Source organism: Lycium barbarum, chromosome 6, assembly GCF_019175385.1.
Source record: "Lycium barbarum isolate Lr01 chromosome 6, ASM1917538v2, whole genome shotgun sequence".
NCBI lineage: Eukaryota > Viridiplantae > Streptophyta > Magnoliopsida > Solanales > Solanaceae > Lycium > Lycium barbarum.
The window spans coordinates 1,957,996-2,100,707 of NC_083342.1; the positions used below are offsets into that span (position 1 = coordinate 1,957,996).

At 34.6% G+C, this 142,712-nt stretch overlaps 12 protein-coding genes across 27 annotated transcripts in view; 4 read left to right on the forward strand and 8 right to left on the reverse strand.

Moving 5' to 3' along the window:
* Positions 1-8,610: 8,610 nt before the first annotated feature.
* On the forward strand, positions 8,611-13,876 carry LOC132600297 (uncharacterized). The gene is made up of 3 exons (XM_060313365.1): positions 8,611-8,617; positions 8,696-8,746; positions 13,179-13,876. The coding sequence occupies exons 1-3, from the start codon at positions 8,611-8,613 to the stop codon at positions 13,553-13,555; spliced, it is 435 nt and encodes a 144-aa protein (XP_060169348.1). The 3' UTR covers positions 13,556-13,876.
* A 1,364-nt stretch (positions 13,877-15,240) lies between these two features.
* On the reverse strand, positions 15,241-19,431 carry LOC132600421 (uncharacterized). Its single transcript, XM_060313573.1, has 3 exons — positions 19,272-19,431; positions 19,059-19,178; positions 15,241-15,668 (listed from the first exon to the last, which is right to left on the reverse strand). The coding sequence occupies exons 1-3, from the start codon at positions 19,290-19,292 to the stop codon at positions 15,552-15,554; spliced, it is 258 nt and encodes an 85-aa protein (XP_060169556.1). The 5' UTR covers positions 19,293-19,431; the 3' UTR covers positions 15,241-15,551.
* Positions 19,432-19,951: 520 nt separating this feature from the next.
* LOC132600420 (protein disulfide isomerase-like 1-4) lies at positions 19,952-28,089 on the forward strand. Its single transcript, XM_060313571.1, has 13 exons — positions 19,952-20,409; positions 21,235-21,532; positions 22,231-22,360; positions 23,005-23,170; positions 24,816-24,934; positions 25,011-25,091; positions 25,985-26,071; positions 26,165-26,239; positions 26,338-26,406; positions 26,488-26,568; positions 26,677-26,811; positions 27,528-27,584; positions 27,672-28,089. Exons 1-13 carry the CDS (start codon positions 20,127-20,129, stop codon positions 27,837-27,839), a joined length of 1,749 nt encoding a protein of 582 aa, XP_060169554.1. The 5' UTR covers positions 19,952-20,126; the 3' UTR covers positions 27,840-28,089.
* Positions 28,090-29,973: 1,884 nt separating this feature from the next.
* On the forward strand, positions 29,974-31,498 carry LOC132600422 (early nodulin-20-like). Of its 2 annotated transcripts, none has more exons than XM_060313575.1 (2): positions 29,974-30,490; positions 31,062-31,498. In XM_060313575.1, exons 1-2 carry the CDS (start codon positions 30,235-30,237, stop codon positions 31,304-31,306), a joined length of 501 nt encoding a protein of 166 aa, XP_060169558.1. In that variant the 5' UTR covers positions 29,974-30,234; the 3' UTR covers positions 31,307-31,498. The 2 variants fall into 2 exon arrangements, with proteins under 2 accessions (XP_060169558.1, XP_060169557.1); XM_060313574.1 differs by having other exon boundaries at positions 29,989-30,490; positions 31,047-31,498.
* Positions 31,499-34,181: 2,683 nt separating this feature from the next.
* Positions 34,182-43,643, reverse strand: LOC132600423 (4-hydroxy-3-methylbut-2-en-1-yl diphosphate synthase (ferredoxin), chloroplastic). Of its 4 annotated transcripts, XM_060313577.1 has the most exons (21): positions 43,486-43,628; positions 42,140-42,290; positions 41,118-41,363; positions 40,394-40,551; positions 39,648-39,754; positions 39,456-39,556; positions 39,297-39,373; positions 38,922-39,041; positions 38,600-38,830; positions 38,013-38,129; positions 37,848-37,922; positions 37,691-37,768; positions 37,371-37,430; positions 37,208-37,270; positions 36,892-37,036; positions 36,660-36,798; positions 36,039-36,116; positions 35,775-35,934; positions 35,504-35,602; positions 35,291-35,395; positions 34,182-34,575 (listed from the first exon to the last, which is right to left on the reverse strand). In XM_060313577.1, the coding sequence occupies exons 3-21, from the start codon at positions 41,326-41,328 to the stop codon at positions 34,474-34,476; spliced, it is 2,226 nt and encodes a 741-aa protein (XP_060169560.1). In that variant the 5' UTR covers positions 41,329-41,363; positions 42,140-42,290; positions 43,486-43,628; the 3' UTR covers positions 34,182-34,473. The 4 variants fall into 4 exon arrangements, with proteins under 4 accessions (XP_060169560.1, XP_060169559.1, XP_060169561.1 ...); XM_060313576.1 differs by lacking the exon at positions 42,140-42,290 and having other exon boundaries at positions 43,486-43,643; XM_060313578.1 differs by lacking the exon at positions 42,140-42,290 and having other exon boundaries at positions 43,363-43,486.
* A 4,234-nt stretch (positions 43,644-47,877) lies between these two features.
* LOC132600424 (ruvB-like protein 1) lies at positions 47,878-54,869 on the reverse strand. Its single transcript, XM_060313580.1, has 12 exons — positions 54,703-54,869; positions 52,858-53,046; positions 52,163-52,294; positions 51,904-52,053; positions 51,591-51,746; positions 50,656-50,790; positions 50,414-50,479; positions 50,198-50,304; positions 48,997-49,096; positions 48,792-48,883; positions 48,324-48,393; positions 47,878-48,241 (listed from the first exon to the last, which is right to left on the reverse strand). The coding sequence occupies exons 1-12, from the start codon at positions 54,781-54,783 to the stop codon at positions 48,152-48,154; spliced, it is 1,368 nt and encodes a 455-aa protein (XP_060169563.1). The 5' UTR covers positions 54,784-54,869; the 3' UTR covers positions 47,878-48,151.
* A 2,096-nt stretch (positions 54,870-56,965) lies between these two features.
* On the reverse strand, positions 56,966-65,689 carry LOC132600425 (uncharacterized). 8 transcript variants are annotated; one of them, XM_060313584.1, is made up of 7 exons: positions 65,424-65,687; positions 64,617-64,701; positions 62,592-62,710; positions 61,104-61,305; positions 58,920-59,095; positions 58,354-58,645; positions 56,966-57,411 (listed from the first exon to the last, which is right to left on the reverse strand). In XM_060313584.1, exons 3-7 carry the CDS (start codon positions 62,662-62,664, stop codon positions 57,345-57,347), a joined length of 810 nt encoding a protein of 269 aa, XP_060169567.1. In that variant the 5' UTR covers positions 62,665-62,710; positions 64,617-64,701; positions 65,424-65,687; the 3' UTR covers positions 56,966-57,344. The 8 variants fall into 8 exon arrangements, with proteins under 8 accessions (XP_060169567.1, XP_060169565.1, XP_060169572.1 ...); XM_060313582.1 differs by having other exon boundaries at positions 61,104-61,341; positions 65,424-65,686; XM_060313589.1 differs by having other exon boundaries at positions 62,561-62,710; positions 65,424-65,681.
* A 2,874-nt stretch (positions 65,690-68,563) lies between these two features.
* LOC132600426 (uncharacterized) lies at positions 68,564-74,132 on the reverse strand. Of its 2 annotated transcripts, none has more exons than XM_060313590.1 (8): positions 73,761-74,132; positions 71,895-72,386; positions 71,361-71,532; positions 70,601-70,898; positions 69,889-69,961; positions 69,710-69,800; positions 69,392-69,471; positions 68,564-69,046 (listed from the first exon to the last, which is right to left on the reverse strand). In XM_060313590.1, exons 1-8 carry the CDS (start codon positions 73,863-73,865, stop codon positions 68,786-68,788), a joined length of 1,572 nt encoding a protein of 523 aa, XP_060169573.1. In that variant the 5' UTR covers positions 73,866-74,132; the 3' UTR covers positions 68,564-68,785. The 2 variants fall into 2 exon arrangements, with proteins under 2 accessions (XP_060169573.1, XP_060169574.1); XM_060313591.1 differs by lacking the exon at positions 73,761-74,132 and adding an exon at positions 72,752-72,887.
* A 9,982-nt stretch (positions 74,133-84,114) lies between these two features.
* On the reverse strand, positions 84,115-98,878 carry LOC132600428 (zinc finger CCCH domain-containing protein 24). Its single transcript, XM_060313592.1, has 14 exons — positions 98,189-98,878; positions 96,036-96,128; positions 95,667-95,948; positions 95,484-95,556; positions 93,987-94,119; positions 93,748-93,901; positions 92,608-92,691; positions 92,362-92,484; positions 91,799-91,972; positions 91,272-91,406; positions 87,166-87,261; positions 85,574-85,957; positions 84,778-84,821; positions 84,115-84,662 (listed from the first exon to the last, which is right to left on the reverse strand). The coding sequence occupies exons 1-14, from the start codon at positions 98,780-98,782 to the stop codon at positions 84,413-84,415; spliced, it is 2,619 nt and encodes an 872-aa protein (XP_060169575.1). The 5' UTR covers positions 98,783-98,878; the 3' UTR covers positions 84,115-84,412.
* Positions 98,879-115,615: 16,737 nt separating this feature from the next.
* On the forward strand, positions 115,616-117,929 carry LOC132600429 (uncharacterized). The gene has a single exon (XM_060313593.1). It carries the CDS (start codon positions 116,267-116,269, stop codon positions 117,680-117,682), a length of 1,416 nt encoding a protein of 471 aa, XP_060169576.1. The 5' UTR covers positions 115,616-116,266; the 3' UTR covers positions 117,683-117,929.
* Positions 117,930-126,446: 8,517 nt separating this feature from the next.
* LOC132600430 (F-box/kelch-repeat protein At5g60570) lies at positions 126,447-129,023 on the reverse strand. Of its 2 annotated transcripts, XM_060313596.1 has the most exons (2): positions 127,397-129,023; positions 126,447-127,306 (listed from the first exon to the last, which is right to left on the reverse strand). In XM_060313596.1, exons 1-2 carry the CDS (start codon positions 127,980-127,982, stop codon positions 126,771-126,773), a joined length of 1,122 nt encoding a protein of 373 aa, XP_060169579.1. In that variant the 5' UTR covers positions 127,983-129,023; the 3' UTR covers positions 126,447-126,770. The 2 variants fall into 2 exon arrangements, with proteins under 2 accessions (XP_060169579.1, XP_060169578.1); XM_060313595.1 differs by having other exon boundaries at positions 126,447-129,013.
* Positions 129,024-136,001: 6,978 nt separating this feature from the next.
* The window catches only part of LOC132600431 (serine/threonine-protein kinase GRIK1), a 7,654-nt gene continuing 943 nt past the window's right edge, over positions 136,002-142,712 (reverse strand). The window contains exons 2-14 of one of the 3 annotated variants that reach the window (XM_060313599.1): positions 142,132-142,359; positions 141,353-141,785; positions 140,837-140,911; positions 140,702-140,746; positions 140,114-140,188; positions 139,342-139,429; positions 139,115-139,239; positions 138,191-138,286; positions 137,252-137,318; positions 137,008-137,123; positions 136,838-136,916; positions 136,578-136,651; positions 136,262-136,481 (exon numbers count right to left, since the gene is read on the reverse strand). In XM_060313599.1, the coding sequence (XP_060169582.1) occupies positions 136,611-136,651; positions 136,838-136,916; positions 137,008-137,123; positions 137,252-137,318; positions 138,191-138,286; positions 139,115-139,239; positions 139,342-139,429; positions 140,114-140,188; positions 140,702-140,746; positions 140,837-140,911; positions 141,353-141,694 (1,149 nt within the window). In that variant the 5' untranslated portion in view covers positions 141,695-141,785; positions 142,132-142,359 and the 3' untranslated portion in view covers positions 136,262-136,481; positions 136,578-136,610. Of the gene's footprint in view, positions 136,482-136,577; positions 136,652-136,837; positions 136,917-137,007; positions 137,124-137,251; positions 137,319-138,190; positions 138,287-139,114; positions 139,240-139,341; positions 139,430-140,113; positions 140,189-140,701; positions 140,747-140,836; positions 140,912-141,352; positions 141,786-142,131; positions 142,360-142,712 lie in introns of all 3 variants that reach the window. The other 2 variants (XM_060313598.1, XM_060313597.1) reach the window with 2 other exon arrangements.

Sequence of the window (142,712 nt, forward strand, 5' to 3'; positions counted from 1 at the left end):
GAAAACACAATAGAAGGATGCTCGAAAATATTCAAGGTGCACATGAGTCAACTTTTCTACTTAAAAGAGAGCAGGGATCTAAGAATCAGCAATAGTGATTATTGAAAGCAAGCATCTAAGAATCGACAATAGTGATCATTGAAGGCAAGAATCTAATGGTGACCGAAATTGGAATTATCAGATGGAACCACGAACCAAATCAGCACACAGTTTTTCAAGATTCTTAACATTCTTGGAGGAAAGAGTGATCCTAATCACGGGAACCTTCTCCGAAAGCCTCCAAATCTTTAAGGGATGCCGCTACAACATGAAGCTCATGAGTAGCAGTTCGAAGAGATGCAGTCAAATTAAAACCTAGAGTAAGAGCTTCTTCAAAATCCTCTTTCCGAGATTTAAGGATATCCACATCACGTTAAAGGCGCAACAACTTACACCGAGAGTAGCAACGTTGCACGAGAAGCTTCAACACTTTTAAAACAATCTTGAAGGTCCGCATAGGATGTACTCAATGCCTGCATTGCATTATCCTGATGCTATAGTGCATAAACTGTATCCTCCAGGTGCAACATCAAAGCAGATTCAACAGAGTCAGAATCTCGAAGGTCAGACTTAAGCTTTTTTATTTCTAACTTAAGATGTTCATTTTCTTTTCTCGTTTTAGCGACATGGGATGAAGAGTCCATTGTAAGAAAGTAAACTTGAAGAAGCATCTCGGATAAACGACCCAAGGACAGCTCTGCATTACCGTATGACATCCTTGGCAACGGGAAGGATCCCGAAGAACTTTCTTGTCAGAAATGGTTGACGCTCTTCGGAGATGAACCTCTCGCCGTTGCCTCGGGATTAGGCAGAGGAGGAGCAATGGAATGACGAATATCAACTTGAATTTCCTCATCATCATCATCTATTATGATTACATCCCTCTTTCGTTTCCTGTTTGAAGGTCCGGGCCTTTCTGCAGGAAGAACTGCAGGGAGAAGTCTTAAACTCCTCCAAGAACCTGTAACATCCTGAGAGGCTCCCATCAAATCGGTGATCCAATCAAGAATATCCGTGATTTCATTCGGATTGACGGGAGTCGGAGTTGGGTTTCATATCTCTAGAAAAACATCATCGGAGGGGCGATGGAGTAGTTTTGTTCTAATTCTGACAAATCGCTTCAATCGATCCATATCACCGGAATCAGTGTAATCGATTAGGTTGCGTTCTCCACGGGGAAAGAAATGATCAAGCCACTATGGAAAACTGAAGGAATGTATAGATGGATCAGATGATCCAAGGTAAAAGGACGATTAGCCTTAATGGCTAAAAACTGAAGGCAATAAATCAATCGCCAGGAGTCAGGGGCAATTTGGCCAACACACACATTGTATCGACGACAAAATTCCTCGATAATAAAAGGAATGGGTAACAGAAACCTAATAAGAAAAGGAAAAATGGGCATCAAAGTAAAACCATCAATATGGTTATGAAGTTTTGTCCGGTTGTCAACAGCTAAAACAACATCAGGACCCAAACCACATTCCTGAGCGACTGGAGTAATATCCTCAGGAGCAATAGAGGAATGAATATCCTTTATAGGAGAAGAATGATGGAAAACATCAAAATCATTGGAGTAGTCGCAACAAGTGGGAAGGAAGACGTTAGCTAAAGTCTCTAATTCAAAAGGATTTGATGGAATTTTGAAGGATTTTTATCAGAAGAAGAAGACATGTTCGCAGAAAAGATATGAAAATATTGCAGAGAGTAATTCTTGCTTTAAACAACTTATATAAGGAAAGAATACTGTGAAATATTTGGTTAATGATTCACTTCCTTATATAAATTCAAAGGAAGAATACGAAGAGTTGGGATTGACGGTTCCGATAGAAAGCAACTTTTAGGGCTAATTATGAGACGTTACGAGAATCGAAGAGGATTATCGGAAAAGTAAACTGTCTTATCAGTCATAATTTATATCCTATTTTCCCGTCAAAAGTACACGAGAACAGAAACGTTTCGCCGAAGAAGAAGAAGAAGGGACTATATACGTAGATGACAACATTTTGTGTAACAATAACAACAGAAACATTAAATACAAGCATTACAAAATTTATTCATTATGAAGGAATATCGCAATTTAATTGCAAAGATGCCCTTTCAGATTCCGATCTTTTGGGTATCCCTGAATCATTTAGCATCACGTTTTTTTTTTTAATTCCGACTCAAAAAACGTAAGTTAAAAGCTAACATAATCACATCAATGATATACTGTCCGGGGAGGGGAACTTTATCTCCGAACATTAGGCGATGCCGGGCATAACTAAGCTCCGCTCACCCAAATCATTAACGACTTAAGGTATTTTTGCCTTCTCTATTTCGAAATTACTTTGTGCTTAAGTAGTTAAAAGATTATTTGAATTCCCTTTTTTTTTCACAAAGTAGAGTAAATCTCTTATTAAAAACAAAGCCCTATTCTTCGGCATTGCGAGTGAAGGAATTTATTCGTAATGAGTCATATGTCTAAACCATCTTCCCGAATATATTTTTGCGGCAAAATTACAAATCTTCTTACAAGCATTCCGAGGTCGGAATTCTGGAACGGATTGATTACCCGGGAAAGATTCTAGCCAAAGAAGTCTTACAAGAGATTTATCATAAAAAGGAAAATATGAAAAGCTTCATTCATTATAAAATCTACAAAACTATTACAAAATAATCGCCAAACGAAGCAGAGAAACAATCAAACATAAAAGGGGAGAGAAATACAAGAGCCACTGCAATGATCTAAGTATGATCATCATCAGATGGAACTTTCTTTTCAAAAGGCAAATCATCATTTGAATCCCCGGAATCGCTCTCCTCCTCTGCTTCCTCTTCGTTATCTTCTTCAGCATTATCATCTCCGAACATGTCACCAAGAAGATCACGAGCATCTTTTAACTTTTGCTCAGCAGAAGCAAGAGCATCAGCATGATCAAATGAGGAAAGATCAAGTCCTTTAGAAAATTGAAGCGAGTCTTAAGGACAGCCAGGTTAACAGCTTTTTACTTTTCCAAGGCATGAATTTATTCTAACACTTGTCTTTCCGGTGCATAAGTTGCTTCCACGCTCTTGCAAACCTTCTGTTTTTCTCAAAATTTTAGCAATAAATCTATTTTTCTTCTCCAACGAAGCTTTCATCTCGAGATCTTTCTCGCTTTACTTCTCGTCAATCGCTACTATGTCCTTTTTACTTTGATTTAAGTCAATCAAAGCTCTAGTTAGGTCTCCAGAATCTTGAATGCTCTTAACTTGTAAGGACTGAAATTTTGCATCAAGCTTGGCGAATTCGGTATTCCGAGAAGACAAGCTATCTCGGAGCTTTTGGATTTCCTCATTTGCTTTTTCAAATTTGGCTTCCATCTGTATGAGTTTCACCCTCAAATTACCGATGGCCGTATCCTTCTCAGAGATCTGCCCTTTCAGTTTCGGGAAGTCAGATACCTGACCTCAAAAATGTTCTAACTCTACTTGATATTTATCAGCTTTTGCCTTGGCCTCACTCAATTCCGTATCAAAGCTAGATTGCTTCGCTTTCAAAGCTGACAACTCCTGAGTTAGAGCGACATTGTCTTCATTGAGTTTATCAATGAGCTTTGATTCACCCTCAGAATGCTCCAGACTTCCCGCCAAATAAGTCTAAGCCTGCAAGAAAGTCATCAAAAATTTATAACAAGTTAGGAAAACGTGATGGAGAAAAAGTTATAGAAGAGATTGAAAAGAAACATACCTGGATCAAAAGCCCTAAAGCAATCATGCTCATCTGGTATGAGGGCATGTCCTTTAGAACGGCATGTTCTTTTGGCCCTATGAAGTTATTGGAAAAAGTACTCATCACATGAGGATTAGCCAATAAATTTGCCTCATCAAATAGACTGAAAGATCGGGTATGATTAACAGTAAGAGGAACAAAAGACTGCATCCACTTTACTGCAGGATCATCAGCTCCGAGAGCTTCATCACCAGTATTAGAAGGTTGACCTGATGAAGTTACAATATCGCATGGAAGGGTATCAGCTTTAGAAGAACCGTCAACCTCATCCCGAGAGGTATCAACTTTGGGAACAGTGACAGGCTCCATACCGGCAACATTGGCCTCAGTTATATTAGCATCAATAAATGTGTCTTGGAGAGATACTTCAGAAACATCATCAATGATCATCACCTCAAGAAGAGTAGCTGATAAATCTTCTTCCCGAGAAGGCATTTCGGGGATGCTAGGTAGATCTTCAAGATCCTTCGTCGGGGATGCCTCTGAGACATTTACCACTTCAATAAGAGAAAGGTTAGTTCTTCTTCTTTTCCTCAAAATTAAAGGCGTTTCATCCTCAGAACCTGAGCTTTCAATGCTAAGCCTACCTTCAGTCTTCCCAATCATGGAAGGTCCAGAAGAAGATTGCTTGTTCAATCTTCTCTTCTTAAGAACAGGTTTGCCAACATCCTTTGAACCTTCATCCTCCGCACTCAACCTTCTTCTGACAATGGAACAGATATTATCCAATGCCGAGTCGTCATCATTTGGGAGAATCAAGGTTCTTGACGATAATCTCTTTTTACCGAAACGGCCTGACGAAATAAAAACTATGAAGACAATTGTGATCAGGAAAAGAAGATTAATAAAAATAAATACCTTTATTTTTTCCGGAATCATCCAAAGTACGAATACCCCGTTGCACCGCCATTGATTCCCAAGTTCTTGCCCTCGCCGAGAATCGGATCAATGTTTCTGTAAATTCGTGAATATTCCCCGGAATATTTAACTCGGGATTAAAAGCTCTCGCATTCCACACCTCTGGGAAAGACCCGGCGTCACTACTCACTAATTGGTGAGTAGGAATAAACACAAAATCATTGAACCATTGACGGTCGTGGCTATCTTCAGGGTCTTCGAACAATTTATTCTAGCCCCTGGCCCTAAACATTATCATAGAACCCCTTACAAAACGAAGGGAGTTCAAACATAAAATATGATCCAAAGTAAGCTGTACATTGGCAAGACGAGGAACGTATTGATATAATTGAATTAAACGCCAGACTCCAGGTGTAAGTTACGCAACACAAACTTGGAGACAGCGACATAATTGATCAATCAACGAAGTTAACGGGAAATTAAATCCAATAGTAAAGGGGTAAAGATACACTGCGGAAAACCCAGGTAACTGGCCCACGATCTGCCGCCAGTTACAATGTTGCTTCTTCCACGAAAAGAAAGATTCAAATATGTAGATTAGAGAGGATTGAGGAAAAACGACAAGACAATTTGTCGGGAACATCTTTGTGATGAACCCAAAAAATTGAGGGACTATCTGTATGGGTAAAAATGTACATGTCACGTGGACTAACGTGCAATTGACATGTGTCAATTTATTCATCGACAAATAAATATTAGATGGTAATGCCGAGCATAGCCTTTACGGAAAGGCATCAGATTGAGTCAACAACGAACATCAACGGGAACAACAGATAAGACCCTCTTTATTGAGCATTAAATGGAATTAATACAGTAACAACTGAAACAGTTATTAACAGCCAGAATCAAGGAAATTAAATGACAATCATCAATTCATCAATTAATGATTGCCGTTACAAGCATACAACGGAAAGAGCACCAGATAGAATCATATACCTATAAATAGGATTTTCATTGATAGAGAAATGGGGAAGTCTTACTAGAAAAATACACTATTATTATTATTTCTTGTTTATTGTCACTTTTATTCTTTGGTCATCAAGCTTTCATTCATTCTTGAAGATTAAGAGCTACGCTATTGTTGTTCATCAATATTGGAATAAGTTTACTCTATCCTTTTTATTTATCTATTCTTTACCTATTCTTTATCAATAACTAACAAATTACTTACCTTAATTCCTTTATCTGAATCAAATTACTACCAACTGTAGTTAACCTCAACACAAATTCAACTATTTGAGTTAAAATTTTGACCCAAACAATAATACACAAATATTTTTCAAATAATATTTACTGCTTATTTACTAAACATAAAAAAAAAAAAAGTAAAATAATCACTTATTTTTCATCAAGAAATATGTTCCTTCATTCCAAACGCACACTCAGGAGAAAGAAGTTAAGAAACTAAAAGCAAATTAAAGCAAACTCGAGAGACTTAGAACTTACTAGCCCCGTCTTCTCTAGTCTAGTTTATATTATACACTACTATTGATCTGATAGCTCTTAAATTGCACTTCATGAAAATAAAAGTAATCTTGAAAGCAACATGCTACCTACACAAGGAATCTTTAAAGTGATGCAAATATTGGCAAAATCCCTTTCACTGGGGTGGGGTGTGTGTCTTTTACGCGGAAGACAATATGATGTGATGGATCATTTGTTATGGGACAAGTTATATACGGATTATAACATAAAAATAGCAGTAATATACTGTGTAATAATTATTTGAATATTAATTTACTGAATATATATTTGTTATAAATTATTTGATTTATTGTATTAAGATCTTCAAATACGATTGTACATAAAATTATGAGATATACGGACTAACTAAGGTCTATTTCTTTCCTTAAAAAAAGTAACTTGATGCAGAAAATATTCCGCGTTTATAAGGATTCAAAGACGGATCGCATTTTAAGAGAATGTAATGTATGTGTCATTACTTTCCTAAAATTTAATATAAGCAGTCATCAATTTCTTAAACAGTTGGGAGAAGTCAAAAGTTTTTTTTTAAACGCTTATTTTAGATATTTAATATGTTTAGTCAAGCTTTAAGGATAACAAAAGTTATTTTTCAAAAGCTAAAAAGTCAACTTTTCTTTGTAACACTTTTTGAAATTTTGTTTAAACACAAATCAATGCTCCAATATTGATAAAAGTGCTTTTGATTCACCAAATACAAATTACTACTCTCAAAAAGTATTTCTCAAATTAAACAAATTGTAAACATTTAGCCAACAAATTGCATGTAAATTAAGGATACAAGATAGAGTATTCAGCCGTCATCCTTTACTTGCCACTTGCCAGTAAGAAAGTACAGCGTATGAGGGGCAGCAGCTTACCGATAATAAGAACTCATGTTAAGGCATATTATGACAGGGTGCGTAGCTGAATCTTTTTTAGTAAAAAATTACATTATATATACAAGATGAAACTTATATTTTATGTATATAGAGTAGATATTGAACTCTCTCAATTTCTTCATTTGTCTATTTCTTTATATTTTTAAACTCCTTAGTTAAAATCCTGATGCCTCCGCTGCTTATCACATATAATTGCTGCAAATTCCCGCTTACCAAGATTATTTGCAAATTACCAAACGAAGCTTACGTGTTCCTAAATCTACGGCTTGTTTCAAGCATCCTTATCCTTAAATCTATTAATAATCATATTCATAAACTCTACTTTCTGACTATATATTATTAAAAATTTACTAGCTTTTTGTGGTGATGCTTCTCGAAAGTGCTATTATTGATCAGTGCGTTAATTATTTACTCTCCTTAATTTAATGATACAGAACATGTTAAGTCTACATACCTTTGAATAACCTACTTTTTTGTTATTGCTTTTTAAGTTTCTTTCCTGAAGAGATAATGTTCCTCTTATCATGGTCAATTTTAAGTGTTGATGGGTTCCTATCTGTCACCTTCATCCGTTGCTCAACTCTTCCAAACTGTCTATCTATTCATTTTTTTTTTCTCTAATCTTAACTGAGTTAGTGAGTTTTTAGCTTTTTCTAAACAGTGATGATTAGTATGTAAACTGTAAAGAATTAAGTAATGATAGCTGATAACTGCACTTGCCTTTTAATTAAGTGGGAATCTGAAACTTTTGCACTTAAGAATATTCAACAAAGGAGCCACGGACAGAATAAGGCATTAAATATTTATACGAATTCAAGTTGAAATTGTAATAATTTTTACTTTATCAATATGTTATTAGCACATTATAATTAGATTATCAATCAATATCAGTAAATAAAGTTACCTATAAGTACCTTTTAAGTGAGTCGATTATGTAAATATATTCCATATAATAGGTACACAAATGTAAACATCTTTAATACATAGCGTCCATAGACAATGTTCAAAAAATTGCAATAATATGGCATTTACAGTCATTATCTTAAGGATAACTTTTATACACTAATAAAATAATAGTATAAAAAGAGAAATTCTTAATAATGAAAGAGATTATTAGTCATCTGAAAAATACGACAGATGACTTGCTAATTCCAATATGTTAAAATATATTAACAATACTTATTAAATTAAATCTATCAGTGTACAAAAGTTAGATACTAAAATAATTCATATGTTAAAATATATTAACAATACTTATTAAATTAAATCTATCAGTGTACAAAAGTTAGATACTAAAATAATTCTTCATATCATATTCGCTTAATTTAACAACAAATGTCGACGTGGTCGGTCCGGAGTTTTTGTTCTTGAGTAACAAAAAGGCAATATTATACAGTAAAACTCGACAATACAAAACATATTTAGAATCAATCTTAATCAGTGATAGGAAATAAAAAGATAGTACAAGTTAAATCATGTGCTTGGAAACATGAGAAAGAAGAGAAAATATAAGTGAAAGAAATCGTGAGTGCAACAATGTCAAGTATCATGTTTGGACCGTTATTTAAATCTTAACCATGATTCGCAAGTTATTTAAAGTTTTATCCAACACTTTAAAAAGGCCCTTGTCTGCTTTTCTTCTTCTCGATTCTTTTATGTCTTTTTTTCCTTCGTTTTTGCAAATGAAAGAGAGTTATTGCATCGATAATGCTTCAATTTCACTTACTCCAAAGATTTTTAATTTTAGGATTCAATCAATCTAAACTAATTAACAACGAGTAATCGTTCTTACTTGGTTGTTAATCAGTACTTGCGTCCCATTTCATTGTACCCATAGTCCTCCTACCTATTTAGACATTGAACAAGACAAACAAACACATTAGGTTAGTGAAAACAAACTCACAAACACTCGAATGCGCGCACCTTTGATTGCCTGACAAATTGCGTCGGCCAATGATTGTACCTTTGTTAATCCGATTGGTCACAAGGGATTTAGTTTCTACTCTTGGCCGGATTGGATTTTTGTTCAAGTTAGAAGAACGGATGACTCAATTCAAACTAACGGACTTGAATCTAGAAGTTGTCAACGAAGTTAAAACGAGAAAAGAATGAAGAGAATTGGTACGAAATGAAAGCATTTGAAATTTTAGCATAGTTTAGAAGTTCGAACTCATCATTCCAATAATAGCCATATGCACATTATTTTTACCACATAATTAGCCAATTGAGACTCTTTTAGCCCCATTTGTTGTTAAGGTTCCCTCTCAGTGACTTCGGGACGTTTCCGTAAATGGAATGATGAGAGTGTAAAGTTTATGATATTAGTCACTATGTAACTCTTGGATTGATATTGATAGTATATGGGCAACAAGCTTGTCCTAGTCCAGTCCAACATGACCCATTCCTACCTATTGGCCCAACTCAACCCCCTATAACCACAAATTGCCAACACTAATAAACTAGAGCACCCAATAGTACTAACTAATATTTCGCTTGTGATTTATCATGAAGGCCTGATCAGTAAATTTCGAACACTAGATAATTCATAATTGTATAAAAAAAGAAAAAAAAAATATCTTTTTTATCATGGGATTGTGACGAATACTCTCTCCCATTCCTTAAGGTGGTTATTATTGCGAAAATGACTAGCCATCATCCCAAGAGTTTAGGAGACTTATTGATAGCTTCATTAGTCCTCACAAATCAAAAGAGTTATCATAAACGAGCCACATGTAGAGATACTTGCCGTCGATGCTAAAATCCTAAACATCTTCGAGAACTAGCCCGGAGGTAAAGCTAGGGGCACAAGGGTGTTCGTTTTCAAACTTTTCATTCGCCGGAATACCCTATATATATGTTAAAATTATTTTTTATGTACATATATTAGATGTTGAATTTTCTTGGCCTTTTTGTATGTTTACTTCTTTATATTTTGAATCTTTTTTGTAAAATCCTGCCTCCGCATTGACTAGTCCTTTTCGATTCTTTTTATTTTGCCATCATCAAGGAAGGCATACCCTTCTAGTTCTAACTAAAGAGAAAACTTCATGTAATATACTAACACTTAAATATAAATACAATATTTTCCAATGTACTAACTCGTAATAGGTCATAGGTGTATGATATTGTAAGTTCCTGTTTTTGTCTATGCATGGACCATTTCTTGTGACACTGAAAACTAGAGGTTCCAACTTTCAATAACTATTTGTAGAAGGGACAATTCTTGTGACAGAAAAAGAAAAGGTGCACAAGTGAAACTCGTGAAATAATGAATGCGTGCCTAATTTAACTATGGCATGGGTACTGCAAAAATCAGGAATAGTTAATATTTACACAGACCACGCATGCAGTCTTTCTAGTACTACAATAGGAATTTATGTTCTTGTTCATAAATTAGAACGAAAAAAGGGGCACAAAATTGAAAAGCAGATGAGGCAATTTGCCACTTTGCAGACAGCATAGTGAGAGGCATGATTGTAATAATACCGATTATATACTAGTAGAGGGTGTATGTAGGGCCAAAGGCAGAATTAAAGGCAACATAATTTTGTTTTTAAGAGAAAACTGAAATTTCATTGCTCCAGTCAGTTAGATGGCCGAACTCAATAGCTTTAGTCGAAACTTTATATTTATGTTAAAAAGAAATCGATTAAAAACGTACAAAAATTAAATTCAGAAATCAGTTACTAACACAAGATCATATCGCTATTCTAAAACTAGAACCAATAAAATTTGAATTCTGACTTCCGATTATAACTAGCGGATAAACCTTCCTTATTATAAAATTTCTTTGTATCGAGAAAAACTATCATTTATATATTGTATGATTTTTCAACAAAGGAAATCTAATTGACGACCATGGGGCCGATGTAGCCTCGGCGTTGCGAGTAGGAGGTGGAGGAGATCAGGAGAAGGAGGGCTCCGTAAAAAAATTATTCGCACTCTGTGCATACTAAACCAACGAATACAAGATATCTGGATATCATACATATATTTTCACTTAATAATATTTACGTGATATATTTTTACTTTATTTTTCAGTTGCTAAAATTAAAAATATCGATTTGCTATAAACATCTAAGTATAAATAAGTATTTACTAGTAGGGCTCCAGGAGACTAAGAATGAATTGATTTCTACTTTAGCATGCCCATTCTTGCCACCTTTTTCAATAAATTAAAGTTGTATGCATGAGTATGCAAAATACTAGCTACATCATTACTCTCATCAAGTATCGACCTTAGTGGATAATGGCCTTTGCTGGTCTATTAAGCTAAGCAAACCTCTAACTTAGCTTTAAATTACATTCTCATGCAAGAAAATTGAGACCACTAACATCATGAAATTAAAAGGGTCTTATGTCATTACTTTATTGAATCTACAATTAGCATATAGGAGCATTATTTTAGTATCAGAACGCCTTTAAAATCATTGTCCATAATATATCATTATTCATACGTTGCTTCTCCAATTAGTATATATTATTTTAGTATCAGAAAGCCTTAAAATCATTGTCCATAAACCATAATATATCATTATTCATACTACAATTAGTATATATTATTTTAGTATCAGAAAGCCTTAAAAAAACTGTCCATAATATATCATTATTCATAAGTTGCTACTCAATTAATCCAAGTGTCAATCAACAGCTAATCACTTATGAGCTTCTTCATCATACCATCCCCTTTTTTTTTCTTTTTCTTTTTACATATTTTAGTCAGTATAATTTGTGTATAATTAATGCATAATCATACCACTTATTATACAGTTATTATATACACTATTTATGCACCGGCGATGGTTAAAAATGTTAAGATCCCAAAATTTTTATGCACGTCCGAATTTACACCAAATAAATGAAATTTCGCTTAACTATTACTTTTGATGTAAACACTGGAACGACCAAAAGTATTTTTCGAGAAATGGTTTAGACATTTTATATTTGAATGAAGCACCTGAGTAATTAGGAGGGAACAGAATTCTCATAATGAGAAGAATATGCATAATGAGCTATAACAGGGAGAATGTATCTTATCTTTCTTTTACTAGTATATATATTAATCCTGCCAAGTATCCAACCCCATCTGGATGGATCAAGAACCAATCATAATGAAGGGATTGCAATACTAAATACCCTGATTAAACAATAGAAGAATCACCCACAGTACAAAAACAGGAATTAAAGAAATTCATCGCAAAATAACTCGTAGCAAAAGATATAATGAAGGGATTACAATACTAAATACCCTGATTAAACAATAAAAAGAATCACCCACAGTACAAAAACAGGAATTAAAGAAATTCATCGCTATATATATACAATTTTTTACTGTTTACTGACAAAAGTTCTCCGTCTCTAATCCGTCGTTAAATAAAATTAGCGATAGATTTTATTGTTTAACAACCGAAGTTGTATGTCGCTAATTCTTTTTTCTGGAGAACTATCACGTGGAATAGAATATCAAGAAAGAAATCACTTTTCTGGAGAATTCATTACTAGAAGTTTATGCAAACCATTGCTTAAGCAAAAAGCTTACTTTTTGGAGGAGTGCCTTTGTACTACTTATTATCTTCTTCTCTATTTGAACAAACATGCAAGACATTTATTTATTTGCTGCTAAAAAATCCATGGGAGTGAGTGATGGCGACAACTTTAATGGAAATGGAGTTATAGCCATTGATAGTATTTCTATCATTTGGTTCCCTCTTTTCCACAATACATTCAATTTTAAGCAACCTCCACTTCTCATTTTGCTTATAAAATCCCATTCAAAGTACAAACATCCCCTCATTCAAACCAAAATTCTTAGTTCAGTTCTCCACTTAACGACTGAAAATAGAATCGATCAGATCGATTCTATCGAATTTGACACCGCTCCATTACCTCATAAAATCCCATTCTAAGTGCAAACATTCTCTCATCCAACCAAAATTCTTGGTTCGGTTCTCCACCTGAACGACAAAAGATAGGATCGATCAAATTCTATTGAGTCTGACACCGCTCTGTTACCTTATCCGTATCACTTCGAACAATTTTAACATTACCAATGGCTTCTTGTCTGTTCTTTCTTGCTATATTTTGCCTACCCTTTATTGTTAAAGCTCAAGAAAGGTCTCCACACGGCCTTGTTTATGAAAGCCCTGTTGCATTTTCACCAGAAGCATACTCTTTTTTTCACCCTGAGACTCAAAAACAGAACAGTACTACTACTGAAAGTTTATGTGATAATAATAATAGTACATCAGAATCATCAGGCTCTTCAACATTTCCTACAGCATCAAGTTTGCAGTCTAATTTAGCACATGAAAGTTTGTCGAAGCCGGATGAGGATGGCGATAAGCGAATGGGAGCTGGTGGGATGGTTGGGATCGCTCTCGGCTTTGGGTTTGCTATTGTGTTGGCTTGTGGCGTTTACTATGCGGTGATTGCACGAAAACGCAGCGCGGGCCAAGGCGTTCCTGTCCAGCTCAATGTCTGACTATCCAAAACTGTAGCAGCACACGTGTCGGGTGCTCTAAAAGTGCTACATTTGGAGAATTTAACTCGCATATGTTGATATTTTTGAAGAGTCCGAGTAACATACATCACAACAGACTCTCACTCATATATCCATCCCCTGCTGCTTTATCTCATTGTTACATTTTTCGGTTTGTTAGATTTCCTACTTATATGATTTGGGATTGTGAGATGTAACTATTGTTTTTATTAGTTAGTGATATAATAGTACAATTATTTAGTGATTACTGTAATCCAAAAAAACCATTCTTATTATGATATATGCTCACTGAATACAGGAAAATCAGGGGCAGAGACATTAACACAACAAAGTCTGAGCGAAAAGTTTAGTGACTCCAAAACTAGGATGTTTCTTACAACTAATAAGAGGATAAAATTCACAAATAGCAACTTTTCAGCCCCTGTAATCGAAAAATATCCACTCATGACATTGTCATGAAGTTTCACATGTGAAATTTGAAATTTCATGATAGTGGTCATTTCTTAAAGACATGGTCGAAAATGACCAGTGAAAGCTATTTCTACCTAAAACGACTCCTGGTAGTAAGAAGAAAGGATTACATATACACCATAATCATGGACATTACACAGGAGGACACTTATAAAACCAAGGAATTTTGTAATGTATACGGATCTAACATATAGTAATACATTGAGCAGTGAGTTGGATACTGAGCAAAGTAAAATCTCGCGGTATTTCATCTATGTTACACTACCAAGACCTCCTATTTCACTTCCTGTTGATAAGGCTTACTGATACTTCTTTGGAGTTTCATATATATTAGGGTGGCAAATGGACGGTTCAGACTGAATTTGGATCGATCAATATGGGTTAAGTTAATACATAAGCGGGTCATTAACTTGTCCAAACTTGGACGGGTTAGTCCTAAAATTGTTCACATTTTCAAAATGACGCAGAATAATGAAGGCCGAGATATCAGCTGGGTAAACTGATGTTTGCCCTTTCATGAGCTTAGAGAAGCTGGCAGATAATATGTTCTATAGCTAAAGGAAATTATCACTTGTTTAACTAATGTACTTGTCAATCTCACGGACAATGCCGTAAAATTTCAGAGCGTATCCTCTTTAGACATCTAATTTGCACTCAAATTTTATCATTATTTAACTTGTGCCCAGTTTTGACAAACAATACATGCGGTGTCGAAAGTTAGCTTTGACAAAGCCAAACTTCAGACAAAATGCCTAAAGTCATGCAAAAAGGGCTGAAGTTCAGACAAGAATGACTTAACTTCAGTCATTTCTTAAACAGTGCCACCAAAATCAGGTATCTGTGCACTTCCCCGACGATACCAACCAGATGGGACATGCTTTTCCTCCCATCATCAGTATTATGTCATGGATGAGTAAGGCATTCCTCCATTTAACTGCTTCAAAAAATGCAATAATTCCTCTAGTCATATAGCCTGATTTGGAGATATCTGAACGAAATAAAGGGAAAGGTTCAACTTCTTCGACCTAAGTAGATATCCCTGCCCCTTAAGCTTTCAACGTAAAAACTTACTTCAAATTGATACAGTTAAATTACGAGAGAAAAGCAGTGTCAAGGGTGGGAAGCCGGGGAAGGGTGATAACGGGATGCTTATATATACTTATTATCTGACAATAGCACTGACAAGTCAACAAGGGTTCTGGTTCAACCAACATCACAGTATAACATTACTTTATCAATGTACATTCCAAAGCAATATGAAAAGCATGGATAAAGCAGGGGACTATGGAGCAGGAGCACCTAACTGTTTACAGCACAAATATTCCATAAGTGATCCTCATAGACAAAACTTAAGAATGAAACATCAATAGCATCAGCGACAAGAGAGCATAGTATCTGCGATAACTGCAACTTCAAGAATTGAGAATACACTTGCATCTGTTCTTGTAGGAATCTTACAAAATAAGAGAGACAACTTCTAGATCTGTTGTGAAATCACACAGCAGTTTTACCATCCACGTGTGCCAAGAGATCTTATGACAGGCCCTAACGCCTGATCCACAGATTTGTTCCATAGGTGTGCAAACTCTATACCAGACTCCTTTTTTGGAATGTGCACTGTTGTCTGAAAAAATTCCAAATAGATAAAAAAAAATATAGTCAGAAAAGACACGGAAAGTTGAGTTGAAATGATTTATCACAGACAATGAAAACCTTAAACATTGCTTGGAAACATCATATGCATTGTCCATAGACCGGGTAACATGTGTATCACAACTGCGGTTATTCCTTTGCTTCAATTGATATGTTGAAGTTTGGCGCTTGAAGCAACGAAACGAGGAGTTATCCCTTCACTAGTGAAAATATGTGCTTCAGAGAAATGTGTGCTTTAAATAATAACGCACAAAGTGATTCCAACAAGAATTGGTCGCTTCTCTGGAGCTTAACTTTGAGAAGTTGGACTAATACCAGCATTGTAGCATATCGGATGTTGCAATTTGTTATACTAATTACAAATTATTTTTTACAATGCTAAATTCATATATGTTGATATTTTTAAATTTTTCGTAAATTATGTGTTTCACTTCTCGCTATCTTGCTTCAAATCCCATAGATCTTGTTGCTTCTTCTTTTTTTGCTTTTAAAACGCTGGTGTGGCATTTGAAAAATTATTGATTTAAACCCCTTAAAGGAGGAAATAGTGCTTAAGTATGGTTTGTCATGCATAGGCCATATACTCACTGTTCAGTTTCGAAAGCAACTGCTTTTTATCGCGATTGAACTGCATTACATATACTGATACAGATTAGTGAATTTCATCAGATAATACATCTAAGATGATGGAGTTGCCACTTCGAGTCAGTTGTCTCGTTGTAATGGCTAATCTAGAGAAAATGATCTTTAATGTATGTGCTTTGGTTTCTTTTGGTCCTTAATATATAAACATAATCTCAAAAGGTTATAAGTTTGGTCCTTAGCCCTACAAGTAATCTACAAATATAGAAAGTTGATGTCAACATAGATGGAGTCCTCTGCACATGATTTATCACACTACAAAAGAAAGATCCCTTCGTGTATTATATTGATTTCAGAACCCACCTCAAAATTCCTAACCCTAACTTGTAAGAGCCAGCAGAAAAGTTTCGATTAAGGGGTAAGGCTAGGAGAAAACTGCAACTTAATGGTGAACAAATTCCAGATATTTTAGGAAGCCTAGAATGTCTTCAATTGGGCTAACAAGGTTCTGTAGGAAGAAGATGTAATTAACTTAGAAGTTGGATACAACCATGGGGATTTACTACCATTAAAGACATCTCGGACAACTCGAAATCCTGGGAGAAGATACTTGGCGTGAAACTACTAATGGGTGAGTATTTTTTGGATTATCTTGATGGTTCTTCACTAATTCTGCGATTCACACTAACTATGTTGAGTATTTTTTTTGATTTCTTGTGTTCCTGATTTCACTAACTATGGTGAATTTTCGGCTGATGTCGAATACTGTCTACGATGGTGATAGATTTTTCTGCACCAAAATCAGTTACTCTCGATTGAGAAATGTTTCATAGAAGTGGCGACGAAGAATTCTCGAATGACTATAGAGAGGGCTATAGTGTGGCTTTAATGATTTGTTTGTGCAACTAATTAAATGTATTTTTTGTTGTTTTCTTTTCGATCAGTTTCAACATACTCAAGCCATAGCAGTTACACGCATAGTAACTTCTCCCAGGATTTCAAGTTGTCCAAGATGCCTTTAGTGGAGGTAATCCCCATCGATATATCATATCTTAACTTAGCCCAATCGAAGACATTCTAGGCTTCCTTCCATATTCCATTGAAAGTATTTACCATAAAAATGGAAATTTCTTCCAGTTTGCTTCAAGCTTTACCCCTTCAAAGATGCTTTCCCTATGGCTCTATCAAGTAAGGGTTATGGATTCTGAATCAAATTCTATCAAGTAAGGGTTATGGATTCTGAATCAAATTGAAAATCTTTGTTCTGTAGTTTCATAAATCACGTGTCCTGCACATGCCATGGGCTTTGTTTATTTTGACAGCAGCTCTCATTATTTATAGGGCTAAGGAGTGGGATACATTAAGGACCAAACAAACCAAAGCCCATACATTAAAGACCACTTTGATCATTTTATCGTTCTACATGCATCTTGTACTGTGTATATCATACTACTAGTATATCTACGAACAATAAAATGCTTCCTAGTATATCTAGGAAGGGGAGCCTTGGCGTAACTGGTAAAGTTGCTGCCATGTGACCAGAGGTCACGGGTTCGAGCCGTGGAAACAGCCTCTTGCAGAAATGCAAGGTAAGGCTGCGTACAATAGACCCTTGTGGTCCGGCCCTTCCCCGGACCCCGCGCATAGCGGGAGCTTAGTGCACCGGGCTGCCCTTTTAGTATATCTACGAACAATAAAATGCTTGCACATACACATTTAGGTAATGGTTAGATAACAAATTTCAACTTTGCAGAGAAGTGAGAACGACAGTATCAAACTAGAATAGCAGCTCCTAAAGTTTCTTACCATTTTCTCAACCTATACAGAGGATATGCAATTAGTAGTTTTTTACAAAAAAATGTTTTTTTTTGAAGAAGAAGTTAGTAACATGCTTGTTGCAGCCTAAGTTACTCGGACTCTTCGAAAGTGTTGCCGCACCCGTGTCGGATCCTCCAAAAATACACTACTTTTGAAGGATCCGACACGCACCCGACGACATTTTAAGCGAGTCCGAGTAACTTAGGTTGCAGCTACAGATACCTACACAATTTGATAGTTGTATACAACAAATGTGTTGAATTAGCTATTAAAGGACAAGCTTGATTCATTCTTTGTTAATTAGATGGGGGCGCACACACATAATTAGCAGCTCCTAAAGCTTTTTACCATTTTCTCAACCTATATAGAGGACATGCAGTTAGTATCTTTTCTACACAAAAAACTTTTGAAGAAGTTAGTAACATGCTTATTGCAGCTATGAATACATATACAATTTGATCATTATATACAAATGCGTTGAGTATCCATCAAAGGACAGGCTTGAATCATTCTTTGCTAATTAAATGCGCATGTACACACATAATTTGTTTATGTATGAGAAAATTTCATAACTAGCTATAGTTTAGTGCGTAATTACGAAACGTATATACAGTTTCCGTATTTAAGAAACGTAGCTACAATTGTATCAAGCGGTTATCAGTTGTATCAGCGCATACTGTACCAGCTGAAATCGCGCGAAAGAGTTGTATCAGTGCATAATGTATCAACACTGATACCTACGTTTCGTAAATACAGTCTAAATGTTTGTCACGGTCGCGTGATTTTTCCTTTATTTATGTATTTATAGGTACTTATCTGTTGGTGAAATTTATCATGAGTAGTTAATGTATTAGCCGGAAATCAACATCAATCCTGGAAGCTAAAAATCACAAAAAAGTAACACAACACAAAAGCACGTGAGCAAAGGACAAAGCTAATCAATCAGAATTTGAGACCTAACCTGAGATTGAGGGGAAAATCTAGATTGATTCTCAGATACGCTTTTATATATGCTTTTCCGTTGTTCTAAAACCACAACGCCTGTTAATACGCTACCTAAAGCAGCGCCTAGAAGACGCTCCTGCATTCAATACGATTTCATTCAATAATCGATACTCTAACAATTAAAATGCAAAGGAAAAAAAGGTGATAATCATTAATATATGTAAATGACCTGAGTAAGGAGGCTGATCATCCTTGCGAATTGAATTTGTTGAGAGAACAAAGTGTTGAATTTGGAGACGATTTCTTTGAAGAATGAATCTAGGAATTGACCCCTGCCAAAAAAGATGGGCTTAATGGGCCTGAAGTTAAATGCATGAATGGGCTTGAGGGTTAAGAAATTAAAATTACATATTTAGCCGCTTCTCCAAAATAATTACATCCGCTAGTTATATATATACAAATGATATACACTGATTATGTATAAAATGTGTATATATTTGTTGGATATTATTTTTGAAGGCGGCAATACAGTGAAAGAATTTCTCAAGGTGTTCCCATGGCTATATATATGTGTTAGTTTTTTATTTTCAGCATTTTTAAAGAAAGAATTCAAGCTGTTTGCATAAAGAAAAAAAAAGAAAAGGAATGGCAGGTTTTTCCCTTTTTAACCATAAAATGAATGATAGTGACAGATGGAGCCCCATATTTTTATTATTATTATTAATATATTTTTGTTAGTTTCATTTCTCGGAGTAAATTCTAAAGAAAAATTCCAAGTTTATTGACACAAAATGGATTATAGAAAAATTAAATCAATCAAATAATATAAATATTATTAAATCACAGTAAACATAAAATCTATCCAAATATTATATTTATTAATACAGCACAATAAATGATAAAGTCTACCATATGGCATGTTAATGAATCACGGGAAACAACCATCCAAACAGAGTGTTAGGGATCAATTGAAAACGTTGAATACATTGAACTCCACCTCCTACTCTGTGGTCCAAGCTTAGTCACCGTCGGATCTCAGTACACAAACTCTCACCGATCTGAGTCAACTCGCTACTGACTCACAATGGCGAGTCGTCGACTCATCCTTTTACTTTCTCTCTCTTCTCTTCTTCTCTTCTCTCTCTACTTCACTGCATCCGCCGGCGCCGTCGGAGCCGCCGGATCCGCCGATGACGACGAAGACCTAAGCTTCCTCGAATCGGACGACGAAAACGACGCCGCACCGCAACACACTTTCCCCGAAGAAACCGATGATTTCGACGATGATGACGACGAGGATTTTGATAATTACGACGATTTTGATGTCCCGTCGGCGTTTGATAACGAGAAGGATGAGGAAGATGAAGGTAAAGTAAAATATTTTAATTTCACCGACTCATAAATGTTTGAATGTGGTTTACTGTTCTCCACTCTGTGAAAATAGCTAGCACTTAAATTGGAATTAGATTAACTCATTAAATTTTATATATGTCAAAACTACTATAAGTTAGCAACTTTTATCATAAATGTTGTTAGGTCAAAGTTGATGCAATTTGAATCTCGCGAAGCGAAAATTATCACATAAATTGGGATAGAGGGAGTAGTAACGAAACATAGAATTTCTGATTATAAATCCTGTTTAGATATGAATCAAAATATCAAATCCCAACCGATTTTGAGAGAAGGTCCTAAATTCGAAGTAAAATATTTTATTCATAAATTCATAAGATGTTGAATGCTCTCTACAATCTCGACACTAGCTATATGAAAATAGCTAGAAGTAGTTCTATTTATGATAGTATGAAAACTACTTTGACTATAAAATGGAAAGTCTATTCCTATATAAATTTGACTATAAATTCTAACTAAGAGCCTGTTTGGATGGGCTTATGCCTATAAGCTGCAAACAGCTTATAAGCTAAAAAAAATAAGTTGGGGGTAGTCTAACTTATTTTTTTTTTGGCTTATAAGCTGTTTTCAGCTTATAAGCTGCTTTAGATAAGCTAAGTCAAATGGGCCCAATTATTTTTTTTGAGCTTATTTTAAGCATAAAATGACTTTAAGCTGGCCAGCCAAACACTCAAAAAAGTTAAAAACAGCTTATAAGCAACTTATAAGCCAATCCAAACGGGCTCTAAACATGAATCAAAATACCAAATCCTAACCAATTTTGAATTATTTTTTTCCAACAGGTCCTAAGGTCGATGATAAGGACGTCGTCGTTTTGGCGTACAGGAACTTCAGTGACTTCGTGGATGATAATAAGTATGTGATGGTGGAGTTCTACGCGCCTTGGTGTGGGCACTGTAAGGAACTCGCCCCGGAGTACGCTGCCGCAGCGACGGAGCTAAAGGCTGAGAATGTGTCGTTGGCAAAAGTCGATGCCACATTGGAAAATGAGTTAGCGGAGAATTATGAGGTTCAAGGATTTCCTACTATTTATTTTTTTGTTGATGGTGAGCATAAAACTTACAGTGGCCAAAGAACTAAGTGAGTCTTCTTCCTTTATGTTTCTTTACTTTCTTAAGTTTATGTATCTACTTGTGTTTAGTCATTGATGAGGTAAAAAGCTTGTTAACTTTTAGTAACAATAAGCTCAAATTTTGGTACTTCAAAGATAGTGGATCAAAATATAAAAAATAGGCACACGAAGAAGTAAAAGGCACGGAGATTCAACATCTACTTTATATACAATAAAAAAGAATAATTTTGATATTGTATATACAATGTAATTTTCCGGCGAATGGGGTTGCGCCGCTAGCTCAGTTTCTGCTTCAAGAATTCATTTGGGCACTTTCTTTTTTTGCAGAAATTGTGGAGGGTAAACAATTGGATAGCTTTGATTTTTACATTTACGTTTAGGCTTTTACCTAATTATGAGCTTCTGATCTACTAGTATGCTTCTTGCCTTTACAATGGGTAATAAATAGTGTTAGCTTCTAATTGAATTTATATCTAAAATGTGTTATGGCGGCAAGTGTCGCACTGAATTTTACATTTACATTTACGTTTAGGCTTTTAACTAATTATGAGCTTCTGATCTACTAGTATGCTTCTTGCCTTTTACAATGGGTGATAAATAGTGTTAGCGTCTAATTGCATCCCTTTTTTTTTTTTTTTTTTTTTTATGCCTGTGGATTATCAAATACTGCATGTTGGTCTGAAGTTGATAAACTTTTTAACTCTAGAGATGCAATCGTGACTTGGATCAAGAAGAAGATTGGACCTGGCATTTACAATATAACGACAACAGAGGATGCAGAGCGTGTACTAACCTCTGGGAACAAAGTTGTTTTAGGGTTCCTTGAGTCCTTGGTGGTAAGTACTACATGCTCTAGTATGCTAGTGATTATCTATTCTTATGGGGTACTTGTTCTGGGTGTTATCCACTGGCATTTTTCAGTTCTTGTTGGTATTCTCCTATACTTTCTCTTTTGATTTTTTTTCCTTTTTCGATTGGTAAATAATAGAAAGTGAACTTTCTACGTTGTAGTTCTTTGCCTGGCGTATCTTCTTTCTATAAGCAAGCTCCCTCCGCCCGTCCAGCTCACAATTTTTTGTGTTCTGTTTTTCTTAAACTTTTTGTCGACATTGGCGGGGGAACTTCAACAAATAAATTTTCTCCATTGCCATATGCTATCTGCCTCTTTCATTGGAAATCGGTGTCTCCCTTTTTTTTATTTGAATGGTTTTTGCAACACAACTATTTTCTTTAATTAAATTGTATGGATGTTTACTTGGAACCTCAGTTATATCTCCATGTGCTCTGCTGTAAAATTTATCCTTCATTTCAAGTGTAGGAAATAGTTGTCATATGACTCATACATTGTATTTTCATAAAAATTCTACTTTTTTCTTGATAGTATATTGCTGCTCTGACTGACTGCAAATAGATGTCTTCCTTGTCACTGGCCTCTCTTATCATTTGATTCCTCATATTGTGAATGTTCAAACAATTATAGGGTCCTGAATCTGAGCAGCTTGCTGCTGCTTCCAAACTTGAGGATGATCTTCACTTTTACCAGACGACGAATCCTAATGTGGCTAAGCTATTCCATATTGAAGACATTGCTAAACGCCCGGCTTTGGTCTTGCTTAAGAAGGAAGAAGAGAAAGTGGTGCATTATGGTTAGCTGTTTCTTTTATTTTCTTTGTTTAATTCTGAATTGTATATTTTCTTTTGGATAACTTATCTGACAAAAAAAAGAACACCCGCTGGATTGATTTTAGCTCTCATGTACATTGGCAATTTGTTTGTTTGTTTTGTTTATTTTTTTAAGGGTATATTGGCAACTTGATTGTAGCAAGCATTTTAAAGTCATCTAGTTTTCATTTAGTGTAATTGCATACATCTCACAGGATACAAATTGGGAGTTTTCAAAATTCATTGAAGGTTATGAAATTTCTTACATTTTATTGAGATCGGATAACCTACACGATTTATGTGCAAAATCGCATTTTATGCACACATGTTTTTTCTCAAATGAACAAATCAGATGGAACTTGGTGTTTAGCCAATATCAATATTTATGTTTATATATCTACTGGAGTTTTAGTTTCAAGTACCTTGGGTCTATCATGCAAGGCAGCGGGGAGATTGACGATGATGTCACACATCGTATTGGGGTAGGGTGGATGAAATGGAGGCTAGCTTCAGGAGTGCTATGTGACAAGAAGGTGCCACCACAACTGAAGGGCAAGTTCTACAGAGTGGTGGTTAGACCGGCTATGTTGTATGGGGCGGAGTGTTGGCCAGTTAAGATCTCTCACGTTCAAAAGATGAAAGTTGCCGAGATGAGAATGTTGAGATGGATGTGTGGGCACACTAGGAGCGACAGGATTAGAAATGAGGCTATTCGGGATAAGGTGGGAGTGGCCTCGGTGGAAGACAAGATGCGGGAAATGCGACTGAGATGGTTTGGGCATGTGAAGAGGAGAGACATAGATGCCCCAGTGCGGAGGTGTGAGAGGTTAGCCATGGATGGTTTCAGAAGAGGTAGGGGTAGGCCAAAGAAATATTGGGGAGAGGTGATTAGACAGGACATGACGCAGTTACAGCTTACCGAGGACATGACCTTAGATAGGAAGGTGTGGAGGACCCACATTAGGGTAGAAGGCTAGTATATAAGTCTCGTTATCTTTCCTTATTAGTAGGCGCATTAGCGCATTATAATTTCTTGTGCTTTGATTTATGTTATTATTTGCTACTTTCTGTACTTTGATTACTCTATTTTATCTGTGCCGCTTTCGTGATTTGCATTTCCATATCGCTTTGAATTCCTTGATTATCCTGTTTTACTGTGTCGCTTGCATTATTTCATTGCAATATCGTTTTAAATCTTTTAACCTTATCTGACCCCCTTTTTATGCTTCTATTGAGCCGAGGGTCTCTCGGAAACAGCCATCCTACCTTGGTAGGAGTAAGGTCTGCGTACATTATACCCTCCCCAGACCCCAAGATGTGGGATTTCACTGGGCTGTTGTTGTTGTTGTTGTATATCTACTGGAGTTTTGAGGTGCTAATACAATATTTCTGCTTATATATACTTTTAGCAACCTAATTTCAGTTTGTCATCTCATCGATTTTGGTTTTAAATGGGTCAGGCATGATTATGGGTACTATTCAGGGTCATGGAGGGTGTTTTGTGGTAATTTTTAGGACATCAGGCTAGCTGCTAAATTATTCTATAATCTTTTGAATGTTCAAGAGAAGAAATAAAAGAAAGTCGAAGAGGACATGCCTCATTATCTTTTTCTTTGATTTTGCCTCTAGATGGTCAATTCACCAAGTCTGCAATAGCTAAGTTTGTATCTGCCAACAAGCTTCCTCTAGTGACAACTTTTACCAGAGAAAGTGGACCTTCAATTTTCGAGAGTCCAATAAAGAAGCAGGTAATACAGATATGACATTGCATAATAAATGTGACTTTTGGAATGGAAGTGTTTGTGGTTAATGCTTTCTACTCAGGTTTTGCTCTTTGCCACAACAAATGATACGGATAAAGTATTCCCAGCATTTCAAGAAGCTGCCAAACTCTTCAAGGGAAAGGTAATTAAGCTTTATTTAGTCTTTGAGACTAATAGCGCGGTGTTTGGTTTCATGCAGACTGCTATATTGTGTGGAATCATCACGTATATAATAACTTTATGTCTTAAAAAGAATGCTTCTTACCCATAAATCATGCCGCTTGCCTTCTTAGAAATAGGCATTAAGAAGATCAAGAGGAGTGCAATCGATATATACCAAACACTAATGGCCGCGAGAGATATTCATACGAATATCTTTATGTGATCTTATCGAGTAAAACATTAAGGAAGATTTAGATTTTAGAACATCTGCACTAATAAAGAAGGTGCGCTCTTTATGTTGCCAACGAATTTCCATCTGAATGTCCTTCAGGAATCCCTATAATTGGCTTAGACATCAATAACACCAACTTCAACTAAAATAAGAATCTGCTAAACACATATTTACTCTTTTGTATGATTCAAGTTATTTTGTTGGGGTTAATGCAAATTGTGGGTCTGAAGTTGATAGCATTTATGTTGGTTCGAGGACTGAGATGAGGTGAGTGTGGTAGCCATGGTGGTTATAATCGAATACGAAAAGAAGAAAGTAAATCGAATTCTTGTACTTTCACATCGGTTGAGAAAGTTATTCAGGTTTTTTTTTTATTATCAGAAAAAAATAAAAAAAAATTAAGGTTGGAGTCCTCTAGATTGGCTCAGTGGATGACTTGTTCCATTTTTCCACAGCTTCTCCAATCACGAGGAATTAAAATGAAAGAGCAGGCAAATAATTCTGGCTAAAAGGAAAAAATATGCTATAGATTAAAACCTTGTGTTATTTTCCTGGATACAGATCTGTGTTTTTGTCTAAATGGACTGTTAACATACTCTCAAATGACTAGAACCTTGTATTTTGTTCCTGGATAAATGCAGCTTATCTTTGTTTTTGTCAATATGGATGATGAAGAAGTTGGAAAACCTGTATCAGATTATTTTGGAGCTACTGGAGATTCTCCAAAGGTAACAATCAACAGATTATATTATAATGGGCTTGACAGGACCTTTTTGTGACCAACTGAAAATTTATTCGTCTTGTTTGTTTGTCTCCTGTAGGTTATTGGATATACAGGAAATGAGAATCCCAGGAAATACATTTTTGATGGGGAGATCTCCGTTGAGAAGCTTAAGGTAGAATGCCTCCTTGTGTTTGTTGGATACGTTCTTATTAACTGTTCCAGTCAGGAAGTTCTAAAATGCATATTTCTTATCTTCTTTTTTCCCATCAGGCATTTGGAGAGGATTTTCTGTCAGGCAAACTCAAAGCTTTCTATAAATCAGACCCTATTCCTGAAAATGTAAGTTGTGATTTCCCTTCCTGACCTATCCTTTTTCATTTAGTTGTGCTGATTCGGCTCTGTTTGTGTTGATTATTACAGAATGAGGGGGACGTGAAGATAATAGTGGGGAACAATTTTGATGACATTGTTCTAGATGAGTCAAAAGATGTGCTTCTGGAGGTATACCCAAGCTACTACTAAAGGCTTCACAATGAATTCTCTTTATTGTTTTTCTTTTCATTACTCAGGGTTCTTTTTGTAGTAACTACTTTCACACTTTATGTTTAGATATATGCACCATGGTGTGGGCATTGCCAATCTCTAGAGCCAACATATAACAAGCTCGCAAAGCACTTACGTGACATTGAGTCTCTTGTTATAGCCAAAATGGACGGTACCACAAACGAGCACCCTCGGGGAAAGGTAGTTTAATAGCTTTCTGTCTTTAGTCAGAACAAGAGTGTTATAGTTTGGTCATGGACTGCTGCTTCTGCTGCTATAATTTATTTATTTGCATTGTTCATTTATTTTTGGCTGAGATGTGTGGCTTTGACATTAAAATAGAAGCATAATACATTGACAACCCTTTAAACTTGCCAATAAATTTCATTTAGATACTCATACTACGACTTGTTCCAATTGAACACATGATAAAGTGTTCCTATTAGACACTTTTAATTAAATTTTGGAAAAAATTTTGCGTGTGTTTCCAAGTGTCATTACGTAGATAAGTTAACCACTTAAAATATGTCACCTCCTTTAATTATGGGCACTGGCCTCAATAAGCCGTAAAACCTCAGGCATGTCCCAATAGAGGTTGATGTGTATAATTAAAGGAGATGATATATTATATGTTGTTAACTTAACTACATAATAAACGCTTGAGAACACGCGTAAAAGTTTTTAAATTTTTTGAACCGAAAGTGTCTAATAGGAACACTTTATTACGTGTTGAGGTGTGCTCAATTAGAATAAAACGTAGTTTGAGTGTCTAAATGAAATTTGCTGGCAAGTTTTAAGGGGTTATCGATCTATTAAGTCTTAAATAAATGAGAGAGATGTAAGGTTGCTTTCAAGTCATTTTTAGTAAAAACTTGGATGCAATTGTTGAATAGAAGGTCATTTCTGCTCCTTTGCAGGCTGAAGGATTTCCCACAATCCTATTCTTCCCAGCAGGGAACAAGAGCGCGGATCCAGTAAGTGATGGTTATTGTGTTTGTTTTACGGCTCTATGTAAGATACATGAAATACCATGTGTTAATGCCTATTCTATTGTCCTACAGATCCCAGTTGATGCTGACCGAACTGTGGTTGCGTTGTACAAGTTTATTAAGAAACACGCGTCTATTCCATTCAAGCTTCCAAAACCAGCTTCGTCAACTACATCAGAGGGTTCCGAAGCTAAGGAAGATGCCAAGGTTGAGTCTAGCAAAGGAAAAGATGAACTATAGAAGTTACATAGCCTACGTTTTTTTCTTTGTTATTTTCCTAGCTTGTTGTAGTAGGACAAGATAGATTGGGCTAGAAAGATAGCCACGGAACCTATTTTCTTTTCTTTCCTTTTATTTCTTCTTTTGAGTTTAAAGTTTTCTCCTCCCTCTAGTAATGATATTGTTTTGAGAGGTTAAGGTAATATACATCTAGCCGAATTTTTACAACATGTACCAAAACGAAGTATAATTTATTGTACTTTTATCCCAATCTAGTTGAAGTTAGCTGTACAAGTCATTTATTCAATTACCACCAAATTGTGATGGGCATGATAAGTATCGCTCTGTCTGGGAAAATTTCATGGGTGGTCATTTAAGTGTTGGTCGATGGTTAGAAAGTCACTATTCTTTGTTTGGTCAAATAAAACTATAAAAGTCACTCCACTATTTACTTTCTAACATTCCCCAGAGTTGGGGCACCATTTAGAGAGGGAATTTCTCAACCTCTTAATTATTCCAACAATCGATATAAGTAAATTTTCATACCAAGGCTAGTCTTTTATTCTTAACATCAAAATCAATATTTAAGGCTAGAATCCTAAAATACCTCCCCAAATTATGTAAGAACACAGCTTTGGGGATTTAGAAGATTCCAACACAATCTGCTTTTGATAAAGATGATATCAGAGTCAACTTGCACGTACTCTTACTATTTTATCGGGTATCTAGTATCTCCTATCGATATAGATATTAAATAACAGTGAGTGAAATCTAAATCAAAGTAAAAGACTCAAAACCCTAGTACATAAAAACACATTTACACAATTATACACAGGCGGAAGTTGCTTGGGTTTAAAATTCTTCAGTATAAACAAATCTTCAACACAGCATGCTATGTTCACCTAACCAAGTATATTAAAAAGGCAGTCCAGTGCACAAAACATCCCGTGTTAATAGGGTCCTAGACAACATGACATACTCTGCACGAATAATATCATGAAGACTTGTATTCGAAGTTTGAAGTTGAAAAACAGTTTCGTCAGAATTTAACAAATATAGTACTCCTACTTTTATCTCAAGCTAGTAGAGGTTTGTTGTACAAGTCATCTATTCAATTCAAACTTTAGAGCATTCATCCTAGTTTTAAAACTATATTCATTGTTTCCTTATAATGTAGATGGAAACTTTAGTTTTAAAAAGGCAGAGTGCATGGTTTATCTCCTAAACGGACAACTCTTTACACATTCAACATTTTCAAAGTGTGTCTAAGATATTTTTTTGATATTTGACAATTGTTTCTTCAGCAAAGTTTAGTTAGGCAATAATAGGCATCATCAATAATAACGTGAAATGTATAGTTAACTTTAAAAAAGAATATTTAAATAAACATAACGCGGGGTAAACTATTCTACGTACCTTAAAAAATGGCTTTGCGAACGAACAAACAAACAAAGGGACGAAGGTCTACATCCGTGTCACTCTCATTCACGCAACCAACAATGTCCAGAACCTTCCCTTCAATCAGTTCCTGATCCACCGTCTTCGTCAATCTCATTCACGTTCTCAGCACGCATCTCCATGTACCCTCTCTCTCTCTTTAGCTTTTTCTCCGTCTCAATTTATATGATCGAGTTTGGATTTCAATCTTGTTGTTTAAAACAAGTCATATATATTATTGTGCTGTAAAGGAAACTTTTAAGTTACATTATTTCTAAATATGAAAATGTATCACATAAATTAGAAACTGAGAATATTAATTATTGTGAAATACTCCCTCAGTCTCAAATTATTTGTCGTTTTTTTGGGTTATACGCCCCTTAAGAAATATATTAATTAAGAGGGATATTTGAACTACTTTATCCTTGTTTATGTCTAAGTTATAATCTCTCTTCATTAAATATTTATTCTATTTATGCGTCATTTCTATTAATGACAAAGAGTAAATTGGAGAAAAATATATTAATTATGCTTTGAACTTTTAAAACGATAAATAATTTGAGATAATTATTTTTAGCAATCACGATAAATAATCTGAGACGAAGAGCGTAAAATATTTTTATGAAATTTCTAAATACTTAAATTATTATTTTTAAAATTTAAAAGATTTTGTGTCGGAATTCGCGGCAAAAATAAAAATAAGGAGTTTTGAGTTTCGAAATGGAAATTCTAACTGCATCATATAAATTTGTACAAAGACAGAGGGAGTAAAGTAACATGCTTTTGTCAAACTGCGCCTTTAACTGCATTTTACTCATTACAACTTCAATTTCACACTAACTACTCTATTTATCTTCCAGATCTCCCTTTTCATAATGCATCATTAAAATTGCTAATCATTTACTTTAATATACTTTTCAATATTGCAGATCTTCTGAAAAAAGGAGGAAAAAAAAAAAGACATACAGTTTTATTAGCAATGGCGAAATTTCACGTGTTGTGTATGACATTTCTCTTTGCAATTTTGTCCATACAACAATGTATTTGTTCACATATACCTGAAAATTCACCAAGTCCGGCACCGTCACCGGAATCCGGTGGAGATCTAAGTTCTCCACCGCCAATCGCTGCGACTCCTGAAAGTCCGTCAGAGTCACCGTTAAGTTCTCCGCCGGCGCCTTCGCCGGAAGATCGCTCTCCATATTCTTCTCCGGCACCGTCACCTATGGACGGAGGTAATGATGGCAAACTATTACTACTATTACTACTATCTTATAATATCAATTAACTTGCTGGTTTTTGTAGTAACTAAATTTTGTTGTTCCTGCTCTTCTTCTTATAGAGAAGATTTGTTTAGTCAGGAGGAAATATTTAACATTTTTGAAATAATTATTTAGGACAGTGTACTCAATCATTACTACTAGTTTATTTACTAATCTCGTTTGACCGCCATAGAATTTTGAAGTCGCAACTTGAAACTTAAAATTTGAAGTTGTGATTTTTGGAACTTCAAGTTCTGTTTGAACATGTATTTTACTAGAAAAAAATTGAAATTTTGTAAGTGAAAGTGAAACTTGTCTAGTTTTTAGAACTTGGAAATATTTTTAAGATAAATTTTCAAAATCTGATAAAATTTCATAGCCAAACAAATATTTAACGATAAATTTTTAAAATCTGATCCAAAACTTATGTTGAAAGCTAGCTTATAATACTATCTAGTATGTTTGATTTTTTGAGTGTTACTTATTATTTTTGCTAATAAATAATTCTATTATTGTGTTTTTCCAACAGAGTTTTTGCCAACAGGTACTCCATCTCCTGCTCCGGCTCCGAGTGACTCGTTTGCGAGTGATATAAGCCACGAGACTACAGTCGAGGTGAACGAGTCGTCGTCCGATGGTGGAATGAACGGCGGAAAGAAGGCAGGAGTAGCATTCGGAGTGATAGCGGCGGCGTGTGTTGTAGGTCTGGGGGCATTGGTTTACAAGAAGCGCAGGCAGAATATCCGACGAGCACAGTTCGGGTACGCTGCTAGGAGAGATTTTCTTTGAGTTTGCATGCTTCATAATGCAATCTTTCCACATAGTATATCACATTATGTTATATATCTTCATGAATATATTTGTAGTATTCGAGAATTTTCATTATATTTGTTTGATTCTTTATTCACTGAATAACACTGGGGTAGTACTATTTTGGTATTGGTGTAATTCTATAGAAGTTTGATTTGCTATTTTTGACGATGCGCTACTCTCTCAGTCCAATATTAGTTGTCATATTTTTCTTTTGCACGCCCCTTAAAAAAATAAAAAATAAAAGGATTAATGATCAAAAACATATCTGATGTATCACTTTTTCACGAGTTTCACAACCTAACTATCAATTGTTCTATTTTCATACCGGATTATCACCATCTATTTATTAAAACACACTTCAACTATCAACTATTAGTTTTCGTCGTCAGGCGATGGAATGAATGGTGGAAGTAGCATTCGGAGTAATCACGGCGGCGTGTAGGTCTAGGTGCATCGGTTTACAAAAAGCGTAGGCAGAATATCCGACGAGCACAGTTCGGGTACGCTGCTCGGAGAGACTTTCGAGTTGCATGCTTCATATGCAATGCAGTATTTCTACATATATATATATATATAGCATTACTATACATGATAGTAACACAAATCTATGGTGCTTATAGATCTTCATGAATATATTTGTAGCATTCGAGAATCTCATTATATTTGTTTGATTCTTTATTCACTGAATAACAATCTATTTTGGAGTTGGTGTAATTCTATAGAAGTTTGATTTGCTATTTTTGCCGATGCTTACTCTTTCAGTCCCATATTAATTAATCTGTCACATTTCTCTTTTGCATGCTCCTTAAAAATTCATATATAAAAGAGTCAATAATCAAAAACGCATTTGAACAGGGGCAGATCTAAAGCTGGGGAGAGTGTTCACCCGAATACTCTTGCAAAAAATTACACCGTATATATAATGTATTTTTTAATTTTTTATATACATTTATAGATTTTGAATACCCTAAACACAAGAGAAGAGGTTGGTTCAATGATTTAGGGGGTTCAAAATTCACCTTGAGGGACTTCTAAGTTCAAATCTCAAGTGTCGTTTTTTCGCGAGTTTCACAACCTAACTATTAGTTATTCCATATTCCTACCTGTATTAATTACTATCACCATCTGTTTATTAAAACACACCTCAACTATTAGTTGTTGTCGTTCGGTGATGGAATGAACGGTGGAAAAAAGGCTGGAGTAGCATTCGGAGTGATCGCGGCGGTGTTGTAGGTCTTGGAGCATTGTTTTACAAACAGCGGAGGCAGAATATCCGACAAGCACAGTTCGGGTAAATGCTGCCAGGAGAGATTTTCTTTGAGTTGCATGCGTCATATGCAAGATTTCTGCATATATCACAGTATATGGAGTACAAATCTATGGTGCTTATATATATCTTTAATGATGAATATATTTGTAGCATTAGAGAATTTCATTACTATTTGTTTGATTCTCTATTCACTGAATAACACTGGAGTAGTACTATTTTGGAGTCGGTTTAATTTATAGTACTTGCTACAATTGCTTTCGTGATTGAGGAATTTAGTTTGCTTCTTTACTTGGTGCATTTATTTTTCTGTTTTTAAGTATCATATAGCATAATTTAGTCTCTTTCCCCTTTTGTTTAATACTCCTATGTAAGGGATTCATCATAGGGATTCATTTGGTTCACATACTAATTATGCTCCAAATTATAGTGCAGGTTTAATAAATAAAAGAATTAAAGTATAAGAATTATTTATGTCATAATTAATAATGAAAGAAATGTTATGACATTTCATATTTTATTCAGCATTGTTTGCTTTACTATGGCCACCTCAACTCTAAATCAGTTATGTTACGATTATTTTAATTTGTTTCATGCAGCCAACTAAACAGAATATCTTATACGAGATTTTATGCAAAGTATTATTATTTCAATACCATCATGCAAAAACCAAACGACCCTAGGTTATTGTCAAGGGTAATAAGGCTCACAGTAGGATTCAGCTCCGTAAAGTTTAGCGTATTCTTCAGGGTTTGTTGAAGGCGTTTTTATGGAAAAGTTGAAAATATGAACTTTCATTACTTAGCTTACTTAGCAACTATTGACTCTTTTTCTTTAGAACTTCTCGTCTCAGAAGGAAGTTTCCTGTACAGATCTGTCGGTAAATCCCATATAACATGGGCTAAAGTACAGTTAAGAAGCATGTGGAACCAAAAACTAGGCATCACAGTTTTTTTGTCTGTATCGATTTTTTTGTTTGTCGCTAACTCGCAATGCGGATCTTAAGGCGGCCTAACAAGGAAGTATCTTTTATTACTGAAAACATGATTACAGCTTAGCAGCTAAGTTAAATGCAGAAAAAATGTCTCGCCTTTATGTGAATTTTCTTATTTTGTGTCATACAGTTAATCAAATTTGAGAGAGTTAGTAAGAGTAGTGTTTGGGTTAGGTTAGGCATCAAACTAATTCACTCGATAAAATAACCTCCCATTAATATTGGACAATTTCGGCCATCAAAGTTTAAAGAGATAGAAGAAAAATTAACTAGCAATTTTTTCATTATAATTTGAACTCTGATATTCCATGTTAGGCTACACCTTTGAGTGTGTTTGTGTGTATGTATAACAGCGGATGTTCCGGGTATTTAACCAAAAAGAAAGGGAGAAGCTGCATATGATGAGTATGATTTACTCAAAGGGAGTGTCCCAACTAAGGCTAAAGCGACGGGCAACTTTTCGATAATTTGAAGAAACACGATAAAACTTAAATATTTTATCGATAATAATTGCATGGAACCGTGTCAGTGTCCTATTGGTGTAGCCTATCCATCAACTATTTTGTCTTGTTTTCGCTAAGATTTAAACATTGTTATAAAACTTAAAAAACTCATTTGTTATTAGTACCGAATAGATGAGCCATCAATAAACAATGCTACAACCTATTTCACTAGATTCCCAAGAAGGGGACTGGGAACTTGTGTTGATTGATACATAATATTCTGCATTTGCATGATACATGGAATTATACATCAACATTAAAAGCTACATCTCTTCTTCTTGGAAATGGCAGCTCTCTGGAGTTGCTATGCTGGCTGTGTTATTATCCAGTTGATAAGAGTCTGCATCATTTCGATCTGTTAAAATCTGCAATATTAATCTTATTCCTCTGTAGGAGGATCCACCCAGCGACCGTGATCTTTAATTAGCTGGATCAATGCATCTGTTGCATGCTCCATTTGAATACCTCGTCGCACCACCGTCTGGTAGAAATTCAATTCACCAAAAAGTCGAAACATATGGTCAGTGTGGATTCATATAGCCTAACCAACTAGTTTAGAATTGAGGCATAGTTATTGTTGTAGTAATCGAAAAATATAAGTCACAAGTAGTACAAAATTTGAAAGCTAGCGACAACTACTACTCCTCAATCACAAGCAAGTTCTGGGTAGAATTAATTGGTATTCCTTCAAAAAAGCACATCGAATAATTTCATTTTCTTTAGCTACGTTTGGGTGAATTATGTGCATTTGAAGGACTACTAGCTGTGATATGAAGGTATTCTTTTAGTTAGTTGAGAGATAATAACAACCATTGCCGGATACGGATTTAGGATTTAAGGTTCTTAGCATTGAACATATTATATGTTTTAACATTATGGGTTCAAATCTACTATTTGTTGCACTTTTGGTGATTTTACTTCACATAAATTTATGCTATGCATCAAAAGTACTGGGTTCAGATGAACCCGATAACAGTAAGTTGCATCCGCCCCTGACCATTGTTGCAGGGAGATGTAGCGTGTGTGCATCTAGAGATTTTTTACTCTTTTAGGTGTGTATGATGGCTAAAGAGGCATTGTTGACTCTAGTTTTTATACTTTCAATGACATCAAGTCATATGCATCTTACATCACTAGCAAGGAAGTTTTTAGATGTGGAGAGCAGTACTGAAATAAGGGAAATAAAGCTTTGGTACCTTGCCGACGTAAAGGTCAATCTTCCCGGGAGCACCACCGACATATCCAAAGTCAGCATCAGCCATCTCCCCAGGTCCATTCACAATGCAACCCATGATGGCAATCTGAAAAGGAAAATAAAACATAACACGAGTTGTTTTATTTACTATCAGAATATATACTCAGAAATTTAAGATATTCAACAACAGTAAGCATTAGGGTCGCATAATTACCGAAACACCAGGCAAGTGTGACGTCTTTTCCCTTATTTGAGCGCTTATCTCTTGAAGATCAAATAAAGTTCTGCCACAGGATGGGCATGACACATACTCCTGGAAGGTATAAACAGATATAAAAATGAGTATTATTACCATAGATTGGATCAGATTTGTTAAAGTGTGTGACAATCTCATCTAAAAGCTTAAGCTGTTAGAGAGAGCACGCTTTATTAACATAATTATATTCTCAACATGATTCTTGCTGTATCCATTCACTCTGCATTACCGTTTTTGTGTTCCGCATTCTGCAACCTTGAAGCAAATTGAAAGATGTATTTCTAAGAAAATCAAAGTCCTGGTCTGGAGCTTCCAAGAGAAGACCATCTCCAAGCCCATCTACCAAGAGGGCTCCGGCATTTGTCCCCGCACCAATCACCAAGTCATCCCTGTCATGTTGAAATTGTCGTAAGCTAAATTATTAAAAAAAAAAAAAAAAAAAAAAAAACCTCCACATGTCCGTTGTAGGTCATTCATGACTTTTTGGCCATACCTGTGGGTGTCCTTGGGAAATTGTATGTGATGAATCACCGGAAAGTTCAAGGAATTCTCAGAAAGATACTCAAAAAGCCTGCAACAGCAGATATGTTCAAGTTATTAGAGTCAAAAGAAGTAAAACTTGGAAAAAGCAGCAGCTAAGTAGTTTTCTGTCGTAATGTCTGCCTTTTAGAAAGTTTATACAAATGATATGTATCATATTTGCTTATGCCAAGTTTGTACAAATGATATGTATCATATTTGGTTATGCCCGCCATGGATAACTTGTAACTGATTTATTGTAAGGGGTCGTTTGGTTGTTGGTTAGGAAGTGAATTATTCATGCATTACCAGCATAATTAGTACCATGTTTGGTATTTACTATTTAGTTGCTATGTATGTATAAAATTCAACACACCAAGTACAGTGTTTGATTACCAGTTTACAATCCCGCATAACTAACACATGTATAAGCTATAAGGGAATCTATGTATTATTTAGGCAGGGTAGAAGATGGAATAACTAATACTCTACATGAATTACTAAACCTTGCATAACTAATCCCTGCATTACTCTAACAAGGCAACTAAACGACCCCTAAGAGAACTTGAATAGTTTTAATCTAGATGGAACATACCTCCTGGCTGCTTGAACCCTGCCAACTTTTTCCTCTGTATATGGCAGATTATGAAGAATCATAGTAACATCAGTGCTCTTAAGGATTTCCAACTCGTCTTGTGATTCATCGCCACGCACAGACACAACCAATCGTGTACCTACAGGGAGGTTTCCAGGTCTAGCCTGATTACCAACCCCTTTGGAAGATAATCAATTCAAAGAACTTACATAACAAAAGACAATTATCACACCTTCTGGAAGAAGCTTGTTAGCACCACCAGACAACTCCTTCAGAGTAACCAAGACCATGGCATTGGGTAATGGCTTTGTCAATTGCTCTGAGAGAGGAGTAATAACTCCCATGCTTATGTCGACCAACCTCTTGAGAGCTAGACGCTGTTCATCGTGCAGCCAAAAAAATTGACTACCAAGTCACATCACAGCTTCGGTAAACAAAATGGACATAGCAAAATAACGAGCACTAGAAATGCTAAAGTTTAACACACATTAGCCGGAGCATCAACGAGAATACTTAAATTACTACATAGAAAAGAAAAGGGCCCTTACAGAATCTGTATCATCTAGTGGTGGAAGTTCCCTCAACAAGATTGAGTCTATAGTTGCCAGATCCTGAATCGACACTGATTATAAGTTAGTACAAAGACGGTGCACAACAAGAGGAGAAGAATAAGTTTTAGCACACAGTGCAATGAAAGCTGTAGATTAAGACCTTAAATGGCATGCCAACGACAAGCTTTGCCGCTAATGATCTGTACAAAAGTTCAGGGGTCTGCAAAACCAAAAGATACGCTTCAGAACACGTGCAAAAGTTTTTTTCAAAATTTGAATTGAAAATGTTTAATAGGAACACTTTATCATTAGTTGAAGTGCTCAATTGGAACAAGTCGTAGCTCAAGTGCCTAAATGAAATTTACTAGTAAGTTTAAGAGGCTGTTGATATATTCCACGTTAGCAAGAATTAGCATGTGCAGAAATCAATAAGCAGAATCATATATTACAAATTATGCTTAGAGAAGTGCCAGATAAGACCTTTAATTGATCCAATGAAACAGACATGAGAACAGAACCATCTCGATGCAACACGCCTCTGTAGTCTACTTCATCACCCTGTTACAAAAATCAAACATTTGTTTGCTTCACAAAATGAAACCTCACATACCAAATCTGCTCAGTTTTTAAAACTGACCTCCTTTTGAGCTGGCAATTCCCCTGACCTACGTTGGAAGTCAAAATAATGTCTGTGCTTTTCTTCAAAAGGGGCCTGATAAAGGAAGTGGAATTCTTACTACTTTGTCAAAACTTAAGGTTCTAAAGCACATTCATTAGCAACCATGTGTGATGAAAACAATACCACTCCTTGCTGAAGCGCAGCTGCTCTTTTTCCAAGGTTTGCCAACCGTCGACAGGGATCTATCTCCTTCTCTGGAGCTTCAGTTAGGGAAACCCTTATTGTATCACCCAGACCATCCTGCATGAATATAATTTTTTCTTCTTCAGAAAGTAGAGCAGCACATTTATGATGATAACGCCACAGCAAGCATTTTAAAAAGTAAGGAACTGTATCAGATTAGGTTACATTATTGTACTAATTTTCTGGGCGTAAACACAGTTAACCTTTTAAAATTGAAATTTGATAAATCACGAGTATGTATTTTCTGTCCTCGATGAAGCCATTCAAATTGAGCAGATTACAGCATTTACCTTAATTATGTTTTCTCTTTAGCATAATTTAACAAATAAATTCTTGCTTTTTCCTCTTTTTGACAGAAATTAACTACCCTATTGCTTGAATCACTGAATATGTATGACTGAGTACAAAATATCTGGATATCTTGAAAACTTGTCTAAATGAAGCTGGAAACATCAAAAGGAATAAATATGTTACTTTCAAAAGATGCTCAGCATTTACTGTTATTCATCCAGGATAAAATAGTATACCTGAAGAAGTGTGCCAATACCGATTGCAGACTTCATCCTTCCATCCTCACCTTCACCAGCTTCAGTAACTCCCAAGTGTAAAGGATAATCCCATCCTTGAACATACATCTCAGCTACAAGAAGTCGATACGCCTGAACCATAACTACTGGATTGCTGGCTTTCATTGAGAAGACAAAATTGTGATAGTCCAACTTTCTACAAATTCGTGCAAATTCAAATGCTGATTCAACCTGTTACAAATTTAGATGATACAAAGTTAAAGAATACAACAACAATGGCTAAGACAGAATATTCTAGATAAGTAATTCAGTTACTGCTCACCATTCCCCTAGGTGAGTCCCCATAATAGCTCATAATGCGATCTGAAAGGCTCCCATGGTTTGTTCCAATGCGCATGGCCCGTCCATACTTCTTACATTTTTCCACCAATGGTGTAAAGACCTGAAGCATTTCAAAACGAAACTGGATTAGACTCAGCAAAGAGGTAGATGGCTAGACGTCATAATGGAGGACCAAATTATGTCCAGGAATATGCTCCATGATAAAAAATTGTTACAAATAAATTATAATAAGGGAGGTAAGCTTAATATCGTAAACCACGAGGGAGGTTAGTGTTATGAGCCCAAACTTGGACGGAAGTCTTTGAAATTATCCCTAAAAAAATACAGTAATCATACTAGTGAGGGATAGTCTGACCTCCTCAATATGCTCGAGTTCTTTCTGATAGTCATCTTCGGTGTACTCTAATTGCTCAAACTGGGCCCGCCTGTCAGCTGAAAACAATTAAATGTTAGATCATAGCTATTCTCCTGGCTCTTCCAAAAAAGATCATCACGTAGACAGAGGATGAAATACCAAAGTTTCCAGGATTGACACGTATTTTGTCAAAGCAGTCTGCCACTCGAAGTGCAACGGAAGGAGCAAAATGAATGTCAGCCACCAGAGGGATGTTGTAACTGCATGTGCAGAACATTGATGAAATAAAAATATGCTCATATCATCAAGTCCATGAAATAATCAGATATACTGATGAAAAATGAAACCTACTTCTTTTGCACCAGAGAATTTTTAATTTCAAAACATGCATCAGCTTCTTTCTTCCCTTGGACTGTAATTCGAACTATATCAGCTCCTGCATCAGCTATTTTCATCACCTACATAAACAGGAATTAGCATCATGGCTAAACTTCTTTAGTCTTTTAAGTTTTCATGCTCATTACAGAGGCATGTTGAGATATAGCATGCATATCATTGTTCAATTCGAAAACAAGAATTTGCCTCATGGGCTGAGAATTGATTTATATGATTAAGTAGAAAGCTTGGTAAATAATTCCAAACTCAGATGGGAAGAAATCTTCACACAATCAGATCAAGTACTCTCTCTATTTCAATTCGTTTGCTTACTTACCTTTTTAGTCTGTTTCAAAAAGAATGTCTCTTTCCTAATTTGGCAACTCTTTTATTTCAACATCTCACATGGCATGTTTAATACCACAAGATTAAAGGGCACTTTGGTTCATTGTACATATCTTTATTTTAAGACCACAAGATTCAAAAGTCTTTACTTTCTTAAACTCCGTGCCAAGTCAAACTAAGACAAACAAATTGAAACAGAGGGAGTAGTATTTATGGTGATATGTTGCATTAAATTCTAAATGAGGTTTAATGCAACCAAAACTAGGTAAAAATAAGTAAATAAAGTTGGCATGTAAAGTTACAAATTCAAATAATCAGTATTAACTTAGGAGAGCGGACTGGCACTTCTCATTTAAATTGTGAAGCAGAAGGAGAACCTGTTCTACTGTTGCAGCAACGTCTTTGGTATCTGTTGTGGTCATTGTTTGAATTCTAATTGGATGTTCGCTACCAATAGCCACGTTCCCAACCATCACGGTGCAGGTCTTTCTTCTGACAGTTTTGTGTATGGATTCACAATATTTTTGCCTAGGAACTGTATCAAGAAGCCATACATCAGTCATCAGAGAGTGAATACAAACAAATATGTTGCTTCACTTCAAAAATATAACATGAATTTTTTTGTAGGATATCAAAATGCCAAATTTAAATTCCCTATAAGTAGCATCCACAAACATCTAAGAGAAAGTTAGTTGCTGCAAACTTGTTCGAAATAAGTTTTTATTACACGTTCCCTAAAAGATTCCTACAACATAAATAATCTCTCAATTAGTATCCTTTATTTTCTTCCACTACTTTTGCAGCAAGAGGCGTATCCAGAATTTGAAGTTAATAGGTCAATACAATGGCTTCAAGTCAATATAGAATAATAACTAGGTTCACAATCAAATATTTATAGATATTTCATGAATTTCTTAATAAATATATACAGGGTCAGGGTAAAAGTTACTAGGTTCCGATGAGTCCGTAGATTGTGCTCTAGATCTGCCACTGCTTGCAGCTTCATATAACAGATCAAAATTCTTGAAAGCTAAAACTTAGTAATAGATTGAATTCAAAACTGTTTAACGCGCAAAGTACTAGAAGCTCTGCAGTACTTACCTAGTAGTGGACTCCCTTCTGAGGCAGGCTGAAGTTCAATGGTTTCTTGACCAGAATTTGCTGCATTTCTTATAACAGAAACCTTGGTTCGCCGAAACTTAACCCTCTGCAAGTCAGAAACTTTTACGAAGTTCATACTTTTTGCGAACCCCAAACCATTTTCTTTGCTCTTTAGGCCTGTAAATGAAGCTGGAACAGCTCCTGCCGCCATTTTTATCAATCACCCAAATCTCTATCTTCACACTCCTGAAACATAATTCAACCAAATTTACATTAAATGTCACAAAACAAAACAAAAGAATCCATAACTACAACTACTACAGCTCAATCCCAAGCTAGTTGGGGCTGGCTATAAATTCTCAATATTCACCAAAATTCAGTTAGCCAGCTGAGGAAGCCAACTCTCCCATCCACCCCCCCCCCCCCCCCTCTAAAAAAAGGGGATCTCTACACAAATAGCCAGCCAGATTCACTGTTTACATTTCCTAGCCGGTAGGCATAGATTATACACTGATTATACGCATACTATACATGGATTATACATATATATCTGTTGGCTATTTTAGTTTAAACGGTTGGGTGTCCCGGCTATTTAGGTTCATTCTTCAATAAAAGAAAGGGGGTCTTTTTCAAATCCCCAGTTGATAATCTTTCACAATTGAAACAAAACTGAAGTATTTGAACTCTTAATGCAATGGAAAAAGAAATAAACCAAGATTTGAGCACGGCAATTCAAACAAATTCAGCTGAAAATACGAAACTACAACAACCCAGTTGATAATCTTTCACTGTTGGGATAAAACTGAAGTCTTTGAACTCTTACTGAGTATAAAAGAAAAAAGAAACAAACCAAGAATTGAGCAGGCCAATTCAAATAAAACTCAGCTGAAAACAACTTACTTAGCAATATGATCACATAAATCAATTTAACAAAAGTTTGAAACTTTCTTCAAGAATTTCCTCTAATCCAAATGGGGTTTCAACAAAACAAGAGATAGAGTGAAAGATAAACGCTAACTCACCAAGTCAAGAGTCAAAATCCAAGACTTCTTGATATATCCACAAAAAAAGGGGGATCTTTACTACCCGTGGTGCACTTGTGGGAAACTCCTTGCCGAGGGCCTGTGCACCCCCGGGATTAGTCGGGGCTCAAAGAGACCCGGACACCCGGTGCTTAATAAAAAAAAAGGGGGATCTTTACACATATAGCCAGCCAGATTCACAGTTTACTTTCCTAGCCGGTAGATATAGATTATATACTGATTATACACATTATATATGGATTATACATATCGCTATTTTAGTTTAATTCTTCAGATAAAAAACCAAAAAGATAGGATAAAACTGAAGTATATTCTCTAACTGTAACATAAAAAGAAACAAAGGGCAATTCAAACAAAATTCAGCTGAAAATAACAAATAACAACAACTTACTATGAATATGATGATCACATAAATCAATTTAACAAATAAATAGAAACTTTCTTCAAGATTTTCCTCTAATCCAAATGGGTTTTTAACAAAAAAAGAGATAAGAGTGAAAAATAAACACTAACTCACCAAGTCAATAGTAAAAAAACAAGACTAGTCTTGATATACCCAAAAAAAAAAAAAAAAGAAGACGTAAATAGCGCCCACCAAAATAATATCCATCAAATGTATATTTTGTGTATAGTAGTGTATAATATACATAAAATATACAATTCTCGATACATAATAGTTTTTTTTTTTTTTTTTTTTTTTTTGTATATTTGGCTAGCGAATATAATTATTTTGGGTCGACCAGCCTAACTTGCCCAAAAAAGGGTCTTTCTCAAATCCCTTGTGAACCAAGTTGATATCTTTCACTTTGGGGATCAAGCTGAAGTCTTTGAACTCTAATTACAACAGAAAAAAAAAAAAAAAACAAACAAACAAACCAAGATTTGAGCAGGGAAATTCAAACAAAACTCAGCTGAAAATAAGAAACTACAACAACTTACTTAGCAATATGATCAAGTAATCAATTTAACAAAAGGTTGAAACTTTCTTCAAGAATTTCCTCTAATCCAAATGGGTTTTCAACAACCAAAAAAAAGAAGGATAAGAGTGAAAAATAACAATACTCACCAAGTCAATAGTCAAAAATCAAGATTTGAGCAGGGCAATTCAAACTAATCCAGCTAAAAATTAACAGAAGAAAAAAAAAAACTAAAGGACAATTCAAACAAAACTCAGCTGAAAATACAAACTAACAACAACTTACTTAGCAATATGATCAAGTAATCAATTTAGCAAAAAATTTGGAATTTTTCTTCAAGAATTTCATATAATCCAAATGGGGTTTCAACAAAATAAAGAGATAGAGTAAAAGATAACACTAACTCACCAAGTCAATAGTAAAAAAATCAAGACTAGTCTTGATATAACCAAGAAAGAGTAGTAGAAGAATCAAGAACAAAGAATTTTGTGGTAGGTGAATTATGAGAAGGACTTGTTATGAAATGAGTTTCAGAATAAATGGGAGAGAAAGAAGATTGAAATATTACTTGTACCTCACAGATTAGGCAACTGTGAATACAGACAAAGAGAGAAAATGTCCGGTATCTTTTTGTACTGCTATCTTATTTGTGGTCACATTGGCAATATTTGTATTTAATTAGTAGTAAGAATTTGCAAATGGCGTGAAATGACCGGTAATTGTCTTTATAATTGTAGCCCCAGTATTTTGCTTTATAATAGTTTGATCCACCAAATGGTTTTGTTCTGTTTTCTACAAGTTAAGCTATTTCTTTTTTTGTAACTAGGTAATCCGAAGCCGCTATCTTCTGGTGTTCTCAGGGTAAATTTAGTTTCTGGTGCAATAGCTCATAAACCACACAGAAAATATAAACCGCACTAGATAAGTCCAGTGCGATGAGCTCAGACTAAAAATATTATGGCGAGAGGAATTGATCTCAAATCTCTCTTGTGGGAAATCACTCGCTAAACTAATTCAAGCTATTTTTCACAGATGAATTGTTTATAGAAAAAAACAATTGTTTTCGTCAAAAAAAAATAGTAAACTTATTCTCTTAACTTTTTACTCAACGAAAGGATTAACTACTTTATTAGGGAAATCATATATTCAAAAGATTGTGCAGCATCATTTACAATTCAGTTTGAGAATATAGACTCCCAAGAGGCTTCATGAACCAAAGAAATAGAAAATTTAGCGAAGTTATATTCTCTTATTTGAATTAACTGAACGTATAGATGCGGAAAAGAATTGAGATGATTGAGACAGTTTTCAAAAATTTAATTTCAACTATATAAATAAAAATGATTGAAAAATAGATATGATATAAATTTATTAAAATAACTGGTCGAATCAAACAATTGGCATCCAACCCAAATACAATATTCAAAAGAGTGAAAACAAAAGGAGCGTTTACGTTGGTTTATGCTCCCACTTCGGGGTCGTTTGGTGCATAGTATAAGCTGGGATATCCCAGCACTAATTTTTTGTATCATGTCTGATAGAAGGTATAAATTTATATCTTTTCCTAAACAGAGTATAAAATGAAGCACAATTTTAAGGATGAGATATACCACCTTTTCCCACTAACCTTGAGATTATTTTATCCCATCTTCCAGATGGAATAAATTAATCTCGGGATTATAATCTAGAATTATCATTCCGGAATAATTGAGTTTGCGTACCGAACGATGGGATATTCAAATTTTAATTTGGAAAGTGGGAGCAACCAACTTAAGGGATATTAACAGTGTATTACTTCATGAAAATCCACCCGCAAGGTGGCTCAGTTGGTTGAGCATGGGACTTTCATAATGGAAGTCCTTTCATAATGGAAGTCCTAGGTTCGAAACCCCCTGCCTACGACAGCAAGGGATTTGCCTTCTGGGTTGAGCTCGTGGCACGGGGCTTGCCTAGTGCGGATTACCTCTTCTGTGTGGTTTGCGAGCTATTGCACAGGAGCTGGGTTTACCCTGTGCGCACCCGAAGAGTAGCGACTGCGGGTTCTCATGTCATAAAAAAAAAAAAAAAAAAAAAAACACAATTGATAAGGACGAAACAATAATTGAGGTCTAAAAATTTGGAACTTCAATCTCACGTGTAACACATAATTCATCTTTCGTCTACTTTGACCATATTTTAATGAGAAAATGATATTACCAAATACCTATTATAATATTAGTTGGAAATGAAATGGGAGAAACTAAATTGAGTTCTAAAAGTTTGAATCAACAGTCAAGAATCCAAATGTCATTTTTTCATCGTTGAAACAATAATCATTTCTATACCAAGAAAATAAATTGAAATACTTCCTCCTCATTCCAAGTCAAAGTAGATATACAACAACATACCAATGTAGTCCCACAAGTGAATTTTGGAGAGGATAGGATACGATGTACGCATGCCATATCTCTACATTTATGGGGTAGACAGGTTATTTCTGATAGACCCTCGGCTCGAAAGAAAAGAAAAAATTTAAAAAAAAGAAAAAAGAGAAAAAAAAAAAAAAAAAAAAAAGGATGTGTTATGGAAAAGAGAGTTAAAAATATTAATATACAAAATAAAATAGTATGAGAAGGATGTGAAAGAATACTTTAAAAAATAGTACTTACTATGTAGGTTTCTCAATTCTCAACCTCTTTTAAGATGTAAAATAAGAGAACAATTGTGCATTTTAATTTCTGAACAACATTTAGCTATTGTAGCACGTAAAATATTATGAGAACCATCAAAAGAATTTTCAAAATATTGCTGAATCTGATAGGGCTTCATCCTCTTGCTTTTTTTCCTTTTTCTTTTTTTTTTTTCCTCAACAAATGAAAATGGACAAAATGTAGGAGCCAAACAAAAAAGTGAAGCATGACAAATAAAAGAAAGTTGTGGACGGAAGTTTAATTAGTCAAAAGTACAAGGACTGAGATGCAACACTAGAGGGAATCTATTCGGCGATATTCCATTTTAGCAAGAAATATAACTAACCATAGTTTGGTACGTTTAGACAAAAAAGAACCGGACTGTGGAAAAAAAGAAAAAGGACACAGGACAATGCCACGTGTTCTCTTCCTATTGGTTATATCGTTTAACATGTGAAAATAAGATGCAACACCTTTTACATATGGAGGAAAGTAAATTTGTCTTCTTCGTATTACAGCACTTTTTACTTTTCTTTTTTGAAAATCAGATTCACTATTTACTCATTTTTACTTGTGCTGAACAAAAAAGATTTTACTGCTGTGGTATGTTTGGTTATTCCTTGATGGTCCATATAAATCGTATCAGTTCAAAAATACTTAAGGGGTCGTTTGATACGTAGATAAAATTATATCAGGTTTATAATTTTGGGACTAATTTATTTTATCTCTTGGGACTAATTTACCCATTTCTTGGAACTAATTTATCTCATCTAAGAGATGAGATAAAATAATCCCAAGATTAATGAGATAAGATGGGATATCCCATCTTTAAGTTTGGGATGCACTTTATACTTTGTTTGGTACAAGGTATATTTATACCTTCTACCAAATATGGTACAAAGGAATAAATTTATACCTTCTACCAAACATGGTACAAAATTAATTGCACAGTTTGTGCTGAGATATCCCAGCTAATACCGTGTACCAAACGACCCCTAAGATCTAATACTATTCGCGCCTAGTCAATTTGTTCGACTTTTTCTGAAGGCCTCGCAGTCTATGAGTATGCCTAACAGCCTAAGTTGCGTAGACTCTTCCTTTTGGATGCCGCACCCGTATCGGATTCTCTAAAAATACATTACTTTTGAAAAATCCAACACGCATCTGTTAACATTTTTGGAGAGTCCGAGCAACATAGCTAACAACTACCACCAAGTTCCTGCACACTTAACCAGAGTCTCGGGTTCGAGTCTCGAGTATGAAAAAAATCCTACTCCCTCTGTCTCAATTTATGTGATACACTTACCTTTTTGGTCTGTCCCAAAAAGAATGATACATTTCCTTATTTAGTAACAATTGAACTTTAAACTTTACCTTTCACGTTTAACGAGATGATCTATAACCATACACATTTCTTTAGCTTATTTTAGACTATAAGATTCAAAAGCATTTTTTTCATTTCTTAAACTTCGTGCCCAATCAAACTATATCACATAAATTGGGACGGAGGGGATAGTAGGGAGCGCTTCCCCCTTTAATGGCCTTATGCGGCGCAAATTCAAATTAATTAGAACCTAATACGAATACCAAACACCAAGAGAAAACCAAAAAAATATGTCCAACACTTTATATCCTAACTTTTTTTTCTGTTGAACTACTTAATGTAACAATTGTAGTAACAACAGCTGTATGCATTGGACTGTTGCAGGAAAAAATTGTTGCACTTGTAAATAAATTTAACCTGCCTGTGTTTCTCTCGTAGAGGGCTTGAAGCCAACTTAACCTTAATACTGATGGTAATAACAAAGGAACTGAACACGAAGCTTCTAAAAAATAAATTAATGGGGAGAAGAAAATAGATTCATCGTCAGATGTTAAAGTACTGATTACTATTTACCAGGATTAGGGTTCAAGACAGCGTGACGACCAATCGTAGAATTGTGTGTAACTTATAGGTCACGAGTTCGAACGGTGAATCAACCATTGATACTCGCGTCAAAGTAGCTGTCTACATTACACCTCCTGAGAAGCAACCCTACCCGCATTCTGTGTTGAGGCAAGATGTTCCGTGCGTCGAACTGCCTTTCTAGGGTTTATGACAATGTAAATATCTCGTAAAGAACAACAGCCATTAGTACAAGAAGGCTGCAACATATATATTTACAGCAAGAGTATCAGAATTGATTAGCCTCCACACAAATGAAACAAACAGGTTCATCTCTGACTCTCTGATGTATATTACTATTCTAGAAGCCTTGTTATAGCAATCTCATGAGAGAATTACAGTGCTTCGGTTACAGAAGACAGCAAAGACTTAAATGAAACAAACTAACTTGCAAAATGCAATTTTGGATATAAGCACCTTCGAAAATAAAGCTAGAGAATTGATATTATAGTATAATTTATCATGAGATGTATCTATCCTGCTGCTCCTGAAGAAGTCGTGCAGAAGACTTTGCATCCAAGTACAATGAAGTCACTTCGTCTAGATCCACCTGAAAAAGTGAACGGCTAAGTAAATATCTTCCGGAGTTTCACAAAGGCAAATGATAAAAAGAACGTGATCGGCCAAAGTACCTTGCAGATTTTGTCACGACCATTCAATTTGGCAACTACACTGGCAGGCGATAGCAGCTGAACAGCATGCCTGACAAAGGGAAGAATGGAACATCAGTTACTCAGAATGAGCCTACGTGATGCCTAAAATTGGTGAGAAAATTCACTACAATAACCAAGTTGCTTCATAAATGTAACTTCACAAGTTGTTGCATAATTTCAGTTAGGAACTAAATTGGACTAAATATGCCCTAACGTATGCATGTAGGTCCAAATATGTCCTTATTAATCTTCTAATCACGATCAGTTAATTTTTGTGAGAAATAAGGGCATTTTTGGCCCAATTAAGTAACGGCAGGGGCATGGGAGCCAAGCTATTAACGGAGGGCAAAGTTGTGAATTTTGCATACTCTAGGGGCATTTTTTAATGCTTTTCTGAATTAAAAATGATTTGACATCTGGAGTTATATAAAAGAAGTTAAACCCGACCTTAAGGAAGCTTGTTGTCCGATCTCTCCCAAATAAGCAAGGCTTTCTTCATCTATCTCTAGTCCCTCCACCTGAGCACGTATCGCTAAAATCTGTCCAGACACTCCCAAAAAAAACATTAGTCAATAAAATGCAATGACATTGCACATGTTCAGGTTGAGATCAATAAGTCATAGAAATGAATGTTGAAGAAACTAGCCCGAACCTGTATCATTTCAGCTGGACCATAAGTTTCAGTTCTGACGATCACCAACCGATCTAACAAGTCAACTGGAATGCCATGTGGACTAATCATATCTGTTCCTCTGCAAAGAAATACATTTGTCAATTTGTTAGTGACAACTGAGTTATGTCATGCATCACATGTATCAATACATACATCTGAGGTGTCTACAAAGCCAAAATGGGGAATCCATCAAGTAATTACGTTCAGACTTTTCATACATCTCACATTTCTTGCAGTTTAAAATCTATAATTGCATCCCTTGTTATAAGCATGTTTGATATAGAAAAGTGAAATTTGTCCTGTTCCACTTAGGGGTGTCAAATGGTCGGGGAATTTGGGCAGGCCAAAATGGACAATGTTAATTAATGGGTAGGTCAATGGCCTGCCTAAAGTTATTTGAGCAGAATGAGCTAAGAAACTGGTCATAACCCGACCCGCTCAATTCTTACCAAGTTTTAGTTTCTTTATAATTTGTTTACGTACCTAATAAAACTTTTCTCCATGGCTATATATAACATATAACAAAATCTTTTTATAAAAAAATGACAGTTTCTCATTGGTCAATTCGAGCTACATATTAGCCCAGATTTTAGATGAGCAGAATTGGGCTGGTCAAAATGAGCTAAGCTAATAAATGGGGGGTTATTACTTAAATGAGTTGAGCGGGTCATGTTTTCATGGGCTAGTTTTGCCACCCCTACTTCCACCGATATAGAATAAGTTTAGCAAATTAGAAGCATCATGGAATAATTAGGACCCGTTTGGCCATGAGAATTTCACTTTTTTCCGGAAATTTTTCACTTTATTTGGAAATCAGCGTTTGGCCATGACAATTCCAAATACAACTTTATTTGAAATTGTATTTGGAATTTGGAAAAAACCTAAAACCTTGTTTTCACTTTTTTTCACTTTCACTACATTCAAACAACCAAATATTCTTTGCAAAAACTATAACCAAACACAACTCCAACTTCAAAATTCCAAAAAAAGTGAAAAATATCTGGTTTTCATGGCCAAACGCCTACTTAATAGGCACTTCTTTGAGCATGCAATTATTTGATGTATGATAAAATGCAGCTAGAACGCAAATTTCAAAAGCCCCAGAATAACGATATCAACATAATGGAAACTTTCCAACTTGATGAATTTTTGAATGTTGGTTTAGCATAAACACTCATACCTGACAGTACAAATGCCTCTGTTAGTGGCAAAAATCACAATTGGAGACAGTGAACTCTCCAAGGCACGATTCAAGTACGAAAAGCATTCCATATCAAGCATATGAACCTGCCAAAACGTTTTTTAAATTAATTAACCGGAGGTGGGATGTGATATTAAATGGATTTTATTTATGAAAATTCCCCATTATAAGCACGATCGTGTCGAATGAACGAACCTCATCGATAAATAAGACACCAGGAACAAGCTCAGCAGTACCTTCGTCAACATAACGATTGACAACCTACAGTGAAATAAGCCCATCATAACCATTATGCTAAATACTAAAATTCACAGTCTCATACACACTTCGTGAAAATATCCAGAGTAGCCAATTGGACAGTAATCAGCATGCATGAAGCAGCATGAATTTGTACGCATTTATCCAGAGGACTACTCACACCAATAGATCAGAAGTACCTTGTTTATCTCTTGTCGCAACTTGTCAGTAATCTCAGTTTTCCTAGGTTTCATCATTTGACCCATAAGGGACAATATATCTTGTCCTCCTTGTGGTCGTGCATTTGCAGCATCAAGATCATGCAATGTAACATCCTGGCGGAAAACAATACCGCAGTAAGTACAGAAATCTTTGTTGTTCGGCTTCCCTCACAAAAGGCCATTAAAGTAGTGATACCGTTTTGTCCAAAACAAAAATGCAGATACTTGGAATTGCATATTAGTTTGTATGTAAATCTCACAAGCGAGCAATCATGGCATGTAGGGATAAGCAAAAGATCTGATGTACAAAAACTAACTAAATAAATATTGCAATTAGGACACAGCTGATTTCATCATAAAAATTCTTGTGTCAAAAGCAGGTACTTCTTGGCGGCTTATAAACATACCACTATATCAGGTTGTTAATGCCATGGACTATAATACCTCTTCCAATTACATCCTTCAAATCCAGGAGCCTCAATTCCTGGTCATCGCAGTATCTTAGAAATCTGTTTCCTCGCTCCTCCATATGATTTACAGATATTTTTTTTTATAGCCGTTTGTGTCCGGGTCAGCTTGCGTGCACCTCAACTAATTCCACGGGGATACCTGCTACCTCCCACCAGCACAGGTACCAGGTAACTCTAACCACCAAGAAATCACCTAATGTTTTTTTGACTCCGCTGGGATTCGAACCTGAAACCTCATGGTTTTCAACCCATTTCATTGACCACTAGGTCACACCCTTGGACGCCACAAACTACGATCTATAATGCACCTAAAATAAGGATATTTCACGACTAAGCCATAGAACAAATTAACTATTTGGAAAAGAAGCACAACAATCAGCTACATGTATACAATGCCAGGGTAATCTTTATTTGTGCCATAGCAGAACAAGAAATGAGACGAACCTGGACTATTTCCTTCTTTTTGTGAACCTCTCCTTTAGGGAGAGGGACATACTCCTCCGCCTCAAGATCAAATTCTGTGGCAAAAGCATCACTTCTGCCCACTCTTTTAACTGCTCCACTATTTCCTTCAATGTAAATGACATCACCAACAGCTACCTGCACACATATCATGGAAGCATGAAAAAAATGGTCAATCTAGTATTCAAAAGTCTGATGTTAAAAAGAGGGAAATATTGTATTTCTTCATTATCCTATTTATCAAACGCATTAACAGATCTGATACTTCACTGGCAGATATGTTGCAGACACTTACCTTCTCTTTAATTAAGGCATCATATATTGTAGGGTCAAGCTTCAACTGTTTGGTACCTTTCACAGTTTTTAACCCAATTATAACATGGCTAATGCTTTTACCATATCCACCTGTCACACTCTCACCCTCTTCTGGAGACAGTTCAGTCACCTACATTTAGAAATTTTAAAATATGAAGATCAAAGTCACAACGCATCAAAACTAATCATCACAAAATTATTGCGTCAAAGACAAGAAAAGTGATAGACTATCTACTTGCCTCTCCTTCATAAACTTCCTTATTTTCTTTGATACGGAGACCAATAGCTCGGCGGAAATTTTCCATTAAGACCTCAGTTTTTTTCACTTCTGATGAATACACTTCGGATCCAACCATCGGGCAAAATGGAACCTGCAACATTAAAGTCAATGCCACCAGTTATGATAATCTCGGGTCGCTAATCCTAATAAAAGTAATATAGCCTGTTTGGCCAAGCTTTCAAAATCTGCTTATTTTAAAAAGTGCTTTTCGAAAAAATACTTTTGGAGAGTAGCAGTTTGTGTTTGGTTAATCAATTTGAAAAATGCTTTTGCTAACATCAGAGCAACAATTTATCCTTCGCTAAGGCTTCAAAATTGCTTCTAGGGAAAGCTACTTTTTTCAGCTACTACTTCTGCTACTACTTTTTTCCTAGAAGCTTGGCGAAACAGGCTATAAGTAAGCTTCATATCAACAAACAAGGAACATTTACAATGCCCAATCATCCCAAATATTATCAAGGTCCAATCAATCAACTGCGCCTCAACCCTAAGCTAGTTATGCTTGGCTATTTGAACCATTGAAACCTTTATATGAATTCCACTCTATTTGAGCCCATTTCCTTCCAATACTAGTAAATAAAGCTTAATAAATATTATCAGTACAATAAAATATAAGTATTAAATCTAGAACTAAAAAGAGTATAAAGAATGCACCTTGCTTCCAAGTTCTTGTGCTATACCAAGGGCGAGAGCTGTCTTTCCCGTACCAGGTGGACCCGCTAGCAGTAAAGCACGACCGGCCATCTTCTTTTGGCGTATCATATCAACCACAAGCCCGCAAGCTTCTCTGGCTGCTGCCTGACCCACAAACCCAGCTGCCAATGGTAGTGGTGTCCCATTGGGCTACCATATAACACAACATAATCATGTTTAATCACCCATTTGTCAGCAAATCAGTACACACACATGAAACTTAAACATGAAAATGCAAGAAAGTTTTAGCCTTTTAGGTAACTAAAGAAGCAGCAGAAGATTAAAACTTCAAGGAATTATGGCAGCCAAGCACAAAATCCCTCAATGCTAAACTCCCAAAAAAAATGAAACTAACCCAAAAAATCTCCAAGGAAAAGGGTATTAAATAGTAACCAGAGACGAAAAGGAGTCGGGTAAAACCAGCACAAGATAGCAGCTTTATGCAAATTTAACACCAAAACTCAAAAGGATTACTACATCCACAGCCCCTTAAACTTGTTGGTAAATTCCATTTAGACACTCGAACTACGGCTTGTTTCAATTGAGCGAACACATGATAAAAGTGTTCCTGTACTTTTTATTTAAATTTTAACCAGAATAAATATGTTATCTCCTTTAATTATAGACATCACTTACTGAGACTAATGCCTATAATTAAATAAAGTAATATATTGTAAGTGTTGACTTATTTTAAGTTTTACCTCATCAAAAAAAAAAGTGTTACTTATTTTGCGTAATGTGCACTTGAGAACACCCACAAAAGCTTTAATGAAATTTGAAGAAAAAAGTGTCTAATAGGAACACTCATCATGCATAAATCATAGTTCGAGTGTCAAAATGAAATTTACTGGCAAGTTCAAGCGGTTGTCTATGTATTAAGCAAAACTCAAAAGCCCATAAAACCAAACATCAAATAAAAACAAGTTCACCCAAAAAATATCCTAATAGCTCTAAAAAGTAGACGAGGCGAGTAGGAGTTGAGTAGAACCAGCACAAGATTGCAGTTTTATGCAAATTTAACACCAAAACCCCTAAACCCAAACACCAAATAAGAGCAACAAATTTCCTAACAGGTCAAAAATAGTAGCCAGAGACCAAGAGGTGGTTGAGTTAATCCAGCATAAGATATCAGCATTATGCAAATTTAACACCAAAACTCAAAAACCCATAAACCCAAACACCAAAAAAAACAACCCTAAAAGATCAAATACAGTAGACAAAGGCAAAGAGGGGGTTGAGTTAAACCAGCACAAGATATCAGCTTTATGCAAAATTAACATCAAAACTCAAACACCCATAAATCCAAACACCAAAAAGGAACAACTTAACCAAAAAGATTTCCTAAAAGGTCAAAAACAGTAGACAAAGGCCAAGAAGGGGTTAAGTTAAACCAGCAAAAGACAGCAACTTTATGCAAATTTAACACCAAAACTCACAAACCCATAAACCCAAACACCAAAAAAAACAACCCTAAAAGATCAAATACAGTAGACAAAGGCAAAGAGGGGGTTGAGTTAAACCAGCACAAGATATCAGCTTTATGCAAAATTAACATCAAAACTCAAACACCCATAAATCCAAACACCAAAAAGGAACAACTTAACCAAAAAGATTTCCTAAAAGGTCAAAAACAGTAGACAAAGGCCAAGAAGGGGTTAAGTTAAACCAGCAAAAGACAGCAACTTTATGCAAATTTAACACCAAAACTCACAAACCCACAAAACCAAACACCAAATAAAAACAATTTAACCAAAAAAAAAAATCCTAAAAAAGGTCAAAAAGGGGCTAGGTGTTAAAGGAAGTTACCTCAAGACCAAGGCCTTTAATGTGAGTATGTGTTGCAATTCTTTGCTTCTTAGTGGTTGATTGTACCTCTTCTATCCTCATCTTCTTCTTTTTTCTTTTTTTTTTTCTACTTTTATGTGTCTCTTTAGCCTTTCTTTTTCACTGTCTGGGGTTTAACACAAGGTTCAAAGCTCTAATGGAGGCGAAAGTCAGGTTTTGAAGAAAGAAAATTGTAATGTGCTAAAAAAAACCATCTTGTTTTCACTTGTTTCAAATAACCCCCTGAATTGTACTGCTGCCTCCGTTCCATAATAAGTGTCACCTTATCTAAAAACACGCTATTTTAAAAGGCGAGGGCGTAAGGCGGGGCGTTTTACGTCTGCCTCAGTGAGGCGTAAGCTCCGAGACACGGGGCGTAAGCCCATGGGGTTTTAATTTTTAGTATTTTATAAAATGATATAATTATAATAAATACTTTTAAATAGGTGAAATAGCATAAAAATTTGAAGAAAACTATAAATAAGTGATGCTCCACTCCCACAAAAAAACTAATTAGAACAATCTATTATATGCTACTTACAAGTACAAGTGACTGCTCGTTACTTTTTTGAAATAGTAGAAGACAAGATAAATAATTGGTAAATAATATATATTAGGCATTCTAGCAATAAAAAAAAATTGACTTTTAAATTTAATGTTTCAGTTCCTTTTTAAAACATTTGAGTAATTACATGTTGACTTTTGAGAATTTAGGCATTATATTAAGGACTTATTTAACAAATTTCGTTTTAGCTTGAAGAAGTTTTCTAGGCTTACGCCCCAACACACCCCAACAAAAAAAACTCACCCCAAACGCCCGGGCGTACGCCCCGAATTGCTGGGCGTACGCCTTTGAAAACTTTCGCCCCGACCCATCGCCCCAGGGCATTTTTGGTACGCCCCGCCCCAGGGCTCGCCCCGAAAACGCCTTTTAAAACACTGAACACGCATATTAAAAAATCAATAATGAAGTGTAAAGTTTATCAGATTACCCTTATGTAAAAAAAAAAAAAAGTTTTTCTTCTTGATGATTAGAGCATGCACAACTAGTTTATCTTTTGACGTTGGGAATCCAACCATCATCATTTGTCATTTTTTGTCAAAGGGTAAAGATGGAAAAAAAAACTAGTCAATATGTGCATTAGTATCATCCTAAGATGACACTTATTATGAGATAAAAAAAATTTGGCTAAAATGACACTTATTATGGGACGGAGGGAGTATCTTATAAAGATTAAAATAAATTTCTCTTTTTAAAAGATAAATAAATAATTTTAAAAAATAAAACATCTAATTTACATTTTGAAATCAAATGATAGTGTTCTTTTTGAACTAGTTTTAGCGTAAGTGCGCGCATATATTTATAAGAAGAAGGAAAAGAGATGCTGAAATTGTTGTGAAGTCAACATTATTTTACAAACTAATACAAAAAAGTACTCTGAATTAAAATGTTTTAAAAAAATCTCTGTTAGCCAAAGAACTTTGGACTACCCAATGGCATTTTAACCTAAAATAAGAGAAAAAAGGCAAACGTATTAGTTCAGTCTAATACCGCACTTTATGTTTACAAAATTGTACATAATTCTTTAATCAGGTTTATGTCTGTATTTTCTTTTCTTTTTGTCCTACGCCCAAATGGTAAAACTATATGAATCCCCAAAAAGGAAAAGAAAATCTGCCTCGAGCAAATGTATAAGTCGAGATGAATGTCTAGTCTTGGATGTCCATATAAAGAACACAAAAGTATAAATACCTTCTTTCCCTTAAGAAATTGAATATTCTTTATAAAATGTTGAACAAAAATACTCCTTCCTTCTACGATCATATATAAAACACTACCCACATTCCAAGAAATTATGTACAACAGATACGAGCTACTGATAAAGAGACTCGCAATTTCATTTCATAATCAGTTTTATCCTAAAAAAGAATTGATTGGCTGAGGCTAAAAAAAGATATCACATTTTAACTATGATAAATTAAAGTTCCAACTACCAAGAAGCATAATGAACTTGAAAAAAGACAACAGTCCAAGCAAAAATTACTTATTTTTCAAGACTCCGTTTCACTTTGAGCAAAAGAGAAGTATGTGAAAGCTTAGTAACATTGTAGTATTGTACTAAGATCTTGGACTCGTAGTATTGGATACTTGCTGATTGAACATAATTTTTGCAAGTAAAAGCAGCTGACATTAGGAGATATGACACTTTACCTGTTGGAATAGGAATAAGAAAGATCATTGACGTTAAGGAGTCCATAAAACTTTTTCCATTCATTATTCATTAGCAAGACACTGATGAATCTCAAAGGTCAAAAAATTCTAAATATGAGATTTTCATGGAATACATGATTCATTACATTATAAATACTCTCAAATGCTACCAAATGGAGAACAGGAAACACACTTTGGATCCTATTTAGTAAGCGATTAAGCTTCCATTATCAAACTAAACAAACGTGTGTTGCTTGCTCCTCTACTCGAAGTTATTTGGACTTCAAATTGAAGCATGAAAGCTTTCTTCAGACACAAATGCATTGCGTCATGTTTTTATGAATCATACTTTACAAACTCAGGAATGAGGCTCATTTTTTTGGCGAACAGATTCAACTTGAACAGCAGTTTGCTAATCGCCATTTCCATCTTCCAGTAGTGAGTGTCTTTCAAGGATAGCAACGGTCTCTTCCTTGGCACTGTCATAAGTGCAGCAATTTGTCAAAATTAAGCACAACAGAGTTATAATGACTTTCTAGTCCAACCGGTCAAAAATGAAGAATAGTTGTTTCAACAACACAATTATAGTTGCATAAAATATGCATGACAGACAGTGTCTAGAGGAATTGCACTAGACAGAAATCTAGGTACATATAGAAGATCATTTTGTCCACAACAAATAATTTGCAAATATCATAAAAGGGAAAATATCTTGGCTACAATCAACAAGGTGAACACATGAACAAAAAAATGGACTAGGCAAAAGAGAGATTGTATAAATTGGAGTAATGAATTGAGTGAAAAATGATGTCATAAGCATTTACAAACTTTGGAGACTCTAAAAGTGTATCTGTGGTGTGGTCTTAGAGCTTTAGCAGTTTTTGATCAGTAAAATAAAGGAGATGAAAAATCCATTTTGGTCTGAAGGAATGTCAGTCGCACTGGAACTTCTAGTCAGAAAGCAAAGGAAAAGCTGAGGTATAAATTAGAAGCCTTTTAGGCACTGATTGAAGCATTTCCAAATCTTGATAATGGGACAGCATAGACAGTTTTCTGGATTTGTGCTTTCTGCACCTTTTCTTAATCACCTCACATTAAATATGTGCAAAGCTTTCTTTTTGGGCAAGTTAACTATTTTTTCTGTAATGAATTTCACCGAATTCATTTTGCCATATTCTTATTGTTATTGTGTTTATAGGTTTTTTGAACTTGTAAAGTGATTCCAAGGACTTTTATATGACTGCCAAGTTTAAGCATGCTTAAATTGTTTATACCTAATTTCTACTTTTCTAAATTAATAAGCATCCTCTTACTCAAGTGTTTTCTGGTTCAACTCGTTCATTTAAGAAGTCAACTTTTTTGAAGCATTCTCAGAAAGATATACTCGACACTAGTTTGCACCCTAGGTACTGGAAGCTTACCTCCCAGGTCTTAGAATCTTGTACTTCCCCAGCTTAGTAAGATCCACCACTGTCGATCCAGCTCGTCCAGCTGGAAGAATTCCACCATCATAGACATATGCACAGTGCTCCCAAAGGTTCTCAAAATCTTTGACGTCTATGCTACTGGATTGTCCACTGAGGTTTGCACTAGTAAGTGCAAGGGCACTTCTAGAACCACGGGCAATTACCCTGATGAAGTTACAGTCTGGCACTCGAACCCCTATGCTCTCTAATCCAGGGTTTAATGACTTCTCAAGGATACTCGATTCACCTGCAAAATATCCATATTCATACTCTAGTACAGAAGATTCATAAGAGAAAGATAAAAGCTTCCAGAACTACTGAACATGGGACAGACTTCTCCTGGGCAAGCGACTCTTTTTGGTCCTTAATCAAATTTCTTACATAGGAAATGACAAATATGTAGGTAAATGTAACAATAAAGTGGTACCAACTTGAGATATTTTAACCTTAACAGAGCTTCAATAGGATACCACTGCCTGCCACATTTGTTGGACATAGCATGTACGTAATAATTTACTAACCTCGCCTTAGGACCACAGTTACAGGTCCTGGAAGAAGGCAGTCAAGCAAGCTATGAGGCAGATGATCCGTCACAGCATATCGTTGTATGTCATGAACATCGCCAACACAAATTGCTAGCGGACTTGTATGCTTACGTCCTTTGATCTCATAAATCCGATTCACTGCCTCAGCAGAACTACAGCAATGAACCATATGAAAATAAATCACTTTCCATAAATATGACTTAGAGAAATAAACTAAACTAAATTGCCGCCTTGATGGGTTAAAAGGTCAAAAATATTAATAGAGAACATTTTGTATAGATAGTTGTGTAGGCTTGATATTAGATAAAAAATAGCCCACATTTTTATCTTGTTTTGATGAATAAATGCAGCCCAAAAACCCACATTGTACATATATTTTGGCACCATCTAGGTGCAGAATGAGATGATATTCACATATCAATAAAAACATTAATCAATTCCCAGGAACATATAATGATAGATAAAGCATCAAGACAAGTGGCCACCCAGAGCCTAACACTGATGGGAGAATAATTGGAGCAGGAAACTTACTTTACATTACTTTGTCATGCCAAATGTGTCAAGAAATTAACTAAAGGAGATAAACCCTTCAGAGCATACTAACTGCAGCCTTTAGTAAGCTTTTTTTCTTTTCTTTTAGGACAAGCCTACAACCTTTAGTAAGATAAGAGCTACTATTTGATATTCCAAGCAATTCAATACTCCAGATTCCACTTTCTCATAGTAAAGTGAAAACTGTTATTACAAAGAACTACAGGCCTGAAACCTTGACAGACAAGAAATATGTTAGTGTAGCTTAACAAACTCTGGCAAATATTTGCCCCGAAGAAAAAAACACGAATAAAATTTCAAGCTGAAAGTGATGTGAGCAACTTCTCCCATGTAGGCCCAATCAAATCCAATCCCTAAAATTGGTTCAAAAAGAGTGTCCACTTACCAAATCAAGAAAGAATTGACCTTAGTTTTCCAGATTTGCCCTTATTAAATGCCAAGTGACCATATCCCAATACCTATTTAATTAGGGGCATTTTAGTAAAATTATCTATTTTTGTCTAGGAGTTAGCATTTTCTTAAGGGGTGTGAACCGGAGGGAATAAACGACTGCCACAAATAGCCAAATTCACCGGAATGCTAATCCTTGCATTGCTTGTGTACTATCTATCTTCTGTTATCTTGTTGGCTCGAATCATGCTAATAACACCTGCGATGTTACTCCCTCCATGTCATGAAACTTCGCACGCGGCTCTTGCCAGTGATACAGCCCAAACATACTCTCTGTACATCTGCTTAATAGTACTACTTGATTCATTTGGTCAATCTTGTAGTCAAGACAACCCAAGGTTCTACCTCTCTGTCATCAATCCGCAACGTGCCTTTGATCACAGAATAAGGAATTTGGCTAGATTCATTAAAGGAATTTTGCTATCTTTCCATGAATGGCCAAATCGAGGGATTTTGTGCAAACGAAGAAACGACTGTGTGGATTCTCCAACAGGTTATAGAGATTGAACAAGATTTTTAAGCACAAATGTGGGTTTATCATTTTGTTGTTGAGGATTTTAGTGGATATCCGTCTCATGTATTCAGGCTTCTTGACAAGATTGCAAACGATAGTGAAATGAACTCAAGATCTTTGTCAGAAGCTTTAAAAATATCAAATCCCAAACAAAGCGGAGTTGACCAATTATGCCCTACTAGCATACCAAAGCATCATGTTTTCCAATTTCAAATTCTTGCCCGTCAGCTTCTTCACTAACCTTTCTATTTGCTATATTCTTCCTCCTTCACACTTTGGAGGATTGGAATCAAAGGCCAGATCTTTTCATGCTAAGTATCAATAAGATTTCTACGCATAAGAAAAGCTTTAATTTTTCTCAACTATTATGTTAAAATTTAAAACTACATTCAATGCAAGGCAAAAATATCAACAACAAAATCCTGGTGGTTATTATCCAATCCAAATCTTAAGTTCAAGTCTACTTTTTCCTCTCCGATCTGTTCTCTTTGTGCAATACAAAATAGACCAAAACCCAAGAGTACCAACAGTCTATGTGTACAAAGCATACTCAAATAACACATAATTATGCATCTTATATAAAAGTTCGATATCTTCTCTCTTTTTTTCCGGTAATTTGTCATCAAAGAAAATTAGGGTCATACCAAGCATCACAAGCAAAGCCATATAGTGTGTCAGTAGGAACAGCTATGACTTTCCTAGCCTTGATAGCTTCAATTGCGTCTTGAGCATAATCTTCTGTAGCAGGACACACAGAAACCATCTTAGTCTGCACATTCCCATCACATTTCTCCAAATTCCAAGCCATTTTCTTCACAGTAACTGCACTAAATCCCCTCCTGCTTCCTGCCCACAAGTTCAAAAATCCAAACTTTTTCACTCCTGCCAAAAAAGAAACAGCAAAAAACATAAAGTTTTAATCTTTAAGCTTCTAAGCAAAACTGGAAATGGCAATTATAAGAAAGTCTGAGGGTGTGTTTTGTATAGAGGAAAACATCTTTTGTTTTCAAAAAAATTCGTGTTTGGCTGGTCAAAAATTATTTTTGTTTTTGCAAAAACAAGTTCTGGTATTCCAAACTTATTGTCTCCTCCCAATCCCATAACGGTCCCAACCCCCACCCCTTGACCATCTTACCTCCTGCCTCCCCGACCCCTCACTCCCCACCCACCCCAGCCCCCACCCCCATCGTATTTTCCTAGCTTATTTTTGGGACAACACTCTTTTGCTTACTTACCAAACACCAGAAAGTAAGTAAGAAAACTATTTATTTTTCAAGAAAATATTTTTCTTCTGACCAAACACACCAACAACAACATAAGCTGTGTAATCCAAAAAGTGGGGTCTGGAGAGGCTAGGATGTCTGCATAGCTTACCCCTACCTTTGTGGGGTAGAGAGACTATTTTTGATAGACCCTCAGCTCAGTTAAAGCTTTTCAAAGCAGTTTGAAAAAGGAAATACGGAAATGGAGAATACATGACAACTAATAAGTAGAGCAGTACAAATCATTCAGACAGACAGAGGAACATTAACAACAAGCGAAATAATGCGATAACTGAAGCACAAAGACAACACACCCTAAAAGTAAAAAATTACAATCTACAAGACCACTGATAATAAGTTTGTAAAATTTTGTTGGAACAGAAGAAAAGTGAAAGTTGCAGTGTTAATATATCCATAAAATATAGAGAAGAAGAAGAGCGAAAGATTGAGTTGAAGACAGGGAGTATTTGTCCTATTTTTCCATGTTTGAATGCTCAAAATATTTCGAAAACATTTTTCTGATAAAACAAGCTCGAAGTAGGAAAACAAGTTCTATAAGTGGCATTTCACATTAATTGTCTCCTCCCCTCCCCTCCCCCCACCCCCCCACCCTTACGTCACTACATCCATAGTGTTTGACTAGATTATATATAAATGTTTTTGGGATAATATTTATACTTGCCAAACACACAAAAAAAAGAAGTAAAAATAATCACTTATTTTCCAAGAAAGCATTTTTCTTCATACCAACCAATGAAATAAAGTAGTAAAATTTTCTTGGAACAGAGAAGTGAAATTGCAGTGTTATATAGAGAAGAAGAAAAGGGGAGAAGACTAACGATGAGTGTGTATTATATCAAAGAGCACCACCTCGAGAAGAGTGAATGATTGAGTTGAAGAGAGGCAGTGTTTGTGCTATTTTTGTTGGTGTGCTGCAATTCATCAGGCTGCAACTTTGTTCTGTTTATGGTGTGGAGTGGTTTGTTTATCTGAAGAAAATGCGTTCTTACCATCAGGAGGAAACAACATGCAATAAATGGTGCTTCTAGCTGTAGGTGCAGATTTTTCTGCTATGAGAACACTACTTCCAAGGAATAAATTCAATTAAATCTAAAAAAATATAGTTATGTATGTTGTACAGAGATGCCCAATGAAATTAGTACTATGTTAGAACCTCACAGAAAGAGGTAGAAATGGTGAAAAATTAAAGACCAGTATGCAAAGACCAGAGAAATGCTCACAGCAATCAGAACATGTCATCAGTAATTAACATATTTAATGAATTACAGGTTTATAAAATAGTACAACATGGTGAATGTACAACAAATGCATTGACTACAAAAGATCAATAAATTATAAAAGATTCTAAGCAAGCTAAAAATATTGTCCTAGAAGTAATTGGCATTCCGAAAATAGATTCTGCCATTCCTGATTTTGAGTCATTCGGACATTTTTAATTCCATTGCAATTTTTCCTTAAACTGGACATGTAGGTGAAAATATTCTCTGACATCTGTCATCTGATTTTACTTCTACTCTATTGCATTCAACTAATATTTCTTTTTTCTTTTTTTCTTTTTTTCTTTTTTTCTTTTTTTGTGAGAAATTTGTCATTAAGCAGTTATGAGAGGCCTTTTCCTAATCAACGACAAGGTTGATTCCTTTTGGAGGATTTTTTGAAGGCACATATACACTAATATGTAGACTACATTGACAAATATCATGCTCAGACAATATAAATAGAAGCATATTGAGATGCGCCCGGGGCGCAAAGTTAAAATAGGAGCAAAATAATTTGAACGAAGGATTCAAATTCTCATGTATTACATGGGCAAATAAAGGCACAAGAATATTGCAGACTCTACTCCAATTCCACAACATCATTTAGCTTTTTCTATCTCCTACATGAGATATTTATCCAATGAATCCCCATTCTTTTCTTCTACCCACAGAAAAAAAAATAGATATCTGTCTCCATAGAACAGTAAACAGAGGGTAGTCAAAGAATGTGAAAATTTTGCAGGTTAAGTGTTCAAAAACCATGCTCATATATGATTAAAATTTTCCATCAAACTGCAGCTAAAGAGATTCTACCGTAAGAAGTCAACAAAAAGGGCATCTTATCAAACAATCAATGCGCATAACTTAATCCTTACAGAAATAAAGTAGTCTGAGTTACATCTATCCTATTAAATTCTATTTTGCACACGTGAGAGAGTAACAGAAGATCAAAAGCAAATGCCAATACAGTTTATCCTTAATGCACACACTTTTGACAGTGATACACGCCTTAGAAATAGTGTTGCATGAAAAACAATGCAATAGATAAATGAGGAGTATCGTTGTTCAGGTATCTTTCTGCACAAACCCATCTTGAGAACAGCTAACAAATGTACAAATCTTGCATCTGTTTTAACTAAATCTTTACAGCTTTTTATTGAGCATAAAGAGGTTTTTCTAGATGACAGAGCCACTGTTAACATCTGGATATATGTTCTATTTATTTCTTTTTCTTTGTTGTTGAGCTTTTTCCATCACAATCTCCTTCATTAGTATCTACATTTCTTGCAAGAATATTGGTAAATGCCTCAGGTACTTGACAAGATATATGTCAAGATGAAGGCAAATAGGCCTATCCTACTTGTGCTTCAACCAAATTGTCTTCAAGATTATCAAAAACTAATCCTAACACAAGATATGATACTAACATCTGGAATGTCTCACAACCAAGAAACTCCGTTATTTAGTGTATGATTTTTCATAATCTGACTGAGAATCACAATCTCTTGCAATCTTGAATCGACAAAAATCACTTGGGATAACATGGATAGACATAGACTCTTCATTATTTAGCGTAGATTTTTGAAAGAGTTGTTGCAGAGTGAGCATGCCATACCTGAATTCTTGATCATGAGTGTTGATTGAAGCAACAACGTTTGGCTTTGTTTCTAGATTATATCAATTAATTTGATAACGATTCCCTGATAGCGCAAAAGCAGAAAACATGCTTATAATGTTCCGTTAAATCAAAGAAAAAAAAAAAGGTTACATTATGCAACAAAGTCACAGCACAATGAATATCACACTTTAATTCAAGAAGAAAGACCCCATAAATGACAATACAGTGGAGCTCTTTTAACTCATTATTAAAAAGGGGGGATGCTAATTTTAAATTGTCAAAGCAAGTGAAAGATATGGTGATTGTGCTTTTTCTTATATTATTATCATTCACTCATCTCTTTAATTCATGTAAAACCACAAACTTTATCACTTTTTTTTTTGTTGACATGGGAACCCGCAGCCGCTTGCGCACAGGGTAAACCCAGCTCCTATGCAATAGCTTGCAAATCACACAGGAGAGGTAACCCGCACTAGGCAAGCCCCGTGTGACGAGCTCGACCCAGAAGGCAAATCTCCTGCTGTCCAAACTTTATCACTTTCTAGGGGACATGTTGGACTTTAGCTCATAACAAGAGATATTCATATATGCATTTTCACAAACAATTGGTGTGCACTGCTTCAATTAATTAGTCTTTGCATCAAAACTATATAGCTAAAGATACCCTCCAAAATCAACAATTTGAGGAGTCAAACTAAATAACCATATTCATACATATAAACACAATAAGACACACATGCAACTATCAACTAATAACAATTAACAATATAACAAGACAAGAAATAATCCCCAACCAATCCTCACCTGAATAATTCTGAAAATCCTGGACAGCACTTCTCTTTGTATATCCTCAAAAACCAAGGTCCATAGACCACTTGAAATTGTTTGGTTTTCAGGGTACAAAGATATGTTTACAATTAGCCATAAAGAAGGTCATATTTGCAAAAATGTCCTTTGTCATACCATAAACCTTCACTTATTATATAGTTAAAGTTAAATATAAATATATGTATGCCCTATTTGGTTGGAGCTCAACTGAAATTTATCTTCCTTGTGGATATTTTTTTTGAATCCCTTTTTTTATCTTCTTTCTGTTTGATTAGGAAATTAATAAATGGGAATTGGGAAATTTAGAACTAGTAGCTAAGTTTTCAAAAAGAATACAGAATCTTTTACTCCTTCCGTCCCGGTGGCGGAGCCAAAACTTTTACTCGAGATGCTTCAAATATATAAAGAAGTAATAGTTTGTTTGGTCAAGTTTATTTTTCTCTAAAAGTACTTATTTTTTTTTAAAAGTGTTTATTTAAAAAAAGTGAGGTGTTTGGCCAAGCTTTTGGGAGAAAATAAGTATTTTTGAGGAGTAGCAGAAGCAGTTTTTCAGAAGCTCAAAAAAAATAGATTTTCCACAGAAGCACTTTTGAGAAAAATACACTTAAAAACATTTTTTAAAAGCTTGGTCAAACGTTAATTGCTGCTCAAAAACACTTTTTAAATTAATTGGCCAAACAGACACTGTTTCTCACAAAAAATACTTTTTTTAAAAGTATTTTTTAAAATAAGCTGATTTTAGAGGACTGACCAAATATGTTATAAAACACAAAGAATCCAAGGAGTTCAGCATCTAGAGCCGATTTGTATGAGCTTATGGCTTTATAAGTTGGGCAATTCGCAGGAATGCCCTTATTTTGGGGTGGTCGTTAATTTTTGTCCATTAAATTGATGGTCTTTAATTTTTGGCCTTCACTAGAACCCTTTGGTTTCAGGTTCGAACTTCCGCTCAACCAAAAATTAAAAAAAAAATCAAGGTAAAATTTAGATTCGCAAAGCAGAGATTTGCCTACAAAACTCTTTAGGAAGAATTTTGCTACCTAAACTCTACCTTAAGGTAGAATTTGTCTTAAAACTCTACCTTAAGCTTTAACTTTGGTCCGAACAGGCCTAACTTTACTATAAAATTCTGCCTTGCAAAATTGTCTATTTTTTTTTGTTATTGAGTCAGGGTTCGAAGCCCAAACCTCATGGTATTAGGTAAAATGAAAAAAAATTAAAGACCACCAATTTGAGGGGCAAAAATTAAAGACCAGTGCATTTGAAGGGCACTCGGCACAAAAAATTGTTATAATTTAGGAATTTTAACTTATGGCTTTGGCTTATTTTTGTCATTTTAACTTAAAAACAAGTGCTTAAAATCACTTTTTTATTTTACTCAAACACTACAAATATAATTTTTCTTCTAGCCTACGGTATAAATATAAAAAATAATTTTAATCTTATATACAATATAATTTTTCGCCGAACAGGGTATACAAAATAATTTTTCAGATGAAACCCTAGCCCTTACCGGCTTCGCCCCTGCTTCCATCCCATTTTAACTAGTGTTTTAGTCTAAAAAATTTATCTCAAAATTGTTTCATGGAATTCAAGATTTAAATTGATAACATTTTTAACTATACCCTTATCACTAAAAATGTATGCACAATATTTAAGAAGGAAGATCAATCTACCTTTATTAAATAAGAGTAAATTATATCTTGTATTTATTATTTTTTTAATGAGGGAGAAAAGAATTAAAGCTACTATTAAAATGGGATAGAGGGAGTATTTCTTCTAGTCCCTATTAAATAATGCTTTTAGCTTGGGCACTCCCTTAACAGGGTAGAGGGAGACTAGCCTGTTTGGATGGGCTTATGTGTATAAGCTGAAAACAACTTATAAGCTAAAAAAAAAAAAATTGGGGTAGTCTAACTTTTTTTTTTTTGGCTTATAAGCTGTTTTAAGCTTATAAGCTGCATTAGATAAGCTAAGTCAAATGGGCCCAATTATTTTTTTGAGCTTATTTTAAGCACAAAATGACTTTAAGCTGGCCAGCCAAACACTCAAAAAAACTGAAAACAGCTTATAAGCAACTTATAAGCCAATCCAAACGGGCTCTAAGTTGTGTTTTTCCTATCTATTTGTGAGATTAAGTTGCATTTCACGTGAGATTGGCTTCATAATGATTCAAGTCAAAATGGATTATTGCTCTTATACATTTTGAACTATCTATAGAGTATTGGGCATCAAAATTTGAATATTTCTAAACGAGAAATAATTTTACTACTTCGATCTGTTCAACAAAATCATCAAGCAGTAAATCAGCAAAGCCCAAAGTTATGTCTCTTTTACATTCAAGTTTACCTACTATGAAATCATCAAGCAGTAAATCAGCAAAGCCAAAGTTATGTCTCTTTTACATTCAAATTTACCTACTATGAAACTAGAGTGGATATGATCTCCACCAGACATACATAAAGCTTTTGCTAATACCCATAAATGGATATTGTGATTCTCTGTCTATCAATAACCGCATGCATTGCACAGTGGATGTGAAAAAGCAGACGTACGTTATATTTCATGAGTGAAAAGGACAAAAATGGTCCTTTATGTTTGAGAGTATATTTGAAATAGTCTCTTGAATATATTCCCAAGCAATTGAGGTCCCTTAAATTTATTAAATGTGAGCACATTTGATTTATGCAAATATTTTAACAAACTGTCTTTTAGATTTGATGGAATTGTGGAACAAAAAAGTTTACCAGGAACACCAACAAAGTCTCATCAAATCTTAGAAACCACAACGCAAGAAACTATACTAGACTCAAAACTAGATTCAAAATGGCAAAAATTGCAATTCAAAAAGTTCCACAACAGAAAAATGTGAAAACTGCACCTCAAAATGTGAATTCCCACTAAACAAAAAATTTGTCGTTCCGACAAATCTAACAAACAATGTTTAGTGTTTATTTTGACAAACTTAAAACCAAAGCTGCTCAAAAGTATATTTAAAGACTACTAAAAACCTACCCAAAAGGCCAAAATATAAGGACCATTTTTCCTATTTTGTCTATTTACTTCTCCAAAAGACAGGGAAATAGTTTGGGATAAACCAGGATGAACAAAGAGAATTGTTTCTACTTTCTGCACTCTCTTCTGCATATAAGCATTTTACTTTTTACAACTTCTTTCATCAATACAACAACAACAACAACAAGAAGTATTTCTAATTTTCCTGTATTAGGAGACAATAAGTTACTAAAATGTACAAAAACATCAATCTCCACAACTCTGTATGGACATATCTCACTCCCTCTTTTTTGGCTATAATAATAGTAACATAACACACAATCTTAGGTCCAACTAAACGTCTCGGGATTTTCTATATCGTGCTGAATATTTTGAGGACCTACATGAGTCGATGTAGCAGATTGATTCATCTGTCGCCATCCACCTGGAGGCAAAACCATCTGTGCATTTTGCTGCTGCTCTAACAAGGCTGCTCGTCGTCTTTTCCATCTAAAGAACTCGACGATTAATGAACTTCCACTCATTGCAACTCCAAAGCCAGCAAATGTTGATAGAAGAATTGAAAGAACTGCTTGCACGCGAACCTAATGTAGCATACAGATGGAAAATTTAAGCAGTTCAGTATATCTAGTAAGCTCAAAAAGACAATTTCCACCAATATCATTTTTAAGTGTCTTTTAAGGTTTTAACACGTCCATTAGAAACCACTAAGTACAAGGTGTAATTTACCAAGTTTCCCTTATTTTATTTCTTGTTGGGGAGCGCTACCATTGAAAATTGAGTACTATTAATCACTTTTTACCCCTTTGAAGGGTTAAACTGGAAAAAGCAACAATTCTGTCCTGATTTTCTAAAGCGGCAGTTATTTTGAAACATCTTTTTTGGGCAAAAAATACAGTTAAAATGGGACGGAGGGAGTATAATCTTACCAGGGAGTAGAAGACGTGTGCAAATAGTACTACTAGGGCGAACTGGACCGATGCATAAACCCAGACAAACCTTCGCTTAACTGCACAGAAGATAACAACTATAGTCAAAAAAACCAAAAGACACAATGGACATAGGACCTTTGATAGCATTTTTCCAAGAAATAACGAAGCGAAGATCATATGTATCTTCTTCCTAATCGATTCATACACCTTACATATGTTTTTCAAACTCTATCACATGTACTAGCCTTTGATGCGACTAATGCTTTTGATAGATCAAAGCTTCTTAAATGTTACCGTTAATGATAAATTACATACCCATGGTTGATGATGTCATTGACGCAAGCAGGCCTAGTACACAAGAAAAGGGAAGTGAAATAGCAACTGCGCCAGTACCCATTTTCCCAACCTGCGGACGGGACAACTTCAAATTTAGTACTAATAAAGAGATGACATGGCTATTTTCTCTTGAGATTAGTATTATCTTCTAAACATACCAGCAGCTGCTCAAGAAAACAAAAGTAGGCAAGCATGCTGACAATGACAAGAATTGGTACTTCCTGCCAAACCCTGTGCAATGTAGCAAAAGTCAGAAACCCGATATTTTTGAGCTATCGATGATAAGGACGTTTTATTGAAATTAACATGCCAATCTTAGCAGTTAAAATAACGATGAGGAACGAGAAGATAGAGTACTTCTTTGTGGTCTAAAATTGGTGTGTGTTGATCAAAGACAATACTCCCTTCGTCCCAATTTATGTGGAGGTGTTTGATTGGGCATGAAGTTTTAGAATGAAAGGAAGACTTTTGAAACTTGTGGTCTAAAATAAGCCATACATATCCGTGTGACTGATCATCTCATCAAGGGTAAAATGAGAAGTTTAAAGTCAAATTGTTACTAAATATAGAAAGTTGTCATTATTTTTGGCCTGACTAAAAAGGAAAGAGTGTCACAAAAATTAGGACGATGGAGTACTAATTAACAGAACATTACTTTTTCGTTCAACCGTATTCATGAAATATGATGCTGCTAGTAATCCCGTAAATCTAGTTTATATATCTGTATGAATTTGAGTAAAGCAGGTGATACAAGAAAGATGGGTCTCTTTTACCCGGGCCAATTTGGTTGCTTAGCTGCTAAAATTTCTAGGAAAAGTAGAAGGGCACATGATATTGTTACAAAAAGAGTTGAAATGATGATTGTTTTACCTGTATCCATTTATTTCCAAATGCCGGAGCCTATCGGATCCTGCATTTGCATTCCGAACACTTTGCATGCGCAAGAGTGTGACGGGCAGATTCTTGACTTCTTCTTTGCACACATCACATGTCTTGTTACCTTTGATACTAAACCATTTTAAAGCACATTCTTGATGAGCCAAAGCGAGTTCACCTTTGCAGCTGCACTCCATCTTGAGCGTTTCTCCACCTTCACACAACTCAAGTAGGCAAATTCGACAAACAGCCTCCTCTTCCGGTATATCTTCACCATCCTGCTCATTTTCCTCTGAGGGAAAAAAATCAATCATTAGATCGAGATAGTGGCATCTTTAATAATACATCAATGCTCATATATGCAGCATAATGTAACTTGCCAAGGGCTCCTTTAAGGATACTGGAAGCCTCATCCTCTTTTCTAAGGGCCCGTTTGGACATGAATATTTTTTCTTTTTTTGTTTCAAGACAATGTTTGGCTACATATTAGAATGATTTTTTGCTTAGTTTTTGAATATGATCTTTTCAAGAGAAAACTTTTTCACACACAAACTTCGATTCTTTTACCAAGTGGAATGCATGTCCAAACACAATTTCAACTTCAAATATTACTTTTCTTTTAAAGATCACTCAATTCGTGTCCAAACGCCTATTATTTCTTTGGTGTTCAAATGAAAAGTGCATCTTCCAAAGCCTATGAATGCTTAAAATCAAAATCTAATGAGAATCAAGTAGATTTGAGGCAATTGTTTACCAGGTACTTTAGCTGGACTTGTAGCTGGAACCGAGGCATCCACGTCCTTCACTTGAGGCGTTGAAGGAATAACTCGAAAGAAAAATTCCACTCTCCTATTGCTTCCGTCTTTTTCTTTGTTAATGACTGGTAGAGACATCGATCGCGAAATGCACGCATGTGTTTCCTTTGTCTGCAAATAACAACATATCCTATTTCAGATAAGTGCACCAAAACTTAAGTGCAAATATTTCTCTTTCCTTCTTTTCCACAACTGAAAAAACAGGAATTAGTGATGATAAATTTCGTAGCTAAACAGCAAAATTTATTGCTAATCCATCGCTAAATAGGATTAGCATAAAATTTTGTTAGCTACAAGCAACTTAGCGATGAAGTTCGTAGCTAATTTCAGTTTTTTTTGTTTTTTGTTTTTTTTTGTTTTTTGACTCAATGTGTGGTGTTTTGTTCTTTAATCAAGTACGATAATAGAACCAAAAACTAGCAATAATTAAACTAACAATATGAAATCAATCAAGCAATGTCCAGAGAACTTACGCTGCCGATGCTTCCACTAATAGACTCTGGATTTGAATGTGCAATTGGTGTAACGGGCAAAGATGACGTACTCTTAATGCGAGGCGTAAACATTTTAGTAAGTGACCATGACCTTGAAATGGAAACCTTCTCCTGTTGTGGCACAACTGCAACCGGACCTGAATCTGGTACTGCTGTTATCTTCTCTGTATCGGAATTCATACGTGATTTCAAGCTCAGTTTAGGGAAAAGATTCCTAATGGTTGATTTTCCACGATACGGGGAAGGACCAGGAGATGAAGTGTTCATAGTTATTCTTGAATCGGAAGTACTAGGTGTCAAAAGGAAATTCACCCTCTTGGGTGTAGGGGTAGGCGTGGATGGTATTTTAATCTGTACTAACTCTTGAGGAGAGGTGTCCAACGTCCTTGAAGGTATCTCCAAAGATAGATTCGGTTTCCTCCAATGTTTAGCATGCGTTGTTTGTTCAGTAATCGCAGAGGAACTCTCCATCTGTACAAGGAAGAAAGAATTAAGCTCGTTAGTAAGCCGGTGATCAAGGAACACGAAGTCCTAATTCTGTGAAACGTGAAATAAGTCGCTTCAAGAGATCGAGAAACATCACCAAAAGTAATTCAAAAATACATAACACTACTAGCACATTAAGAAAAACGTGCCAGCAGGGAAGAACTCTTCACAGAAAAAGAAAAAAGAAAAAACATCTTCCAATAAACAACTATCTTTTCCTAAAAGATTCAGTAGGATCCAAAGAAACTCTATTGGGACTTGAGAGTTTGCTTAGAACATATTAGTTCTGCAACTAAATTCAATTGACTCTCATTAAATTAAAAAGAAACAAATGTTTAACAATTTTTCACCTCATTTTAATGGCACAATGTTTTTATTTTAAGTAGTTCATATTGGTGCCTTTTTGAACATGCCACAACACTAGCTTACTCATTTGATTTAAAGTTTTAATGTATAAAGAACACAGTAAGGTGTCTTTACACTCTTACTGTCAAAAAGTATTATTGCTAAATGCCTAAATTGTGTGCAGATTGAAAATCAACTTTTGTGGCAAAAGCTCCAATGGATGGAAAAGTTACAAAAAGTGAAAAGAAATAAGTAAAGAAGGGGTTGGATTAGAGGGAAATGATTTTGAACAAGTAGAAAGAAACAAACAAAAAGTACAACACCAAGTTACACACAGACAAATCAAACTATAATAAGGAAACAACCAAGATAAAACACAGTTCCACAGAAATACATAAAACACAAGAGGCTCAGAAACTCTCCTTCCAGTTTTCCTCCTTATCAAGAAAACAAAAACTGTAGCGGAGCCAGAATTTTCATTAAAAAAATTCAAAATATAAAACAAGTAAACATATGAAGAAACCAATAGCACTCAACCTCTACTATATTTACAAGTCAGCAACAACTGAGCCTTAGTCCCATACAAGTTGGAATTGGTACATCTATTATATATACTACAGCCAGGGGTGGATGGAGCTTTCAGGTAGCTGGTTCATATGAAACAGTACTTTAGATGCAGAGTATAAATATATGTGTAAAAAATCCACTAAAATTGCAACAAATAGTAAATATGAATTCATATTTTCAAAATTATAATAGACTAAATACTACTTAAGGAAAAAAAATTGAACAAATAGAGCTAAAACTATGGATCCGCCTTTGACAACAAGAACAACTACGCCTCAGTGGTGATACATCTACTAGATATACATAAAAAAAAATAACAATTAATATATGTATGCAGTGTAATTTTTCAACAAAGAAGATTCCTGACGCCCCCTAACCCCACCCCAGGACAAACAAGAAATGAAAGCACAACAAAAAAAAAAAAAAACAGAGTCTTTTCTTCATCACCTTAGGTGTTGAAATGGCAAATAATTCTCTTTTACAAGCACCAATTCTTCCATCATCATCATCAGGAACCTCAGCCATGATTTTCTTCTTGTGTTCTTCACTCATACTACACTTGGTTCTTGGAATAACTTAGAATTTGAAAATCTTGAAAAGGGTGAAAGCCTGAAAGGAACAAAAGAAAAAAGGTGTAATGGGAGTGTTTTAAATACAGAATCAGAATGTTGTTAGTAGATAATAAGCACTTGTAATAAAGATTTGGTTTAAATTATTTATAAGAGTACAGAGGGGATCTTTACACAAAGAGTGGCCTACTATTTATACTCTTCAGTTTTCCCACTCCCAAAGTGTGGGCTCACTTCACCCCACCACTATCTTTTTGCTGCACACTATAGCATGGGCATAATGTCATGCAAACCAATTAAATAGTGACACCATCTGGACAAACAATTTATTACTCCTTCCAGCCACACTTTCAACTCATAAATATCTTTTTTTCAACTTAACTTCTAAAATTACTTTTGTTCAATTATCAATCAATTCATGTCAAAACACTTACTTATTAAGTTTAACTTCTATGTATTAATAAGTTAAAATATTTCTTATATTATAAGATTATCTAAAAGATAATTACATCAGGGGCGGATCCACGTTATGGTCAGGGGTGTCATTCGACACCCCTTCGTTCGAAAATTTTAGTATATATATATATATATATATGTATGTATATGTATAGTATGTAACAACGTATATATATTAAACAGGTGATACCACTGAGCATAGTCAGCAGCCTTGTTTGCTGGTCTAGGGCCCTGCTAGTTGCATTGAAGTCCTGAGTTTGATTCCCAGTAGCAGATTTGATTTTTTTTTAATTTAAGAGCATCACTATTTTATCTGCTAAAATGGACAGGTTGTGACTATTTGCTGCTATTAATTTAAAGTTTTTTTTAATCTATTAATTTCTAATTAAATATTTTCTTATGACAGCCACTGTTTTTCTTTGTTAATTTAGTTCCATGAATTTGTTTGAGGTTTATTAAATTAATATTTTAATTTAATGTCTGCAATCATGATTAAAAGTTTTCTAATTTTAAGGGACTTGATGAGACAAAGAAGCATGAAACTCGTCTTCTTGTGTTATGGCTTGTAAAATTTAATTTACTTTTATCAATTTCTTCTGCTATAGTTGAGAGAGCTTTCTCGGCCATGATGTTGATTAAAACTGATTTATCTAATCGAATGATGATGAACTTTTGAGTGGTTATTTGATATTTTATATAGAAAGAAAAGAGTTTAGTCTATTTCTTATGATCAAACTATTGGAATACAACATTTCAAAATATATAAACTTGCCGAAGAGGGTTGTTTCAATTTATGTGAGTGTGTGAGCATATATATAGTAAGATTCACTGTATCGGATAGAGATACAGCTAGTCCGGCTCAAACGTATATTAACTTCTTTAAATGTCGACACGGCTTACAAAAGATCCTGCGTACGCCACTGAACTACACATAACTTCAGGTTATAATAAGTGAAACTAATTATCTGAAAAATTATAAAGACAGCCTGCTACAATATATTGAAATTGTACACATAGTTTAAAAATTATTGACACTGTTAATTTATTATACCTACATAAATTATATTCCGTAGCTTTATTCCATGCATAAATTCTGCATGTAACCAGTCACAAAAGTCCGATATGAAGTGACACAATCTTACCTTTGTTATCCAATGTTTACAAGGATACTTGTCTAACTAATATTCGCTCTGTCTAAAAAAGAATAAAATGTTTTGAATTACACTATTTAATGTTAATTCGATCTCAATTTGAGTATTGATTTTTTAATTTGTTTGATTAAAGCTACGCATACATTATAATTATAGTCAAAGAAAAACCGTTCTATTGTAAACTTTAAAACAGTGTCATATAAAATGAATCGGAGAGATAAATAAATAAGCTCTTAAAATAGAGTTTTCTAAAGTTTTTTAATATTTTTATAATCTATTTAATACCAAATGCAGTTTCAACTGGATTTAATCTGCACTACGTAAATAGTTCCTTCATTAAGGGAAAATAATTTTTAAAAGTCCATTTCAAAGAATACGCGGATCATCTTATCCCATGTTTCAAATTAAGACACTTCTTCTCCTTTAAGATTAGTCAATTGATATGATCATTTTCATACGTGTAATACATTATAAAAAGCAAATAATTTGTTTTAGATAAGTTAGTCTCCTGTTACGCCTATCTATAAAAAGCATTAGAGAAGTTGGAAGATGATTAAAATTGTGACATCTATTATTTTACCACTTCTTTAATCAACATCCACCTCCGTTGGTCTGGAGTGGAGGGTTTGGGGGTGGTAGGTAGATAGTATTTGATATTTGTATGATTGGGTATTAAATTTAAGAAAAAAATTAGCAGTGTTAAAATTTGTGATCTAAAATAAGTTTTAGATATTTATACGATCATAAATTATCTCATTAACCGAAGTGGAAAACCCGCAATACGAGAGCAAAAACCTTCTGTGTGTAAGAAGAAAAGCAACATCGAGTTAGGTAGGATGTAGATCGAGCGCAATAAGCTACAGGAGTGATTATTTCGCTTTGAAAGGAAAAAATCATGTCAAATAAGGTCGATCCGAGCTCTTTGCCTCTCGACGATGAAGCTTATCCTCCATAGTCTCACTAGCCGACCTTGCCTCCTGATAAAATGAGAATTTTAAATCTAAACTATTTCTAAATATAAAATGATGATATTCGTTTTGTAACAGACTTGAGAAAACTTAAGACGGATAAATTAGGACGGAGAAAGTAAGAGGGAAGGATGTTAAGTTGTTAACATATTTATGATTGCATGTAACACTGTTTAGCAAGGGAAGGGCTTCTTTGAGTTATCTTTGAGTGCCACTTTAGTGTAAAGTTGGTGCATGAAAAGCAATTCATATATTAGTATAAGAGAATTTTATGTAAGCAATGTCGATTACAATGCCATTTTGTTCGACCCGTGAAAGCAGTCACTAGTGCTTTTGTTAGGATAGGTTGTTTGCATCACACCTCTTGGAATGAACTCTTCCCCGAACCCTGCTAACGAGGAATGTTTTATGGACCGGACTGCTTTTTTTAGCTTATAAACGGATTTGAGTTTTTATATCGAACTTTTAACCACCGAACTTATCCAAACTTTTTTAGTTTGTATTGTAATTTCCTAAATCCCAAAATCAAAAAGTTAAATCAAAGTTTTCATATTCAATTTGAACTGCTCGAACACCCACCCTAGCTCTAAGTTGGAAGAAAGCAAAGACAGTGATTTGGCAAAAAAAATAAAAAAATTTGGACATGGAGGAGACCACCTTAACCTAAGCAAATGACTTTAATACTACATTCATATGATAAAAAAGGGCCTACCATATATTTGTGGCAACTTTAAATCAATATTTTGGACCCAAAAAGAATCAATATTACCTTTATTGTTCAGTAGGGTCATAAATTGACTTTCCATCTCAAGAGTGAAACAGTAAGGTAGGCCAAAAGATAAAGATATGAAACTTTGAACTACTTCGGAGGCAATTATCTATTCAAGAGCTCAACTCACCACTTTTAATTACACAATGAGTACCTCTTTTTTCAGGTGAATGTGAATTGCTCCTCTAGTTTTTCATTTATTACATTATACTAACTTTTACATGAATTTTCACATAGGGTAGTTCATAATGGCTTCCTTATCATCTTCAAAAGCCAGTTTGCATAGTAATCTGTTTTTACTTTTCAAAAAAATTATGACAAAAAGAAGAATACATTCTATTTCTCAAGAAATATAGCATGCAATTATCCAATTCTTGAAACATTCTCGAATGAAGGATGGTATGGACCTCCTTGTAATGTACTTGATCTCCGAGAAAGTCTGACAACGCTTCAAATTTATCTTGAAAAAGAACTTTTCTTGATCACTTCACCTTTTGAACCTGTTTCATGCCACCCGTGTCCACGTTTACCTGGTCGGCCGGAAGGACCTTTGGCCTGAGCTAGGGAGTGTCGCTTTTATTTAAAATTCTGTAATAAGGCCTGAAGACCTCCAGTTGGATAAATTTTCATTCTTTTCACTTTGAATTCCTATCTATATGACCTTTTTAATTGAAATGTTCTTTCTTTATTGTGAAATTCTTAATGATAAACTACCAAAAACAAAAAGTAGGAGAAACAAAGAAAGATTTCTTAATATCATTTCTTAAAGGAAATTTAGAAGTATTATGTCTAAAGGACAAGTCGAGAGCAAATATGATTCATAATGTCACGGGCTTAAATTCAATATCTTCTGATGACTGTTAATCTAGTCAGATCTTTCCATCTTTTCTTATTATTTAGTTATTAACTCTCTAAAAGGAATAAGAAAAAGATACATCATTGATCCCTTTTGTCCATCTATTCATCTAAAGAGCAGACAAGATAAGATTACTAGAGAGTAATAGATGGTTGTAGATTCTCAATTTTTTTTTGTTTTGGGAATGATCCAAACACATAAGCAATCTAAAATTCAAATGTTGATATGTCAAGAGTTCATAAAAATCTTTGCTTTTTCTTTTTTGTTTGTTCTTTCTCAAAAAACACTGAATGCTTTGTTAAAGATGATAATTCCCTGTTTGGAAAACATCCAATTCTAAAACCATTGGCGCTTAAAGAAACTTTTGCTTCAAACTGCAGTCTCTTCTATAAGAATTTCTTTTCATTGTACACTTTTATTTTCCTATCTCTTTTCCATTACTCCATTTGTAGCATTTGCACATCCAAACAGATCTTTGTAACTAGACATGCAGAATAGTTCTTCCTTTTGCAGAGACTTGGTGAATCTTTTAGTGAGACATTTTTTAAAAGTATCAATTGTTAAGAAAATCGCTTTAATGTTTGATTGATTCATGTATTAAGAAAGTATTATTAACACAATTATTATTATTATTATTATTATTATCATTATTATTATTATTATTATTATTATTATGGGATAAGGGAAATCCAAATGAATAGTAATGACCAGAAAATCATTGAAATTTAAACCCATGAAACTAAAATTTGAATTATATCCTCTTGGGCAACTAATTTATACCTACAAAACCTATCAGAGGCAGAGCTACAGTTCTAGTTATAGGTTTGGCGAAATCCAATAACTTTGGCCATAATCATATACTTGTATTAGAAATTTACTTGTATAAATAAATTATCAGAACTTGACAAGTTGCCTTTTCTAGAATTCAAAACTCATAAACTCAACATTCTAGATCCGTGCCTCACTCAAACTATTAGTAAGCTAATGAATATCCCTGCAAAAATTATTAGCTAAGTATTTTTATAGGAACATATTTTTGTTGTTGAGAGTAGCTAGGAAAGGTAAAAATGTCATTTGGGTGTCAGTAGAAGCATTAATGAGATATCTCTTAAAGTATTTAATCTCATATCAAACAAAGTTGATGAAGTACTTTACAACTATTATTATAACAAGAAATTAAAGTTTCCCCTGCTTCTGAATTTCAAATCACAACCCAATTGTCCCAACTTCAAAAGGTAGAGGGGGACATAGAGATAACAATAAAAAATAAATGAATTACTCCTATTGTGCTAGGTAAAGTATGATTTTGACCCTTTCTTTTTTCCTTTTTCTGTTTTACTTTAGTCCCTATCTGTCAATGATAGAAAAAGAAGAGAAAGCACAAAAGTAAGAAAAAAGTCAGATAAATGCAAGAAAAAGCTAAGACAAGTAGGTTAAATTGTTACATATATAAGAAGTTTTTTATACCCTAAAGTTAGCTAATTCACATAATTAGGCTTAAAGGTAAGATTAGGTCTTAAGTATACGCATGAAGTTGTGATATTTACGGGTAGTTAATGTATAAGGAAATAACAAACCTAAAAGTTGCTTGCACTAATTTATTTAGAATATTTGACAATTGAAAATTGCTTAATTACAAGAAAAAGTAGGTTCAAATTAGTCAGGTTAATCTAAAGTTATTCATTTTGTGCAACAAGAGATTCAAGAAAACAACGCGTAACAACAAAGTGAAATAGACGTAGGTGTGAAAGAAAAAATTAATTTCGCCGCTTCTCCACTAGAAACACTCCCCACCTTCAATGGCCAGTGGATGGAAGGCTTGAGAGAAAAGTAAATCATTCAACTACGTCTCAATTCGAACTTAATAGAGATGGACTATATAACTTTTATGTGTCAATTGACCATTATGTTTAATATTTGAAAGGTTTCTCAGAATTTGACTATTAGTCGCCGATCTACTGCAACAATTCTCTTTTATTTGGGATTGGGAGCAATTATACTTTTGCACATAAACTTAAAAAGTAAGATCCATAAGAAGATTCTTCTACCCTAAAAGTTACCTAACTCACATAATTAAGCTTAAAAAGTAAGATTAGGTCTAAGTATACCCATGAATTGTGATATTTATAGGTAGTCAAACTCTAGATTTGGAAATAACAAACCTAAAAGTTGTTGCACTAATTTATTAAAAAACTTTTGGAACGCTGAAAGTAGGCTCAAATTGAAAAAAAAAAAAAAAAAAACAGTGTGTAAAAATAAAATTAAATAGATATAGGTTCGAAAAATGAAATCATTTGCGTTGATTCTCCATTAGAAACACTCTCCATCTTCAATGGTCCAATAGGAAGGTTCAAGAAAAAAGTCAATCATTCAACTATATCCTAATTCTAAATTAATTGAGATTGACTATATGAATTCCCCGTTTTCATTATGTTTGCTATTTGATATGCATGTCAGAATTGGAGTATTATTTATGTTATCCGCCAACCTACTGCAACACTCCTCCTTTATTAACGTAAATCCTGAGAGAAAACATAACCTTTTTACTTGTCGTAGAAGATCATTTCATTTTTAGATATCCCAACTCTTAAAGCTCCACCTTACTTCACTCATTCAACATTTGATCTACAAAAATATTACAAAAACATCAGCCATATATCCAAACACTAAAAAATGATTTAAAAAAGTAATGTTGCAAGTTAAAACATTTCCCTTGAAAACCTTTTCTTATTCAAACCAACGCAATCTTATCTGCAGAGATTATCTTACAGTTCCATCTTACTATTTTAGATGCTCTTAACACCACCCCCCCCCCCCCCCCCCCCGCACCCCACACACCCCAAGACTGTCATTTGTGTTCTTTTGCTCTTTTTGGTCCATCTTCTTTTTCTCTTTTTTCCCTTTTCAGCCAGAAACATCTAATGATGTGTCATTCTTAGAAACACAACTTCTTCACACACTATTGATATCAAACTATATCAAATACTCCCTCAGTTTAAAAATATTTGTCTGGTTTTGACTTGACACGAAGTTTAAAAAAGTAAAAATGACTTTTAAATCGTGTGGTCTTAAATTAAAAATATGTAAAAAATCCCAAAATACCTTTTAGTCTTATGATCTTAAACATGCCATTTGAAAAATCGGAATTAAATAATTGCCAAAAAAAAGAGACATTCTTTTTCAAATGAATTAAAAAGGAAAGTAAGACAAATATTTTGAAACGGAAGGAGTAACTCAATAAAAGGATACATATGGATAAAGTATCAGTAATTGACAAAAATGTACGTAGAACACGTATGTCATGTATTAATAGATATTTGATGCAAACATCTTATGCACATTAATGTTTTCCTATTTTTAGTAGGCGTTTGACCATGAAAACCAATTATTTTACTCTTTATTTGGAATTTTGGAGTTGGAGTTGAAGATGAGAGTTGTATTTGATTATAGTTGTTGCAAAAAATATTTGGTTGTTTGAATATAAAAAATGCGGGGAGAAAAAAAACGCGAAAATAGGGTTTGAGGTGTTTTTCAAATTTCAAATACAGCATTAAGTTGAGAAAAGGACCAAAATCATCCATAATGTTTGGGTTTGGATCAAAATCATACATATTCTTTCACATGGAGCACTAATAGTACATTATGTTTGCATAAGTGGTGCACTTTTAGTCACAATCCCAAATAAATTTAACGGAAAAGAACAAAAATGCCCCTGAACTTTTAGAAAAGGTATAAAAATACCCTTTATTCATCTATTTTGCTAAAACTACCCCTCAATTCAACTTTTTGGCTCATTTATTCCCCTTGACTAACGGACAACACTAATTTTTTTTTTTTAAAAAAAAATAAATTGCACATGACATTTTATTACTGAAAAATTGATTTATTATTTTAAAAAGAAATCTAAAAAACCGTTATTTGTAGAATAAGGAAAAATAATTTTTCAACATCCATTTCTTTAAAAAACAAATGTAGTAAGCCTTATATATATATATATAAAAAAAAAAAACAGAATTGGATTTTCATTAAAACATGTGGAATTGTTTTAAGTTTGGAAAACTTTTTAACGGGTGGAAACCCCATTTTTTTTTAGAAAATTCAATTTTTAAATCTGAAAAACTGATTGTTTTTTTAAGTAAAATGTGCAAAACTAATACTCCATAATTTTCTTCTAGATTTAAAAAAAGATAGTTTTCTTGTTTTTTTTTTAAACACAGTTTTTCCATAAAAAAAATAATTTTTTCAGATTTTTATAAAAATCCAATTTTTCACATTTTGAAAAGAAAAAAAATTAGTGTTGTCCGTCAGTCAAGGTTTTACTCGTTAAAAAAAAGTTTTTTAAATTTAAAAAAAATCCAAATTTTCAGATTTCTTTTTAAAAGAATAAATCAATTTTTCAGTAATAAAATGTCATGTGCAATTTAATTTTTTTTTTTTTAAAAAATTAGTGTTGTCCGTTAGTCAAGGGGAATAAATGAGCCAAAAAGTTGAATTGAGGGGTAGTTTTAGCAAAATAGATGAATAAAGGGTATTTTTATACCTTTTCTAAAAGTTCAGGGGCATTTTTGTTCTTTTCCGTTAAATTTATTTGGGATTGTGACTAAAAGTGCACCACTTATGCAAACATAATGTACTATTAGTGCTCCATGTAAAAGAATATGTATGATTTTGATCCAAACCCAAACATTATGGATGATTTTGGTCCTTTTCTCGCATTAAGTTATATTTGAAATTTTCATTGCCAATTGCTGATTTTCAAATAAAATGAAGATTTTCTGGAAAAAAAGTGAAACTCTCATGGCCAAACGGGTCCTTAGTTCCTTCATTTGCCCCTCAATGGACATAGGTCCGCTTGATTGTCATTTTTATTGAGATCTTAACATTTTTAGCAGGCCAGCTTAAGAAATTTCACCCGCCTAACCATAATAAGTCGTTACCCTTGATAGCGTATGCTCAGTGTATATTATCTAGACACTAATTAAACATAGGTTATACCTAATAATACATTGATCGTAATAACATACTGGCTAAAATTTGTAAAAAAATAAAAATAACTAAGGTGCTTTTTGTTGAGGGCTTTATTGGAGTTGTGTAGTGCAAAAATCCATTTTTAATTTGTTGCTTTTCCCCTTTTTCCCACAAACTAGATACAAAATATGGTATGGCAAAATTTTCAATAAGCAAGTGAATACCCGATAGCATTGATTAAATAGGTCATGGGAGAGACTTTTCATCTTTACAACTCAATTAAAATCAACCTTTCCCTACTTTATTTTGGGCCTAATTCTGTTGAAAAGCACAAGATTTTCCAAAGACGAAAGAATGAAAGCAAAGTGTAACAGCCATCAAGCACCTTAAATGAATACATTTTTTTTTGAGAAGGTAACATTTTTTTTTTAAATGAATACATTGTCAAACAATCTACATAATTGAGGTAATGGACATTCCTATCAAAGAAAATAAAGATCAGAATACCAACTTTAATAGTCATTAACTCAACCGTGAGTCATACTAAAGGATGCGGGGACAAAGAAACCACAAAAAATGTGAAACCCCCCCCCCCCCCACCCCCAACCCTCGTTCCCCTCTTTTTTATAACGTGATGTCCTAGTCATCTTACATGTACTTCGACTATTCCATCCTAGCTCCCACCAATACAAATACCAGACAAGCTTTGCCTACCAAGGCGCAGATGGGAAGAAATCACCTAAATTTAGCACAAAGCGTAGTAAAACCAACACCATGTGCATCTGCAGGTAACAATCATATCCAGATTCCTATTTTTCTAAGAGTGAGATTGTAAGGCATGACCTTTACATGAAGTGATGTCCTTGTGATTCTTGGAGGATCTTATTTTTCTTTCACAACTAGGATGTTTTAAAATCATCATTGTAAGACATAAATATTCGCTATTGCAATTTAAGTGATCAAGTTTCATCTTTGTTTGAGGCAATATATTGACTTCCTTCAACTAACAACATAACCAGAAACGCAAACAATACAAGAATCCGTGATTAATCTGGATTATGCAATAGAAGAAAGTGACTAAATTACTCAACATATCAGACTTCTTTTCACTTGAAATTGTTACAGCATCTCAAATTATATGAGAGGTCATGAACATAATGTGTCATTGCATTTGAGGTAAGCTCTCAAAGAATAGAAGATTGCCTCAAAACTGCCAGCACTAACATCGATAACAGATGTCTAGTAATTGTTTGCCGAAGGCTCGTTCCTTGTTTTTCACATTGAGAAAACAGATCTAAAGGACCATTTTTATCTCCTTTGATAAATGGCTACTCAAGATAATTGTTTAAAGAGATAGATAATTTACCTCTCCAGAAGCATCACCAGTTCACAATGAGGAGAATGTGGAAAAAGATCTACAGCCATGGCTTTGACAGGTTGAAACGGCTCTGAAGTGGGCATTGATTTGGTTCTATGTCGTGCGAGACCAGCGCTGCTCATCTTTCTCCATCTTGGGTTGTTTCTGTTATTCCCCTTCTCAGTTTCATCTGGAGAAGGCGTGCAGAGCTCAATAGCATTTGCAACTAAACTTTCAGGTTTACAGGAAATGTAACTGAAAAAAGCAGATCAACATGAACAAAAGTTAGACTATAAACAATACTGGAAAATGTCTGAGCAGAGAAGGAGAAAATGGAGAAGGAATAAGTTGATGCATCAAAGGAGCTTACACAAGCCTCCTTAGACGTGAATTGGTCCTCAAAAGTTTGATAACCTACAAGCATAGAGAACAAAAATTAGCACAAAGTAGCTCATTTTAAGCACCAACACTTAAAAATGGAGATTACATATTGTAAATATCAATCCCGATTGGTCACATAAAACTGGGATTATATCAAAGTCCAGATGAAATCTTCATCCCCTATATGAGATGCAAAAGCATATAGCCTGGGGACTGGTGACCAGCATCATAAGAAAGTAAACTTTTCTAGTTCACATAGATACGAAGTGTTCAACAGATGGAACAAGCTTCTTTCTTTTCTATAATCGCACCCAAGGGTGTGCCCTACTGGTCAATGAAATGGGAGGAGAACGAGGTCTCAAGTTCAAATCCCAGTAGAGAGAAAAACACTGTGTGATTTCTTCCCATCTGTCTAAAATAAAACACCAAAATTTTGGCACCTATCTAGAACTTAGTGCATACACTTAAATTCCAAAGTACACTCCACTGCAGGACACTTTTAGCAACTAGAAGCCTAGGAAATGTTACCAAATTTCTACGGTGTTATCCGAAAAATAGAGGTCTAGAATAACATTATATTAAACTCGTCTAACAGAGTGACTCCTAAATAGAATGCAGATCTTCTCAATGGTCAGAAGGAAGATTTCCCAAAACAAGCTGCATGTCCAGCTTTACAATAAGGCTAACAGAGCAATTAGACATTAGAGAGCAGGAGAGCACTTGAGCACAACGTACTAGTACTAGTACAGATAACAACCAAGGATGAAAGCAGAGAAACCACTTACAGTGGGATGAAGTCCACCACGTGGAGGATCTACAATTGCAACAACATTCTTGAAATGTTGCACTGGAGTGGTCAAATTCTCTGATGAACAACTCTTCTTAAGTGGGGTTTCTGATCCTGTAATGCCACCTGCTGAAGATTCTGACAAGCTTTTACTATTGGTACACTCAAGGCCTACTGCTCCCTCAGGTTCCGCTGTGCTATCCGTAGAATCAATATTCTCAATAGGTGTAGTATCTGTTTCCGATGCATTAACTATAGAATCAGTCTTCTCTGTGGAAGTAGTATTTTCTTCGTCGTTCTTTTCTTTTGTATCTGGAATTTCATCTACTTTTGGAGGTGAAGCAAGATACTCTTTCAGTACAGATCCCATGACATCCTCTGCCTGCAATCTCATAATGCAAATTCTGGAATTAAAACATGTAGCACGGATTCTGATACAAAAGATAACCTTGCTACAGTACAGAAAAAGGGAAGGGCAGATAAACATGGTCATTGCTTCCAAAGAAATCTAAGCTAGAGCTCCCGAATAAAGCTCACTAAATGCAGATTGTTCTCAAAAATAAGCTAGCTCTCCAACCCAAGTTCAGACATACTTCAGAATGTGTTATAGGCGGATCCATCAGGCTTTTACACTTAGTTCCCCAACATAGAAGCTAGAACTTACATTTTGTAACACAAAATGCACCACCTAATGCCATTTCTGATGATGCTCTTAGCTGTAAGTGGTACTTTAAATGTAGGAACCACATAACTTACTCAACCTTATTCAAAAAGCTGTTTAAATTACTAAACATATAGGGGAGAATACATAAGATCCCCCTAAAATAGTCCCTCATTTTAATAAAGATACTTAAACTTTGAGTGGACTTGTTAAAAATGAACCCATACCATCCTGAAACGAAACAACCGGATTTCTTGCACATTGTGTGTACACGCTACCACATGTCAAAAAGAACTTTTTATCCCTCCTACGAGAGGAGGAGGAGGAGGAATTAGGAGTTGGATTGGTGGGTGTTGCCGGTGCAGGACTGGTGGTAGGATAGGTGGAGGTGGTGGAGGAGATGGTTCATGGAACAAGACAAAAGAAAGAAAGAGAAAAAAAAAAGTGCGAAAAAGACTACAAAAGAAATGCTAAATTACACTGATTTTGGGGATTTTCACGTCCTTCAATGGGCGAAATACCACAAATGCCACATGGGCTAAAAAGGGGGAATTAATACTACTCTGAACAACTATAGGGGCGTCATGGGAAAATCCAGATCAAACTCTAACTTATCTTACTTAACCTTTGGTTAATTTACTTTGCCCAAGAGAAGGAAAATTTCCGAACCCTTAGTCATAGGACCCCCACAAAGTTTAAGTGTCTTTTTAAAAATCAGAGACTAGTTTAACGGTGTCTTTATGTATTCCCCCCAAAAATAAATCATCACTGCATAGTTTCATAGCCATGACCAAAAGGAAGTAATTAAAATGTGAATGAAATCAATTGGTAGTGACTAGTTTATAGACCAAGTATGACAAGCCAGTGGGCAGACCGACATTACATAAGGGAAGGGTGGAGAAATAGTAAGAAAAATAGTCCAATCTGACCTTTCCACAAATAAATCTACAGTTCTTTATCCCATTGATTTCAGCATTTCTTTGAGCATCAGAAACAGCAGAAGCATTCATTTCAATGCCAACAACCTGAAGAAATTGATGGTTAGAAGAAGCTTCTTATCATCTAAGACATTCAAACATATTCAAAGTGCATGTAGATTTCAGTTCCGTTGTTACAAGATGTTAGTAAGATGCAGTTCTTTTAAATAACAACTAAAATACTAAGGCAGTAACAGGAAATGAGGTAGCATTATAGATTTTCTATTACCGTATGATCCCCTCCAAATATTCTCTATGCCCCAAAATTTAACCTACTCTCCTCCTTAGTTGAGCCAAATGCTTGATCACTTAGCCAAATGCTTGATCACTTTCTTCAACTGGAAATTTTCTACTTCCAGCAGTTAAACAAATATATCCATCCAAATTTACTGGATGTCCCAAATGAACTCAAACAAATGTAAACTGATACTAACTTATATTTCTAAAATTTGAACCGACATATTTGTATTTAACCAAATCCATTTTTTTATTGTAAACTATTACTCCTCCACTCCCAAATTGGATTGATATCCAGTTTTCCATTTTGGAATCCCAAAATTCGCCTTCCGTAAAATCTTTAGAGTGTTAAGACCAATTTTTTTCTCTATTTAATTTTCCAGAAAGTAAAAGAAAATATATGATCCCAATATGTACCTCCAAAGGTAGGGGTAAGGTCTACGTACACACTACCCTTCCCAGACCCCACTCGTGGGATTACACTAGGTATGTGCTCAGCAGAGATGGAGATAATAAACAGCAAACTTTTTATTTAAAGAAAGTATTTTTACAGGCAGAGAGAAGGGGGTCCGTAAAAACCTGCCTTCTTTCTTCACAAAATGATCCTTTTATAATGGATCAAAATGAAAACTGACAAAATAAAACGGCCGACAAGTAGCCAACAAGATAAAAAGCAAAAGCTCTTATCTTTGAAAAACAAACGTGACTAAAGACTAAAAGGAAAAGCAAAGTTGGAAAAAGACGATTACAATAATATATACTCCCTCAGTTTCAATTTATGTGAACCCATTTGATTGGGCACGACCATTTAAGAAAGATGAAAGACTTTTGAAACTTGTGGTTCAAAATAAGTCTTGAATATTTGTGTGGTTGTACATCATTCATAAAGTGAATTTGTTTCCAAATTAGGAAAGAGGTTATTCATTTTGGCACGAACGAAAAAGGAAATAGGTTCACATAAATTGAAACAGAGGGAGTATGAAACAAAAGACTTTATTTAAAGTCTCTGCTTTATAAAAGCAAATATCTTTTCCACTTTATTGTGGGCCCTGCACCTGCATCACTACATCTTTGTTTTTCCCTTATCTTTTGCGGAGGTGGAAGATGCTTCCTGTTGGCTTTTGAATTGGGCCATGAATTGTGTAAAATCATCCTTATTATTATCAGGATCTTGAGATTCACATGCTAGACACGTCTGTGCTTCATTTGCATAATTTTCCTAATATGGATTACAAGGTCAAGGTTGCAGCAGATATTAATAAAATTGATGAATATTGTGCTGATAAGCCTATGCAAAGGATGTATTACTATCCTAGACCTACTCCTCGAGATGTCTTGTTAGATGAACATGAGCATATTATTACCAATAGTTATAGTGGTAAAGAGATCTATGAATGGAACATAGAGTTATAGTGAAAGACAGATTTATTGTACCATTCATAGAATGTTGATGTATAATACGATAGGGTTAATAAAAATAATGAGCGAACTATTGCAGATATGATCATTGCTGGTTTTACTGGCCAATTAAAAGGTTGGTGGGATAATTATTTAACCCAAGAACATCGTGGTAAAACGAGAGCAAGGAACTTCTCAAGAACCAGTTATAGTTCCAAATGTTGTTTATTCATTGGTTATTAATATTATAAAGCATTTTTCAGGAAGATGGTCGGATAATAATGAAACCATTAGGACCATGCTTCAGAATTTAAGATGCAAAGCCTTACCTCATTTAGGTGGTATAAGGATGTATTTCTTTGTCGGGTTATGGAATTACCTAAGTGCAATGACACTCATTGAAAATCCAAATTTATAGATGGATTACCCGCCCTCTTTGCAAAAAGAGTTAGAAAAGCTCTTAGAAACGGAGAAGCTAGCATCAATTATGATAGCTACACTTATGGTAAGTTAATAGGAACATGTATGCAGGAAGGTTTAGCCTTATGCAATGAGATTAAGCTAAATTGGCAGATTAAGAGACATAGTCTGAAGGAAAGACAACAATTAGGAGAATTCTGTGGACAATTTGGTATGAATATCCACAAACCAAAGCGCCTCTGATATTTCTATGGCATCAGTTGGTAATACCACAGATAATGAAAATGATGATGCAGATGATGATGCAAATGAAGCACAGACGTGTCTAGCAAGTAAATCTAAAGATCCTGATAATAATGAGGATTTTACACAATTCATGGCCCAATTCAAAAGCCAACAGGAAGTCCTCCACCCCCGCAAAAGACGAGAAAAACAAAGATGAAGTGATGCAGGTGCAGGCCCCACAATAAAGTGGAAAAGATATTTGCTTTTATAAAGCAGAGAGTTTAAATAAAGTCTTTTGTTTCATATATATTATTGTAATCTTCTTTTTCTTCTTTTTCCAACTTTTGTTTTTCCTTTTAGACTTTAGTCTTTAGTCACGTTTGTTTTTCAAAGATAAGCGCTTTTGCTTTTTATCTTGTTGGCCACTTGTCGGCCGTTTTATTTTGTCAGTTTTTATTTTGATCCATTATAAAAGGATCATTTTGTGAAGAAAGAAGGTAAGTTTTTACAGACCCCCTTCTCTCTGCTTGTAAAAACACTCTCTTTAAATAAAAAGTTTGTTATTTATTATCTCCATCTCTGCTGAGCACAATTTTCACTTCTAGGTAATTTTCTTTTATTTTATTTTGATTTAAATTTTAATCTACATATTAATATTTAGCCTAAATGACAGGCTAAAAGCCTTGTGTTGAACTATATCACACTAGACTACTAGGTATTATGGTGAAAATGCTCAACAGAGGTGGCGTTAGGGCTGTTTTTGGACTTGTTCTGAGTTGGACAACCTCTTTGCCAGGGTTATAACCTAGTAAAAGTCCCTCTGCAGTATCATCTCACCGTGCGATCCGTGTCGATTAGCTGAAAGTCATAGCATCAGCACACTAGATCTAGGCTAATTAGATCAAATTCTTCATGTCATTCTTATATTTCACCAGTCAATTATATTGTCAAATCTCCATCTAGACTTTAGTCTTTAGTCACGTTTGTTTTTCAAAGATAAGAGCTTTTGCTTTTTATCTTTTTGACCACTTGTCGGCCGTTTTATTTTGTCAATTTTCATTTTGATCCATTATAAAAGGATCATTTTGTGAAGAACGAAGATAAGTTTTTACAGACCCCTTCTCTCTGCTTGTAAAAATACTCTCTTTAAATAGAAAGTTTGTTGTTTATTATCTCCATCTCTGCTGAGCACAACTTTCATTTCTAGGTAATTTTCTTTTATTTTATTTTGATTTAAATTTTAATCTACATATTCATATTTAGCCTAAATGACAGGCTAAAAAAGCCTTGTGTTGAACTATATCACACTAGACTACTAGGTATTATGGTGAAACTGTTTTAATTAGCCAGGATTCACCAAAGATGGCACTGAGGTCATGCAGAGAATAACCCAGGTGGACTGTTCAAATTCAAGCAGTGGTCCTGTTTTGTGTCAAAACTATGACATTCAATTGGGGACAGCAAATGAATTTCAAATACTTATTTGCCTAACTAAGCATAATAATTTACTGGAATTGCTCTTTAACTCTTGAGAGTAATCAAAGTAGGATACTTCTTTTTTCGGTAAAAGGTAATATTATATGTATATAATAACTCAGCAAAAAGGAGATGCTGGGCAGTTATAAAAAAAAGAAAAAAAAAAGGTACCATTACAGATAAAGCAGGACACTTATCAAACACGGGTAACAGTAGATATAGTGCGTGGGCAAAAATTTAACATCATAACACAAAATAAATTCAACAAGAAAATTAAGATTTCATGGTGTGGTGAGCATTACCATACCAACTCGATTTGCCAGAGTAAGACCAATTGTTCCAGTTCCACAGCAAACGTCAAAAAGCAAGGTATCAGGACCCAAGCCGGCCCAGTCCCCTGCAAGGGAGTACAACTTCTCTGCAGCAAGGGAGTTTACCTGAGCCAATTAAAGAACTTAGGGGTGTACTAGGTAGAATAATGCTGATACTATGTTTGGTAACAAATCTCACCTGTGTACAACAAATACCAGTATTACTTATACATAGTAAATCATGGCATTAACAATACCAGAACTATTCTTATAATTACACACCCTATGTAGTAATTATGCAATGCATGTTAGTTTTGATAGAACAAACCAAATAGACGATAAAAAAAATGCCAGCATTACTAATCCCAGTTTTTTTTTTTTTGATAAGATACTAATCCCAGCATAACTTGTCTTCCCCAAATCGACCGCTTAAAGACTTGCAACTTAGGGAGAGAGAGAAGGCCAGGGGAGGAGAACAGGATCAGCTTAGGACAGAAAGAAATAAGTAATGATCTCACCTGAAAGAAGGCCGTGGGAGAAATACAAAACTTAAGTCCATTTATAAAATCATGAATTTTTGGTTCAGCAACTGCATTATCTGCATGCTGTTCAGAATCACTTTCCCCTCTGGGAAATGGAAGCACGCGCAGCGGAGCATCTGCCGGTGCTACATTTGATACACCAGTGTGATCCTGCATTTAAAAGTTACAACATCAAGGTTGATTGCCAATGGCAGATCATGTACATATATTATATATATAACTCACTATTATGAAAAGCATCTTGAAAAGGTCAAAAACAAGAAAATTAGTTTGAGGCAAGGGAACAAGTATAAATAAAGATTTAAAAAAAGGCTAATAAGTTACAAAAATGATAGCTTTTATTATTCCCAAGATCTATGGCTTATTTCCGCTTTCGACCAAGTTGCTTTGGTTATATAATAGTGAGCACTAAGTGCCAGATTATTAGAATTAACCAAAAGCTTCACCCCCACTGTCACCATAGATTGAGAAACGCCTACAAAAATTGAAAGCACGAGGGGGTGTACAATAATAAAGAAAGAAAATTGTATGCAAACTACCTGAACTACCAGGACAGTAAGAGGTAATGTTGGTGATGCACTAGAAGCTCCCATAGCAAACGCTTTGGCTAAACCTTGAAGTTCATCATTAACTAGTGCATCTTCAAACGCCAAAGTGGAAACCTAAGCAATCAAGGAGTAAGAATAATGAAAAGGAAAACAACATTATCGTTGCTCTAAGGCTCCCCCCTTCAGAAAATGGTAGATATGTAGGAACAAAACAAAGATTAAGTTAACTAGATAAACCTGAACAATGAGCATAACCTCTGAAATATTTGCGTTGGGATTTTCAACCTCTACATTTTTACCAGGCATGCGACCTTCTCGAACCTAGATGAAGATTTTACCAAAAGAAACAGTCAGTTGGCCCAGCATCCCAACACCCCACCCCACCCCCACCCCCCAAATAAAAGAAAGAAAAATACTTAATCTGCTCAGCCTCACCAACAATGCGAGAAAAGGACAAAAATGGTCCCTTAACTATGATAGTAGGTTCAAAATAGTCCCTTAACTATGCACTTAACGGTTTTAGTCCTTTAAGTGTGTTACAAGTTAACAAAAATGGTCCCTTAACTATGAGAGTAGGTTCAAAATAGTCCTTTAACTATGCACTTAACGGTTTTGGTCCTTTAAGTTTGCCATAAGTTGACAGTTTTAGTCTCGACAAAATATTCATCGAACTCTATTTGTTAGATTTGACGAGAACTATGAAAAAAAGGGCGGAAACGACTAACGTCCTACAGACCAACGAAAGTCCATCGGTTATTTTTGAGGAAAAATGCGCGGAAACTATTTTCAAAAAAAAAAAGAATCACTACACTGGAAGTATTTAGTTTTCTCTGGTTTTCAATAAAAACGAATCTAGTGTATTTTACTTAGCGAATGGACTCCCTCGATTTTAATCGACAGAATCCGTCGGTCTTTGTGCCCCGAGACACTATTTTTTGACATTATCAAGTCTGTAGGTTTTTCCTCAGCTTTTTCCTATAACCGACTAACGTCCGTCGGTTTTGTCCCGAGTTATTTGACCGATCTAGAGTTCTCACTAATTTTTTCCTTTTTTTCATAGTTCTCGTCAAATCTAACAAATAGAGTTCGATGAATATTTTGTCAAGACTAAAACTGTCAACTTATGGCAAACTTAAAGGACCAAAACCGTTAAGTGCATAGTTAAGGGACTATTTTGAACCTACTCTCATAGTTAAGGGACCGTTTTTGTTAACTTGTAACAAACTTAAAGGACTAAAACCGTTAAGTGCATAGTTAAGGGACTATTTTGAACCTACTATCATAGTTAAGGGATCATTTTTGTCCTTTTCTCCCAACAATGCACATGGATAGGAGAAGCTGAACAAACTATTAGGTAATAGAAAGCATCGGACATACAGTAAGTTGACGCCAAAATCCGGTATTATTCAATCTGTTCCAAATAGGTAGAGTTGACTGTGGTAAAAATTCTTGGAAGATAGCAGCATATTTACAAGCAACTCTAGAAACATTTGGGCAGTCAACAGGTTCCTCAACAGCTGTCACGCCCTCCCTGGTACAAAGATAATTTCTGTTAAATGAACTACAAAAACAAAAAACAACAACTAGATCTTGGAAAACTGCAGTCGCTTTAATACCTGAAATTTCCAAGCTGAAATCCCACAGTTGGCTTTCCTAGTACAGAGTTTCCCACAGAAAACTCACACTTGTTTCGATATCCATCGATAAGTGGCGATTCGATTATGCCCTCCAGTTTGCATGGAAGACCACCTGATCAAAGAAATGATTGGCCTAACGGTTATATCAGTTTTTATTTATCAATTGATACTAGGTTTTGGGCATGCGCTTTGTGCGTCTAACCCATGTCAATGAGTAAACAATTTTAAAAACTCATATATCTTATTAAACGATGTGTTTGAGTTAGACGCAAAAGTATCTATTGTCATTTCTGTCTTTGCCACTAGTTACCGAAGTTATAAGATTATCTTCTTTCTTTTGAGATTAGTTAGCATAATATACTATAAATAAATTAAATGATAAGCTTGACAAATAGTCTATTAATCTCCGCTAGAATTAGATTACGAGAACTTGATGTGCTATTGTTGAGATTTTTATTTTTTTTTGATGAAGTATTGTTAAGATATTTGAACTCGATGTTTTTAATGATGATAGGTAATGGGATATAGATATCATGTTATAATATCATATACTCTTTTCAAGTAAGATACACCTTATATTTATATAAAACAATAGTAAGTTATTAAAATATATGTTTCATATAAATATTATACTTAATCACATATTTTACATAGGTATTGAATAAAGCTTATTTAATTGAACGACACCTAACAAATTATTGGAATTCAAACTGTTATAATAAATGGATCTAAAACATAATACTAAACCTAGAATTTCATTTTTTTTCCGCATATTGCAAATGTTGTTTCTATTATTCATCATTGATATATACGAACTATACATTTAATCAAAAAATTTGAATGATGCATCCATCTATTACCAGAGATAAATTTACAAATGTAAAGGTTATAGATATAAGCATGAATGATGAATTCTTTCCCATTTTCATATAATTTAAATTCCTAAAAAAAACTTTATATAGGTTACATGTGAATGGGTCCCACTTTATCTTTTGTTAGTATTAGAGTAGTGTTACACTCATCACCTACCATCAGAATACAGGTCAAATTGAAATATCTGAAGAATTACACATCAAGTTCAAATAATCTAATTCAAGAGAATATTAATAGACTACTATTTCAACTTTATCATTTAATTTATTTATGTTTAGCATGTTATGCTAATTAACCCCAATATGAAAGAAGATAATGGTGTAACTTTGATAATTAGAAGCAGAGATAGAAATCACAATACTACACTTTCTCCTTTAACTTTATTTTATAACTCCAATATATCATTCAATAATATATACAGAATGATTTTTTAAATTTTGTATACTCATTGATATGGGTTACACGCGCAATGCACGTGCTAAGAAACTAGTATAGTTTAAATCTTAGTGGAGAGGACCGAACTAGTTTTCTATTAACTACAAACATATATAGTCATAGAGCAACAATGCAGTCGATGCAATTCAAGAAATGATTAACGCGTACCTATTTCCCTAGATTTGAGAATCCATTCTGGAAGTGAAACACCAGGAGGACAAGCTTTACGTGCATTTCGAGTCTATGCATATAGAAGATAGAAAAGTGGTCAAAAGTCTATTTTTTGCAATCCCTGAGAAACTGGTAAGTGATTTATATCAATATGGAATAGAGGGGATAAGATATCCTAACAAGTCTTTTGAGAATTTGTGTCAAAGAACTCTTCTTCTGCTCCAGTTGATCAGCATATGTCATTTTAGCAAGAGAAGTCACCACATCACGAACACACCTACCCTTCAAAACTGAATTACTGTCCTCATCATCAGCTTCATCTGCATCCAAACCGTCTCCAGCCTGGGTTTGCTTTTCACCTTGTTGATTGGTCGGTGCCGAATTACATTTTCTCTCAAATGACCGCGGAATAACATCTCCAACTTTTAAATTCTTGTTGCCAACAAGCTTTCCATCCAACTCCTGCCCAGTTTAAGTTTGACAAATGAAGTTTCTGATAATAGCAGAACTACATGTCACTCTAATCAAATTTAGACAACAAAGGAATACCTTCAGAGCAGTCTTCACTTGTTCTGCATTTTCAAAAGTAACAAATCCTACAGCCATGCCTTTCTTCTTTTTTGCTGATTTAAAAGTAACACCCTGAAATTTAAGGAGTCAATCCCAATTAACAGATCATCATGTTATAAAAAGATCTATTAAGAACAGAATGACAATACATAAAAAATGTGAAAAGTATGGATTATGTGCTTTGAGAAGCTGAATCGTGATTTCCAGGAGAGCAGACTTGTCCAGCCATAAAGCAAGCATCCGTACTTCTACAGATGCTAGCAATGTTACTGTTAGTAGTTACAAAATTGACCCTCTTTAAGGCAACAACGAATTCTAGCATTGCCATGGATGGAAGGAATTGAGGGAAGGAACATAAGGACCTTCATCACCAATTTATGTTAAGCATATACCAACATACATGTAGCCATTTTCACTTGCATCACTCCATTGAAAAATGGGGGGAAGATTTAACATAGGGTTCCAGAAAGCATGACCAACATTAAGGCCTGATTTACGTGCTTATTTGCAGTTGTACACTATTTTGTAACCAATCATACAACAAGAAGAAAAGGCTGCGAAAAGCTAAGAATGTTCTCCATAATCTTACAAAAGATGGAACTGTTGTTATTTCATTTGACCAGAGTATTCCCAAAGAAGAAAGGTTTGCAGAAAATAAAAATTGTTCCTTTGGTGATAAAGAGACCAAATCATTGAAGTTGCACTGTGCTTACAGAGTACTCATATTTCCAACAACTAATCTTCTGGCTGATAACCCCTTAATCATATTCACCACACAAAAAAAATGTAACGCTATAACATCCATAGATGTCTAATTAACAAAACCGACCCGACTTGACAAAGTTCACACACAATCAGTGTTATCAAAAGCAACAACAACATACCCAGTGAAATCCCACAGTGTGGGGTCTGGGGAAGTGTTATCAAAAGCAAAAAAAGCAAAAAAGCTCTATGATCCACTGGGGCTTTAAGAGCAAATAAAGAGTGGACTTTAATTAAAAAAGACGCAAATGGAGAAAAATACAAATATATATATGTGGGTGTGTGTGTGTTTAGTCCAAGACTAATACGTATAAGCATGAATAGCAAATATATGGACAAAGAAATTGACAAAAAAAATTACGAGAAAGTGAAATATTTAATTGTTTAATGTCATCTCTTCAGGAAACACTCATTGGCAAGGAAAAGTATGTCTTAGAACCTTGGTAGCGATATTGAAGCGCACATTAAGTGAGGCAAAGAGCTCAACATATTTTGAGCCTCGCTTCAGGGCTTAAGTAAAGCACCTTTGACAACATTAAATACAATGTGAAGTTAGCTTGATTAGTGAGAGCTAAACTTATTTTTTGAGAGGAATTAGTGAGAGCTAGCTAAACCACAAGGCAATTATCTTATTGTAGCTTAATTGACTCTGATTTTGGTTTTCCACTACTTAAAACTGTAAACCCCAAATACACCACGATAAAAATGTTCAGAAAACAAACACCAAAGCAATTAGACATGTCTGTTTAACTTCTAGAAAGATTCAAAAAAGCAAGAATCTTACATGTTATTAAGAAAACACCTTAAATTATACAAACCCCACTTCATAGAAAGATTCACCAAGCATTTCGACAACCCAGTACATTCCACGTCATCATCTAACGCATCCATCATCATGACGTCATTACACTTCTCTTCTTTCTTTTTTTTTCTTTTTTTGATGACATGGGAACCCGCAGCCGCTACCCTTCGGGTGCGCACAGGGTAAACCCAACACTTCTCTTCTTTCTTATTATCCTCTTCCTTTTCCACGTCATTATCCTCCTTAGCCATTTTTTTGGCTCCGTCCGGACCCAAAGCTCCGATTCAACATTATTATACACTTTTATACAAGGTTGATACCTTATGTATAATGCTTTTCCCAAATATAATGTTGAATAATATTGTATAAAGTGAAAATATGGCTATGTGACGTAATATTTTATGTTGGGCTGTATATTTTTTGAAAATTTCCCCATTCATCATTGCAGCTTAATTAACTCTATTTTTGGTTTACCACTATTTCAATACACCATGATATAAATGTTGACAAAATAAATACCAAAGCAATTAGACATGCATGTTTTAATTACAAAGAGCAAGAATCTTACATTGTCTTTAAGGAAACACCTTAAATTATCCGAACTCCACTTCATAGGTAAATTCACCAAGCACTTAGACAACCGATTACATTCCACGTCATCATCACCTAAAGCATCCGTCATCATGACGTCATTACATTTCTCTTCTTTTTTATTATTATTATTATCCTCTTCATTATCCTTCTTAGCCATTTTTTTGGCCCGTTCAGAAGTCGGGTCCCATGTATTGTCGGGTCGGATTCGGAGCTCCGATTCACCATGTGCGTAACGACAGGTTTCTCCATGGCTACATGAATTATCGTTTCTACGAAAGTAAGAACAAAGTGTTGTTTTCCATAATGGATTTTGTTCTTGCTTTTGCTCTGTTTCTGCTTCGATTTCTTCTCGCTTTCGTTTCGATGAATCCTGGCCGTTCAATTCAGGTGAATGGGGCTTTTCCGATGAACCCTGGCCGTTGATTTCGGGTTTTAGTGTATCGGCCAGTGATTTGGGATGTTCTGATGAATCCTGGTCGTTGATTTCGGGGGTTAGGGTTTCAGGCGATTGGGGCTTTTCCGATGAATCTTGGCCGTTGATTTCAGGGTTTAGGATTTCTGTTGACATTTTGGTTTTTATTTTTTTTGCTGTTTGACGGCGGTGCGGTTTTAGCAATACCAGTTCGGTTCAGTGTGATGGACTGATGATGTTGTGTGACAAAATAACTTCCCACACTACATTATGGGGGACGAGGGTGCTTGGGCGGGGGGGGGGGGGGTTGTCTTGAATTTTATTTGCTTAACAAAAATTTTGGAAAATGATAGTATTTGTTACTCGGCATAAGTTCTAATTTTAATTTGCGCGTAAGTTGGTTATAATTAAAGAAGTTGACATATTTTATATGGCTAATTTAACTATCTAAAGACGTTTGAGGACATAATGTGTCTAATATGAATTTTATCATGCGTTCAAATGTTCAACTGAAACAAATCGTAATTCTAATGCTTTAAATGCAATTTAGTGATAAATTTAAAAAGTTGTTGATATATTAAGTCCATTAGGCTTAACAGGCAGATCACCGCTACGTGCATCAATGTGGATTTCTTATGGCGTGAGATGATGATGCGTTTCTCTCTCTTTTTTGATAACTAGATCCTTTTCTACTCAATCTTACATGTCGAATACTGAGGATGCCTCAAGAACTAAGTGGTCGTTTGGTGCATGGCCAAAATTATGCCGGGACTAATTTATTTCATATTTTGAGACTATTTTATATCATTTTCTAGATGGTATAAAATAGTCCCAGAATAAGTGGTATAAGAAGGTATATCTCAGCTTATACCATGGGATGCATTTTATAATTTGTTTGGTACAAGGTATAAATTTATTCATCTACCAAACATGGTACAAAAAATTAATGCTGGATATCCAGCTTATACCTTCTACCAAACGACCTCTAAGGAGTTTAACCAGGCGCTGAGAAAATTGTTGGATAATTTAAGAGACCTTCTTGTTGCTAGTGATCGATCCATAAGGAAAATATGCTAGTGGTAATGTGGAAGGTCCAAAATCTCAACCAATATTTACAATTGTGCAGTGTACTCTTGACTTATCTCCTCGGAATTGCTTCGATTACTTAATTGAGGCTTATGGAGATATGCCTAATTGTAGCTGCAATGGCAAGAGAGGTGGCAGAATCATAGGGGCTAGGTGCAATTTATGTTATTAAACTTATTGTTTCTTCAAAGAGATGGTGTTGGAAGCTCCGCCACCGGCAGGTTATGAACTAAATTATTCGTGCCCCTTCTGCTCGTCCCAATTTGATTGTCCACTTTTGATCTGACCGTTGAATGCGTAAAAGTTTATCCATCTCTAATAGTTTTAACTTTTTTTATGAGATTGTCACATAATTTGATTCAATATAGTAGCAAAGTAGATAACCTCGGACTTGTAGTTGAGTGTGAGTGTTGAAGACACAATTAAGTAAATAAAAGTGTACATCTCTAACAACTTAAGTGTTCAAATAAAAGGGTCACATAATTCAACACAATCACACTGACTTGTGTTAAAGAAAGCATATTATAAATAGGAATAATATTGCATTTGTGATATTTAATACTCCGTGTAGTGTTAGTTTTTTAAATTGCTTGTAAAGAGAAGTAGGACAAGTGAAATAAGAAAGAGAATATGCCTTTTTTTTAACTTGAGGAGTAATTAAAAATTAATATTATACTAACTTGAAGCATTTTTGTAAGGAATGATAGTAAAACAACTCCAAAAGATCAGAATGATGGTAAAACGACTCCAATAGGGAAGGATAAAACATCTCCAATAGAGAAGGATGATAAAACAGCTCGAACTGTGATCATTATCGTTGTTCCAACAGTTATAGTTGTTATTCTTATTGTTCGTATTTCTGTCATCTTTATAAAGAGGCGAAAGAGGAAGTTGGTGGACAGAGTTCAAAATAGGCGTAGATTATTAACATACAATATGATTAAGGAAAGCTGAACTTTTAAGACCATATTTCACTTGTTCTATGCTATTGCTACTATGCTGGTGAAGTTATAAGTGTATATGATATTAGCTCTGCAGAGTCCTTGCAATATGATTTTTCAACAATCATAGCAGTAACAGATAACTTCTCAATTGCTAATAAGTTGGGACAGGGCAAATTTGATCCTGTAAAGACGGTGATCAGGCCTACTTGATGCTGTTAAAATAGACATTCAGGATTCATATAATGGACCTCAACTTTATAGGAATCTAGTTGTTTAATTTATAGTTGCTCAATTTTATTTTATTTTGGGCTGCGACCAAATGGAAAAAGAAGTAGCATTGAAAAGATTGTCAGTAAATTTAGTCCAAGGTGATCTAGAATTCAAAAACGAGATTTTGTTGGTCGCCAGGCTTCAACAAAGGAATTTGGTTAGGTTGTTGGGATTTTGCCCAGACGGAACAGAGATAATTTTTGTCTATGAATTTGTTCCTAATGCAAGCCTTGAGCACATTTTATTTGGTATGTGTTACTTAGTTTTTATCAATATAGAGATTAAGCATTAATAAGTTATGAATTATACTTGAACTCTAGGAGTCTAAATACAACACTTTGTCAGTATAATTTGACGTGTAGTCCGGTTATCCACCTTATTTGCATGAACAAACCAAATTTCACTTATTATGGATATTAATTGTGATAATATTTTAAGTGATTTGCAATGTATAGAAGTTTAACTTATAAGTTATATTCTTGATCTTAAGCGTAGGCAATTGAATCGGGAAGTGCGATAAAAAATCATAGGAGACATTTGTTGACACCCAATTTTATCCCACCTTTCCTCCAAAATACCTATTTTTCGCTTCTAATATTTTGGCAACTTTAAAAAAATAATTATTTGTATTTTTTACTATAATTATTAGCTTTTATTAATACCGGCATTTCATTATCCTGTCATTATCTTTTACTACCGTCATTACTACCATTATTATTATTACTATTATTATTATCATTATTATTATTATTTGTTACTATTTTTTATTATTACTAGTATTATCATAATTATCATTTCAGCATTTTTTACCGTCTTACGCACACGCATCGCATTTATCTTCGCATAATTAAATAACAGCATTTACTTACTGTTGAATTTCAAATATTATTGCACTGCTATTATGACGGCATATAATTTATTACCCGAGTATTAATAATTGCACATTTTATATTAAGTAATTTAAATTGGTCTTTTATTTAAAATTAGAAGCCAAACTGTTCCTTGCATTCAGTCCGTATTTTTGATTTATCGGATCCCAAATCAAAGTCCAATCAACTCATAAATATTTTTGGACCAGCCCATATTTTTTACCCCAATTTTTAGGACCAGTCCATGCTTTAATTCACTAGCCCATTCTTTTAATGCCCGGTCCAAAAGAAATTGACCCAGTCCACAAGGGACCGGGTCCGGCCCATTCCGTTTCAAGATAAGGGAAATTTTCTCCTCTTCTCTTTTCCGCCTCTCTTTCCCTTCGTCTCTTCTGCTTCTCCTCTCCCTCATCTCCTCCCACGTGACCTCTGCCACCCCCACTCCGCCTTGTCCCCCCCACGCTTCTGCCACCCCCATTTCACCCTGTTCCCCACGCTCATCTCTCTCTTCTAGTAAAACGAAAACCTCAATCCACCATATAAATAATCGGATCTTGAATCAGAAAAGGGGAGTTCTTTTTGGTCGCAAAAATCCTTTGAAAGATTTAAACTTTGGGAGCTACCACTGAAGCTCTAAAGATATAGAGTTCTCTTAACCAACCCAGATTTCTTAAAAAAAAGAAGAATCTTATCAGTTGTTAACATTTTCTGGATATTTGTTTGGAAAAAAATACAAAAAGTCACTTGTGCGTTTACTTTTAGCCTTATCACCATTTTTTATTCTGGGTGAATTCGAATTCGGGTTTTGATAGTGTTCGAGCGTGAATCGAAGGCCCCGTACCCACTTCGTTGCACCCGAAGAAGGTCAGTAAATCTTCTCTTTTTAGTTACTTTGAATTTATAATGATTTCTCTGCTTATGTGTGTTCTAGGACGTTATTATGGTAGTTAATTGCTTGTTTACCCTTTTACGTATGGGTTCGATAATCATTGCTGCCTGACCTGCTCATTAGTTATTAGTCTGGAGATGTTTGCTCATATTTGAATCCTGGTTTGGTCATGTTTAAGAGTATTAGCTTCCTGTGTAGCCCTTCTAAGTTAATTTTAGTTTGTTATTGAGGGTTGAATCTCAATCATGTAGAACTAGGCCCTACCTTGCTATTAATACAGCTTAAAGCTATTTTAAATTGTTGTTTGTCCATATTTTACATTTGCCTTATCCCGTAGAGAGTTTGCATAAGTCCAAGCTACATGCATAAGATCAGTATAATTTGTCTTCCCTCACTAGTATGCTTTGTGATATTACTTCAGTTAAGTGGTTTGAGACTAGTATAAACCTTGTTAGTTGGCTAAGGATTTAATATGACATGACTTGAGGTGATTACGGAAAATCCTTGCATGGCTTCAGATTTTGCATTAAATTCTGCCAAATATAGATTGAGTAAGCATGTTTTAGCGCCTCTGGGAATCTGCACGTATTATATGTTGGTAAAAAGATGAAATTTATGGCTAGTAAAAGTGCTCTGTTCTGAAACCACCTTGTGTTCCCATGCTCATAGGAATTAAGTTACAAAACCAATGTGTCATCTCTTTATATGATGGCTACCTAAGTGCAGTTTAGTAAGAAGTCAACATGTGCTGAAATCCTTGTGTGTTTGTATGTTGAAGTTGTGAGGCCAATCCAGTGTTAATTATCAAACCATCATGCCTTAAATATGCTATGATTTAAATCAAACTTAGTTTTCAGGGAGACTGAGCATTGCGACAATGTTAAATAGTTTACCTTGAAACCTAGCATGTTGTCTGCTGTGACTTGTGTTCTCCTAGGAATGATGTTCCTTGAGTGAGTTTTTCCCATTATTCCATAATGCTTGGTTAGATTTCCCTTCCTTTCTACCTTTGGTTTCAGTTCTGTGCTACAGGAAAGTGTGGCAATTAGGTCAGTCTGGTTCAGTCTTCGATGTCATATATTAGGGTCTTGTTTGAGATATTTAGTCTTCCCTGCTTTGGTTCATGAAAACAAAGTCTCTACACACTTTGTTTGTTTGTCTAAAGAATAGAAAATAAAGCTGTGTTGATGTATCAGCATGAAACAAGTTTTCTTTTGAATTTTCTATAATGAGCCTGTGTGATCTTGTGAACTTGCCTAATAATCCTAAATGACTGAACAAATGTGCAATATGACTGCCCACCTGTGAACAAGTGTGCAATGTGATCTTGTGAACTTGCCTAGTAATAGGCTTAAGAGTTTTTTTTAAGGTGATTTAAATGGATTTAAGACCATCTTGGAAATTTAAGGGTTGACATGTCTATTGTATCACCTGCCCACTGTTGTATGCTCACCTGTGGGACTATATGATTCATGAGTTTGTTCACAATTTGTAAACCTTTGTTGCTGCCATGATAAGCCCATTATTATGGTTGGTTGTTGTGTTTGCTGAACTTTAAAAGGATGCGCAAATCTCATAGAGATAGGATTTGAATCTTAAACTCATTGAAAAGGAATTATCTGGTCACCAGGATCATTCAGAATTTTGTCTTTCGAAAGCATAACTGATTTCCTGTCCTTTGCCCTTTTCTTTGATTTATAGCATGTGCAAGTTTTGAATTCATCTATGCATTCTTGAAATCTTTTTGAAACCAGCCAAGACATGATGTTATTCTGTGATCACGTTAGAATAATTGATTTTGTATGCTTCCTGCCAACCTGTGATACGTTCGTTTCATCTAAGTAAGAGGTCCTAAACTAAGTGTTTGATTCGCTGAACGTTGCAAGCATACTGTGTATACATGTGTATACATGAAATATACTTCAAATATACATAGAATATACACGATCTGCTGATTTGTTTGAGTTTATATTCTACATGTTTGATCTTATTCATCTGATTATACCCTAATCCTTTTTTTCTTGTATTTTATGCATGATCATCGTATACGAGTCCAAGAGACTTGTTTCTTCTCCCATATTCGGAGTTGGGCCAAAAGCCCAACGAAACCTTCCGAGTCATTCTCGTTCAGCCCAATCCGCAACAAAGAAAGCAGAAAGACATAAATTTTCTGGGCCATAGCCCAGTAAGCAGGGATAGTGACAGCAGCTGCAGTAACCTAAAATGACTGGGCCAAAGCCCAATTGTGGCCTGGTCGTAGCAGCCTCAAAAAATGGGTTGAGCCCATTAAATTATATCTATTCCTTTATTTTATTTATTTTGGGCATTTAATTTGTATTATTTGACTAACCCTTACTTTGTTTTGTTTTCCTAACTTAGATGAATTTTAGTAAATTTAGTGGGTTAGCTTTAGTATAATGGGTAGAATTTAAGAGAGAAACTCGCCATTAGTCCCATAAGTTTCTTTTTATGTTGAACTATTTATAGCATATATAATATTTATTTTATTGGAATAATCGATTTGCAAAATAGCATGCCTATATATTTTGGGTTAAAGGAATCATTTTTGTTCTTACTATTTTAGGAATTTCAGGATTTCACTAATGCACAAATATAAATTTAAGTATATTTTATAAATAACTCTTCAAGTTTGAATCAATCGCGCATATTTTTAGCTAAGCATAATTAATAAGAGATAATGAAAAGGAGAAAGAAAGTTCGCACCTTGTCTATATTCCTAAATTGCAAAATCAATTAATATCTCGCCATTTGAGTTGTTTCAAAATATTAAAACACTGCAATCCGCACTCTTTTCCATTTATATGCAAATTGTTATATTTTGCAAATCTTTTTTTTTTTAAATAGCATTTTTTTAAAGCCATAGCAATATTTATAAGATTATTTTCTATAGTATTATTATATTTTCACTTGAAGCTTTAGCAACATTCTTAAGTTTATTTTAAATAGTTTTATTATTTAAAGCCTTAATAATATTTGCAAGTGTTATTTTAAATAGCTTATATTTTCCTTTTAAAACATTAGCAACATTGTAAGCCAATTTCTTAAAATTTAAATGCTACATTTATATCTTTAACTTTAATTAATTAACCTAGGTTTGGCTGGATAACCGTAGTTAACGGATTCTAAAGGATGTCTAACCCCTTCCTTTTAGGATAATATAGAACCCTTATCTAGAATCACACTGATTAAGCAGACTATTAACCGAGGTTTAGTTAGCTTCACCTTAGTTAATAATTAGGTGCCCTAATTTACCTTAAAATCAATTAGGTGGCGACTTCTTAAAATAAAACAATTTAGGAATCTTCAATATGTTGTACTTCGCTTCAACCCGGTTAAAATGGGGTATAACAGCATTGCTAGAGGAATTTTTTACCTCCATGAGGATTCTAGACTTCGCATCATTTATCATGATCTCAAAGCTAGTAATGTTCTTTTAGATGCATGAATGAATCCTAAAATCTCAGATTTTGGCACAACAAAGTTATTTGTCTTGGATGAAACTCATGGCAGTACAAGCAGAATTGTTGGGACCTAGTAAGTTGTACATTGTTTACCTCACACACATGTTTAACAAAAATATACATGTGACTTAAATTTTTTTACTAATTGACATGAGATGCATGTGCATGGGATGCATATATGGTGCACGAGATGCACGTTTGACGCACGCAAAAGCTAATTTTATTAAATATACTTGAGGTCTCTTATTAAGATTTGGCTTTGGGCCACCAATCCCGTTGAGCCGCCCATGGCTTAATGTAGTTCTCTTGCTTTCTTACTTTTGCTTAGTTAGCTACAATAATACTCATTCAGATACCTTGTTGCATGGCCAACCCCTTTCCTTTTCTGCAGCAGATACTTTAGTGTCAAAACTAGGCAAGTTGAAAATGGGGGTTTCTTCAATCCTAATGCGTTTGATAAGATCTATATCAGTATATGGTATTCAAACATAAAGACCAAAACAATTGTTTGGACATCAAAATATCACAATGCGACTATGCAAATGAGAAATAACAAGTAATTCGAAGAAAAGACCACAAGTTTAGTCAATTTGACTCTCAAAAAGTGAAAAGTATTACATAAATTAGGACGGAGTAAGTACTTGATAGGACACCTTCTAGTTCAAAGTTGAGAATTTCAAAATTGTAGGCTTAATACTCAACTCGACGCCTTCAACTCCAACTACTTCACCTATGTAAGTCGAATTAGCCTCACCATCATTAGTCACGGTCCTCGTATACATTTGAGCACCTGATCAAAGATTATTGAAAATGAGGGATAGTGGATATAAAAGTAGTGTTAAAAAGGAATTTGATGATTCATGGTTGCCAACAAAAGTATGCTATCATATTAAGAAGTACTGGTTATCGGATACGTGCGTTGGTTATCGAATACGTGCGTTGCACGTATATTCTATGCTATTTAATATAAAATTTATGGTTATCACCTTAATAACAATTTAAAATTAGCAACCGCCTTAATTTTTATCATGCTCATGGCTAATTAGTGATCACAAATCCATCCAGACTTGTGAATTATAATCTTCCAAATGCACATTGACGTACTGCAACAAAAGCCGTTAACTTGAACCTGAGATCCAATGTTTACAATTTTGCATGTCCTTTTTCAGATTTAGTGAATTCTCCTCATGCCGCAAACACAAGGCAGGGGCGGACCCACATAGAAAATTGTGGTGCTCGAGCACACATTAAACCCCGTCTCGGAATGTATATATTTCTATATAAAACTGTGAAAAATAGATATATTAAATTGGTAAGCACCCATTGCACAAATGTGCTTATAGGTGCTCTGGTTTAGATGTGGAATGTCAAATTCCAAGTTTGTGTGAGGTAGGTTTAAGGGTTCGATCCTCCACAAAGGTTATTTTTGGGTACTCTTCTAGTTCTTATTTATGTGTCTCATTGCTTTGTTTCTTAATTTTTTTAATGCATATTCTTCTTTTTTATTTTTACCGATTGACTTTTTCTTTCACTACTTACTTTTTTTTTTCTTTTTTTCCCTTTCTAATTTGTCAAACTTCATCGCGGCAGAAGGCCTAAAAAGAAAAAGAAGAAGAGAAAAATTATCACTTCCTAACCTGAATAGAGTAGTTTTTCTTTATGCTGGTTTTCCTTTTTGGATGACTGTCATTTATCGTTAAAGGCAAGCACCCAGGACCTTGAAATCCTGGATCCGCCACTGACACAAGGTAAACTCCTTCCAAAAAATACGAAAATGAAATGTTGTAGCCTCCAAAACAAAATTTACAATATACCTGTAGGGTGTAGATAAGTTTTCATGTGTCTTTTCCTTTCTTTTTTTGTTTTATTCTAACTACTCTCGCCGTCACCTAATTGTTTAGTCTCATTAACAAAAGAAAAGTTAGAAAAGAGTAAGTTTTTTTCTTAGAAATAGAAAGATTAAAGAAATAAAAAATCTTTAATAGTCAAGCCAACATGAAAAATCACACAAAATGTTCGACAAATAGCTTTGACATAAAAACACATCATATCATAAGGAAGCAACATTGATTTAGTAAGCAAGCTTAACTTACAATATAGAGAAAATTTAACACACCAAATTTAACCAAAGAATTTTAGAAATAAAGAGTACGAAAAAAAGAATCCAGAACATACAGAGAACAAAGAATACAAAAAAAAAAAAAAAAAATTGCCTAACAACTTTGTTCGACGAAAACAACTTTCATTGGAGTTTTAAGGCACTATCATGCAGAGGCGGAGCCAGGATTTGAAGATTGTGGGTTCGAGGTTTTAATTCTTTAAAGTTATTGGATTCTAATTTAATAATTTGTACATATTTGACAAAAAATTTACTACAAGTACATGATTTGGACCAAAGTTAATGATTTGGCCGAACTCACGCCCGAAAGACTGGCTCCTCCCCTGCTACCATGTATTCCCTCCGTTCACTTTTACTTATTCACTTTGATTTTGCACGCTCCTTAAGAACTAATAAATGAAGTATATATATTTTACCATAAAAACCATATTAATTGGTGTATAATATCAAAAGACTTGAAAATGATTGGGAAATGAATAATTAATGCAAGGGTAAAATAAGGAATTTTTTTTTTGTCTTTCTCTTGATATGCTAAAGTGGACACGTAAAAGTAAAAATTTATTTTTAATATAGCGGACAAGTAAAAGTGAACGGAGAGAGTATATCCTTGGTCCATGTTGTAATCATCAGTAGTCCATCTTATTCTTGTTCCAATTGGAATCATCACTGATCCTTGTTTTTTCCATCACATTTAAGAATTGAAAAATTGTAAAGTAGGCCAAACATTATAGAGTATCTTGGTGTCCACAAATTTACTTCCTTTTGTTGTTATAAAATACTTCATATACCAAACTTAACCCTTCGTGTCTTTAGAATAAAAGCAGATTAAATATTCCCTGAATTTACTCTAGCTATAAATACAAAGAATTAATAACCACATAATGTCAAATATGTTTTAAACATTATATTTTGAAACACTCATAAGACATATACAATCTAAATATGACAGAAAAGGTATTTATTTAAATGTGTATTTTCATATATATACAAAAAGATTATAAGAGTTTTAATTGGTTGAAGGGTAACAAGGTCGTTTAATTTTGATGGGCATTTTGGTAATTTAATTTTGGACTTAAAGACTTCCCACTTTTATAATAACTAGTCTTAATTGGTTGAAGGGTAAAAAGGTCGTTTAATTTTGATGGACATTTTGATAATTTAATTTTGGACTTAAAGGCTTCCACTTTTATAATAACTAGTCTCTATGTTCGTGCGTTGCACGAGAAATACCTACTAAAAATAATAAATTTCCAATTCCATATTATAGCAGTTCCCTAAAATAAAATAAAAGGCAATTTAAGCCTTGTGTTATATTTTATTTCAATTTTGATCCTTGTGTAATAATTGGTTATTAGTCCCTAAATCTTCTTGAAATTGATTTTTGAATTAAGACGACATAAATTTCAAAATCCTCTTAGCTTGCATTTTACGCACTTATAAACTTTATAACAATTGATTTTTATTGATTAATGTTTATTATATGTAGCTCTTGAAAGTTTAAACTTTCAATAGAAATCTACGCAGGGCAGATTTACAAGGTGCAAGGTGGGTCAACTGAACCCTTTGTCGAAAAATTACACTGTATATTTAAGTTTTTTATTTTTTATAAATGTACAAATATTAAGTTTTGAATCCATTTAACACAATATGAGCTTCAACTCAGCGACCGACGGACATAAGTTGTGGGTCCGAAACTCCCTAGAAACATTACTTTTACCTTCTTGAATCAAAAGTTGTGGCTCTGCCAACTGAATCTACAAAAAAAAAAAAAAAAAAAAAAAAAGGATTTGGGATTCTAATGTTATCCACTTTTCCGTAGAGGAGAGTTTGCATCAAATTAAATCGATGATACACTGCTGAGTGCTGACTGCTCTATATGATTTCTATGGCATGTTGAAAACTTGAAATAGCGACTTACCTAAGAGGGCCTAGACCTATCAAGTGGGCCGGTCCGTTTAAATGTGGGCCACACGGGAGCCGGGCTTGGGAGGGAAAGGGGTGTCCGGCCTAGCCCCTACCCGGATAGGGGTATCCCGTGGGCTAACGGGGCCGGGCCGGGTTTTGTTAGTGGGCTGGGTTGAGTTTTAGTTTTTTTTTTTTTTTAAATTCTAATACGAAAATAGATATTTACATTTACTAATAATAACAAAATTAACATTTACATCTAATGACAAATTTGCTAAATTTGTAAAAAAATTTAGTCGTCCAATTAAAGAAGCTAGTTGTTGTAAATTCAGTCCAGCTTCCAACGGATCAAACTTCAAACGGTAGATAGTATTTAATTAGGACCCTATTTCTATTGAAATAGTTATGACGTGGGTACGTGTAGTATATTAGCTTTAGGATTCTAATTGCATAATTTGAGTCAAATAACATGTTTATATTAGAAATCAGAGTCCTAGATACGTGGGAAATTTTCCATTACAATTTTAACCAACATTGATATTACTTTATTAAAGATTATTTACTTTTTTTACTTTATTAAAAAGAAAATAGCATGCAAAAGTTAAGAAATAGTGAAGTAGAAGATGGAGTTCAAGTAGAAGTGTTAAATTTCAGTCCAAACAAATTAGGATAGCAGTCCATCTGTTATCGGGGAAGGAATATCCCTATTAGAATTAAGTCCTTAATTCAAAAGACACCTTGAAAAGAAATTTTACCTTTGGACAATTATATCTACTACTGTACAATTCGTCATTCAACATTTAGCGAAAATTATTCATACTTTTAATATATGTAGATAGATAGATAGATATTATATGACGATGATTAAGTTACTTTCATTAATCACTAATGAGAATATTTACAAGCACATCAGATTTACCACAATATGCTTGATCCTTACAACCATATATCTATGTCGATTAAGCTATCAAAACAAACAATTCAAAATTCAGTTATACTCTTCCTCCTCCTCTATACTAGTATTTTCATTTATTAAACATTACTTTGACATAAATTTTCTGCCCTAATATTGGATATACAAGCAATACTTTTTCTCTCTCACGCCCCAAAACTGAATGGGCAGATCATGTTCTATATGCAATTACTATGAACCTATAACAAATTACATGACATAACTTTGAATGACAATGAGAATTGCAAATGATCTCAGTATACAAATGTGGCCACTGGCCCGATGCATGCATTGATGTACAACCGGATACAAATAAATCCACCAATATTGTCTATGAAGCCTCTACGAATACCTATTGGCCTGATGCATGCACTGATGTAAAACCGAATACAAATAAAGCCATGTTTATGAAGCCTCTATGAATACCTATGACTGAACATCTGATACAAGTGTTGGGACAGGGCCCCGGTCTACCCGTAATCTCACCTGACTCGGCTTCAGGTAGAAGTGGAGCTTACAACCATTCCGCTGAACATCTGCACTATCTAGCGAAAAAATCTATCAATCTGTAAATCTAGACCCACAATGTGAAAAATAACAAATGCAACATCCCCGTTCTCTATTTGTCTCCGTCTTCTCAAACACTAACATTCCTTTCCATCTACACATTATGAAAAAGCTCCGCATCTATTAATTTGATCAGCTTAGCCATGTGACCTCTTCCTTTAGTTTTTATTTTAATAAACTGGTGCATTTCTATCCATGACATTTTGTGAGAGTGTTGAATCTGTAGCCATTGCATGAGTCTGCTCCATACACTTCTTGTGAAAGTGCATTATGCAAAGATGTGGCTCCCTTAAATTTGTATCCACATTGTGAAAAATAGTTAGGCACTGGCTAAATAGTAAATTTTTGTAAATTACTCCTCTCCATGGTACATTAGGTAGTTCTCCAATCATCTGCAAGTAGATGTGTTTAATTAAGCTGCTTTTATAACAGTATCAATTGGTGATGTTGGAAATATAAACAATAGTAATCAATAAAACGAACAAAAGGATAGAATCAACTTATCGGATCACCGCTGCGTCGTGGCAAGCCACTGCCTTGAAAGCAATTTCGGCCCGACTCCGATGCAAATCGTTAAGGCAGGTTACTTTCCAAGGTTCCACGACACTTCCAAACACTTGCACTAGTGGCTGAAAGTTTGGAGTTTGCATAAACACATTTGCCCAGAAATTCACAAAGAAATTAAACAACGGATGGAGACACTATTCATTTTCTGATGTTTTTTATCTCAAAAAGAAGACATAGGAATATATCGGAGGTGCAGGAATGGGGAGCTACAATGGGTTGAATAATAGCCATAATGATTCAACAGTTACAAAAATGGATTTATGACCCATTATGTGAAATAAATCACACTTAATCTCAAGGATTAATCTAGACCTTCCATACATTAAACATGAATCTAGCCGCTTTCTTCTTTAACTTTGCATTACCCATAAGGAATTACTATAAATGGAATAAATAATTTCTAACAGGTGATATGTGAATAAGTTTTTCTAGTACAAAGGATATTTTTAACCATCCAACAAGTTGGGAATTCGATATAAATCAATTCAAAAATAATAAAATCAATCAACATTTTGTGTGGGGGCCCTTGTCCTCTTTATCTGTTTTCTGTGCATTTCTCTCTCTTTATTTAGATACCGTTCTCTTTACCCTTACCTAACATGTTGGCTTATAATCAGTCATAGAAAAGTCTTTTATATTTAATTTACCCCAACTAATTTTTCACATTTTTTTTTCTCATCAGGTAGGTGTCCGATACACGCATTGAAGCTCGATTATATTTGGATTTGCGCCGCAAGGCCTATTTGAAGAATTTTTTCATACTCAGGGCTCGAACCCGAGACATTTAGTTAAGAAAGAAGCAGCTCAATCCACTGCACCACATACTTTAGCGATAACTAATTTTCCAGATCGAATGAAGGTTCCTTCAACTAATCACTCCCTTTTTATTTCTCTCAATTAATAGAACCATCCACCTAGAACATTTAATGGTCCATATTTCACAATTGGCTCATAATGACTCGTAGAAAAGTCTGTTATATTTAATTTCCCTCAACTAATTTTTCACATCGAATGCAGGTTCCTTCAACTAATCACTTCCCTTTTATTTTTCTCTCAATTAATAAAGGGAAAAGGGTCAAAAATACCCCTCTACTTTGAAAAAAGGGTTAAAAATATCTTCCGAACTTATTTTGGGTCAAAAATACCCTTCTCGTCCTTAAAGTTTTCAAATATACTCCTGTCTTGATGGAAATTATCCGCCAAAATAACCCGAAATTATTTTTTAAACCCACTCCATCATTTAAACCCGACCCAACTAAATAATAACTCATAAGATCCCCTTATTCCCCCAATTCCATCGAAAACATTTAATGGTCCATATTTGGGTGATACAAAATATACTTTTTCATTTGTTATGTACTTTTTTGGTTTTTTTCACTTTTTCACAAGCCAACATTTGCGATATAATTTTTTTGTGGATTCCATCAAGTTATGGTTGAAGATGTTGTTCAACAAAGTTTCTCACAAAAAAAAAAATTAAATAAAATATATATATATATATATATATTTGGCGGCCGTGCTAGCAAGAAAATAGTTATTTATGTATTAAAACTAGCATAACTAAAATATAATATGTTTGATAGTTTTTTAGTTGTTTTGTATAAAATTCGATAAATATTTAATTATCATTTTACAATCTTACGTAAATAAAAATATATAAATTACGAGTCAATTTATATATTATTTTATGATGAGTAAATATAAAATAACAAAACATGAATAATTAAATTCTGCGTAAACTTTAGCGAGCAGCTGAACGACCCCTTATTTTACTCGTAAAGCATTAACAAATTCCTAGAAATAAAATAAAATAAAATAAAAACATTGAATCTGGTCGTGATAAGTGACGTGATGCTTGAGAAATCTATATCTATAAAATAAATGCACCACGTGGTGGACATAACATACTGTTTACGTGCCATGATTTTAATAAATTAACGGTCCAAACTATTTCATTGTCACGTGCTCCCTTCCCTTCAATTATTCGCTGCATTATTTTCGGGATCATGTAACATTATGAATTTATTGTGGAACTTTTTTTTTTTTTTTTTTTTTTTAGCGATTGATAATGTAAATTTTTTCACACTAAAAAGTTGCATCTTTTCATTCTGTAAGTAATTCTTTTAAACCATCTATAGCACTCATAGTTATAATCCTAACTAGATTATTTCCTAATAGCTGGTATACTTCACAACAAATTTACGTCGATCATAGGTGGAAGCTAGGGCCGCAAGAGAATTCATTTGAACTCCCTTCGCTAAAAAATCATATTATTAAATTATGTTTTATTTATATTTAATAAAACTTGGATTTCCTCCATTTGTATTTGTTTGTTTATATTTTGAATTCTCCTAGATAATTCTAGCCACATCACTACACACGCTCGCTACCTGCAACCTCCTGCATAGTGATATTTTTTGAAACATGAACAAAATCCATGAAAATATTTCAAATAAGAGTTAAACTATTGTTTGATGGTATACAAAACATTTAAATAGCAAATTACATGGGATGCCCATAGGTGGATCGATGAGGACGAATCAATGTGGTCCACCTAACACCTTAAGTGAATTTTATATTGGATTGGAAGGGGAAAATGCAAAACTTTATAAAACATGACAAAGTTCATATGGTACAAACATTCTTATAGCCTGTTTGATCAAGTTTATTTTTCTTCAAAACGTGCTTATTTTTTTAAAAGTGAAGTGTTTGACCAAACTTTTGAAATAAAATAAGTACTTTTGAGATAGCAGAAACAGTTTTTCAGAAGCTCAAAAAAATAGCTCTTCCCCGGAAGCACTTTTTTGAAAAACACTTTTTAAAAGCTTGGTGAAACGCTAATTTCTGCTCAAAAGTACTTTGTAAATTAATTGGCCAAACTCAAACCACTTCTCACAAAAATTATTTTTTTGAAAAACACTTTTCAAAATAAGCTGATTTTAGAAGTTTGGCCAAACAGGCTATTAGTGAATAATGACGTAGTTGATAGATAAATATGTAAGCCAATTAGGCCAATGTAAACAGTAGTACATGTCATGGACTTGAATCATGACATTATAACCATTTTTAATAAAAGATCTACTCAGTTGCCTACTACATTTCTAATTTGGTAACCTAAGAATAAAGTAAATTACCTGATGTAGTAAAAAAAAAATAATACACAATGTAAAACATTTTAACTAGATAAACAAACCCCATATAAAACCCAAATCCAAAGTAAGTTCAAAATAACACCTTAAACCCAGCCAGTCACAACATGACACGTAGTGGACAACCGACAAAAAATCAAAATTTCGTGCAACTTGGCTGCTTCAGTTCTTCATTATATCACTTTGCTACTTTCCTCCTTTACACATTCACTTCACACTCACTCTTTCCATTCTCAGATCCCAAAGTTTCACTCTTTTTCACAATTTTTCCATACCCATAACCCAAAAAACCAATCTTTTTCAGTTCTTGAACTCAAATTTTCACAATTTAGCATGTAAAGAATCAATCTTTATGTGAAAATATGATGTGGGGTGTGCTCAATTTTAGCTCTTTTCATTATTAGAACCCAAAGTATTACTCTTTGTACCAATAAATCACAATCTTGATCCATTTTTCAGTTCTTGGACTCAATTTTTCCCAAGTTTAGTATGTAAAGATTCAATTTTTATGTGAAAATATGATGTGGGGTGAGCTCAATTTTGGGTGATGAATTGGGGTTTTGAGATGGGTCAGATTTTTTTTGAAGAAATGGGGAAAAGGGTACCAAAAAGGGTTTGGCTTGGATCACAAATAAATATAGTATTACTGGTGGGTGGAAATCACACTTCATCCAGGTTTTGTACTCGTTAATCTGTTTGAATTTCTTGTTTATTTGGCTTAAATCTCCTGTTTTTAATCAAACTTGATTGAAAAGAAATTAGTGCTTTTTAGTACTTGCTGTTGTAGATCTTGGAAACTTGGAAAAGACCTTAAAGTTTTGAGCTTTAAAGTAAAGAAAAAATGGATATGAGGGTCTTGAAATGGCAAATTCTACATGGTTCATTAGTGAAAAGATTGATTGTTAAAGGGTTCTTGTTTGTCGCTGTTATGATTGTTGTATCTTTTGTGCAAATGGGCCATATGATTCGAAACACTGAGCCTATGGTGTTGAATTTTGGTGTATGCCCCTTGAACTTTGGTTCGAATGAGTATATGAATATGACCAGGTTCTTTAAACCCGTTTCGGGGTGGGCATTTCCGCTATTTGGGGCGTCTTTGATGAAATTTGACGATGAAAATTTGACCAAGAATGTGTTTAAGGAGTTAATGGAAAAGAGTTTCTTGGATTTGAATGATAATGCATTGTGTGTTGGGAAGAAATCCTCGTCTGTAGCTTTGGAGCTGCGAGAATTGGGACTCTTGAATGCTATTGGTGCTGATGGGTACCCGTATTTCTCTCTTTTATGGAGAAGATTCGTCTACGAGCTCGATCACGAGGATAATTCTTTCGACTTTGTGTTCTCGAGAGATCTTGATAGGGTTACTGTTCCAGCTCTTATGGTGCTTGAGATTGAGCGGGTCCTACGTCCTGGTGGCATCGGTGCTATGCTCGTGGGGTCCAGTAGTTTCTACGCGGGCAACTTGATCAAAGGCTACTTAATAAAATCTGCAACCCCAGTTTCGTCATTCTTGAAGAGTTCGGAGGTTGTGCACGTATGTGGGGTTGGCACCTATACTCTAGTGATGTTCAAGAAAAGATCAGAGATTGTTGAATCTCTCGAGCATTCTATATTGCCTGCTAATTGTCCTTCCACCATGAACAATATTCCGTTCTTGAAGTACCTCGAGCCACTTGTGGAAAGGAAGGTTGAACAGCTGGAGACACAAATTTCGTACTTGCCCAAGTTCATGAACATTTCGTCGAGGAACAAATTGGTGTATATCAATGTTGGTGCCAGTGAATATGTGGAAACAAGTCTTGCGAGAATGTTCAAGCCTAATTATCCGATCCCTCACCACTTTTTCAATGTTTTCGTCATTGATCATAACACCTCTGCCTTATCTTTGTATGTGAAGAATCCAGGTATCAACTTTGTGTACCATCCAGGACTCATTGGGGAGGATATTACTTCGCCATTTGTGGACCCCGATGAATATTTGAGCGCACCATTAGATCATGAAGGGTTCGACTTTATTCGTTGGTTTAGTGAAACAGTTGAAGATGGAGATTACGTCGTCCTCATGATGAATGCCAGAGCAGCAGAGCTGAATATTCTTGCAGAACTATTCAAAACCGGATCAATATGCCATGTCGATGAACTGTTTCTTCGCTGCTCAGCTGAAGACTGCAGTAATGCCCTTTGTGGAGATTGCATGAGCCTTTTCAAAACTCTAAGGAAAAGTGGTGTGTTTGCTCATCAGTGGTGGGGGGAGTAGACTTTTGTCAAGAGTCTTGGTGAATTTATGTTGTATTTTCTTCAACTTTTTGCTTTAGTGTTTGTTGGGAATAAATAGAGGGGAGGTTATAGGTTGAAACTGTATTCTTCCTTTTCTCCCCTCTGGAACTGTATTTGATGTCTTGTTTGTGTGTCCATTTGTATGTGAGTTATTTGTCTGTAAGTTCCTCTTTATATCTATGGAGGAAATATGTGTTATGTGTTTTAAAGACTATGCTTTGTTGTGATTGCATCATGTGGTTGCTAGTTGTGCATTTTGCCACATTTGTTTTGTTTTTGGTTGCTTGGTGGTTAAAATAGCCAATATTCAAGATTGTTTAGAAAATTAAAACGGTTAGACCTAGTAGTTCTAGGTTCAAATCCTAGCAGAGGTAAAAAGTACTAGATAATTTTTTCTCATCTGTCCAAGCGTTGGTGGACAGAGCTACTCGGTGCCCATACTGGTGGGACATATCAAGTACCTCATCAAATTAGTTGAGATGCGCGATGGCATGTGCTCAGCTTGTTTTGATGGCATCAATTCCCAGTTGAAATACCCATATATGGAGTTGTCAAATAGGCACAGTGAATGAAGATGTGATAAAGAATTTATCCGAGTTCTGAAAAAAGAAGAAGATGAGTGCTACAAAATTAAAGGACCTCTTTTTGCATTATGCTATTCTTTTGGGTGGCGTGGAGGCAAATGTATATTCGGAGGATAAAGTAGATAGATTCTACTTGAACAAACCAGGGACATCACTACTCACTATTATTAGATTATAACAGCCTTTGGCACAAATGAATCAATTTCAACAATAATGCCGAAGGAAAGCATAAATTACTTTTCAAGTGTGAACCATTGCTTTTGATACACTTGAGGAAAAAGAAAAGCCATTGATGACTTTGTAATAAAACAAATCTTTAGAAACAAATTGAAACGACTAACCCCTTGACTAATACAATCAATCAACTACTACTACTTAATGTGAACCAAGATTTTTACCAAGAAAATTCAAAAAGAAATTAACCTATATACACTATGTAATTTTCAGATGAAGGGGTGTCAATTGACTCTCCTTTGACAAAGGTGGTTCTACCACTAGTGTGAGGTGTGACCAAGTGGTAAGGCAACAGATTTGTGTCCCGCTATTTGAGGAGGATAAAGTGAATCACTATTCTTATGTTTGTATCAACTTGGGACTGACAAGCAAACGTTTCATTCTTATGTTTACATAAACTTGGGACTGCAAGGATTCCTTTTTGCAAATCTTTTGCTTATGCATTGCACCCAAAGAAAGAGCAAACTCATCTTCAGTAATTTCTTTGAGAACTGATAGTAGAATGTGGAATAATGTACTACTACTAATAGAGTTGCTTTGTGAGACATGGAGCAACTACAACTATGATCCACATCTCTCACTCAAATCTTTGGGCCAAGAACAATAAACCCAAAGGGACATTTGCACCTATTTTGTGTTGGTCTTTAGTTTTTTTTTACCATAAGGCAAACAAATTTTTCGCGGCGCATAAGTTTATATTTTTGCATCATACTATTCCACAAGTTATGCCCCACTCTTTAAAAAACTTATGCTCCGCTAGGCATAAGTTCGACTTTGAAGGACAAAAATTAAAGACAAGCCCATTTGAAGGCCAAAACTGTGCAATTTCTTCAACCCCAAATGGAGTCTTAAAGTATTTGGCCCAACAATATATGGCCCAACCCACTCCAAGGTGGAGCTGGGGAGATATTATGAGTTAGATTAGAGTTCTGTATTTTCCAATCCTAAATCCTAAAGTATGCATCATTTTTTATTTGCATCTTATTTAGTAATTATTCACCATTTCGCATATGCATTAATTTTTTGATTTGCACCTTGTCTATTATTGTTTCAAAAAATTGCGCAGATTGCCCTTCTTTTGGGGTGGTTTTTAAATATTGCCCCTCATATTTGTGGTCTTTAAGTTTTGCCCTTCGCTTGAAAAATAGCCTTATACCTGTGGTTCTGGGTTCGAACCCCCGCTCAGGCATAAATTAAAAAAAGAATCGCAAGGCAAGGCTTAAGTCGCGTGTATGCCGGATCCGGCATACACTTGTTAAGGAATAACCAAAGTTATGCCGGACCTGGCATACTTATGCCTGATGGACAAACTTTTAGTTAAGCCTTAACTAAAAGTCCGCCCATAAGACAGAACTTTTCCTTAAGACATAGTTTAGTTATGTCTTATGGGGTAGACTTTTAGTTAAGACATAACTTTTCCTTAAGACATAGACTTTGTCTTATAAGACAAACTTTTAGTTATGCATTAAGGAAAAGTTCCGCCTTATGGGGCATACTTTTAGTTATGCCTTATGAGGGAGACTTTTAGTTAAGACATAATTAAAAGTATGCCCCTAAGGCGGAACTTTTCCTTAAGGCATAAACTTTACCTTATAAGACAGAACTTATAGTTATTGGATCCGGCATAACTTTAGTTATTCCTTAAGAAGTGTATGTCAGGTCTCGCATACACGCGACCCAAGTCTTGCTTTGCGATTATTTTTTTTTAATTGTGCCTGAGAAGGGGTTCGCCAGAACCTCATGATTTCTACACGAAGCTCAGAATTGCAACGCAAGACCAACATTTTGAGGGACAAAAACTAAAGACCATCCCAAAGGAAGGGCAATGCGGATTGCCCTTATTGTTTTATGATTTTTCACTACTATAGGTACAATCTTCTTTTTTAAGGAATTTTCTAAACATTGTAGATATGCATGAATTATTTCGCATTCGCATATTTATTTACTGGTGACTTAATATGACGCACCTACAATATCAAATAAAAAATATTTTAAAAAAATTGACATGTTTTTTAGTTTGGATCAACTTGTCATGCATCCCATATTTATAGGGGCATTTCGCAGAATTGCCCTTCTTTTAGAGTGGTCTTTAAATTTTTCCTCTCATATTTGCGGTCTTTAAATTTTGCCCCTCATATTTGTGGTCTTTAAGTTTTGCCCTTAGCTTGGATACCTGAGGTTCTGGGTTCGAACCCACCCGCGCTCAGGCATAAAATAAAAAAATAATTTCGCAAGGCAGGGCTGGAGGGAGTGTATGCCGGATCCGGCATAAAGTCCTTAAGGAAAGCATAGTTTAGTTATGCCTTATGGGGCAAAACTTTTCTTTAAGGAACTATGCCTTATGGGGCAGACTTTTAATTAAGGCATAACCAAAAGTATGCCTCATAAGGCAAAACTTTTTTTTAAGGCAAACTTTTAGTTATGCCTTAAGGAAAAGTTTCGCCTTATGGGGCATATTTTTAGTTATATTTTATGGGACACACTTTTAGTTAAGGCATAACTAAAAGTATGCCCCATAAGACGGAACTTTTCCTTAATGCATAATTAAAAGTTTGCCTTGAAAAGTAAAAATAAAATATATATATATATATATATATATATATATATATATATATGTCTCAAGGCAAAGTCTGCCCTCTCCGGCATAACTTTAGTTTTTCCTTAAGGATTGTATGCCGGATCCGGCATACACTCCCCCCAGCCCTGCCTTTCGAAATTATTTTTTTATTTTATGCCTGAGCGGGGGTTCGAACCCAGAACCTCAGGTATCCAAGCGAAGGGCAAAACTTAAAGAACACAAATATGAGGGGCAAAATTTAAAGACCACCCCAAAAGAAGGGCGATCCGTGCAAAAATAGACAAAATTAGCCCAATTCCAAGATGGGCTAACTTGTGTTGTACTTAAATTGACCCGTCATAAAAACATGCCAGTCCAATCCGCCTAAATTTGAATTTGCTGGACAACATGAACTGATATATAATTTAGTAAATAGCAGTCTTAAAAAAAAAGTAAACTAACAGTTTAAAATTCAAAATTAAATCAAATTTAAATTTCTTTAGCATATGAATTTGAATTCTTGAAATCGTGAGTTGTTCAACTTAAACTAAAATCTTTGAAATGCTTCTAGACAAAACAATGTTTTCAAAATGGTGAAAATCATTTTCACTCCTCAACTTTGCTTAAAAATCAAACTTTCCCCTCAACTTTGAACAATTGACATTCTCCCCCTTTATCTAATGCAATGACTATTTCACCCTTGTTTTTTTTTTCAATCCTCCATTTATGTAATACATTTTTATATTATATATAATATTTATCTTTTTAATCTAGACTAGATATTTATAGATTCTTATTTAAGTTCATTAACATTATAAGTAGAATAATACTTTTATGAATTTGTGACAAAATCTAATGTTATTTTCTTGTGATTATTATTTCAATACTATATGCAGTAAGTATGTATATATGTATGTACATGCATGTCTATATATAAATAAACAAGTGGTTGTCACTAATGAAATATTTCTTAAATTATAATAAAATTCATTTACAGTATAAATAAGTCATTTTAAAAAAATTGCCTCTATTTTTTATTTGTTTTTTACTACCTACATAGAAATATATTTATAAAGTTATTACGACCTGTAATTTTCACTTGTATAAATAAATATTAAAGTTTGATTATTTTTAATAAAATTAATTTTTTATTTACTCTGCTAATTTATTTTATTATAGAACATCATTAACTTATATGCTCAATTAGTATTTCTCACTTTTTCTTCGCCTAAAAGATAATATTTATTTTTTATAAGAAATTTGTTACATAAATTAAAAAAATGATAAATATCGTAATTTTAAAGAAGTAAAAAAACAAGACAAAAGTTGATAATCTAAGGGTAAAATAGGCATTTAAAATCAATTAGAATAAAGGAGGAGAGAATATCTATTATTCAAAGTTGAGAGAAGAATTTGTTTTTAAAGTATAATTGGGTGTAAATGATTTTCACCCTTTCAAAATAGTGTGATATATTTTTAAATGTTGATTTATATATCAGTTGTACAAGAATTAGTACTCTAATTGAAGCATTTAAAAATTCGCACTTAATGGAAAGTACAAAAAAAGTGATTGTGATGAGTCAGCTGATATTAAACTAATAACAACCAACATCCAAGATCGTACTATATATACATATTAAAGAAGCACCAGCAATCAGGGGCGGAACTACGAGAGTGCAAGGGGTGCCAATCGAACCCCTTCGTCAGAAAATTGCACTATATATATGGGGTCAATTTTTTGATTCATGCATAAATATTAATGTTGCATCCCCTTAACATAATGAAGAACTCAGCTCAGCAGCTGAGGCGCCTACTATTGAGCCCATGATTGCGGGTTCGTTTCTCTGTAACAACACTTTTTAACCCATTTTCATCCAGTCCTTTTTTCTTAAACCCCCTTATCAAATATTTTGGCTCTGCCCCTGCTAGCAATGAACAAAACTCTAGGATCTCCCGACGAACTTCGTCGGACATCGACAAACTCGAGCAAATGAGAGTTAAAGACAACAACGATTAAGGTTTGTCGGAAAAAAGAGATATGAATCAGCAATGGACTCTTGCGGATATCGGCGAACTCTGGGAGGGTTGAAAATAGCTAAGAAAGAGAAGATCTTAGGAGGTATATGTTTGTAAATACTTTATTTTATTATTTTAAAATTGAATAATTTATCATTTTACTGTAAATATAAGCTTTGTTGGTATATCTCTATAAATCTCCCTTACATATATTGGAATTGGCGTTAGTACTCTAAGTGGTCGTTTGGTTTGAGGTATAAAATGGGTTATGCCAGTACTAATTTTTATACCACGTTTGATATAAGATATAGATTTATCCCGGGATTATTTTATACCTTGTACCAAACGTGGTATAAAAATTAGTGCTGGAATAACTCAACTTATACCTTCTTAACCCACTTATACTGGGATTATTTTATACCATCTTTCAAATGGTATAAAATAATACCAACTGATGGGATAAATTAGTCCCGGGATTGTAATCCCGGGACTATTTTAACTAGCAACCAAACGACCACAAATTTAAAAGGTAGCACTTAATTGCGTAATAACGTGGAAAGGAGAAGAAAAGCAATAATGCTGAGTCTGCTAACATTAAACTACTGAAAAATTAGGGTCCAATATTGTACCTATATGTATAGATTAAAGTTAAAGAAATAACAAAAAATAAAAAGAAAAGACAACAGATCCACACAACCCCAAAAGCAGGGGGATTTGCTTTCCTTTTTTCCCAAAAATGGCTATAAATGACATGTCAAAATGGGCAAAATAGTCAAAGTTTTGCCAAATAAGGCATTTGCTTTTCTCTAGAAAAATTCAGTACAGCCACATGAGTCCCACAATTTCTGCAAAAACCATACCTTCCACATAACTAAAGTCAGATTCTTTCTTCATTAAAAAAATATATTTCTTTTTTACTAACTGTCTACATGTGCATTGATAAATACTCACAAGAAGACAAAGCCTGCAACAAATATTCCAGTTTTTTCTTACATCTGTCTCGTTGGAATTTTGAATATTTACATAAAGAAATGATTTTATTGAAAACTTTTAAAGATTTAAAGATCAGTTTGCATGTACCTTGATTATAATAAAAGTATCTACCACCTCTTATCAATAGAGGTATCTTGTAATTCTGCCGACCAAAGCTTAAATAGATGAAAGCGATCAGCTAGCAATTTTCATAGGAAAAGCTTCATTGTCACTTTTCAACCTTTATAATATAGTCACTATCTTGGAGTTTGAAACTGTAATGACTTTTTATCATAGTTGCAAGGTTCCAATTACTTAAGAATGATGCTTTCGGTTGGTCTCATAATGAGCTCTTGGACAATGGTCTTTTAATTAAAGGGGCTGAAAAGTGACCGTGGTTGTCACTATTTCTTTTGTGGTTGTTACTTCTCTATCATGCTTTTATCGTATTTTTTCATGGCCTATTCGTCTTCTTTATTATTTTTTTTGTACTGCGTTGAATTGCTTGTCCTTATACGAGAATCTATCGGAAACGACCTCAAGATAGTGATAAGATCTGCGTACTCTTTACCCTCCTCAGACTCCACTTTGTGGAATTTCACTGGGTATGTTGTTGTTGTTGTTCATTCGTCGCTGCCAACCAGGCCAAACCCGTGGATGCTAAACATGAGGTATCTTTTTTGGTTTTCAATAACTATTTTATTCTTTTTGTTACTTATTCAATGTCCAACACTCGCTTTGGGGCCTAACTAATTCGGATTTACGCCGGGAAGTCCCACTTTGAGGGATAAAACGCTTCCTCCAATTAAGCGATTCCATGCCAAGGCGCTCGAAACCGAGACCTCGGATTAAGAATAGAGCAGGACTTACTACTCCATCACAACCTTTGGTGGTTCAATAACTATTTTCTAAAATAGGCTTTTTAATCCGATCCACAATCTATAAATGATGATCAAACATTTCAATCACGCTCCTTTTAAGCATTTGGTTGCTTAAGTGAACAATTTTCCAAATGATATTTGCATGAACTAATTGACATTGAGACATAAACTTTTTTTTCTTTGTTATTCTTTCTATATAAGGTAATTGTAATCAATCCATCCACCGCATTTCACATGGAGTCTCTAACGAATTGTGTGTCCCACCCCATAAACACTTTTGTCTCTTAATTTAAAAAAGAAGCAACACTCTTATTTGGTGCATCACCTCACTCATGTTTTTTTGTTACAACACAAGCAATTCAATTTATAGTTAGGTGGCACTTACATTCCAAAAATAGTCCAATTTTTGGTTATTTTCTTGTCTGTTTACTTATTTTCTGAAAAATACCGTGTTTGAATATGATTTTAGGGGAAGAGTTCCGTTTCAAGATTTTTTTTTGGCTATGTTGTGTTTGAAAGCAAAGATGCTTACTGAGTTGTACTTTTGTTTCTTTAAACAATTAGAGAGAGATCCAGTGCACACCAATTTCTGTCAGAAAAAAAAAAAGAACTGGTACATTTCTTTGGTCCTCAAGGAAATAAAATTCAAAATTTGTTTTTTAGTGGAGGACAAGTGCATAATTCAGACTACTGAATTTAACAAATATCTTCCGTGTACAGCTCTTTCTTTCTGTGTGTGCAGGTTTTGGAACTTGAGATCTAAATTCTCTCTAAAAAGCATTAGTACCATCAGTGGCAGAGCCAAAAATTCTAAAAAGAAGAATTCAAACAATGACAGAATACCACATTTACCGCACTATAACCTTCTTTTATGTCGAGGAGATTCAACAATTTATATATATACACAAAAAAGATGATATCTTTACCCTGTTTGCATAGTATAATTTGCAAGCAAGGGGATACCTTCAGCCCTGAGGAGCACAGTACAAGTTCCTTTCACTCAAAAGGGAACTGTAATCAACAACATGAATTATGGCCTGTTGAATTGAAGACAGTATACAGTCAAAGCTCTCAGCTCTCTTTAACAGTATCATTTGTTCAGATACTTTGTGGCTATTAAGCGAAATGTTGTAAAGAGAACATATGATATAACATAACATGAAAGAACGGTTCCCTAGAAATATGCTTATTATAGTGAAATGTTGTTATAGAGAGATCTAATAGTAGTGCTAAATGAGACAAACTAACAACATACCTAGTGTAATCTCACAAGTGGAGTTTGGGGAGGGTAGAATGTACGCTGACCTCACCGCTACTTCGTGAAGTAGAGAGGTTGTTTCCAAAAGACCTTTGGCTCAAAGTAACGCATATCAAAGCAATCTAAATGAGAAAAACCTACTCTTATAATCAATGTAGGTCACAAAAATTAATTCTTTCCATTTCAGAGTTTGATAAGCCTTCAGTCCAGAGAGAAAAACACTGCAGATAACATAGGTGGAAGAAAGAAAAACAACGCGTATAAATTATTTAATGAAGCATCAACAAAGGAAAAATATCCCCTATTTAGCATCCTGTAGATCAGTGAATCAGTGAACAAGGAGAAAACTAAAACTTGGAAGCAAGCAGTCTGCAGAATGAGTGAGAGAAAATAACCATCCAGTTAGAGGATGTTTTAGCTAGAACAATAGCTTATCTCAAACACCTGAAAGAGATGTTAAACAAAAAAACAAATTCTAATAAATCAAACAATGTATTGGAATTAAGCTAAAAAAACAACAGTCGAAAACAATGACTTCTTTCTCCATTTTGGTTGGATGGAACTTCTTAACAACCCATCACAGCACAATTGTATACAAAGACCCCAGAATGCTCTTTCAGACCGATGACTTTCCAATCCAAGGTACCGTCCCTGGCCCCGGATTTTGGTGCCCAAGAACTCAATATAATAGCTTCACCTTCCGGACCCCGGTTCCCGCCTACCACCAGAAGTTCTTCACCACGTGCTTTGAAAGCAAGACCCCAACCATTTGAAGAATCAGCCCTCACGGGAAGTCTTCCCAATACCTCCCACGAGTTTTTCGTCTTGTCATACTTCTTTATCATGTTGGTTAAATATTCAACGGCATATAGTTGGTTATTAACAACTGCAACAAGAGGAGGTGCCTGAGCAGCTCTATTGACATTTGGATACATGCCCTCAATTTTCCTCCACTTCCTCGTTTGTAAATCAAACTCTTCCCCACAAGTCAAAGAATCCGTAGGGTTAGTCATCCCACCGATCACATAAAATTTTCCATCCATGAAAAAGCCAGAGCACAATCTACGGGAAGAGTGCATGTTTGGCAGTATTTCCCATCTACCTGTTAAAGAATCATAAAGCTCAGCAGATTTTAGTACATTTCCATTCTTGTCACTACCCCCTGCAAGAATAGAAATTGAACCAAGACTACCTGATCCAAATAGACAACGACGATGATACATTCCTTCACATTTCGTCCAATTGTTTTGAACCAAACTGTATTTCCATATAGCAAAATCAAACAACTCACGGCCAAAAACCAGTAGTTCACTTCCAACTGCTAATGACTCCTTATCTGCATAATTAAAACAATCATCACACGGAATTTTTGGCAATCTGAACCATTTGTTTCTGAAAGGATCAAAAGCCTCCCAACCCCGAGGATCACAAACCATATACACCCAGTGTTCAACTACACCTAACCGCCTCCTCAAACCATATAAATCACCACTCTTGACTAGTGAATTAAACCTGGCATTCAGGCACGATAAAGACGCGTAATCCGATCTAGAAGCCCTAGCAAGACATGTTAACGCAACATCATCATGTAGTCCTGGAAGAAGTGAATCACTTGATCCAAATTTGCAATTACCATCATCAACTTCTTCTTCTTCTAATAACCTAATTCTCCTCCCCTCCTCGTCTTCCTCGCCAAACAAATAATCATGAGTCGACTTGTTATTAACCTTATCGCAACAAACGAGCGCTTTCTTTGACTTCTTAGTTTCAGAAGCCATGTTCTAATACACCACACCTTAAGTTATTTGCAGTAACACTTCACAAAAGCCACAAAATTATTTGTGAAAAAACCCCTTTTCCATCAAAACATCAATTTCTTTGTCACCCAAAACCAACAACTCATCTTGGAACAGATAACTCCAACTTCTTCATTAACTATCCATCCAAAAACCAGCAATTTTACAATATTACCCTAAAAAAGACTTCCAAAACTCTAGCACCTACTACCACTCAGTAATCAATAAGTAACCAAACTTCAGTAAACTATCCATCCATAAAACAGCAACTACAATATTACCCTAAAAAAAGAACTTCATGTGGATGTAAAAATTCTAGCACCTCTATTCAAATTTCTTTGCAATACTAGCCACACTCAACAATCAATAAGAAATCAAACCTCCAGTAAAGATTCAATCTTTCACATTCTTTTTTTCCAGTAAAGATTCAAACTTTCTGATTTTTTTGACCTCTTTTTTCCACCAAGATTGAAACCCCACTCACTAATAATCAATAAGAAACCCAAATTTCCAGTAAAGATTCAAACTTTCTCATTTTTTGAGCTCTTTTTTCCACTAAAGATTCAACCCCACTCAATAATCAATAAAGAAAAACCATCAAAACATCAATTTTCTCATTTTTTGACCTCTTTTTTCCACCAAGATTCAAACTTTACATATTATTTTAACTCCAAATGATATTTCTGAAGCGAAAAAAAATACATAAGATACACACAAAAAAAAAAAGCTAATTAAACTAACGCATAGAGATAATTTCAATAGGAAAAGAGATAGCGATTCGGATCCAAACCGGGTCGAGAAACCTATTCGGATCTCGCCGGAGACAAAAACCGGTGTGATGATGCTTCCATTGGTTTTGATTTTGATCGGATCTTAGGATGGAATATTCGCCGGAAAGTAATTAACGGCGACCATGTTCACCGGAGAAAATTTTAGAGAGAAAAAGCGAGTGTGTTTTTCTTTAGAATAGGAAACTGATATGATAAGTAATACTTAAAAGAAAGTAATGGGAATTGAAAGGGAAATAAAATTGTTTTTATTTTACAATGTACATCCCTTATCATTCATGATATTTTGTATTCACCCTCTTCTTATTAAGAGATTTTGTGCAAGATCAACCTTTTTTTTTAATAGGATCCACGGCTACTTAAACTTGCCGGCAAATTTCATTTAGCCTCTGTCGTTATCCATGGTTTCATGATGTGGAATATGGTATTGTGTTATATTGTATTAATGAATATAATGTTTGGATGGAATGTATCGTTTGTTATGGTTTAATAACACTTTTATTGTTTGGTTTGACTGTATGGTACTGTATAATAACATGTAAGTTTACTAAAATACCCTTAACCTTAATTACAAACTAGTTTATAATTATATATATTAAAGGATAAAATAGGAACTTTAAAAAATAAGTAGGTGGGGGTGGTGGAGGGATGAGTGGTGTGGGGTGGGAGTAGTGGTGTGGTAGGGTGGGGTGAGTGGTTGTGGGTGGGTAGTGGGTGGTAGGGTAGGGGTAGGTGGCAGAGGGTTGGTGGGGTGGGTGGGTTTGGGTGTGATGGAGGAGGGTGGATGAGGTGGGGGTATAACGGGGAAATAAAATGCGTAACCATACAAAAACCATCAAATTCGTGGTTACAAAAATTGGGCTTTTTCAGGGTATATAACCACAGGATTCAACAGATTTACAACATCATACAACATAATTTTAAGAACAATAAAAACAAACACGGTTTCATAGAAAATAATACGCGGGAAACAACCATCCAAACAGGGTTTAACAACACCAACATACCTAGTGTAACCCCACAGACCACAAGTTGGATCTAGGTTTTTTTTAGAGATTTTGTACAAGATAAAATGCAAAAATGGTCTCTTATATTTGAGGGTGGGTTCTAAATAATCACTTAAATATGCACTTAATAGCTCTGGTCCTTTAAGTTTGGCAAAATTTAACATTTTAGTTTTCGTAAAATATTTATTGAACTCTGTCGGTTAGATTTGACGGAAATAGTGGAAGAAAAAAAACTTAGATATAAACACCAAGGCAGTCCACCAACTCCTAAAATATGCAACACAAATAACTATACACTAAAAGAGATATATATAAAAAAAAAATAGCAGAAATTATACCTCTAATGTGAGTTCTCATTAATTTTGTTTCATAATTCCTATCAAATCTAATAGACAAGTTCGGTAAATATTTGACGGAGACTGAAAATGTTAACTTTTGACAAACCTAAAGGACCAAAACTGTTAAGTGCATACTGAAAGGACTATTTTGAACTTATCCTGAAACATAAGGGACCATTTTTGTCATTTTCTCTTTTTTAATATTCTTATGCTAATTTTTTATTGTTTTCTGTACTATTATCTTACTGTTCTCCATAATGATATTGTTCCAAGTTAGTTTGGAAACAGTATGCTGATTGAATATTGTTGTTGTTTTTTTTTTTTTTTACTTACTGAAACTATTTATCGTTTTCCTTTTTATGGCTAAACTACAGAATTTCCATAATTTTCATTTTTTTGCATTTTTGACGCATGTGAAGTTTGTGTTTATCGGATAAGCGCCACAAAAAGACGAATATGCTTTTGTCACCTGATCATTTTAGAGTTCTTAATTGAAAAGGTCCTATAAGTTTGAGAATAGATACATTTCTGTCCCTATTATATTATTTTGAGCATATACAATCCTCTAAAACCGTAAAAATCGAGCGTTTTCGCTCCAATTGATAAACATACAGCATGTCATAATAAATTTAACGGAAATAACATGCTTTACATGACTAATATAAAAATAATCATTTATTATTGCTCCAATTGATGAACATACAGACAAGTCATAAACCTAATGAATTCAATGTGCTTTTCAAGTTACTAGAATAAAAATAACTATATGGTAGTAAATATTAGAGATCTTCATTAATTCATTCGATCAATGAACGTAACAGACGTCTAACGAAAAAACGTACTTTTGACGTTACTAGAGAAGAATTAATCATGATAGAAAATTAACTATATGGTAGTAAATATTAGAGATCTTCTTCACTAATTCATTTTTGTCCTATATGAATATTAGATTTTCACTTCTTTGCAAAAGCTATCATAAAATGCAGTTTGACATTGCGTTCTAACCAAGCAAATGGCAAATAAAGCCCTTTCAATTATATCCCCCCAAACAGGAAAAAAGTTTGTCCCAAATGGCCAAGTGTCTATTTCAGTTATGCATTTTCAGTTTACTTTAAGTCGATAATCCTACAAGAAAAGGAAACTGCTTTTTCCCAGTCCCATCAAAGTGTCAAAATTAGATAAAAACATAAAGTACTAGGGGTATCCTTTTCTCAGACCAAAATTATTGAATTGGGTAATAAATTTACCTCTTCTACATATGTTTTAACGGATAATTTTGAGTGAATTTCATTTTATCCCCTTAATATTTAAAGGTCGAAAAATAATATCCCTTTCACATATTAAATGGAAATGATAATTTTCTTATATATATTTTTTTATTATTACATAGGGATAGGGGAAGGCGAAATGGGGGAGGGGGTTACAATGTGGGGATTCGAACCCTCAGCAATAAGGTATAAGTTCATGTAGCTAACCAACTGAACTACTAGATCCCTACTAATCCTCTTCTGTAATACTTTCCGATAGGATTTTTTTTTTGAATAAATATTCTTTCTAGAATTAAAATATATATAAAAAAGGTCAAATATAATCATATACGGGCCAAATATACACCTTGTTATACTTTCGATCTAAATATACCCGCATCGTTATACTTTCGATTCAAATATACCCCTTCCCTTATATTTGACACAAATTTGGCCTTAATTTCAACGGAAAGATCTTATTTCTTTTTTCTTTTTTTAATAAAGATCTTTTTTTTTTTCTGTCTGTAGCACATTAATTTTAAAATGAGGAAAAACTTCAACAAAAAAAAAAAAAAAAAAAAAGATAAATGGGTTGGGTCGGTTAAACGGTGGTTTTCTATAGGAATCGCATTTTTTAAATTGGGGGTGGGTTATTTGATTCTTAGCTTGACATGTGTCTTTCCGTTAAAATTGAGGGAAAAATTGTGCCAAAGTATAATGGAAGGGGTATAGATGTTTGAACCGAAAGTATAACAAAGGGTGTATTTATCCCTTTTCTGATAATACCGGGGTGTATTTGACCCTTTTCCATTTTTATATTTTAATTCTAGAAAGAAAATAAAATCTTTATTAAAAAAAAAGATCTTTCCGTTAAAATTAAGGGCAAATTTGTGTCAAAGTATAACGGGAAGTGTATATTTGTGTCAAAGTATAATGAAAAGGGTATATTTGGACCGAAAGTATAATGGCAGAGGTATATTTAGACCGAAAGTATAACGAGGTGTATATTTGACCCTTTCTGATAGTACCCTTTTCTGTTTTTATATTTTAATTCTAGAAAGAAAAAAATGTTCATTAAAAAAAAAACTATCGGAAAGTATTACTTAAGGGGGTTATCGTTCTCATTCAATATGTGAAGAAGGTATTGTTTCCTAACCCTTAAATGTTAGGGGCGTAAAGTGGGATTCACTCGATAATTTTCTTATGAAAAGTAGTTAGATATTTTATCTGAATTTAATAAAATACAACAACAACAACATAATCAGTGTAATCCCATAAACGAGGTTTATGGATTGTGGAGTGTACGCAGACCTTACCATTATCTTGAGGGGTAGAGAAATTATTTCTGTTAAACCATTGGCTCAAGGAAAAACATTTCAAACAGGTCGGAGGAAAAAATAGCGAAAGCGAAGAACCCATGATGAAAGGCTATAGAAACCATGTTAAAGCATTATGACAAAAGGTCGTCTGAATCTAATAAAATAATATACTAAATTATCATATACTTCTAAGATTTACATCACAACAACGAAGATCAAATAAAAACAATGAGACATTAGTAAACCCTTACATTATGATAGAAAAAGACTTACGACGATTCATATTGTGATATTGACATAACTTTTGGCATTCAAAGACAAATAACTAATGTATATACATAATAACTCACGTGCTCTCACTTTTATATCATTAAAATAAAAATCTCACCACTAGCTATAACAATATGACAATAAGGTCAACTTGCTTTTGTTAATATTGATTGCTTAAATACTTTATGCTTTTGAAATAGTCATACTCGTAACTCGTAAGTAGCGTATTCAATATATTACTCTCTGTCCAGTTTTACTTGTCTTATATATTAAAAATAGATAATCACTTTTACATGTCTAATTTAAAATTAAGAGATAAATTATTATTTCGTACTTATTTTATCCTTATTATTAATTGTTGAGTAGGTAACTTCAAGGAATTGTTAGTGACTGCACAACCTTTAAAGTATTTTGATTGATTTCAATCATTATATTACTTAGCAATAATTTAGGAGTGATATAGAGCCTGTTTGGATGGGCTTATGCTTATAAGCTGTTAAGCTAAAAAAATAAGTTGGGGTAGTCTAACTTATTTTTTTGGCTTATAAGCTGTTTTCAACTTATAAGCTGCTTTAGATAAGCTAAGTCAAATGGGCCAAATTATTTTTTTGAGCTTATTTTAAGCACAAAATGATTTTAAGCTGGCCAGCCAAACACTCAAAAAAGCTGAAAACAACTTATAAGCAACTTATAAGTCAATCCAAACGGGATCATAGTAAAATTATCATTCTATCTTTTGCTCCTTAATAGACATGTCAAGTCAATACATGACAAGTAAAAATAGACGGAGGGAGTATTTTGTAGTAGGTTTCATAATCAGTTTGACTAAAGATTGTGTTACACGACCAGGGGCGTATCCCGCATTATAAATGGGGGTTCAATTGAACTCCTAACTTTCGATGCGGAGCATAAATCTATGTGTAAAAAATTATTATAATTGTAATATATGAACTCATAACTTTAAAAATATAATGGGTTCAATACTAAAATTTTAAAATTAAACCCATAAAATTTAAATTTTAGATCTGTCTCTGTGCACGACCCCCTATAATATGGGCTATTTTTGGTCTTACAGCTAGGTCCAGTTTGTTAACCTAAAATAGTGTATGGGATTTGCACGATTGGCCTTCAAAGGCACTAGTGTTTAACTTTGTCCCTCAAATTGGCGGTCTTTAATTTTAGTTGTTCACTAAAAATTTCTTAATTTCGGGTTCGAACCTTCACTCAGACAAAAATAAAAATAAAAAAATTGCAAGGCAGAGTTTGGATTCGCAAAGTATGCACAACTCTACCTCAGGCAGAGTTTCAAACTCTACTTTAAGGTAGAGTTTTGCCTTCAGCATAAGTCAAAACTTTGCTTTAAGACAATTTTTTTTTTACTTAGTTGAAATTTTACAAACCTTTGCCTTAAAGCCTAGTTTTTTCCCGAATAGGCCTAACTTTGCTACAAACCTCTACCTTGCGAAATTCTTTTTTTTTTTTTTTACTAAGCTGGGATTCGAACCCAAAATCTCGGGATATTAGGCGAAGGGCAAAAATTAAAGACCACCAATTTGAGGGGCAAAAATTAGAGACCAGTGCCTTTGAAGGACAATCCGCACAAAAGTCATTGGCACGATTGACCTTCAAAGGCCAATCTTTAATTTTTGTCCTTCGCTAAAAATTCTTTGGTTTCGGGTACGAACCCCAATCAATAAATTTTTTTAAAAATTGCAAGGTAAAGTTTGGATTCGCAAGGCAGAGTTTTGCATGCAAAAATTTACCCCAGGCAGAGTTTCAAAAGGCAAACTCTGCCTTAAGGTTTTTTTTTTTTTTTTTTCAAACCTCTGACTTAAGGCTTAACTTTTGCCCAAAATAGGCCTAATTTTGGGTAAAAGTTTGCTTTAAGGCTAACCTCTGCCTTAAGGCCTAACTTTTGCCCGAATAGGCTAACTTTGCTACAAACCTCTGCCTTGCGATTTTTAATTTTATTTTTACTAAGCTGGGATTCGAATTCAGAACTTCAGAATATTAGGCGAAGTGCAAAAATTAAAGATCGCCAATTTGAGGGCCAAAAATTAAAGACCACTGCCTTTGAAGGCCAATCCGCATAAAAAAAAATTATTACTAACCGCATTTGTTTGATAACTTCAATTATTTAGTTTCAAGTATACTGGAAAAAGAAGTTGCAGGTGCATGTGTGTGCAATCATACAACTGCTTTCAAGATTTGACCAAAAATCCTACTATTTGGTTCCATTATTTTGTATAAGTTAGCATTTATTGACGACATTTTAGCTTTTGCCTTTGAAAATAATCAATCTCATAGAGTTTCAAATTCAATATGTGAAATTTCATAATAAAATGTTCTAAAGTGTCACTGGTGAAATTTGAAATTTCATGACAGTAATATTTACCAGCTTTGATAAAGCATTGTCCATGTTTAGGAAGATGAATACCCCTAATATTATGTAATTAATAAATGGAGATTTTTTTTTGGTTAAATTCCAAAACATCGTCACTTCGTAGCTTTAGATTCCACCAAAGACTAAACATTAGCCTCATTTTGTAGATGGGTTGGCACCAACCTCCTATCCTGATAACTAACACTTCATTGATTGGGCAAAACACGAGACAATATTAATTAACGTTTCATTATCATTAATTAAGCAGAGACAAGATTCAGAGCAATCTCCAGGTCATTAACTTGATGAGTTGACCAATTCCTAACCACCTGTATATTGTCATGATTAAAATTGTAATCTATTAAAAGTCACTTGAATATGACTGTGCCTAGAACAATTATTGCAATATAGAGTTAATGCTCTGTGCTGTACACATAATAGAGTGCTTATTTAATTGCTTTACAATACACTAAAAAGGACAGTCCGATGCACTAAATTCCCACTATGTGCGGGACCCGCAAAAAGGCCGGACCACAAAAATCTATCGTATGCAGTCTTCCCCTACATTTTAAAAAGAGGTTAGTTCCCACGGCTTGAACCCATGATCTTCTAGTCACATAACAACAACTTTACCAGTTACTATACACTATTATCTAAAAAATCTTCATATAAAACATAAAATATCCACAAAAACCAAATATGCCTGACTTCAAGCAATACAATTTCTCTCATGGAGAGCAATTCTAATGCTCTCTGCTATGCATCTAAACACAAAACCTCAACATCACCACCAACACTGAGCCAGTACTTTTGAGAGTACGACTGAAATCTAACAAAATTTACTCGAACCTCTCATTTTCTACCATCCTTTACATTCTTTTGCTCCTGCAAGTGCAAATTGTCGGAAAGACACATCCTAGTTTACATCCTACTAGAATGGAAAATAATAATCATGCTAGATCATTGTGCAGTTAAAATCAAGTAGGAGTATCCTCCGCGCTCCCCTCACATTCGTCTTTCTGCAACTTTTGGCGTTGGCACCAACACGGGTACTGAGGGATAGGACCTTCATCTCCTATGACCCACTCATGCTGAGAAACACTTTCAAGAGTCATCCTTTGTGTTGGATCTGTGCAAAGGAATTTCTTGTTAGGAAAAATAGGCGGAGAATTTAGTAGCTGCCTACCAAAGATACCCGATATTGGGATCACCATTTACGTCATACCCGCAGTGCGTAAAATTTGCAAGTCTACCCACTTCAGAACAACTTCAGACATGCGGTAGAAATGCTTGCTTGGCCTTCCGTCATATGCAATTTCAGACACAGCATGTTAAGTTGTCCCGAAGTGGCTAGAGGTACAATTTTTATTTTTATTTTAAAAAAAAAAGTGGATACAAGTTAAATAGCATGTCTAAGTAGAGCACCCCATGAAATTTTACCATAAAATGGCAGGATAAAGATGTCAAGCGAGACAAGAGACGAACCTTTACAGAGAAGCCCCTCTATTAAATTCTTCAGAAGTGGATTCATATCATCAGGGAGAGTGATGGAGTTATTTACTATCTAGAAAGGCAAAATAAAGGTAATTAGAAAAACAGAAAAAATTAACGTCTGAGCCTACCGTTGTACATCAGATATACAAGGAGACTCACACCTTATCATATGTATCCTGGAGAGTCTCTCCTAGAAATGGGTATTTTCCCAAGATCATGCAATAAAGGGTAACACCAACCGCCCATGTGTCAGCAGCTTTTCCATGATATCTTTCTCCTATTAATTGGAAAAAAAAAACACGTCAGTAACAACGACTACTACGCCTCAGTCCCAAACAAGTTAGGGTCGGCTAAGTTTAACGATATTTTAAATGTCAGCATTTAACAAGGGCCAGAAACACTGACCTAAGCAGCATTCAGGAGCAGTAAAAACAGGAGTGCCAGGAGATCGACGAAGCTTATCATTATCGTCCTACAAACAGGAATAGTTCCAACTAATGTTAGTAATATATTTACTGAAAAAGAAAAGGAAACAACAAACATTAAAAAAAAAAAACATAATGCAATCACTCCAAACCCTTCAAGCCCCGAAAGTTTAGAACATTAGGACATTATTCCGACTAGGTGCGAGTAAATAAAGACTATCAACCTCTATGAAAGGTGAAAGTGGAAATACAACTTTATCTAAGCATAAACTGAAGGTAAAAGATATTTCTTCTTTGTACTACATAAATTTCTTCCAAATTTTCTTGTCAATAGACCTTCATGCTTTTATACAGATATATCTCGTATTCTCACTTAAGTGGATCCAATTGGAAACATAAGGTGAACATTAACTTTTGATCGAACTTTTTTTTTGAAACTGATTTTTTTTTTTTTTAACTAAACTTTTGATGGAACTTTTTTTTAATAAGTAATAATTTCACAAAACAATTTTGCTGGCCTTATACCCAAAGTAGTCCTCTTCAGAGCACCAAAGGAAGGGAGCTTATCTAATGAAAGATAAATCGTAGAAAGAATCCAGCTAGTTATTTTTCTCCCTTGCATGTTCCAAATGAAAATTTTAAGTTTCAATCCAAATGGCCTCATTCTACTATAGAAGTCAGCAGAATTATTTCAGTACGTGCTCTTTGGAAAAAGTTGTGATTCTTTACTATGATATTGAGAAAATGAGACACTTCAGTAATATATTTTACAATTTACTTCAAGCATATAATTTAAAACATCTATTTCTACCATATACACGTTTGAGTCAATCCACAAGGGTTTTAATCATTAAGTTTTTACAAGTGACTAGGGGTGGAAATTCTAAGGAAAAAAGGAACCATTATTGAAAAATCTTACCTCAAAAGCTTGGCTGACGCTGAAATCACCAATCTTCACCCTGCCAGAGGCAGTCACTAAGAGGTTGTCTGGCTTAATATCCCCGTGTATAATATTCTGTTCAAGACAAGAAAGAACATAGGTAAAACATCCTCCAGGAAGGGATTCGAAAAAAATACTGCAAAACTCGGCTACATAAATTATCATTAAATATATTTTCGTTGTCAATCAAGTTGAGTAATTTGATTTTTTCCACTCACCTTTTTATTGATTCTGTTCATAATAATAGAGATCGCTGGTGTTGTGATCCCCTTCCTATCTACCTAACCTAAGACTCTCTTAGTTTACAAGAAACCTAAGGGAAAGTACCCATCTTGAGTCTTGACCATGCAACTTAGCATGATCTTGTGTGGGTCAATTCTTCAGGAATCAAGTTTTCAGGAAACTTGTTCCAGAAATGGGTAAGGGATCCTGAGTTTTTTTCTTTCTTTTTTTTCCTTTAGTTTTAACCAAGAAATCTATCTGGAGCCAACAGTTAGGACCAACTACAGCCTTCGAAACTCGTGGATGATGGGTCCGCCCCTCCACTCTTCTCCACTTAAATACTAGGCTTAGTTCGCTTGGTTTGGGGCTCGAACCCATGACCTAAGCCACAAAGTCCCTCAACCTTTTCCAACCTTTTCCAAGTGTGGTAAGCCTTGGGGGCGGATCCTGAGTTATTTTTATATGGATCTATCTTTTTCTTTTTGCAAGAGCCGATTGTCCAAAGATGATCATTTAAGACTTCGCTAAAGTGATCGAGATTTGAGCTATAACCTGATAAGAGGACATGATGTATAATCCATGTATGTAAACGTTTAAATGCCACAAAGGTCGTCGCACAAAGCTAATAATCATGTATATATATTTATTTATCAGAAGCAGAACGGGACCACTGGGTCTTACATGCGCATGCAGATACATCAAGCCAGAAACTATATCACGCAAGTACTTCCGTGCTTTATCTTCCCCAAGAACACATGGGGGACCAGTACCCTCACAAACCCATTTTCCTTCCACGTACTCGAGAACTGTTTAATAAAGGGGAAAAATGTCAGCTATTGGCATTCATATAATTCAAGAAGCGGGACGACTCCACAAAAAACAAAAATCTGAATAAGGTAAAATGATACCCATGTAGAAGTGATCTGTTGTTGGGTCATCAATCACCTCAATAAGATTAACTATATTGGGGTGGCACAACATTTTCATGATCGAAACCTGCAAGTGACGGGAATTAACATGGAAGTTAATAATCAATAATTGTCAGGTCATCAAGTCATATACCAAAGCTGGAGTATAACTAACAGTCCATCTCAAAACTATAGCATGTTTGGTCCCTCAGTTATTGGTAAATTTTGATTTTAGTCTCTATGATATCTAAATAAGTACATTAAACCTTCAGTTAGTTGAATTTTGCACTTTTAATCCATTTTCTTATGAATATTCACAAATTTACTGTACTTATTAATCGTTCCACCACTTAATTACTCTTGTGTTATGTTAAGTTTGTATTGTTACTCTATATTCAACGGTGATATAGTTCTATAAATAGTTAAATATAACATACTTTCTACCTAAAGTTACCAAAGAGATACATTTTAATTAATTAAAGGTTGAATATGTTGAGTAATATATCACAAGGACCAAAAGCATAATTTACCAATAACTTTTTTTAAAATAAGGTAACATAAATTTACCAATAACTTAGGGACCAAAAGTGCTATTAACATGATTAACAAATACGAACTGCCCTACCATATTTACCATTTTGAGGAAATTCTTAGTAAAAGTCACATTGAGAAACTCCGAGACAGAAAAATAAACAATTAAGCGGACAAATAGCTAATGCTACAGCATAAAGTTTGCTGATAACCCACAAAAAGGAGGAAATAAAGCACATACCTCACGAAGAACATCACCCATAGCAGTTTCGGAAGGTGCCACCCGCAACTTTAATAAGTGAGACTTGTGAAAGGCCTGCATTTGATAGCTACAAATGTTATCACTATTCGACAACCCAACCAAGGCTGTAATCACTGATTAACAACATTAATTGTTCTTTTAAATCATTTGCGTTAATGTCCACTTTATCCTTCTCCTACTGTTTTTCCACAACCATAAATACTATTGACCCTAGCATAGAATAATTCAATTATCTAGTTATCCGTTACATCTACCTAGGAATGAATCGAAATGGCAGTTTGGTTGGTAATTATTCAAGTATAACTCCAAAATCTTCAACACATACAACAGCAAAAACATGTGTGGAACCCGTTTAGAATAATAAAACGTAAAAGCTCCTATCACTAAGTAAAGAAACAATTTATCTTCAAATCCCACTCTAAACGTCTAACTTTAAGCTTCACCATAATAAGTACATAATAATTCAGCTTTCCGCTATGGGAATACAATTCGTATACAATTAAGCTAAGTAAATATCATGACCAAGAGAATACTAAAGTAAAATCCCTGATATGTTAGAAATTTTACCTTAATGGCATAATGTTTATCATCAGTACAACTTCTATAAAGTACCTGTGTCATCCCAAAATAGTCAAATGTCAGCCTTTTTTTCCTCTAAAAGACAAGAAGAAAGAAAGATAATATCAATATCTTTGAGCTCACCACTTTTCCATAGCTACCAGCACCAATTTTGTGTTCACGGGCATATTCGTTAACCATCTTGTTCCCATCTTCATCCTGAACCAAAAAGACAACAGAGGTCAAAACAACAACCAAAAAAAAAAAAAAAGGGAGCCAAGTTACACCTCCCCTATTTTTTTCTGATAAATCAAAACGAGTAGTGATCGTTTATACAAATACACGCCGGAGCCATCCACATCTCAGTTATCTCCCTTTGTCCCAATTTATGTGACTCTTTCTTTCCTTTTAGTCAGTCCCAAAAGGAATGACATCTTTCTACATTTAGTAACAATTTAAATCTAAAATACCCATTTTACCCTCAATGAAATGATTTCTAGCCAGACAAAGATCTATAGCTTATTTTAGACCACAAATTTCAAAAGTCTTTCCTTTATTTCTTAAACTTCGTGCCCAATCAAACACCTTCACATAAATTTGGACGGAGGGAGTACACTTTATTCACACCGAATGTGAAAAAGAATTTTTCTGCTACTATACCTCTGTGCGCACAACTTCGTGTGTTTCCTTGACAGGGATCTCTCGGCAAATTAACCCATTCTGAGCTCTGTCAATGAGAATCTCCTCAGAACGTTTAACCGGGCTATGGCACGCTTCCTCATCCTCAGTACTAGTATCGTTAATTATATCGCCACTATCAAAGCCATCATCATCATCATCTTCCCCTTCTTCAACCTCTTGTTGTTGTAACAATGGCTCACGTGACCAGCCGTTTGTTCCATAACCCCTATTAGGCCTACCTAACTTTTCCGGTTTTCTTGCAAAAGAGAATCCAAAACATCCACAGCACCCCATTTCCGCAACTTCATCAACAGAACGCATTGTCACAAATGTCCAAAACAACAGAAATACGTAGTATGTCCCACTAAAGTACACTATTATACAACACTATCGAACAATTTGATTCAAGAACCTGAAAAAATTAAACACCTCTTATTACCATCAATCAACTATACAACAGCGAAATGATAAACCCAACATAACCATATTCATTAGTTCAACAAAGCCAATAATAGGATCCACACACACACACACAGAGTCAGGCCTCTCTATAACAGCCATTTCACTATAACAACCATATTTTATGTGGAACCAATCTTCCATGTTATGTTATGTTATATTATATGTTCTTTATAATAACATATCGCTATAGTAGCCAAAAAATATCGGAACAAACGGTGTTGTTATAGAGAGGTTTGACTGTACACATAATGTATGTCAAAAACATATATCAATTAGAAAAGAAAGCAGAAGATAACCTTAAAAGGAGGAAAACGCTATTCGGGCATCCACCCGAATTCAACTCTGTTATTCAATCGGATGCCATTCAGCAAAATGAAAGAAGCAGTTGATCAAATTGATTTCTATGCGATTGAACCCCGACATCATGCGAGTTCCAATTTATTATAACAACAGACAAGAGATCAGTGCCAGGCCAGAATCTTCCATTCCTCACCAGCAAAGGAGCCTCATAACACAAAAGCTTTCTGACACAAATTAAAGAATCAACAAAAGGAAAGCATATTTGAGCATTGACCCACACAAAGGAATCAAAAATTGAGTTAAATTAACTCAAAATACCATAATATCAAAACCTAAAACAAACACTTGATTCTTGGATATGACAATTTAGCTTTAAAACACAAAAAAAATGACATCAGCAATATCAAAACCACAGAAATTTGGAGAAAAAAAGCAGATTAGACATATACATTCACATGCATATCCATACACCTGTATATAGGATATCAAAACCATCAAAAGTTTAATCATTCTCCTAACAATTTCCAACAAAATCAATAAAAATACAATATTTTCCCTAAATTCTTGGTAGAAAATC

Bases quoted from the DNA above. Each gene is read 5' to 3' on its own strand.
- LOC132600425 (XM_060313583.1), bottom strand. From the start codon at position 62,664: ATGAATTGCAGCACACCAACAAAAATAGCACAAACACTGCCTCTCTTC. The intron at 61,342-62,591 runs GTGGTGCTCTTT...CTTTTTTGGCAG, and splicing joins AATCATTCACTCTTCTCGAG to GAGTGAAAAAGTTTGGATTT. The intron at 59,096-61,103 runs GTATGACCCTAA...TCATTGCTGTAG, and splicing joins GGCTTTGCTTGTGATGCTTG to TTCTGCTGAGGCAGTGAATC.
- LOC132600424 (XM_060313580.1), bottom strand. From the start codon at position 54,783: ATGAGGATAGAAGAGGTACAATCAACCACTAAGAAGCAAAGAATTGCA. The intron at 52,054-52,162 runs GCAAGTAGATAG...TTCTAAATGTAG, and splicing joins AGGAAGTTTATGAAGGAGAG to GTGACTGAACTGTCTCCAGA. The intron at 48,242-48,323 runs GTACTTTGGCCG...TCACTTTTTCAG, and splicing joins GTCGTGACAAAATCTGCAAG to GTGGATCTAGACGAAGTGAC.
- LOC132600422 (XM_060313574.1), top strand. From the start codon at position 30,235: ATGGCGAAATTTCACGTGTTGTGTATGACATTTCTCTTTGCAATTTTG. The intron at 30,491-31,046 runs GTAATGATGGCA...TTTTTCCAACAG, and splicing joins ACCGTCACCTATGGACGGAG to AGTTTTTGCCAACAGGTACT.
- LOC132600428 (XM_060313592.1), bottom strand. From the start codon at position 98,782: ATGTCAACAGAAATCCTAAACCCTGAAATCAACGGCCAAGATTCATCG. The intron at 95,949-96,035 runs GTATTCCTTTGT...TAAACTGGGCAG, and splicing joins AAGTGAAGACTGCTCTGAAG to GAGTTGGATGGAAAGCTTGT. The intron at 85,958-87,165 runs GTCAGATTGGAC...ATGAGATTGCAG, and splicing joins GTAGATTTATTTGTGGAAAG to GCAGAGGATGTCATGGGATC.
- LOC132600429 (XM_060313593.1), top strand. From the start codon at position 116,267: ATGGATATGAGGGTCTTGAAATGGCAAATTCTACATGGTTCATTAGTG.
- LOC132600426 (XM_060313590.1), bottom strand. From the start codon at position 73,865: ATGAGTGAAGAACACAAGAAGAAAATCATGGCTGAGGTTCCTGATGAT. The intron at 72,387-73,760 runs GTGATGAAGAAA...TTCCTTGTACAG, and splicing joins TTGCCATTTCAACACCTAAG to ATGGAGAGTTCCTCTGCGAT. The intron at 69,472-69,709 runs GTATGTAATTTA...TCTTCTGTGCAG, and splicing joins AATGACATCATCAACCATGG to TTAAGCGAAGGTTTGTCTGG.
- LOC132600430 (XM_060313595.1), bottom strand. From the start codon at position 127,982: ATGGCTTCTGAAACTAAGAAGTCAAAGAAAGCGCTCGTTTGTTGCGAT.
- LOC132600297 (XM_060313365.1), top strand. The intron at 8,747-13,178 runs GTTTTTGCAAAT...TTATTGTTAAAG, and splicing joins TTTATGTCTTTTTTTCCTTC to CTCAAGAAAGGTCTCCACAC.
- LOC132600423 (XM_060313576.1), bottom strand. From the start codon at position 41,328: ATGGCGGCAGGAGCTGTTCCAGCTTCATTTACAGGCCTAAAGAGCAAA. The intron at 36,799-36,891 runs GTGTGATAATTG...ACCTCCCTGTAG, and splicing joins TAACAAGCTTCTTCCAGAAG to GTACACGATTGGTTGTGTCT. The intron at 35,935-36,038 runs GTATGGCCAAAA...TCAACATGACAG, and splicing joins TTTCCCAAGGACACCCACAG to GGATGACTTGGTGATTGGTG.
- LOC132600420 (XM_060313571.1), top strand. From the start codon at position 20,127: ATGGCGAGTCGTCGACTCATCCTTTTACTTTCTCTCTCTTCTCTTCTT. The intron at 26,812-27,527 runs GTAGTTTAATAG...GCTCCTTTGCAG, and splicing joins ACGAGCACCCTCGGGGAAAG to GCTGAAGGATTTCCCACAAT. The intron at 27,585-27,671 runs GTAAGTGATGGT...ATTGTCCTACAG, and splicing joins GGAACAAGAGCGCGGATCCA to ATCCCAGTTGATGCTGACCG.
- LOC132600421 (XM_060313573.1), bottom strand. From the start codon at position 19,292: ATGATCAGCCTCCTTACTCAG. The intron at 19,179-19,271 runs GTCATTTACATA...TATTGAATGCAG, and splicing joins TGATCAGCCTCCTTACTCAG to GAGCGTCTTCTAGGCGCTGC. The intron at 15,669-19,058 runs GTTAGGTCTCAA...GAATTTTTTCAG, and splicing joins GATTTTCCCCTCAATCTCAG to ACAACAGTGCACATTCCAAA.